General features: G+C 45.6%; 1 protein-coding gene, 1 long non-coding RNA gene and 1 other non-coding gene across 3 annotated transcripts; 1 reads left to right on the forward strand and 2 right to left on the reverse strand.

Annotated features, from left to right (window-relative positions):
* The first annotated feature begins 44,294 nt into the window (after window positions 1-44,294).
* On the forward strand, window positions 44,295-61,928 carry LOC116659276. The gene is made up of 3 exons (XR_004314545.1): window positions 44,295-44,425; window positions 46,058-46,209; window positions 61,683-61,928. It is a non-coding gene; the product is annotated as an uncharacterized LOC116659276 (long non-coding RNA).
* Window positions 61,929-85,996: 24,068 nt separating this feature from the next.
* Window positions 85,997-86,068, reverse strand: TRNAA-AGC. Its single transcript has one exon. It is a non-coding gene; the product is annotated as a tRNA-Ala (tRNA).
* A 14,515-nt stretch (window positions 86,069-100,583) lies between these two features.
* Window positions 100,584-102,671, reverse strand: CCDC185 (coiled-coil domain containing 185). Its single transcript, XM_032466628.1, has one exon. It carries the CDS (start codon window positions 102,492-102,494, stop codon window positions 100,584-100,586), a length of 1,911 nt encoding a protein of 636 aa, XP_032322519.1. The 5' UTR covers window positions 102,495-102,671.
* Window positions 102,672-121,896: the final 19,225 nt, after the last annotated feature.

Genomic DNA, 121,896 nt, shown 5'->3' on the forward strand with positions numbered 1-121,896 from the left:
TCCCCCCAACAGTGTAGGGTGGTTCCCTTTTCTTCACACCCTCTTCAGCATTTATTGTTTGTAGACTTTTTGATGATGGCCATGCTGACTCAACACCAATCAGCTTTAATGCTGCCTTCAATTCTCCCACGACCCAGCAGGGAAGAAGGGTAGGCCCTTAACTGAAGGGGGGAGGAGGGCGCTCTGGGCTCTCACCCCTCAGGGAGAGGCTGTAGGAGGGCACCCCTGCAGGGAGAGTCCAGTTCATGGAGGGTGGGGAAGGAGCTGTACTTGTTCTGGCAGCCTGTGGGTCCCAGAAGAAAAGAGGCCCTTCCTTGTCTAGTCAGAGCTGTGAGGGAACTTCCCTCACCAGAGCTTCCGTCAGCAGGACTCAGCAGTGTGTGTCCAGCCATGCTCAGCTGCCTGGAGACACCGCCCAGTCTGCCCCTCTCGGCCCTGCTGGGGTTGGCCTGATCAATTAGCTCACTGACTGGGTACAAGTCCCCGCCCCACCCCATTCTTTAAAAATAAACTGCTACGAAGCAGTTCTCTCTTACATTTCGAATGTAGCATGGCTGCCTAAATTGAAAATGCTGTGTTATAATCAACTTGCAACAGGTAGTTTTATTTTAAAGGCCAACAGGCTACTTTAGAGGCTAGCCTGGTAACCAAAAAAAAAAAAAGTTTCATTACAAAATGGGTTTGCTTTGGGGTCCCTGGTCCCAGGTAAGGGTTGTCCTGGGGACTTCTTACCAGTGCAGTCCGTGAGGCCCGTTAAAGGTTTTAACAGTGCATAGATTTCCTCTTTTTGTTTTTTTAATTGAAGTATAGTTGATTTACAATGTTGTGTTAATTTCTGGTGTACAGCATAGTGATTCAGTTATGCATACATATTTTCTTTTTCATATTCTTCATTGTTATAGGTTATTATAAGATATTTTTACAGATATTAAAATTATTTTCTTGAGTTATTTTTATTTTATTTTTATTTTTCTCATTATACCTTTTTTTATTGAAGATACTGAATGTAGTTCCCTGTGCTAAACAGTAGGACCTTTTCGTTTATCTGTTTTATTTGTAGTAGTTAGTATCTTCAGAGCCCAAACTCCTAATTTATCCCTCCTCCCCGTAGTTTTCCTTGTAAACACTTGAGAGTTTGCTTTATGCTCCTTTCTTCCCCCGTATCACGGCAGTGGAGGTGCTGCTTTTCGGTGTGGCCTCTTCATTGCCTCTAGATGTGGCTGCATCTCAGGAAAGACTAGCTCAGCCTGGAATCGTGGCTTCTCAGCGTGGACTCCCCAGGAAGGCTTCCATGTCATCCTGCACTTCCCCTGTCAGAACCGTCTTCACCTGTTATTGCATTAATATGTTTAATGTCTCCCCTGTTTCCTCTGGACAGTCTGTGAATGCACAGTGTTCCTAGTTCCCCCAGCACCTAGAACAGTGCCGGGCAGAAAGTAGATGCTCAATGAATGACACCATGTCCTTTCCTTTGCAAACAAGGAGGCTCTGTAGAACGTGAGCCTCCCTTTATTTTCCCGGTAGAGAGAATGGGTTTCTACCAGTCCCTCACAGCAGCCTGAGGCAGCAGAAGCCCTGGGGGACAGTTAGGTATGTAGATGTATGAAAGCCAGCTTGTGTGGGGGTGTGAAGGGCTGGGGGGTTGGGGAGAAGAAGTGGCACCGGCAGGGCCCCCTGCTGAGCTGCTCCCTCCCCAGGCTCCTCCCCTACCCCTCAATGCCTGGAGCAGAGGGAGCTGGTGCGTCTGATGGGCCGACTCTCAAGTCAGCGGGTATCTGATTTGTGCAGAGAATCTGTGGGAGCCCTCAGTTCCCCACCTTCTGGGAGGAAAATGAAGCAGCTCAGGGGCCCGGGGTCACCCTTCCTCTGTTGCTCACCCTCCCTCACCTGCAGAGCCTGCAGGGCCCGGCCACTTCTCTTGAAGTTAGAATGTGTTTCCTCCTGAGTAAACTTGAGGACACACATGCCACCACGCAGTCCCTAGACTCAGCTGAGACCTCCAGGAACACTGGGGTGGGAGGTGGTCATTTAGCGGATGTTCTGGGAAATCCCACGCCAGCAAGGCCATCTCTAGCAAATCCCCTTTCACGCGAGAGCTGAGTCACGCGTTAGCTTGCTCCTCACATCACCTGCCCGGGCGCGGCTTCTGGTAATTATGCACGATCCCAGGAGCAGCGTTGAGCAGCGCTGGGAGAATCAGGCAGGCGCCCGTCCACAGGGTCCTGACGGCATCGGGTCTCACAGCAGGGCTCTGCATCATTGTGCATCCTGCCCAAACCACCTATTGGTGCTCCCCCTCACTCCTCACCGTCTCTCACCTCTCTAACACCAGCTGCTCCTCTGGGCTTGGGCAGTGGAGCCACAGAACAAAGTCCTCCCTCCCTCCCTTGGTAGCCATGCTCTCTCTGCTGATGAGGCTGAATTCTTCCCTCTCGCTCCAAGCTGCCTAGCCTCTCAGATGTCCAGCAGATTTTCAGCTTTAGATGTCCGGTTCCCACAAGCCCCAATCCTGTAATTGCTTCTGCCCTGGCTCCAGGACACGGCCATCCCACCATCCCCCAGCCCAGGCTTCTCTGCTCCTTCCCCGTGGGGGACCCCAGGCCCCATCAGCATCTTCCTTCATACATGAACCCTTCCCTTTGATGGGCTGGGTTGACCTCGAGAGTTCACATAATCGACAGTGGGCAGCCAAAACGCCCACCAGCCTCTGCACTTCAGAAAAGGCAGTGTCAGGAAGACCTAGTGAGGGCACATATGCCTGCCACCTTGGCTATACTCCTCAGTCCCATGTCATAGTTGGGGTGACTGTGGAGTCCATCTGTGAGGTACAGACAAGGATGGAAAGAAATGTCCCGGATCCCACCTGCCTTCAATCCGGTCTGATGTGCACCTGTCTCGTCTGAGCTGCATGCAGTCTTTGGAAAGGATAGCAGTAGTCACTTACTAATGGCAGCGGCGTGGAGAAGGAGGGTCCACCACTGGGAAAGGGTGACGATTTGGAATTTGCAAATTGTAAAGACAGACCCTGGCTCCTTACAGTTTTGGGAGACCTGTGCTTGCTTCACCAGTTGATTAAGCATAGGGCTTCATGGGGGCGGGGTGGAAACTAGGCAGGGGACATTGCCCCAGCCTCTGAGTTATGAAGGTCTCATGAAGGCTGATGATGCTTCTTGCAGCTTCCTGTTGTGCTCTGGAGCAGAACAGGGGTGCAGGCACGTGGGAAGACCCAGCAATTTACTGCCATCTGCTGAAACTTGCTACTGCTTTTTGAAAAAATTTGTATTAGTTATATTTACATTTTGTATTTATATTTTATACATTTATTTCTCATAAAATTATTTTATTAATTATCATTTATTTATTATGTATTTATATACTGATGTCCACATGTATATATTTATACACTTGATATATAAATATCAACGTATCAATAATATCTATATATCAATAAATGTCAACAGCATATAAATGAAAGGAATGTATACTGAAGTCTCATGTATTATCCATTAGAACGAGTGATTTAAAAATTTTTCCATGTATTTTATCATCTTTTTTGCTGAAGAATTTTGCACTGAAGTAAATTGCAGGTATCATGATATGTTACTGTGTACTGTGCATCTCTAAGAAAGGGCATTTTATTCCACAGCCACAGTACTTCTATCCAACCTAACAAAGCTGGCAACAATTCTTTTTTTTTTTTAATAGCGAGTTTCCTCTTTTTTTGATGGAGGTGCTGGGGATTGAACCCAGGACCTCATGCTTATTAGGCATGTGCTCTACCACTGACCTGTGCCCTCCCCCAGCAGCAATTCTTTTATCACCTCTAATAACCAACCTGCATTCAAATCTCCTTGATTGACTTAAAATGTACTTTTACAGCTGGATTCTTTGAGGGGGGATTCAACCAAGGTCCTCATCTTGCCCGTTTAAATTTACAGCAATCTTCCATTTTTTTCGAGGTATTGAATGACGCATAATTGCAGTTTTAAAAAAGAACATTGGCAACATGAATCTGCTGTAGCTGCTGCTCAGTCTAATTAAATCTCACGCGAGGTGCCCTCCCCTCTGGCTTCCTCCCTCTCCCGGGACCACACAGGATGGTTTGTAGGGACTGAAATATGGGGAAAGGGCTTCTAGCTTTCCCTCCATCGTGGTTGCCGTCTAGGCATACCCGTCCTTGCAGGTGGCATCTCCTGCTCTTGGCCCATTGGCTCTAGGACCAGCTGTGCTGGAGCCTCCCTTTTCAGGTCACACCTGGCCTTTATTCAGGTGGGCTTGTTCTCTGACCCTGAGGTTCAGCAATGTTCCCAGAGTCTATGTACCACCAAGTGCTCCTTTTGGCTAGTGGGGCGGGGCAGTACCTGTCCTGGCCCTGATGACACCAGGCCCTGGGAGGGCACTGCAGATCAGTGAGTATTCACAGAGGGGAATGGCTCTGTTAGTAAAAACTCAGGAAAGCAGAGAGACATTCTCTGGTATTTAGAAGGTACTGTGGTTCTGTGCATAGCTTAAGCCTTCAATTTCAGCTTGTTGAATTGAATTCAATAGAGAAGAGAAGATTAGGAGATGAGAGACATTATTTGATGATGAAATTCAAGCCAAAATGTTCCTGTAGTCAAAGCTATTCTTTATGCTCTGGAAGGGGTTGGCAGGGAGCCTGTTCTAGAACTCACAGACTCTCATGCGTGGATCTGCACAGTGGGCTTACCCAGTGGGCACAGGGGGCTCCTGTTTGGCCCCTAGGCTCCTCCTGGAGACCTGGAGTGGAACCACCTCGGTGTCCCCAGGGCAGTGGGGTGGACTCTTAGTGGGTGGAGCCACACTCTTCAATTCTACTCAGTAATTCAATCAAAACATGTCTTAAACACCAACTCAAAGCCAGCATCAGTGCTTGCCCTGGGAGTTGCAGGGAGGGGCTGCAAAGGGGAAGGACATAGGTTTCTGCCTCTTGGAAGCTTACAGTCTAATGGGGGAGACAGACTTATACACGAGTAACCACAATTTGAAACAGTGTAACATCAGTGCTGGAAGAGAGGTACAGGAAAGTCAGGAGAAAGAGCTTAATGCTGTCTCAGGAAATGAGCAGGCTTAATGCAGGATGGGTAGAAATTGGACAGCTGGGACTTCATTCATTCATTTGGTAAATATTAAGCATTAATTATATTGTAGGTATTGTGCGGGCACCAATAAGTGAGAAGGAAAGATGTTCTAAATGGAGAGAACAGCATGAGAGACAGTAAGAGCCCAGGAAAAGACAGAACCTGTTTGGAGAAGCCTGGTCTCTTCCGGAGGATTCCAACTTGCGCTGTGACTTTGAGGCTTCCTGGCCCCGCAGGACCTCCTGGGCCAGGAAGCAGCCACCTTCCTTGCTTTTTCTTGTCACTTGTGCCACGGTCCTGCCTGGGGGTACTTTTCTTTTCTGTATCAGAGGGAAATAATTTCAGGCTATTCCCCAGGCAGGGCAAGATCCTTGGCCTCCTGAGGTTCAGGTTGCTGGATAACGTCTCCTTCCTCCACTCCCTGGGTGGAAGCACCCCCCAGAGCTCTTGGGGCAGCTAAGAGCCACCTTGTGTGGTGGCTGCCCAGCACGGGGCCAAAGCTCCTTGATCAGCAGCCAGCTGTGGCCTCTGCAGCAATGTCCTCACTGCCCAGGGTGAAGAAGAGAGGGCTCACCCCTGGAATGTCTCTAGGGGAGGCCAGAAACGTCCTGCAGGAGCTGAAAACTATCCAGATGCATGGCCAAGAAAGCCCAGCAGGGCTCCACTTCCACCTGCATTCTGGAAACGTTTACTACTAATTAATTTCTGAATTACTCAACAATGCACTTCCTAATTACACAGGGGAAGCAGTCGCAGCTATAAAGGGTTGTTATCTATTGCACAAGTGATTCTAATAGATGCTCTCCCAGAAATGAGAGGGAGGGAGGGGATGGGGGAAGTGGAGGGAGAGGGAGGGATGGAGGGAGAGAGAAAGAGAGAAAGAGAGAGATACATCTCTTGAGGCAAGAAGGAAAGCTAGGCTGCAGGGCCCTTCTCATCTTGGAGGCTGGCTGTCTTCTAGAGATGCTCAGCTGTCTGGGGACTCAGCAACCTTACCAGGAGACATGCAGCCATCTCTGGGCTCAGAAAGAAAGCTTCCTTGGGAATCCTGCCAACTGTGCAAACACCAACACAGAAAAGTAAATAATAACACACAGACACGATGCAAGCATAATGACAGCCGAACATTATGAGGAGACTCACTGGGGACTGGCTACGGCTTCACGTCTGAAAGTCTCATTTTGCATTGCGATGATTAAAGCAGACCCTAGTTTCTCGCCCCCTCTTTTTCTCTTCTGTCTGTGCTGCCACATGGATTTTTTGTTTTTTTGTACTGACTATGTTGGATAGAACATTCACACAAGTGTCTTTCATATCCTGTTGGAATATAGGGATTATGAAATGTTTATTATGCTCATCAAGCATTATTGAGCTCCTACTGTGTGCAGGGCGGCGTGCTGGCCAGTGGGCTGCATGAATGGGATATGATCCCTGCCTGCGGGTATGTCTCTGTAGTGTGAGGAGGGAAATAGGTATAAAACCAAGTGGTTTCAACGTGAGGCAGTAGGGGCAGGGGTGGAGACGGGCACAGGGGGCCATGAGGGCACTGGCTGCATCCTGCGGTTCACGCACGGCTATGTGTGGAGCGGGGGAGTGTGAACTAGGAGCTCCCGCGGTCTTACCTGGATCATGAGGGCTGGAGCCCTCCCTACCTCCCAGCAGGTAGGAGGCCAGGTGGGAGGGCTGTAGGCTGTGGGTGGTTATTATCAGTGGTGGGTTGTATCTGTTACCCAACGCAAGTTTGTGTGCCTGCCTGATGCATAGTGAGTCCAAAAAATACTGAAACTTTGGGGTTTGGAGCAGAGAAAGGTTTATTGCAGGCCAAGCAAAGAGAACGGGTGCTCTTTCCTTCCCGCTGCTCAACTTCAGGCTATTTCCCTGTCTCTCCGGGCCTCCTGATTAATTCTTATCCTTTTAAGCTCTTGTCTCTTTGTCCCCTGCATCAGAAATTGCTTCCTAAAGCAATTCCTCATTCCCTCTCCTTCTTAAAACTTTCCGTGATGCCCTGTTGCCAGCAGCATGACTGTCAAACTCCTTCACATGTGTCCAAGAGCCTCCTTGGATGGATCCTAAGCCATCTTTCCAGACTCCCCCACCCTGCCGCCTGCTGTTTCATCACTGTGTTTTCGTCATGCAGGTTGAAATCACTGAGCATGCTACCTTTACGGGGGCTGTTCTTTCCACCCGTGCTTTCCTTTTGTCCCTCCTCCCCCTCTTTTACAAATGCACCACCCACACCACCCCACTTCCTTCCACCACTCACAAAGGTGGAAAAGAGGACAGTTTCTTTACTTTTTCCCCAACATGCCCAAACTCAAATTATATCCCATTCAGTCCAAGCCTCCCAGCCTGTCAGAGAGAGAAGGCCAGGGCCCTGGACCAGAGAGGAAGGGTCTGCAGGGCCCTGAGTTTGAGCCCGGAAGGCCCGTCTGCCCACCCCAGGCACAATTTCAGTCCAGCCTGGAAGATGGATTTCCACCCTGTCTCTCACGCTGTCTGGAGAAGGAAGTACTTCCCTGCAGTCTGCGATGGGCAGGCCTTTACATGAATTAACCGGCAAGTTCCTTGTTTTTGGCCGTGTCTGCAAGGAAAACCACGGCAGACTGAGCGCGTGCCTTCCAGGCTGTCTCTGACCTCCCTCTTGCTCTCCCCGAGTTCCTGGCGCCCCACAGTCCCCAGTCCAGTCTCTCTTTAACTGTAGCTCTCAGGACCCCTGCCCGGGTCTCTTTCATCTGCCCTCGCCCAGCCTCTTGTAACCTGCCACCTCTGGGCCCTCGAGGAGAGAGCTGGACATTCCTGGGTCGGGCCTGCTGGTTCTTCCCTGGCAGGGTGGCGACCTCTCTCTTGTCTTCTCTTTTTTTCATGCTTGGGCTGTGATGGATGTTTTCCCTCTGCCTTCCTCGGCTCCACTTCTCGACCCCGCCGCCAGGGCCAGCAGACCAGGCTTTGGGCCTGCCCACCCCAGAATACGCACCCCCGGGACCACCCAGGGTGTGTCCATACCGCCGCAGCACTTACCAGTCCTTGGGCTCATCAGCTCTTAGCCTCTGGATTTTCCAAGGGGGCCAGTTCTGAGCTGACAGTGGGGCGGTGGCAATCCCGAGGCTCCACCTCCCCAGCCAGAAAAGGAAGAGATGGCACATTAACAGAGGCCTCCTGGCAGCTTTGCCCTGAAGGTGGCCCTAATTGTGGGGCTGGGAGCCAGGAGCCGTGAGTCCTGGTCTTGGATCTGTTGGGAACTGTCCAGTGATCTTAGGGAACATCTGAGACACTTCTTGGGGTCTTGGGAAGGCTGTACTGGGACAGCTTGTGTCCTGGATCTGTGACCTGGTTCTGGTGGGCTGTTATGGAGGTGGCCCCTTGTAGCAGCTCCTGGGTCGTCCCAGGCATGGGGTGATGCTCAAAGAGAGCTGCGTCCTGCACGCCTGTCCTCCCTCCCCGGGCCCTCAGCCCTTTCCTTGCAGCCTGGGGCTCTGTTCTGCCTCTCAAGTATGTCAAGTTGATTATTACATTTGAATTCAGTATCCACAAATTCTTTTATTTTACTTCATATGCTGAGTCTCTGGAGCCCAATATGTAAATTTGTGGAAAGAAATATGCAAATCAGAGTGTAGGACATCAAGTCTGCTGTAGAGGAGCTGTCGGGGGGGCCCGTGCTCCCTGCTGGCTCCACTTGGTGACTTTTCCAGGCCTCAATTTCCTCATCTATAATGTGAGGGAGCTGGGCTGGAGGGTCTCTCAGTTCCTTCCCAGCTCTCCGAACCCCATATTCTGTGTTTGGGAAAATCACTAAAGTGTCTATGGAGGGAGCAGCTTCTGAAACGGACTCCTGTGTGCAGGAAGGTGGGCTCCAGTGGGAAGCTAGGAACCTGGGGTCATAGCGTCCCTTTCAGTGGCATTTCCATGTCCTTCCTGTCTGGCCTTTCCTCTCCGTCCCACTCATGTGCCAAATGAACAGCAATAACAGCTAACAGCAGTTGAGTTGTTCCATATGTCAGAATTTCTATGAAAGGTCTTGTGCTTTATCTCATTTAATTGACAGGGCAGAGCAGGGGGTGTGGAGGTGACCACCTAACTCCGGAGCCCAGCTGTGCCACTCGCTGGCTGTGTGGCCTTGGACCTCCTGGTTATTGTTTACCTTTCTGTCCCTAAATTTTCTCATCAGAAAGTGGGGATAACTATTGTACCTACCTCATAAGGTTGTAATCACGGTTAAATGAATTGGTCCATGGGTTCAGAACGTTGTCCAGCACGTGGTCAATACTCCATTGAACTCTAGCAATTAACACTGCAGGTGACAGCCCTCCCAACACCCCTGCCAGATGGTGATGGTATTCCCACTGGCTGCTGAGGAAACCGAGGCTTAGAGAGGTTACATTGGCTGGCAGTCTTAGTTCATTCGAGCTGCTGTAACAAGGTACCATAGACGGGGTGGCTTAGAAAGAACAGACATTTGTGTCTCACTGTTTTGGAGGCTGGGAATCGGAGACCAGGGTGTCAGCACGGTCAGATCTAGGGAGGGCCCTCTTCCGGGCTGCAGACTGCCATCTTCTCGTGTCCTCATGTAAGAGGAAGAGGCTGAGGGAGCTCCCTGGAGTCCCTTTTATAAGGGCACTAATCTCGTTTATGAGGGCTTCATCCTCATGATCTGATTACCTCTAGAGGCCCCACCTCCAAACACTACCATGCTGGGGGTTAGGTTTCACGTGAATGTTGGGGGACAGGAACATTCAGTCCATTGCAGTGGCCAAGGAGGAACTCCAGCCTGGGACTGTCCACACGCATCCGTGCACACCATCTAGTGCTCCCGGAGTGGTCCTCCCCAGCTTGTTCCTCAGCGCAGGGTCCAGGCTCAAAAAGTACTCCTTTCTCTCCCCTTCCTGCGGGGCACCATCCCCAGCTGTTCTTTGAAACTCTCAAATTGAGAGGAAAGCGGTGAACACATCAATTCCCAGATTCTCTCCTGGAACCAAAGGGAGAGGCAAAGGGCAGAGCAGCCAGTGAGGAGGCCTTTCACAGCCTGGTGCAGCTCTCAGGGCTGACGACTGGAGTGTAGGGGCTGCGGCCCTGGAGGGGTCCCTGGTAGATCCAAGGGCACACTGCCCGGCCACGAGCTCAGGCTTTGCAGATGGACTCAGGCTCCTGGCTGTGGCCCATGTCAGGGACGGTGAGCTTGTCTATACCCAGTGCACCCACAAACACTCTGGTTTATCTACAGGACTAATGAATTCTGCCAACGTGATAATCAGCAGGAATGGAAAAGTCAACCAGAGCTAATTCTTTCCAGGGCGCAATGTAATTAATTTAAAATGACTTATTTAGTAAAATGGTAATGCTGAGGCTAATGTTATCTCCCCAGATGACGAGCCTATTAACTGTCTGCTGCCTTCTGGGTGGAGCAGGGAAGCAGGGCTGTCACGCAGAAGCGTGGGCCCTCCTGCAGGGCCACCCGCTGCCTCCGACCTCCAGCTCCCTGGCCTCTGCCCGGTGCTGCGGCTTGATGGCTTCTGCTTCCCGCCAGGACAGAGCAGAGGTAGGAGGCCACTTCCCACAGCACCGTGGGCCCTGGGGACAAGCCACTGCAGCCAGGTGGCCTCTTCTCTAATCATCCAGATGACACCACTGTGGCTGGAGGAAGGCGATGGACACTTCTTGTTCAGGAGGGAGCCCGGGGGTCTTAACAGATTTAGGAAGCATCTTCTGTTCGGCAGACCTAGATTTAAATCCCATCGCTACCACTGGGCCCTGTGACCTTGGACGAGTCACTCAACCTCCTGGTCAGTTTCCTCACCCGTCAACTGGAAGTGGTAGTAGCTGCCTCGGTTATCCTCAGGTTCCCCTTCTTTCATCGGCTGCAGGGGCTAGTGGAGGCGAAGCTGCGGCCCATGCAGAGCAGACTTTAAGGACACACTTGGCACTTGAATCTTGGTTTATGTGCCTTGTTACTTCTCTTTCTTCTTTTGCTTCTGCTTTTAATTCATGCTCATTGGCCTTTTATGTAGTCTCAGAAGGCTTCTTCACCCATTTGTGGAGTAAAGTGGGGGATAAATGAATTACAAGTAGTTGTGAGGATTAAGTGACAATTGCCAAGAGTCTAAGACTTTCCGTCTTTCCCTTCCTCTCCCACTAATGGGATTCCGTTGTCTGCTTCCCACTGTGGGTGGGGGAGGGCTGCACAGCTCCGGGGGGGTGGGGGGGTGAGGTGGGGGGGTGGGCTCTGGGGGAAGGAGGTAGGGGGAGCCAAGGAAGCTGAGGCTGAGTGGGGCCAGTAGATGGTCCAAGAGCTAGGTCACCACCGAGTCGGACGAAAAAGGCAGAGCCAAGGAATGAAGTGAGAAGCGGCTGAGTTTAGGGGTTGCTGAGGAGGAGGAGGGGCCAAGTGGGTGGTGCAGGTTCTTGAGCTGAGGTGGTGATGGCGGCTGCAGGTTTTTATGGGGGTGGGGAGGGCACTTTAAAGGAGTCAGAACTGAGGAACCAGTTCGGACCCCATTTGGTGACTATGGTGCACAGATCATCTGTGAAGGCTTGTTGTAAGGCTGTAAGGATTGTTGCTACCAGGCCTTCAGTCCTCAGACTGTCCACAGCCTCAGCACATGGGGCTCTGACTCACTTTGGCAGGGTAACTATCTTCTGGAAATTTGCACTCTGGCCCAAGGAATAAATGAGCATCTGAATGGATAGAACATTCTTTCTCTGGGCAGAAGTTTAGTTTTCTCAAACCTGACAAAAATTAAGTATTAACTGCAGGAGAAATAGAGAAAGACTAGACAAACTTCCAGAAAAAAGTCAGGATATATGTTGATAAAAAACTCAGGCTCTGAGTCCAACAAACTAGGAATCCCCATTTCCTAGCTGTGTGACCCTAGAAGAGTTACTTAACCACGTCAAGCCTCAGTTTCTTCATCGGTGAAATGGGCCCACAGTGGCTCCAACTGGCCTGGGTTAGATGAGTTATTGCACGTTCAGCTTTAGGTTCAAGGATGGGCTTAGAGCAGACATTCCATCAATGTTAGCTCTTATTATTAAAAGCAAAAATCCCATTCAGAAAGTTTGGAAATATTTTTATTCTTTAAAAATACATTTTCTCCCTCTACCTTGACAGTGGAAGGCATTTAGTGTAGAAAATAAAATCCTTTCCTTTGTTATGGTTATGTGCACGGCTTCCGCTCTCTGACTTTTGCTCATTTCTCATAACTTGATAAAAGCTAAGAGATGCCAGATTGCTGAAGAATTCAGTTTCTGAGAGCTCCATTTGACATGAAAATTTAAAACATTTTGAAGTAATTCTATTACATTAAAAAATATTGTGTGAGGAGGGACTCATTTGCATCTGATTCGCCAAATATTTTAAATGTGAACAAGTTAGACACAATCTATTTTCTGTTTCCTAACACCTATAGGAGATTTAAAAAAATACAACCTGCCTGAGTAGCAGGGGCTCCGGTCTGGGCGGTGGGATTGAGTGGGTCTGCGCATGCGCTGTGGGTTGGTGGCGGGGTTGGGGGGTGGCGGGAAGGATGATTCACAACAGCTTTGGCACAAGTTATTTCACCTGCAGGAATGACACACGGGGAGGAGAAGGAAGTCGGGGGTGCTGGGCTGGACATTGGGGTTGGGAAGCTGCAGTCCCCTCCCTGCCCTGGGGTGGGAGCAGGAGCTGCCTTTTCCTGGACAGGGAGGCAAGGGCCAGGGAGTGGGATGCCAAGACATGGGGGGCCTTCCCCTACGAGGGGTCAGCTCAGAGAATGGAGAAAACGTGGTGTTACTTCTGCCCCAGAGTGTTCCCGGCTTTGGGTGCACCTGGAGAGAGCACGGGTTGTCACCCCAGCTCTCTGACCAGGGACACCAGACACAGTGGAGCCATGCCCCACGGAGAAGCTGCCTTCAAGTGTCTTTTGGGCAGTGATCATGGAAAAGGAGGATGCCTGGGCCAGTGGTGCTGGGAGACACACTGCTGTCTCCAGACTTTGGAGTTACCTTACATTTGTCCCTCTGATTTCCAGCTCTAGATTTTAAGTTTTTTGCCTGAAAAACAAACAACCCCCCCCAAACCCAAAAAACAACTTTGGGGAAAGGGGGTTTATAGAAAATCTTTGTACCTTTCCCTCAATTCTACTGTGAGCCTAAAACTGCTCTAAAAAATTGTCTTAATAACCACAACAAAAAAGAGCTAAATGGAAATGAATGGCAGGCCATACAATGGGGCAGAAAAGGGACTAAACTTTAAAAGCGGCAAATTAAAAAGAATCCTTTCCTGTAGTTTTAGTGGAGTTTAAGGGAGGGAAGACTATTAGAGGCATGTGTTCAATCCACTATCTTTACCCAGAAGTCTGCCTTCTATTTCTTAAGTCAGTAATTTAAGTCAGTGAATTAAGTTGTTTAGGAAATTGTTCATTTCATCCAAGTTTTTAACTTTATTGGCACAAAACCATCCGTGCATTTTCTTATGGTGATGTTTAGGGTATTTGTAGTTATATCCTGTTTCATTCCTGTTGTATTTTATTTGTATTCTCTCTCTCTCTCTCTTTGATGACATCTTGTTCGAGTCTGGTCTATTTCCTTAGTGTTTCAAAGGATTGCCTGTTCATGTTCTCTGTTCGTTCCGTATTAGGTCAGGCTTGGCTTGCCACCAAGATGGGACTCTTTTTGTTTGTTTTAAGCTCACAGCTAGGTCACCTAACCTGTCCCACTAAAGGACTGTGTGCTAACTTTTACACAGTCATGTTCTATTTCTGAGAATTTTTTTTTTTCACACTAAGAATGAAGCCAACTCAACACTGTCCAATTAAACATGGAGGGGAACATGTGTGTGTGTGGGGTAGGCGGGCCTTGAGCTGTCTTTGTAAATGACATCTAACTAGTGCTAAATGCTGCCACATTCTTGTGGGAAAGAAAACTCCCCTTTAAATGCTCCATGGTGCTCAGAGAATAAAGAATTCGCAACCGCAGATAAGACAGCAAAATATTGGTTATATCTGATCATCTCACCTTTTTTAGAGGATTAAAGGCAGTCACAGGTAAAATCAGTGTCGCTGTAAGTACCCCACATCAGGGCTGTTTTTATATTTTAAGTGGATTTTACTGCTGGTGATTTTTAAAACACATACGCACATCTCTTGCTGCCTGCGTGTGGTGACGGGGAGTGAAGAACCGGGACAGGGTTCCTGCTGACATTCAATTCTCAGGACACTCAGGGGAGGGCAGAGACTCGTTTTCTTGACATGAATTTGTATGCCTCTGCCTCTGGCGATAATTCTTCCCCCCCGCCATCTATAGCATTTTCTATATATGACAATCACTTACATGAAGAGTTATTTATGTGACACTTTGCAAAGTGCTTTAAAAATACAATTGCTATTCAGTTATTCCCTCCAACTAACTCCCTTGTGACGGAGATCAGGTCTACACAGCAAGTTCTGGAGGATCCGGAGGCATAATGCTTCTTGTTAAGGTCCCAGAAGAAGTCACAAGCAGGCATTGCGGCTGCCACCCCAGGGCTGCCCACAGGCTCTGGAGATCTCTATTTGTGCTAGAAGCATCCTTTGCATGAGATATTTCCCATTCCAGTGGGAGATTCGTGGGGATCAGAAGGACTGTGAAAGCGGGGTAGCTGGTATTTGTCTGGGGCACGGAACTCAGGACAGCCAGGGACACCCCTGGGCCAGGAGCCCAGGAGCTTTGGAGCAGAAGAGCTCATCTCTGTGAACAGTGACTTCCCTGAGGACACTGTTCCAGAATGGTCCACGTGGGATGCTGTTCTTATTGAGATAATCGAGCAGCATGACTGGGACTGGGTGGGTCCTGTCCAGGTACTCCCGGGGCAGGTGTAGGGGAGGTGGGTCCATGTCCTTTGTCTCTGAAGATCAAAACTGCTCCTGCCAGGGGGTTGAGGCTGGGGGCAGTGGCAGGACAGCAGCCCCCATGAGGGCTGGCTTGGGGAGGGGATAGTTTGGAAGGAAGAGGAAGGACCTGGACCTCGCAGCAGCAGATGTGCCTCTTTGTGAAGGTAAAGGACGGTTGGCCCTGGGCAAGTGGGGAGGGCAGGGGTACATCTGTGGTTCCTCCGAGGAACCATCCAGACCTTGGCTGATGCTCCAAGTGTGGGGACTCCCGGGTGGGATCCCCCACCTACCTCATCCCCCTGGCAACTGGCAGGCTCAGAGTTGTGTTGAGAGAGAGAATGCCTTTGCTTCGGTGACATCCAGGCTCCTGCTGCCCCCAGGAGCCCGGAGGGGGAGGGGGAGAGGGGCAGGAAGCGAGATGGTCATGGAGACTTCCTGGTCCAGGAAGAGCTGCCCCCACATGGCTCATCTCATTTGATGCTCCCAGCAGCTCTGTGCAGTCCACATAATTAACTCCATTTTACAGACGAAGAAACCAATATTCAAAGTGGTTATGCGACTCGTCCAAGATTATACAACTAATTAGGAGTGGAGAGTGGGCTATTAGGCTCTCCAATGAGCCAAAGTACCTGTGTGACTCCCTCCGGGCTTCTGTTTCCTTGGGTATAAAGTGACTACTTTGCCTTCCCTCTGCCTCAGATGGTCAGTCTGTGGCCCCCTGGGCGGCTCCGGCACCGGCCAGAGTCAGTCCGTGTCCGATCTCTTCACGTGCCACGATCTTTGGTGAAGTCTCACTTTCCTCTGGTTTCATGGCTGGGTGCACACAGAGAGCGCTGGTAAGAGGCCTTGGGGCTACTGAGATCAATGAGATTTCATCACCGTGGCAAGTTGGAGAGACTGACATTTTAGTGAGTCCGCATCTGCATCTTGAGGAAAGAGAGAGCGTTCTACCCGCAGGTCCCCGCTGGGGCTGGGGGTCTCTGGCAGTCCGACACCGGTCACCTCTCAACCACTGTTCTCTTCTCTTAAGCCATTTGGCTTTAGCCCAGCTGTAGCGTGTCTCCAGATGTGCCCCCATAAATGCACATGAGACAAAAATCCTCCTTCACTTAAGAGGGAGTCGGTGCCAGATCAGCCAGCAGTGCCAGTCAAGGGAGAACTCTCTGCTCCCCACTCCGTTTCTCCTTCCCCCACCTCAGTCCTGTTCCAGTGGGTCAGACTCTGGACGGGAGGAGCAGAAGCCCACGGCTGGGGGGCCAGAGAAGAAGGTGACGGCATCCACCTGGCCAGCCTCGCTGCCTCCACGACTTGGGCCCCGGGAGTGGAGGGAGGGGTCTCCAGCTTGGATCAAGAGTGGAGTCTTGACTTTTCACTGGGGCTGGTCAACTTTATATTAAACCAGGACTTGTGACTGTGAGTACTGGAGAGCTGTTGTGTTACTCAGGAGTGACCAGAAGAGCCCGGGACCTGCCGCATTTTCACCCAGTGGCAGGGAAAACGGGCTTCTGGGAAAACGTTTAAAGAAAATGGGGAAATAAAAATAAAGTTGCTGACTCAGTTTATTGGTTACACAGATCTGCTCTCTCTCCTCTAGATGGTGAGTTCGCTGTGGGTGGGGATGTGTGTGTGTGTTTCATTTTCAAGCTTCTAGCAGTTATGCCTGGTACATTAGAGCCACTCATTAAGTGTCTGGGGGGTGAGTGACAGTGTCTTTGGGCTGCAAGGTGCTGTATCAATCAGCTAGTGCCGCAGTAACTCTGCTGAACAAACTACCCCATGCTTAGTGCCCCAAACAAGGAGTGTTTGTTTCTCACTCACGCATCTACAAGTTGGGTGGGGTCAGCTGATCTCGGCTGAGTTTAGCTGGGCTTGACTGCAGACTGCGAGCTGAGTCCAGGTCTGCTCCGTGTGTCTTTCCTCCTCCTCGGGGCAGGGGCCACCCAGAGTATGTTCTTCCCATGGTGAGAGGCAGGTAGGCAGGAGGCCAGGCCCAGCTGCTCCCACGGGCCAAAGCAAGTAATGTGGTTGTGTCGAAAGTCAGGAGGCAGTGGGGGACACTCAGCTCACTGTGGAAGTCAATACGTTGAGAGGGAGTAAGAGACTAGGGCCAGTAATTTAATTGGCCACTGGTGCCATACACAGTTTTAAAAATATTTATTTTTGGTCCACATAATCCAAGATTAGGATGGCCTTGAGTCATTCACTTTTTGTGATCTGAGGTCTCAGCTGCAGGCGGGAGAGCTGGGGCTGCTGCTGGGAACAGACTGTCACCGGGGACACTTGGCCTGGTCCTGGGAGCTCTGAGCTCCTGGCCTCACTCAGCTGCGTGATCCAAACGAGAAGTGACACGAGGCACCGGAACTGTCTGGGCAGAGACTTGACTGCAGGACAAGAGGGCCTTGTCCCCTTCAGCTGAAACTAGTGCTGCTCAGGTCCCAGGGGTGGGGATGACTTCTGTGCACTGAGATGGTTCGTGCTTGGTTTAATGCCCTGCTCTTGATGTCTTGAGATACTGAATAATTTTTGGATGAGGGGCTCTGTGTTTTCATTTTGCACTGGGCCCCACAATTGATGGAGCTGGACCTGCCCAGGCAGCTGCAGGTTTCCTGAAGATTTACTGCTGTAATTCCAGCTTTGGAGGGGCTGCTGCTCACTCTCCCCTCATTCATTCGGCAATAATAACGAAGATTACAGCCACCATTTATCTGGTGTCCTGCAGCGCCAGACACTATGCTAATAAGGGCTTCACAAATATCATTCCAAGCCTCACATCAGACTTGCAAGCTTTTCATGAGACTGAACATCATGTTAACATATAACTCATCCAAGATCACACAGCGAGGACTTGGATCCAGTTTCATATCACTCCCATGCCTTCCCACTAGATGATTTTGCTGTCATGTTCCATGAACTGTGTGGACATCTGGGGATGCAGAGTATGGTCCCTGCCCTCTGAGGGTTAAGCGTCTTACTAACAATATTGCAGAAACCTACATAGCACATGCTGTGTACTAGACAATGTTCTAAGCAATCTATAGACATTAATTCATTTAATCTGCACAGAAGTAATCCATTGTCATAGGTACTGTTATTAGCCCCATTTTATAGAGGGGAACACTGAGGCACAGAGAGGGTAAGTACCTTGTCCACGTGGCTGGAAAGTGGTAGGACCAGGCTTCAGGCTTAACTGCTTGCTATACCCGCTCTCACCTAGGTGCAGCCAGGCCTCTCTCTGCTTTGGTGACGAGGGGAGGAACATCAATGAACTCTTCGTATGCTGTGTCAGATTCTGTGGATACAACTGAGAACAGGACACAGCCCTTGCCTTTGGGGAGATTACTGTCTAGAGAGGCAAGCAGATGAGGAGGTTTAAAGGCCGTCAAGTGGTTTTTAAGACGTCCTGAGAGGTGGAGGCAAACTTAGATTGGGGAGAGGATAGGCGGAGAATCTGGAAGGATAAGCAGGACTTTCCCAGGGAGGGAAGGGGCTGCGTGGATGCGGGAGAGACCGTGGAGTGCTTAGGTCTCACACTAGTTTAGAGCGGCTGGAGGGCAGCGCTGGGGGGCCTGTGGCAAGAGCTGGCTGGAGTGGGGAGCGGGCAGACCACACAGGCCTGTGTGCCAGGCTAGGGGGTTTACATCTCCTCTGGGAGAAACTGGAGCCCTCGAAAGGTCACAAGGCTAAGTCTGCCTTTTAAAATGCTCGTTGTGGGCATGGAAGTGAGACTGGCTGGGACCTGAGACCGGGGACCCTTTACTGCAGTGCTTGCACCTGGGCAAACATCTCCTGGAGCAGCAGAATACAAAGTGTACAGAAACTGCATGCATGCTCAGTTGCAGTAGGGGCAATGATAAACAATAGGACACAGAAAGACCACAAACCAGCTGCCACTTCTGAGGTGTGGGGAGCAAAAGCAGGGCACTGGGCATGATCCCTGCCCACAGCACCACCAGCGGAGAGGGAAGACCACCTAAGCAATGCCTCCTGCCCAAACCATGGACCCACCCCGTTGCTGCCCCATTTAAAGAAACAGCCGGTCCCTCACATCAGAGACCAAGTGGGGCAACTGTCGCTTGTTTTCCCTCCCCAGTGCTGCAGCACGAGCCCTGGTGAAGCCTTGCCTGCATTTCTCATCTGGCCTCTTACTGATTTCCGTTGATTAGAGAGTCCAAGACCCCTGATCGGTAACAGAAGGGAGACGGGAGGCAGGTGACACAGAGGCTGGGGCCCCGATGTGGCATGATGTGAGCTGAGGTAAGGGGGTGGCCGTGGGACACAGGTGTTACCAGTTCACCCAGACCTGAGGAAGCAGGTCTGCCCATGTAACTAGAGGGACGCTCCCCCGTGACTGAGCTTCAGAGCTGTTTGTTCCAAACACACTGACTGCTTGTTCTGTGTTTGGATCCAGGGGGATTTATTTTCTCACCTCTCTTCTCAGCATATGGTCTGATTAGGCTGCTCCCTTTGGAAGGAAAATCTTTCCATCTACCCACCCTGGGTCCGTTGGTGCTGTTTGTGCCTCCCCATTGAGACTAGACCTGAAGGAAAGCTTAGCCAGGCGGACCTGCCTCCACTTACAGGGGGGACCTTATAGGCGGACCTGGTGTGTGTCACTCCGGCTCTATGCATCCCCACACACCCTACCTCACGCCAGAGACCACGCTCGCAGGATGAGGTTCATTTGAACAGTAACCCACCGGAGGCATCACTGGGAGTTGTAGCTTATGTGGCCTATCCCACCCACATCGCAGAGAGCAGCGTTTGTGGTTTTGGGGTGGTTCGGCTGCCTCTGATTGCAACGCAGGTAACTGAGGACTGATGGGTGCATCTTTACTGCTGTTTGGGTGATTACTGTCTACTGGGAATGCAAAACAAAACTTTGACCGAGGAGAGCTTACAGATGAGTGAGAGCAGGTGAGGGAGGAGAGGGAAGTGGAGGCCAACTGACAGAAAGGAGGAGGAGGAGGGCTGAGAAGAGGGGAGGGTGGGAGCCACGGGGAGTGCAAAGACCAGGCTATGGCTCCCTGCAGAGTGCCGGGGTTGGACTGTGACTGGAGGATGGGTGGGGTGCTCTTCAAGGGGGCCTGGAGACCCAGAGAGACCTGGAGTTGAACTTTTTGAGAAAGATCACACTCCGTGGTAAATGCCTAGTGCAGTTCATTGTTGCTGTGTGGCCCCAAGACCCAGAGAGGTTGCTGGCTGGAGTTTCCAGTGGGGCTAGGAGCCGACCCTCCTGGATGGGTAGAAGTCCTTTCCCCTCCACCAAATCTCTGAATGTCCCTTGCTCCAGGGGGGCCATCTCCAGGCATCTTTATCATGAGAAAGTGTGCCCCATGTCACAGAGGAGTGAGACGTGGCTCTTCCCCACCTCTGGTGCAGGTCCCTACGTCCCCTGATGGCTGGGGGATGTGTCTCTTCTTCCAGACAGGCTGCCTCTCAGCCTGGGGCGTGGGGTGGGGCAGTGTCAGAGGGGGAGGGCAGTGGGACACAATTGAAGCCATTTTCCCTCTGCTTCTGTATCTTTTTTCCCTTTGGGTAAAGATCGAGGCAAAGTCAATTAAATGAAAACTCAGTATGGTTAGGTGGTGAAATTAAACAGAAAATCAGACTGTGCAAGCATACAGTTCTTATAGGAATATTAATTCAACTTAATGGCGGAGTTCGGGCTGGGCTGTGGGTCTGGTAAATCGCAGGCCTGCAAGGGGACTGTATTCATGATGCAGTTTTCATCGTTTTGTGTTGAAGGCATTCCTGATACAGTTTATGAGCCTTCTTGCCCAGGTCACTATGGTAAATGAGAAGTTATTCCCAAAGGATCTTATCTGGGACAATAAATGGATAAAATTATTGAATTTATTAACATCTAAATTAAAAAGTCTGAAAAATGGAGTTCTTATTAATCAGCTTGCAAACAGCTACCCTCAAGGATAAGATAACAGACCCTTTAGCCACAGCTAGTGATTGGAGACATATTATTTTTTGAAACAATAATAGTGTTTTCATGGCAGCTCCTATCTGTGGAGTTCAAAGCCATCCCATAAATGTTAATTATTTAAACACTTTCTGAAATGGAAGCAGATAATTACTGTTTTCTTGGGCTTTCTAGTATGGAAATGGTGCTGAGAGGGAAGGGTGAGTGACTTTGCCCAAGGCTGCGGTGCTAGGCTGTCAGAAGCCGAATTAACCTGTTTGTGGGAATGTAATTTGGTGCAGCCACTATGGAAAACAGTATGGAGATTCCTTAAAAAACTGAAAATAGAGTTGCCATGTGATCCAGCAATCCCACTTCTGGGCATATATCCAGAAGAAACTCTAATTCAAAAAGATACATGCACCCCAATGTTCACAGCAGCACTATTTACAATAGCTAAGACATGGAAGCAATTTAGATGTCTATCAACAGATGATTGGATAAAGATGTGGTATATTTATACAATGGAATACTACTCAGCCATGAAAAAATGAAATAATGCTGTTTGCAGCAACATGGATGGATCCAGAGATGATCATACTAAGTGAAGTAAGCCAGAAAGAGAAAGACACGTATCATATGATATCACTTAATGTAGAATCTAAAAAATAATACAAATGAATCTATATACAAAAGAGAAAGAGACTCACAGACATAGAAAACAAACTAATGGTTACCAAAGGGGAAAATGGGAAGGAAGGATAAATTAGGAGTTTAGGATCAGCATATACAAACTACTTTATACAAAATAGATAAACAATAAGGTCCTACTGTATAGCACAGGAAACTATATTCAGTATCTTGTAGTAATCTATAAGGAAAAAGAATATATATGTATAACTAAATGAGTATGCTGTACACCAGAAAGTAACACACTGTTGAAAATCAACCATACTTCAATTTAAAACAAGGAGAAAGAGGATTAGGAAGATCAGGAAATGGATGCGGGTCTCTGAATTTGCTCCTCCTCTGGCCTCACGCCCTCTGACCTTCTGGTTTCTGCTCTGTGCTTTGTGCCCAGTCTCTTTCTCACCCACCCACCCCATCCGCCATCCTGTTCAGCAGCCCCCAGCACAGCCCTGTCTTCGCACCTGGGCCTTCTTAGGTGTTCACCAGCCTCCCACGACCTGTCCCTGGGCCCCAGCTTCCCCAGGGGCTGCAGTAACAGGAGCTCCCTGACGCACAGTTGAGCCTCCACGCTCTGCCAAGAGCCTCCCCGGAGCCCTCTGGCTGGCCTTATATCCTCCCACGACAGGCTGGTGGGAAGCTCAGCCCTCCACTGAGGGGCGTTGGTAAGAGCACTGGTCTTTAGAGAGGCTTTCCCCTCCACTCCTGTCTGGTTTATTGACTGTGCACTCTGACATCTGGTCTTCTGGGCTACCTTCCTGGGGCCTCGTCCTTCCCTCGTCCTGGGGGTGGTCCTTCCCCTCTCCTGAGCTTTGCCAGGAGCTAGAGGTGGCTCACTTACCATCAGGCAGCCTGGAGGATAAGATGTCAGGGGCCTCACTGTCCTGTCTGCTTTGGAGCTGACTGGCAAAACCCTCATGCCAGGCCCTAAATCACTGACACACACCAGGAGGCTGGCCAGTGCTGGGAAATTAATGTCGCACTTTCCCTGGGAGAATGATGGGGGGAGATTGTGCTCCATAAGGAGACAGGTCACAGAACATCTTCATATTTGATACCTGACCTCCCTGTAAGGTAGGAAGAGGCAGGCAAGACTAGTTCTGTTTTATAGATTGGGAAGGAAACTAGTATTTTTTTGAGTGATATTGTGTTGGGCAATTGGGCAATTTACATTGCTATCCTGCTACGTTAGGTTAAGTTTTTTTTTCTTTTTCTCTCTCTTTTTTTTTAAGTAAACTGATGCTCAGAGAGGTTAAGACATTCAGCCAATGTCACACAGCTAGTAAATGAAAAAGCCAAGATTTGAACCTAGACTGTTTTCCTTCACACATGAGCCCTTCCTGATGCCTTCTATACATGGCAGGTCCTGTGACCTTAGAAAGGCCAAATTAGTCTCTCAAAGTATCCAGCAATGGAACAGGGACAAGAGGCTGGTACCTCAACTGATGTCCCAGCCTCTGTACTCTACACTCACTGGGGGTTGAGGTCAGGCCCCACAAGATCATCGATGGTCACTTTGTAATCCTGCCAAGGCAGGGTAGGGTGGGGTGGGCCAGGAGCAACTTGGAGGGAGGCTCCTTTAAGCCCTCTTTGTTCTGGGTGGCGACTGTAGGCCCCAGGTCCTTCCACCTGGGCAGGTGAGGAAGGACAGAACTTCCTGGGGGCTGACTTAGCCTTTATCACAAGCCATCAACTCCCTGCAGTGGGAGTAATTGGGCTCCTGCTCTGTTTGCTGTGAACTAATTAACTCTCCTCCCCCAAGCCATTCCCAGAGCCCTTTATCATCTAAAGAGCTACAGCTCCATGCTGGCTGTCATGCCTGTGCTGGGAGGAGGTGACACAGGGAACAATCTCAGTGAAGCTGCGTCCAGCGGGGCTGGGGCCCAAACACGCCCATGGCCATTGGCCTCCGCTTGCGGGACGGAACCCGTGCAAGAAGGGGATTGGAGTGACTTCCTGTTTTTGTTGATTGCACCTGCTTTCTTAGCGCCCATCTGTCTCCTCCTTCATTCAGTCACTTGCCGTGAGATCTTGCTGCATCACTCTTCCCTGGTTTCCTTATCTTCAAAATGGCTTCCTCATAGGGTCGTTGTGGATTAGACAGGATAATCCCATTTTAGACCGTAAATCCCAGTGTTTTGACCATTTAGAAAATTACTGACCACACAGTCAGCGCTCGGTGAGAGTTAGCCATCATCACTGACATTGTTACAATCAACAGTGTTGTTCACAGCCTCCCTGAACCTCCGTGTCCTCAGCTGTCAGATGTGCGTGAACATACTCAGGGGTGTCGAGGGAGTGAGAGAGAATATGAATAAGGTTCTTAGGACCGGTTTGGCCAAAGTTGGGTCCAGTTGGCCCTCTGTCCATCTGCAGATTCAACCAATGGCAGATGGAAAATATTTGGAAAGAAAAAAAATTCCAGAAATTTCCAGAAAAGCAAAACTTGAATTTGCTGCTTGGAACATCTAATAGGCAGTATTTACATGGTATTAGGTATTATCAGTGATCTACAGATGATTTAGAGTATGTGGGAGGGTGTGTGTAGGCTGTATGCAGATACTATGCCATTTTGCATAAGGGATTTGAACATCTATGGGTTTTGGTATCTGTGGGGTCCTGGCACCAGTCCCCCGTGGATACGGAGGGACGACAAATATCAGACATAGGACTATGATGAGTGGCCTGTGATGGGTGGGGGAGGGGAAAGGAAAGGGAGTTCAGGCGCTCATTCATTCACTCACTCATTTAAAAACTAATAGTTGAGGACCAATATGTTTCAAGCTGTCTAGAGTCCCCTGGACCAGCCAGTGTCTCTCAAGAGGTTCTAGGCAGGAGAAATAAAGCTGGAGCCTGAATGTGCCAACAGAAATGACAAGGCAGGCAGGAATTTGAATTCAGGGGCTTACATTTCCATCCTCCTTCTCAGGGATATGGGATACCCTCACACCCACTTAATTTACATACTTTTCACCAAAAAAGGAGCCATGGTGGAATTTCATGTAAGAGAGAGAGTGATATAATGACCCATTCATTATATTCTGCCCCAAGTATTAACCTGTGGGCTGAGACAAGGTCATGGGGGGCAGGGCGATGGGAAAGGGGGCTGTTTGGGGACAAAGGTGATGCTGAGAGGAAGGGGTCTAACAGGCTCCCACCCTCGGCCTTCCCTCCTGCCTCGCCAAGTGCCCTTTCCCTCTTTACCTACTTAAAGGCTTTCCTTTCCCCTCTGTGTACCTCCTCCCTCTCTCGTGATGATTTCTTGTCCATCTTTGGTCTTTCCTTTCTTTGGAATTTTATTTCAGTTGGACTTGGGGCTATATCCTTGAAGGCAATTGCCTTCCAATGTTTCAGTGTCTACTGATCTAATTTCCCCAATTAGTTTATAAGCTCTACGTGGGCAGAGCCATGCCTTAACCCCCTTGGTATACTCACAGCATCGAGCACAAACCTCGACCCCTTTCTAGTTGGAGAAGTCACCAAGGGCTCTGGAATTCCATCTTTATTCCACTGTCTGCAGCAGGCACCTGGTTATCCAGCCTCACAAGCCCAGATGAACCAGGACCCTGACACCTCTCTGTCCCAGATCATTCCTGTTCTTCCTGCAGTCGGCCTAGAAAAATCCAACCCATCCTTTGAGACTGAGCACAAATGTCACATGGTCGTTTCAGAGAGTATGCTCCAGACAGAATTAATCCATCTTTCACAATGATTCCACAGCACATCTTCTGTTCTTAAAATGATCCACTTGTAGGCTTGTTGGAAGAGTTAGATGCAGGCTGCTAAAAAGCCTCATATGCCCAGCTCAGTGGGTCTTCTGGAAGCATCTGTCTCATGGACCCCCCAGCACCTCCTTGCTTTGGCACACAACCTCATGTAAGTTCTTTTATGGCTCTCACCTCTTGTTTTACTATTTCTATCAAGCCTTCACCTTATGGAGATGCTGCAAAGACAAATGAGACAATATGTAAAAGTGCCTTAAGCTCCAGAAGATGGACTATATTATTATGGCTGTAAAGTTCTCTATGGGGGAAATAAAACTTGATGAAGGTGAAGAGGGAAGGGAGGGAGGGATGGAGGGAGAGATAGACTGAGACAGAGGGACACAGAGAGGAGACAGAAACAGAGGCAGCGAGACACAGAGAGAAGGAGACAGAGAGACAGAGACAGACAGACAAGGAGACAGAGAGACAGAGACAAGGAGACACAGAGAGAGAGGACACACAGACTAGTATGTCCACCGAGACTGGGAGAGATAGCTGCCTGGAATCCACAAGATGGGAAAGTGTTATGTTTAATGCAAAACAAAACAAACACCCACAAAACTATTTGCATTTGGTTTCTGCTACCTGCTCACAGAAGATTCATCTCCATCTCAGGGGACAGTATATGTTAGTGAGTTAAGAGCTTTGAATGCAGCCAAGACCTGAGCAAGGCCCAGCTCCCCACTTCATGGCTGTCACGATGTGGTCAGGGGTCTCCCTGAGTGTCAGTTTCCTCGTGGGGACCGTGGGTGCACGTGCCCAGCCTCCGTGGTGTGTGGATGATGGGAAGGGGCAGCACTCACAGGGAGGCAGGAAATGCATGACAAACTCCACGCCCCTCGTTCCCGCCCCCACTGTCTCCAAGGTTGGACTCGCAGCCAGAGGAGTCAGCTAAAGTCAGCATTTCAGGAGGAGAAACCACATCCTTCTCCCTGAGTCCCAAAAGTCACACACCAGGAACCCCGCAAATGTGGATACACAACAGAAGCTGCGAGGAAGTTTCCAGGGGTTGGGGTGGAACCCTTCTCTCTTCCTGGCCCAAGTTCAGAGCCACCTGAGAGATAGTCATGGGAGAGACAGACAGTGTGGGCAGGGTTCAGGATGTGACTTGGGGCAGAAGGCTTTTGTCTCCAGTAGGGTCCATGGCTATCCTTCGGATGTTTTCGCCAGAGCATCACTTGAAATCCCCCTTGGGACATAGTAAATTATGGATAGAAGTAGTCGAGGCCTCGTCTGTAGGATGGCTTGGAGGGTACATCTTGTTCTTGAGCTGTGTGGGTGGTGTTTACCTGAAGGCAGCAGCCCTGGTCTCTCTGGAAACCACATGCCACAGAAATAAAGACACATTGTCTGGCATCGTTCATGGCCACCCTCTGTCCCTCTCTGCCCCTCAGCTGCAGCGCTCAGCTCATGGCGGGGGGCGGGGGGTGGGGGGTGTGCATGCTCCAAGGACACGCTCTTCACTGTATAAGGAACTTAGTTTCTCCTAGGATCTTTCATTTTCTCACCGAGTCAGTCTTAGTAATTACTTAATTGGCTAATTCTTTTTTTTTCTTTTTTCAGTTTTATTAGGTAGAATTGTTATAATTTGACTGCACATATACAATATATGGCATGTAAATACATATACACAATATACTGTACATATTTAAAAAATTTACATATATGTACTGTTCATTGTTTCTGAGAATGTTTAGAGCTTTAGCTTTTTAAACTTACATAGTTATCAAAGGAATAAATTGGCGAATTCTTAACGGGGCAACCAAGTGACCAAGTGGATCATCACAGCCTTGGGGGAGGAGGGTCTGTCTTCCTTGTAGTTTGTAATCAGTCAGCAGGACCCCCCAAATGGGGGGGAGGTGGAAAGAATGTGAGAGGCCTTCGCGAATTTTCCCCCTGACCTGGGAGCCTACTTCCCGCCCCCAAGTCCTTTCTAATACTCTCCCCAACTCCTTCAACACTCAGGGAAGGCACTGCCTCCTCTGGGAAGCTCTCAGATCGTCCTTCAACCATCCCCCTGCCCATGGGACCCGCCCCTGAGTCCCCAGCACACAGGGCTGAAACTGTCCATGCACCTGTCAGCCTTCCCGCCTGGATTGAGGGGAGGACAGAGCTCTCACTCATCTTCGCATCCCCAGTGCCTGGGTGCAGACCTGGAGATGCCTCTTTGTTGACTGGCTGTCAGAGCCCATCCAGCATAGACCCACCCTTGGGCACTGCACTCGGTGGTCCTGGCAGAGAATCGGGAAGCCCTGCCCCAGGTCCTTTCCTTCTCATCCCCTAGCACATCTGCCTGGTTTCATCTGAACCGCAGGAGGTGTGGAAGGCTTTCCCCACACTCTCCAGACACACAGGGCTGCTGCTCCCCTCCCTGCTTGTTCCTCTTTCCCCTCCCACCATTCCTGCACCGCTGACCCCGCCCCTCACCTCCCCACCCCTGCACTGCATGCGCCCTGGGGAGGGGCCTGGCCCAGTGCTGGTTCAGGTACCGCCTCTCCAGGGCTTTGGGAGCTTGGGGCCAGGCCAGCTCTTCAGCATGGTGAGCATCAGAGCCAACCTTGTCTTTCATTGATTGTGGTGTTTTTTTTTAATTATGGTAAAATATGTATAACCTAAAGTTTACAATCTTAACCATTTTTAAGGGCACAATTCAGTGGCATTAAGTATATTCGCATTGTTATACAACCATCACCACCATCCATCTCCAGAACTCTTTTCATTTTCCCGAACTGAGACCCTGTACCCATTAAACAATAAACTCACTCCCCCTCCCCCAGCCCCTGCAACCACCATTCTACTTCCTATCTCTGTGAACTTAGCAGTTGATTGTTTTAACAGCACAAAACCACGTAAGGGCAGTATGTACCTGGATCAGGTGAAGACCACCTGGCGCCATCTGGAGACTTCTGGTACCCAGTTATACTCTGCTCAAGACATGAGCTTGAAACTGACACATTTCCTCTTGTGGGTGACGGAGCCCAAAGCTGAACCCAAGTCCATTTGACTCTAAACCTGTGCTCAAAACTCCAAGGAATGCATCTTGAACGGGGGCATTTAAGAAACCTCGGTTGGGGAGGGTAGGGGGGTTGGGGCAAGCTGGGAGTCTAGAAAGTTCTGATTTTTAGCATCTCTCAAATCACACTTGTTTGCTTATTCACGAGATCAGCTTTGTCCTTAAACACCGGGGTTTCCAGCTTTCCAGTTCCTTCTTGTTGAGGGCTTATTTATTACAAGTGAATGTTCTTGGTGACTTAGAACAATCAGAGCTCCATATTCACAAGAGAACTGCCATACATAGGTGGAACTGGGCACATGCTCAGCTTCCCTACTCGAATGGCCTCCTCCTGGGCCTGGTGGGGTGAGCTCAGCGAGGCACAGTGCCTTTCAGTGCAGTCAGAGCCCAAGGCCGCGGGCTGGCCCTCCCACGCACTGGCTCTAGCAGGCATAATCCCACCAGCTCCCTTTTACACTGTCTGATGGGGCGAATCTCTCTAATCCTCACCAGGACTGTTTTAGAGTGGGTTTGCTAGAGGCAGCTTGGAGATGAGGATTCTCATACAGGTGATTTAATGAGCAGGGACCATCCTAGGCATGAGGGAAGCAGGACAGGGCGGGGAAGGGGCGAAGGGTGGGTATTGCTTCCTGCAGAAGCTTTGATACCAAGGGCTTTGTTCTCCTCAATCTGTCCCTACAGTTGACTTCCCCGGGCTGGGGGTGGGGGTGTCACCTCGCAGGAATCTCTGGGTGAGGTCACTTAAGGGGGACAAGGCAATTCTCCAGAGAAGGGTACAGCTGGGAGTTGTTAGCAGCCCAGCTTGGGAAAGGGGAACCAGGCATCTTCTAGAACCTTCTGCGGTATGTACTAATACTACTCCCATGTTACAGAGGAAAACTGAGGCCCAAAGAGGGTCAGCGACTGGCCCAAGCCCATCCTTTCAGTAAGTGGTAGAGGCAGGACTCAGACCAGGAAGTCACCCACGGCTTTTACCCAGACTCCGCTTTGGCGGCCGCTATGAGCACGTCCACCTGCCTGACTCTGGCTTGCTCATTGCATGAAAAGCGGCTGAGCCCCAGATCTCACGGGCTTAACACAAGAGGAGCTTCTGATTCGCTTGCAGGAAGTTCAGCTGGCAGTGGGGGAAGGAGGAGTGGTGTCCCATTTAAGGCCTATTCTGTCAGTCAGGCCCAGCCACAGGCCCCTCCAAGATGCACGGGAGGCTGGGAAAGGTAGATCCTGCCTGATCAGCTGCCTCTCATCCTCAATTCCACCCTCATGACCTCATCTAAACTTAGTATCTCCCAAAGGCCCATGTCCAAATACCTAACACAGGAGGATAGGGCCTCATCATATGAATCTGGGGGGTGACACAAACATTCAGGCTGTCACGTGTTCTGCAGTGACCTTAGGCAGGCCATTAAGCTTCCAATGCCTCTGTTTACTCACCTGCTCAATGGCTCAAATACCTGCTCCGCCTTCCTCCAGAGAAATGTGAGGACCAAATACAAAATGTGTGTGAAAGTGTTTTGAAAACCACAAGAAGTTTTGCAAATATAAGGAGTTAATTCAGGAAGAAGAGGGCATAGGAGGGACCGTGGAGCTGACTGACCTGCAAAGAAGTTGCTCGAGAGACCTGGCTGGGGCTGCTGTGCGGCTATTTGGGAGCCAGTCCTGCTCTCAGGGCTCCTCAAAGCATCTTCTGCCCTGGTGGGGCCTGAGTGTGGGGGCCCCACTGGGGTGTGCATCACGTGGACTGTCCCACGGCTGCAGGCACTTCCGCCGAATGCTTCTGGGTGGGAGTGAGATGACCTCTTTTCTAACAGCCTCCACGGCCTTGTGGGCCCCAGAGACCTGTCAGCGAGGGGCTCTGAAGGCAGCCATGTGATGGCCTTGCAACGGGCCCCAGCGCTCGGACGCCCGGAGGACCTCCCAGGGCTCAGCCAGGGGCCCTGGGACCACGGACCCTCTCACTTTAGCATTTCTTTGGGCATTTTCCTCCCTTGCCTTTGGGAAGTGGCTGTTTGTAGAGGCCTGTAGAGCTTTCTCCTTTGCTCTGCAAAAAATGTTAAGCAAACATTTAAGGAACAAGGGCTTTATAATGATGAGAGTAAACACTGAGGAATACCAGCTATTATGAAACGTAAGTGTTTAAGAAAAAAGAGGAAAGGAAAAATAAATGGCAAACTGCTGCTTGTCCCAAGCAGGCCCGCTTCTGACTTGCAGGTGTGTGAAGGAAGGGCAGAGGGTCACGTTTCTAATTTTGGGCTGCGGCTCCCAGGCCGGCAGGCAACTCCAAAGAGTCTCGATGCCCAGGTGTTGTCAGATACAACGAGGACTTCCTCCACCTGGGTCCTTATAAAAGCAGAACAGATGGGGTGTGGAGGCTGGAGAGGATCCCCTGGGCTGTGCTCTGAACTGCACAGGAGGTCTGGCTGCCCCCCCTGAGAAAAAGACTGGGGGAGAGGCCAAGGAGAAGGAGGCTGGGCCGCCCCGGGGATGGCCGCAGAGGCTTTACCACAAATGGGAAGCCCAGGCAGATGCCGTGGGCCGCCCCAGGTAGAGATGCTCTCATTCCTCCGCACATCCCTGACCCACATGCACGCTGCCCACCCCATGCCTGCTAAGCATAGAAAAAGGCCTTTTTCTGAGTTCTTCTTCTAAGGGAGCATTTGGTTTTTCTCTGAGAATTGATGCCTCAGCCTCTTTCTGGGGGCATAACATAGTGGTTGGACAGCGATGGTCAGATCCTAGTCCTAACACTAGTTCTGTTGGCCTCAGTTACCTTCCCTGAGCCTTGGCTCCCTAATCTATAAAATGGGCTAATAAAGAACCTACATCTTTGGGTTGTTGTGAGGACCAGATGGGGTGGAGCTTGGACAGGGCTGAGCCTGGAGTGCAGGATATCCTAAGTGCCCTCTCTCTCCCTTCCCCTCCCAGGCGGGGGGCCAGTGGTGGCGTCGGTGTTGAGGTACACACTCTTGGAGGGTCAGGGTCGGCTTGCTGGGATCACCCCAAAGTGACCCTCCCTGGGCTATCCGTTGGGTTTGGCCTCCTTCCAAACTGCTTGCCTAGCACCCGCTAAGATGCAGGAAGATTAATAGCTTCCGGGGTGCAGTCTCCTTACCTCCCAGTGGAAGCCATTATCACTTTGTAGAAAGCATTTCGTTAAATTCAGACCTTTGGAAATCATTTGCTGCACCATAGGACTCTCCAGATGCACCAGTCAGCCTCAAAACAGGAAGGCGCCGGCGAGCTGGGGATGCAGGGGTGACGTGAGGAAGAGGCAGGGGTGACGCGAGGAAGATACAGGGGAGGAGGCTGTGCCCCACAATGTGTGCTGATTTATTTTGTACATGGTAGATCGTATCTCTTAACCCCTTCCCCCTCTCTTGCCCCTCCCTCCTTCCTTCTCCCCACTGGTAACCATGCTTGTTCTCTATACCTGTGAATCTGTTTCTTTTTTGTTATATTCACTGGTTTGTTGTATTTGTGTCATTTATTTATTCCACTTTACATTTTTACTGGGGGCCATGGGGTAGGGGGCCTCTCTCTGTCCACAGAAGTGCTCACACTTTCCCCATCCACTCCAAGCCTGGGCCCTGGGGTACTGGGGGTGCCTGGGCATGGTCCCATCATCGTGGAGGGGTACTGGGTGATGCAGGGCCTGGTTGATGAGGACATGGCACTTGGTGTAGGGACTGAGTGTGGGCAGAATTCTAGCCAGGCCCTGATGGTGAAGGATGTGACCAGCTCTGGCTCCTTGGCCAGGGCATTCTGGAGCAGGGCCGCGAGTCTCCTGCCATCTTAGTCTCACTGCACATTTGTGTAATTTATAGCTCACAAACTCTCCTCACAGACATCACCTCATTTACTGTCCAAGGTTACACTCTGATAGTCAAGGTGGGCGTATCTCCGTTTTACAAATGAGAAAGGTGAGGGTGCTTGTAGGTGGTTACAGCTGAAAAAGGAAAAGCCGGAGCAGGAATCCAGCTCTTCTGAGCCACATGGCCATGGTCTCAGTCCAGGCGAGGCTGAGGGTGTGACCAGTGGCCGTCATCCAAGCGTAGGTGGGACACTTTTAAACATGCATCTCAAAAGCATATCTTTTTTTCCTTTGTCAAACAGACCTTGAGAAGGTACCAGTTTCTCTGTGTGACGTCTTTTTCGGCTAGGTGGTCATGATTGTCTTTGGATGGTTCTGGAATGAGACAGCCAAGTGTCCCAGAGTTCCCCTGCCACCATGAGTGGGCAATTTTCAACTGTCATGGAATAAGAGGGAGCTTCTTAACTCTCTTAGAAAGTTCTGGACAGAAAAACAGATGTCCAGACACATCCCAGGAGGCCAGTGGGGGACACTTTTAAAGCCAGCTTGTAATTGAGGTTCAGGCCTGGAGAATGATCTGATGGACTGGGTTTCCCAAAGTTGGGTGACTTGGAAGATGTGAGACTTCTGGGAGGAGGTCACAGTGGGTGCAGAGCCGCCTTGGCAGCAGGGACTGTAGGACACAGCTGTGCATACACCTTCCAGATATGGCATGGTGCTGGCCTGACCCTCCCCAAAGAGCCTGTGACCCTGGAAGGTGAAGGGCTGGGGCATCAGTGAGACAGCTGTTGATTGAAACCCAGCATCCCTTTTGCAGGAGCTGGTCAGGAGAAGGGCTGGATGGACATTTCCTGCTGGCCAGCAGTGGGGTGGAGGTGGTCAGGGATGGCCCAGGCACTGGCATGAGTAGACCTGGCTGGAAGCCCACGGGCAGCTGAGTAAGAGGCTATGCAGGACAGGACGAGTGTTGGGACAGGAGACAGAGGCGGGGGCTCCATCATGTGTGGGACTTCCTCCCTCCCTGCCCTGCCAGGGGCTTCTAGAGGGAGTGAGTACAGGGTTCATCCCCCCCCCCCCCACTGGAATCTCTGCTGGTCATACGAATGGTGAGTTTGGTCAGTGCTACAGACATGACGTTGACAGACACCAGTGGGTGAGAGCTGAGTCGTGTTCATTTGAGGGAATTGTTGCAAATTCAGGCCATTTCAATTGCTAGGATCTCATTTGTCTGCATAGAGAAAGCAGAGCTGCAGATGAGGAAGGTGCACTCCTTTTGGGAAGGGATTTGCTGAGCTCTCTGGAGTGAATGATGGCTGCACACTTGAGACAACCCTCCAGGAGAGAGTCTCCCATTCTCCCAGCCCCCACTGGCTCACAGCTCAGTCCTCTCTGAGAACTGCCCTCAGACAAGACCACGTCCTCTTCCTGGGCAGCCTCTCTGGAAAGAGATGACTCATCATGGGGGTAGGAAGGCCTGACCACCTCGCTCTAACTGGGGACAACTCTGAAGGGCTTCCCAGCAGCAGAGCATCGTAGGATGGCCAGATGCCTCTCCTGGGGCTGCATCAATGCTCAACTGCTCCCTCTGCCCAGTCCCGCTTCCCTCACTCACCTAGCAAAGGTGTCGGCCCTAAGAGCACTGCCCAGTAAATCTCCTGTCTGCTAAACTCTGCCTCTGGGAGCCTGACTGGGATGGCCTAGCCTTGCTGTCTCTGCATCACCTCCTAAGTGGGAGGAAAGTCGGGGATCAGAGCCGGAGGGCTGCCACCAACCTTGGGGCCCTCATATACGAGCCCTGCTCTGCATACTCTCTCCAAGCCTTAGAGGCAGGTGCAGAGACTGGGGGGAGCCCTGGAGACAGAGTGATGCCATCACCAGGAGCCTGACTTCTGTGTGTCTTCAGCTCCATGCGGAATCTTGGGAAAAACAGAAAAGGCAGAGTCTAGGCTGACTTGCAGACATTTGGGGCTCTTTATTGACCTCGATGACCACTGGCACCATGGGAGCAAGCCACAGGAGGCCTCACTTCTAGCCAGAGAGCAAGTTTTACCAAGATTTGTACATAGTCCAGTCTCTTTGTAGTAGTCAGTGTTCTCCAGAGAAACAACACACGCATGAGAGTGTGTGTGTGTGTGTGTGTTAGAGAGACAGACAGACAGACAGACAGACAGAAGAAGAGTTATTTATTTTAAGGAATTGATTCATGTGATGACAGAGGCTGGCATGCCTAAAATCAGCAGGGTGGGCCAGCGGGCTGGAGGCACTGGGGAGAGTAGATTTTGGCCATCCAAAGGCCATTGGCTGCAGAATTTCCTCTTCCTCTGGGGGTGGAGTGGGGTGGTCTGTTTTTTTTTTTTCTGAAGGCCTTTAGCTAATTGGATGAGACGCACCCAGATAATGGAGGGCAATCTGCCTTTCTCAAAGCGTCTGTCCTCAAGCCCACTCTGCTGGACCCACCTGGAGCACCAGGAGGTACAAGCCGGCCCTTCCCTTCACGGGCCTGGGCAGAGCTAATCAGACACTGTGGGCTCAACAGTCTGAGTTGTCAGCCCAAGGCTGAAGACCGTGCCCATGTGGCCAACTCCACCCCTGAAGGGACCCACCAGAACAGAGGGCCAGAAACAGACACAGAGAGTGCCAAATATGAGTGTCATAGTCTGAGAGGTTAGTGCAGGAATTTTCCTTCAAGATCTTTGGCTACAAGCGTGACTCAATAACGAAGCCCTGCAGAATCCCATTTATTTTATCATCTTGGGCTAATTTCCAGAATATATAATACTATACTACTGTATATACCATATTCAGGAAAATGCATTGTGTTTATTTGAATAGCATTTATTTCTTCATAAGACTGCCTTTAGATTTGATTAAAAAATGTATTGTTATAGATGCTGCTGCTGTTGGAATCATTGGAACCAAGCCTGTGAACAACATTCTCCACAGAGACTATTTCCAGTCTATTTCCAGGGGTTCCAGTACGGTCCACCGAGGCACCCCCTGTGGTGTGTGTGTGAGGCCCTCCCATTCCTAAATGTGGGTATTACACCGATCACCTTAGAGTTTGTACTTCAGTCCTACTTAATATCAAAAGAAGCTTTTCAGAACCATCCCATTTTATTGCTTTTTCTTTGTGAAGTAGAACTTTTAAACTGGATTCTCTTATGCTAAACCATTCAGATCCAACTAAAGTTTAGGGGAATATTAACAGGCGCTTGGAAAATCACAGAGCGTGTCTTCAGAATTTGCTACACATGGGGTTATTATTTTAATTTCTGAGTTAATGCAGGTTCTAACTCATGATAACAATGGCTTTACGAAGACAGGCACTGGATAACAGAGCTATTTTCATCCTTTACTGAATGGTTCAGAAATCATCCTGCTTTCATCTCTTTTTAATATTATTTTTTTTGTTCTCTGACTTTTTGAAAAATGTTTTATAATTCAGAAACGGAAGCCGTGTTTGCATGATGGAAAGGGAGAGAAAAATGGCCTTGTCATTCATGCATTTATTCATCTGACTTATTTCTTCGTTTTTTTAAATCAGTAAAATCAGAATAATAATAATACCTTCCTTATAAGGCTGTGGGGAGGCATAATGAAATAACGTAGTGCCCAGCGGAGAGCCTGCCATGCAGATGGTGCTGGGCGAATCTCAGTTGCATTTTCCAACTTCCCTGTTCACTCTCTTCCCTCCTCCATACGTATCTAATAAGCAAATGCTGCATGCTCGGATTGGAACAGATACAGAATATACAGTGTTAAGGAAAATCCCAAGTGAAACATCAACAACAACAACAATAATAATGTGCTGTGAAAAATGCTACAATATAAATGCAGTGGGAGAGCTCACACACTCTCTCTCTGTTTCTCTTTCTCTTTTTCTTTCTCTGATCCTGGAGTTACCTGGTGTTTCTTAGTTGGGTAAGTCAGCTTTGAGGCACTAATGTTGCTTCCCCACCTCTGAAAGTGGGGGCCTGTGGGGTCCCTGGGACGAGGTCCAGGCACCTGTTCTGAAGAGGCTGAGCGACTTTGTCTTTGGAGAAGATGTTTTAGACCTATTGTGTTTGAAGGCTGCGGGGCTCCTGGTAATATTTGGGGAGACCACATTAGGAGAAAAGGACATGTCCTCTGTGTCCCAAGGTCTGGAAGCAGGAGAGTTGCCCAACCTCCTGGGGGTGGTCTCAGGGAGGGCAGAGAGTGGAGCCACAGCAGGGGGGAGGCCTGAGCCAGCTGAGCTGGGCTCCCGGGAGAGCTGGCCACGGACAGGCTGGTGTGAGCCTGGAGGAGCTGATACCAGGGCCCGGGCACCGTGAGAGCCCGGGAGGCACCAGGCAGGGAAAAGTCCTCCCTCGGAGACAAAGGAAGCCTGTGCCTGCGGCAGTTGAGAGCAAAACCAAAGAAGGGGCACCGGGGAGCACCAGGAGGGAGACTCTGGCCTTGCTGTTCATCTCCACGTGCATTTGAGCTGCTTGTGTTTATCTGTGAAAACAGTGACTGAGTCTGCAGAGCAGTGACCCTAGTCACCAAGTCGACAAAAGGCCGTGGGGACACGTTATCACAGATCTCTCCTGCCAGTCTCTGTCACACATGGCATCTTGCCGACAACTAGCGTGTCTTCCTCAGACATTCATTCATTTGCTCCACAAACTACAAATAAGTCCCAGAGGTCTCACCTCGCTCCTCATTCTTCCATGGCTCCCCATGTGATGGCAAAGCCTCCACAGTCTGGCTCAGACCTACCCTTATCTTTCTAGTTTTCAATCTCAACCTTGCCTTCATGGGCTGCACTTCTGGTCAGAACTGACAGACTATTCTCGAATTTCCAAGCATGCCCTGGGATGTCTTTGCTCAGCCTCTGTGGGTGAAGTTTCTTTGGCTTGAAACGCCCTCGGCCCTGTTCCACCACTCACTGCCTGTGCACCCTCATCCAAACTCTCTCATAGTCCAGTTGGTCAACAGAAACCTAAGTGACATCAAAGCTGCAGGGTCTGCGGAAAGAGGAGGTCCCCATCCCCCAGGCTCTACTGACCGAATCTCCCCCTAACGATAGGGACGGTGTCTCCATCAGGAAAGCCTTGTGCTGGGAGAGCAAAGGGCCAAGGAAGACCATGAAAGGACACCAACCACCCACCTCCCTCCACCCAGAGTGTTACCCAGCACAGCCACCCCCAGTTCTGTTTGATGCTGAAGGTCCCCAAGAAGGAGCACTCCCCCAGGTGGCCTGGAGGCTCCTCGCACCTGGGCAGGGAGGAGGGCAGCCTCGGGGGCTTTGACGGCTGCCTTGGCTGGAGCTCCTGGACCCCATATGCAGCCTGGAGCCTGCCCTGGGATGAAGCCACATGCAGGTGGTGAGACCTGTGTGTTGGCCTCCTGGGGGCTTTTCAGTGATCAGGGGCATGGGGTTAGGAAACCTGGCTTTTGGGTGGGGTGTGTGTGTGGGAGGGGTGGGGATTGGGGCTTTTATGAACCACCCTGACCCTTGGGTGGGTCTCTAATCCCGCTAAGCCTTGGATATCTCATCGGAAAAGAAGGATGTTGCCAGACAAAGTGGCAGTGAGGTCGGCTTTACGCTTTGCGTCCCGCCAGGGCCAGCTCAGACATCATTTACCCCAGGCTTTCCTACTCCCCAGCCCAGCCGTCATCCCACCTGTCTTTGTACTCCCACACCCTCATGGCACACAGAGTTGTAAAGTCACATAGCTGTAAACTCCTGGAGGCAGGAACCGGCCTGACACATCCTTGTATTCCCCGTCATAGCCGACAGGACAGAGTGGGAATTACTCACTCTTGGTTGATCTGAAAGCTTCAACCCACACTTCTTGAGGCTCTTTCTCCATGGCAAGCACTTCCGCGGGCTCGCTCATGTCTCCTCGCAACGCAGCCTCGTGGGCAGGCACTCTGGTCAGTCCTGCTGATGTCCCGGAGGAGTGAAGTCGCTGCCTACAGTCATCTGGGTGAGGGACACCCAGGACTCCACCTGGGCCATTCGGCCTGTGGGTCAGCTGGTCACACCTGTCAGGTCCTCCTGGGACCCATGGATGGTGGGCTGCATCTTCTGTAGCTTTAGAACAGAGCTCTCCCCAGACAAGGGATGGGGATAATTACCCCAGAGACCAGTGCTTCCAGCCTTGGCTGCACATGGGAATCACCTGGAGAACTGGGTTTTTGATGACACCTGCTGAGGCCTGTGGAGAAAAGCCTGCATGTGGATGTGAATCCCCCTTCGTTCATTTATTAATCACGATAAAATAAACATAACATAATGTCTACCATCTCAACCATTGTTAAGTGCACAGTTCAGTGGCATTAAGTACATTCACACTGTTGTGCAACCGTCACCACCATCCATCTCCGGAACTTTCTCATCTTCCCAAAGAGAAACTCTGACCTAATAAACAGTAACTGCCTGTCTCTCTCTCCTCCAGCCCCCGGCAATCACCATTCTCCTTTCTGTCTCTATGAATTTGACAACTCTACGTACCTCATCTGAGTGGAATCATGCAGGCTTTGTATTTTTTTAATATATGTATATTTATTGAAGTATAGTCAGTTTACAATGTGTCAATTTCTGGTGTACAGCACAATGCTTCAGTCATACATGAACATACATATATTCGTTTTCATATTCTTTTTCATCATACGTTACTATAAGGTATTGAATATAGTTCCTTGTGCTATACAATATGAAATTGTTTATCTATTTTACATATATTGGTTAGTATCTGCCAATCTCAAACTTCCAATTTATCCCTTCCCACACCCCTTCTCCCGGTAACCATAAGTTTGTTTTCTATGTCTGTGAGTCTGTTTCTGTTTTGTAAACGTTTGTCTTTTTTTCAAAGATTCCACATATAATAGTGATATCATATGGTATTTTTCTGGTTTGATAATTTTCTTTTGTATTAGCTTGGTTTCTTTTTGGTTTTTGTGGCTCTATTGTATACTTTTGATTTGTGGTTACCCTGTATTTCAAGCATGTTAACCCCTTACTATATCTGTTTGCTTTAGACTGGTGGTTATGTTCAAACATCCTAAAAAGAATGAAGAAAAAAAAAAAGGAAAAAAATCTATATTTTATTACTCCCCTCTCCTCCCACCTTTTATGATTTTGATGTCTTTTTTTTTTTTTTAACATCTTCATGTTTATTCTCTTGCAACTCATTGTAGTTATCACATTTCCAATTATGGTTTTCTCATTTCTTTATATTCCTGCTTCATTTCTATTTAGAGTAGGCCTTTCAATGTTTCTTTTAGCATAGGTTTAGTATTGCTGAATTCTTTTAGTTTCTGATTGTCTGTGAAATTCTTTACATCTCCTTCTACTCTAAAGGATAGTCTTGCCAGATAGAGTATCCTAGGTTGCAGGTTTTTCTCATTCAGGACTTCGAATATATCTTGCCACCCCCTTCTGGCCAGCAGAACTGTGTAGGGAAATCAGCTGAGAGCCTTATGAGGGTTCCCTTGTAATTAACTCTTTGTTTTTCTCTTGCTGCCTTTGAATCATTTGTTTATCTTTAACTTTGGTCATCTTAATTATAATATGTCTTGATGTAGATCTGTTTGGGTTCTTCTTGTTGGGGACCCTCTGTGCTTCCTGTACTTGGATATCTGTTTCCTTCTGTAGGTTTGGGAAGTTTTCATTCATGATTTCTTCAAATACCTTTTCAATCCCCTTTTCTCTTTCTTCTCCTTCTGGGACCCCTATTATGTGTAGGTTGACATGCTTTATATTATCCCATAGGTCCCTTATATTGCTTTCATTGGTTTTTACTTGCTTTTCTGTCTGTTGTTCTGATTGGGTGACTGCTGTTATCCAGTCTTCTAAGTCACTTATTCATTCCTCTGCATTATCAGGTCTGCTTTTGACTGCCTTTAGATTGGCTCTTATCTCAGCCATTGAGTTGTCTGTTTTAATTGGCTCCTCTTACAGTTTTTATTTCCTTTTTATAGTATTCTCTGTCTCTATTCATGGTTGCTCTTATTTCCTTCAGGGCTGTTATCACCTCTTTTTTGAAGTCATGATCTAGTAGATTGTCGAGGTCTATCTCATAGTTCGTTCTTTTAGGGGACTTCTCATTCTGTCTACTGGGAGTTGTTCCTCTGCTTCTGCATTTTACTCATATCTCTCTGGCTCCGTGAATTTAGGAGTATCAGTTAACTACTGTGGTCTTGAAGGGCTGTTTCATTTGTTTGTTTATATTTAAAGTGGGAGCATTCCTGTGTAGACTGTGTGCATCTAACAGTTTTCTTGCGAGGGCTGTTCTTAGTATGGATGCTTGCCATGTATTTTTTCCCTGAGTGTTGGCTGTTATCCCTTTGACTGGGGATGTGGATTGTGTTGTGGTGTTCAGAGCCTGTCCTGATTGTTGTTGTTGAGCGAGGCCTCCTTCCTTTTTTGTTCTGTGGTCAGCACAGCCTTGACAGGCTGTGAGTCTGCTCCCCTGCTGCTGGAATAGAGGCTTCTAGACCCATTTCTGAGCTGTGGTGTGTGGTAGGCAGGGTTGGAGTGCTTCAGCTGGGAAGAAGAGTCACTGAGTACACCTCTGCAGGAGAGGTCCACTGGGAAGTGCCCTCTGTGGTGTTGTCTGTCACTTGTTATGTGGGCTTAGAAACTGCTCTCTATTGATGCTGCCTTTGTCCCTGCCTTAGCTGAGGGAATGTCAGACACCTGCTCTGGTGTCCCCCAGGTTCTGGGTTCCAGGAACCACCAGCACAGATCTGCCAATATCAGGTGCTAGGACCCGCCATAGCGAGCGTGCAGTCACACAGCTGAATCTGTGGTGGCCACAGGGTCCTCATAGACCCCAGCCCATAGGCCCCAGCCCTGCCTCCGCGTACAGGAGGGTATGTTTACCTGTTGTAAATAACTGTACACACCCGACTCTAACCAGAACTCTGCTCACTGCCTGTTCACCCCAGAGGCGCGGGTCCACAAAGGGTCCAGAGAGAGCAAATCCGCCCTCTCTGGGGCTGTAAACAAATCTCAGTCCTGCCTGTGAAGTTGCAGGGCCGCTGGGTAAGGATTCAGCTTCCAGCCCCGCCTCCGCGCAGCAGCGCTGCGCATGGCGGAGCCCCACGTCTCTTCTCGCGAGAACTCGCCAACAATGGAGCCCGGCGAGAAAGTCCCTGTGGCGCCGCTATGTTGCGCCTCTCTCCTCCAGGCACACCAGAGGTGGCGCTTTTTTTATGGGTGTCCCAGGCAGTTCTGTTCTGCATACACCCCAGCCAGAGCTCACATCGCCCTCCAGCCCCCTGAGGCTGCCTCTGTGCACTGGGCCCCAGCCCTCTGCCTGGGCTCCTCACCGACCTCCAGCAGCCAGTCTGGCTGGTCCCTGCCGGCTTGTGTCTAGGGCCGGGGATCTCAGGGACCCTCTGTTCCCTCGGTGCCAGTTCGTCTGCCAAGCGGCTGCCACTTTCTCCTCCGAGCCTCGGAAGCTCTGCTTCTGTCCCTGCTGACCTCCCGGCTGGAGAGGGGGGTGTCCCAGCTTGAAGGTGCCTTCCTTCCTTCGCCACTCCCTCCCTGCAGGACCGGTCCTGCACCGATTTTTTCTTTTTCCTTTTTTTTCTTACTGGATTTTGTGAGAATCCTCCTGTATTTTGAAGCAAGAGACACTCTGCCAGAGTTCAGTAGGTGTTCTGTGTGATTCAGTGTGTTTGTGGATGTAATTCTTGGTGTATTTGTGGGAGAGGGCGAGCTGTAAGTCTCCCTACTTTGCCTTCTTGGCACTTCCCAGGCTTTGTATTTTTGTGACTGGCTTGTATCACTGAGCAAAATGTCTTCAATGTTCATCCATGTTGTAGCAGGCATCAGAATTTCATTTCCTTTGAAGACTAAATAATATTCCACTGAATATTGTTAGAAGAAAAAATTATTCTAACAGGCTTGTTAAAGACGGTAAGACAGCATTTATTCAAGAGAGGGCTACTCCAGTGGGGTTTTGTAGTCGGAGAGAGGGCAGACTTAACTCCAACAAGGATAAGTGGAGATTTCTAACCAAAGAGCAAGGGGCAGCTCCTGTTTCCTTCACCTTAAATGGGGCTCTTGTGTACAGGGTCCCAGCTTCTAGACATCTCAAAGTCAGCCTGGTTTTGCTCCCTTATTACCTTCCAAAGCATCTCGGTTGTCTATCAAAGAGAGTCCTGGGCTGGGAGCCAGGAGACCCCAATTCTAGGTCTGCCTGTGTCTTGATTTCCCTGCAGCCTGGAGAAGAAACTGTCATGTTCTTGGCTATCACTTTGATAGTCTGTAAAAATAAAAAGGATCATTTCAGTGGTTCTAAAACTTCTCTTTTGCAAAGAGAAGTTTCATATAAGGTTTCCAATAAAATCTATGAAATTCAGTATAGAAAAGATATAGCAGCAGAGTTGTTCTGATTGGCATGGGGTGGGGCTGGAGCTCTGTCTGCTTGGCCTCTGCCCACCCAGAGTGGCCACAGAGGACCCCCTACAGGACTCCAGGGCTCCTGGAGGCGCAGCCTGAAAACCTCCTGGCTCTCCTGGGTGTCTGGCAGCACTGCGTTGTTACTGTGCTGTCATTTCATACTGATTAAGGTTCCTACCCTGGGGAAAGCCCAGTGCTGCTCCTGGAGGGGTTTGTAATAGGCTCGGGGCCTCCCTCCCCTGCAGAGGCATTAATCCAGAACGCCCCTCCTGGAAGGCAGCTCTAATACGCCAGTGGCACAGCCCTGTGACAAAGGGTCCCTTCTGGTACCCCCAGCCCCTTAGGTGCCCACTGGTTCTTGCCCTGCAGTGGTGTCCTCAGCTCTGCTAGCTGCCTGGGGCTCCTCTTGCGGGTCTGCCTCCTCAGGGCATCCAATTCAGAGTCTCTTTCCCTGTTCTTCCAACAAAACATCCCTTTCCCGTGGGGAATCACTACCAAACATCCCCAACACCTGTCTGCTCGTCCTTCCTGCTCACTCCAGTCCTCTGCTCCCTGTGTGTCTCCAAGCCTCCTCCTTCCCGCCTTGAGTCTTCTCGAAGTCGTCTTTCTCCCCTGCAGAGCTGTGGGAGCATAGGCTCTGGAAGCCCACAGTGCTGGGTGTGGTTTTGGTGTCCCTCTTACCATGAATGTGATCATGAACAAGTTACTTTACCTTCAGAGCCTCAGTTTCCTTATCTGTAAAATGGGTGTCTCACCGATGTCTGTCTCACACGGTTGTAATGAGGATGATAGGAGATGATGTGGGGAAAACCCCTGCCATTAGGAGTGGCATTTAGAAAACTTTCAGTAAATGTTCTTCTTCTTCTTTCTCTCTTTAGTCTCCCAACCCCCATCTTCCTATGAAAGACTGCCACATATATGCATGTACGGAAGAAGTAGGGAAGAAACTATTGGAAACATGGGTCTGGACCAGATTTGAGAAGGCCTTGAATGCCACATGAGGAATTTGGACTTTATTCTGTAAACAGCTGGTTAGGGGTTGAATTGTGTCCAGCGCCCCCCCCCCCCAATTCATATGTTGAAGTTCTTACTCTCAGTACCTCATATGTGACCTTATATGGAAACAAGGTTTTTGCAGATGGAATCAGTTAAGTTAGAGGGAGGTCGTACGAGAGTAGGGTGGGCCCTAAACCAAAATGACCAGTGTCCTTAGAAAAGGGAAATTTGGAGATAGATACATATGTAGAGGGGACACCATGTAAGGATGACAGCAGAGCTCAGGGCAATGCTTCTGCGAGCTAAGAAAGGCCCCAAATTGCCAGCAAACCACCAGAAGCTGGGGAGAGTCCTGAAACATTCCATCTCACAGCCCTGAGAGGAAACCAACCCTGCAGACACTTTTTTTTTTTTATCATAAGGGATTTAATAGTGTATGAGGAAAATTTCACCTATCTACTTTTTTTTATTTAAAGTATAGTCAGTTTACAATGTTGTGTCAGTTTCTGGTGTACAGCATAATGTTTCAGTCATACATGGACATATATATGTTCATTTTTATATTCTTTTTCCTTATAGGTTACTACAAGATTCCACATATAGTTCCTTGTGCTACACAGCAGAAGCTTGTTGTTTATCTATTTTATATATAGTAATTAGTATCTGTAAATCTCGAACTCCCAATTTATCCCTTCCCACCCCCTTCCCCCCTGGTAACCTCAAGTTTGATTTCCATGTCTGTGAGTTTGTCTCTGTTCCATAAATAAGTTTATCTGTGTCTTTTTCTCCCTGCAGACACTTTAATCTGGGACTTCCAGCCTCCAGAACTGGGAGACAATAGACCTCTGTCATTCAAGCCACCCCATTTGTGGTACTTTGTCACAGCAGCCCTGGAAAACTGATACAGCTGGGACCCTCTGCAAGGTGGGAGCCAAGGTCCAGATGTGCACTGTGCAGTGTGAGTGCACTGGGGAGTGAGAGATGCAGCCTCCAGGGCAGGTGGTGATGGAAGGGAGGTGAGGGAGGCCAGTAGCACCACGGAACTGGGGCTGGCAAGTGTGGAGATGGGTTGGAATAAGAGGGAAGGGCTGAGGGACAAACCTGGAGGCTCTATCTGTGGGTGTTGCTATCTCATGCGGTGGCTTGTGGGAGAATCTCAACATGGCCCAGGCAGCCGTGGGTTCAGCCTTCTCCTGTTGGGGCTCCTCTGAGGCTTCCTGTGGACTCTGCCCTTGATTTGTCCATGCCGAGTCCCTGGGCCCAAGTGGGATTGAGAGCTGCTTCTGCGCTGTTCCCTGCCAGAGAAGACCAAAGGCTAATCTGTATGGGAGAGGGGCCTGGGAGGCAGTGATTGTGGAGACCTCCACATTCCTCGAGCTTCTAGAATCTTGGGGGCTGGAAAGGCAGGGAAGGAGAACAACATTGGTGTAATGAATCATCCTCCTCATCTTTGAAATGCAAACGAAGGGCCCCAGCCCTCCCAGCACGAGTGTGTCAGGCTGGTGTGTCAGGAGGAGGGGCTCACATTCCAAGGCCTCCTTAGGTCTAATTTCTTCCTTTCAGGACAGAAGAATCCAGCCCTTAGAATAGGCACTTCCTGTGCCTATTCTTTTATGGCTCTCATTTGTTCATTTATTCATAGCACATATGTTTTGAGCCTTTAAGGTGTGTCAGGCATAAAGGTTTAAAGATAAAAAGGAGGGAGCACCTGTCCTCATGGAGCTTACCTGACAGAGACAGGTAAACAGCTAAATATGCCCTGAGATTTTCAGGGGTAGCTGGTGGCAAGAAGGTTTACAAGCTGGATAAGGGGGAGCAATCACAAGTTGATGGGGAGAGGCCTGTTGTAGATACAGTAGTCAGGGAAGGACCCCAAAGAAAGGTGGGGCAACGTGAGAGAGTGAGCCCCATGGAGGCCTGGGGGAAAGCTTTGGGGCGTTAGGTGGTGACTCACAGGCCAGCTGGGAATCTGCGTATTGTTCTGGGTGTTAAGCCGAGCAGGGGAGCTCGGGCTCCAGTACATATTTTGCAAGAGCAAGTGCACAGAGGGATGCTCTGCTGAAGGGAGTTTTAAATGTCAGACTCTGGGCAGAGCCTGCAGGCGCTGAGATCCCCCAAGGAGACGGCAGTGCTCCGGGGGCTGATTGAACGCCTCTTCCTGCTTCCTGGAGTAGATCCCCACCTGTTCAAATCAAAGGCTGACCGTTCAGTGAGCACCTGCTCTGAGCTGCCACCTGCGCAGCTGGACTGTGGGACCTCCGAGCTTGTTCACAAGCGAGCCTGTTACAAAGAGAGTTGTAAGTATGAAGAGCCAAGGGTGCTCTGAGCAGGGGAAATGGAAGGAAGCTGTCTCAGTATCATCACTGCCATTCGTCATCGTCGAAAGTGTTTATTAAGCACCTAATTGAGCCTGATTCCGTGCTGGGGTTTTATTTTACTTTTCAGAGCTCTTAAGGACTAAACAGTGTGCAAACAAGCCAAACAAATATCCATATAAGGCGAATAATTTGTATCTAATTTTTCTGTTCCTTCTCCTCTTCTTTCTCTTGTGAGTAGTTTCTGACTCACAAACCTGCTTGTTCTTCTTGCACAACTCACTTCATCTGGCCTGGCCTCAGTTTCCCCATCTGTGAAATGGAAGTAATTAAATGTTACAGAGTTGTCTGGGAGCCCTTTGGAAGCAGTAAGGCACACATCTGTATGTACAGGTATGTCTGTATCTCTGTAAGCACATCTGTATCTGTGTGAATTCACGTATAGTTCAACTTGGAGAGATGGTCTCCACTTCAAACATTCTGCCCCATTTATCATACACAAATATCCCAGAGCACGCTCTGGCTCCTGGCTAACTTTCTCCTATTTTTCTGCCCATCAATTCTCCTTAAAAACTCTCCTTAAAAACTCGGCTCCAGGGAGTGCCACCCCCTCACTTTAGAGGGTCTGCCAGCCTCACGTCCACCAAATGACCTCTGACTCAGCCTTTAAGACCCCCGCCCCTCAAATGCCACTTCCTCTGGGGAGTTTCCCTGGTGCCCCTTGTGTGATCCTTCCTTGCGTCCTCTGAACTTGCAGGGCTCTGGTGCTTTCCTGTGGGACTGTCACGTTCACTTTTGGGTTAGAGATATTTTGTCTGTGGCTTCAGGCTGTATTGATTGAATGAAACATGAATTACTCATTTATTTAACAAACACTGATGGAGCACAGATTGTGTCCCATTAAGGTAGCTACGTGTTGGGGATACAAAGTTGAGAAGAAATGGCCTTGGCCCCTGAGGGGTTTACAGTCTGTGGAAGAGTCCAGACAGTCAGTATCATGGCCTTCGGGAGCCACAGCTGTAAGGCTCTGGGCTGAGTCAGACCCTGCACTTAGCTACCCCTAGGCTGCTACTGTGGGGCAGAGGTTGTTTAGAATCCAGGTCCAAACCCAAAGATGCCAGGCAGGTGTGGATCTGCTTAAATCAACAAAAGCCCTATGCCTGGTGCCCTTGGGTGCAGGGTCTGTCCCGAGAGGCAGTCCTCCCTTCCCAGTCTCTCGCTCTCGCAGATTGATTTTCCCCACTTTCCTTATATATTCACAATTTTATCTCCATAAATTCTCTAAGTTGGAACATCACACTGCATTAGGGCTTTGCCTTCAATGCATTACTACCCTAATTCATCACGCTGCTTTAAATGATGGCAGTTCGGAGCCCAATAAATCACCCTGCTCTTCCTAGCTCTTGGCCTAATGAATGTGGAGCTTGGGAAGAGACGGAGCTGATTTTCAGCCTCTCCTTTTCTTGGCATTATCTTCATTAGGAAAACTCACTTTAACCAAACCTGGGGCAAGGTTAGGGCCAGGGTGGGGTGAAGTATGGGGCCACAGACTAGGGAGAGGCAGGATTAAACTCCATATTCCCGTCCTTCCTTTCTTTTTATCTTAACAGTTATTTATTGAGTACATACTCCACAGCACTATAAGTGTACCTTAAATTCTAGATATCAAATACCTGGGTTTGCTTATTCTATCCTTGTATATATACAGGCACTATCCCAAAGTCATTAGTCAAAGCCATCTCTGCTGGAGAGTTAGTTAGTCCCTATTATCTGTGAATACCTCAACACAGCACAGATCAGTAGATCTGGTAAACCCTAGCACACTTGGAGTTCCTAAGGGACTGAGGCACTCAGTGGAGACTGGTGACTGGGAGGATTGTGGGTGATTCCAGAGAGGGTGGGCTCAGGAGGGTCAGCACAGTGGGGGTCTCTGATGGGTAAGAAATGAAGGGTTTTGGCTTCTGGCAGAACAAAAAGGAGCTCTGAAAACACACGTTGCACCTTTTCCCAGTACCACTAAGAATGACCAAATTATGCCTGCAGAAGTTTAGGCTAGCACTCTACTTCTTTGGGCTGCAGTTTTCATAGTTATAAAGTGAGGATGTTTTCAATTATTCTGCCTGAGGACTTTACCCTGAGAGAATAACTAAAGACAATGCTCAAAGACTCAGCCACAGGACACATCACACTATTTCTTCTAATAGCAGAATATTGAAAATAATCTAAGTGTCCAACAACCTTGGGAAATGGGCAGATTACATGATGGTATTTCACATAGTGGTACATCCATAGAATAGTTTACAATGGAGTCTCTAGAATCAGGTAGCAGTATCTATATCTATGTCTGTCCGTCACCTGCCCATCTATCAGTTATCTATCCATCTATCAGTTATCTGTCCATCTATCATCTCTCCAGAGAGGCAGAAGGAGGCATGAAGGTATTGCACATGATAAAATAAGCTTAAAAAGCTTGTAAACAAATGTGTGTAGTATGTTTCCATCTTGTTTACAAATATATTTATGTGGAAAACTAGAAGGAGAAGGAAATTGAAAGGGAGAGAGAGTATGTTTGGAGGGATAAACAGTGAGTGTTCATGGGGTTAGTTCTCAGTGTGGAGGTTAAGGATTATTTTGTCACTTCTTTTCCAAAATTTAAAAAATTTTAAATTTGGAGGGGGGGATTGAACCCAGGACCTCACACATGCTAAGCATGCAATCTACCACTGAGCTATACTCCCCCACTGAGGATTATTTTGATCTTTTTTGTTTTTCTGCATTTTCGAGTTTTTCTACAATGAGCATGGTTACTCTGCAATAAGGTATTAGAATTAAAAATTAATTTGTAAACCAACGTTAATAGCAGCACCATTCACAACAGCAAAAGGTGGAAACAACCCAAATGTCTACCCACAGAGGAATAGAGAACAAAATATGTTATGTCCATACAATGGAATATTATTCAGCCAAAAAAGGAGTGAAATTCTGACACATGCTGCAAAATGGATGATCCTTGAAGACACTGTGTTAAATGAAATAAGCCAGACACCAAAGGACAAATATTGTATGATTCCACTCAGATGAGGTACCTACAGTCGTCAAAAACATAGAGACCAAAAGTAGAATGGTGGTTGCCAGAGTCTGGGGGAGAGGGGAGCAGGGAGTTATTGTTTAATGGGCACGGAGTTTCTACTTGGGATGATGAAAATGTTTTGGAGATGGATGGAGGTGATAGTTGCATAAAAATGTGAATGTACTTAATTGCCACTAAGTTGTATTCTTGAAAACACATTGGTTAAAATGGTAGATTTCATGTTTCTGTATATTTCACCAACAAATAAATAGATAATAAAATGATAAAAATGAGGGGGCTCTACCAGATGCTTCCCAATGGCCCTTCCAGGTCTAACTCCACAATTTGCTCCACCTCTGACAGTGTCAGCCCAGGTGACTTTGGAGAGGACAAAAGGAACAGCCAGCTCACATCCTCTGGCACCTGGAGGGCAGGTGGCAGGCAGGATTCCCCGGTGCCCACCCTTGTTGCCACAGAGACAAGGCCTTGGCTCTCTCCAGGAAGCCGTGGCTCTGGCTGCTTCGTGAAGAGACCTGGAAGCTGGCGTGGATGTGAGGAACACTGTTTTCACAAGGCTAATTAACCAAATGTGTTTTCCTCGCATGTGTCTGTGTTTTCACATTAGGTTTGGCGGCAAAGAGGATATTAAAGCTAATTAGACTCACAGCTTTGGACAGAGCTCCGAATAACCGATAAGTTATTTGTTAGGGAAGCAGACTAGTTAGCACGGCTCTCCTTTACCTGAAATCCCACACCCCTGCAGCCCACCAGACGCCAAGGATCCAAGGCTAGAAGATTTGCAGAGCTGACTGGAGATGCAATTCTAGAAATGTTTCTTCCTGCCTCAGAAAGACTTTATAAAGCTGAGTCAAGCTGAACACCCACTGCCGTCTATCACAAGCCCTTTGCCTCCGTGAGACCCTCGTTAACGCCGGGCTCCCCCTCCCCTGCCTGATCTCATTGCAGGAGACCCTTCATGGGAGCCTTCCCAGCCCTCCTGCAAAGGTGTCTTCAGCACTGACTGCCCCCAATACATCCAAGAGTTGGCTACTATAGCCGCATTTCTAAGGGGCCTTGCCCACACTGGCCACAGCTGGTTGACCTTGGAGGGTGGACGCTGACCCAGAAAAAGCTATTCCAGAGGTGAGATTGAGTCAGAGTCTCTCTCCAGGGAATCTAGAATACAAACATGGGAAAAATGGATCCGCGAGCTGCAGAGTACTTTTGGTACAAGCCCACAGAACCTGGGCCTGGCTCACGTGAGAGAGATTGAGCAATCATAGTAATTCCAGTTGACACAGTAATGAGAAGACCCAGGACCAGCTCAGACACAGAGCAGCAGGTTCTCCTGGAGTGGCCACCAACCTGATTCTGCTTCAACAACTCCAGTCATTGTGTCTCTCTTTTCTTAAGTTCAAATTTGCAGGAGAAACTGACCAGCTCAGCTGAGGTCAGAGGTCCACTATGGGGGCTGGGGGCAAGATCACAGGGGCAGAAATAGGTATGGGGGGCTCACCTCTGAGTACTAGAGGTCTTCCTAGAGAAGGGGGACCTTGTGGGCCAGATGATCCCTTGAGAGGTGTGTGCGGAGGCAGCCGTGGTGGAGACAGAGCTCAGGAAAGCTGTCTGCAGTGAAAGGGAGGAGTGACTCCAATGCCTGGGGAGAAGCAAATGCAGGAGATGAGGCGGGGGATGGGGAGGATGAGGAAGAAGGTCTCCCTCACATAGAAGGTTCAAGGGTGTTGCTCCAACCCATGTGTTTGAGTCCCACTCTGCGGCCACCATCTTAGTGACTCAACTCCTGATAAAATCATTCCACATTGCTATTTTGTCACTCTCCTCCTGAGAAGACTCCGCTGCCTGAGAGCCTGAAGGCATTTGTGATGCCCGCGTGGAAGGAAGGATTAGCTCTTCTCTCACCACAGCCCTTTCCTGGCTGTGCAGGCAAGGCTGCTATGCTGAAACTTAATTCTAAAGACGACTGTAGCCATGCCTGCCTCCCGCCTCCCCTCGGCTTCATCGGTCTCCTGGAAACTGGACAAAAAGAACTCTCTGTGCCGCTGTGAAACGAGGGAGGCTTGGCACTTCTGTTGGGAGCCGCTGACTCTTTCTGTTCCAAGTCTTACGGGCCAGACCAGTGTTCCTCTGGGATGCAAGGTCCTGAGAGCTCAAGATGCTAAGAGCACAGCTGCTGCCTCTGGGATGAAAGAACGAAGCTGTCCCACTTCTACTTCTCAGCGTTTCTTACCATCTTGCCAGTTTCTGGCTTACAGGGCATGTCACTCAAATTCTCTGCAAACCGCATGCCACTGTAACCCTTTGAAAGAATGGTGCTGGGGAAGAATCCGAACTAATGGAGAGCACCACTGGGCAGTGGACCCCCCGTGTGTGGGGCACAGAATGAAGGTCGGGTGTGGACCGCACTTTGGGAGGGACAGTCACACAGAGGAGAGGAGAGGATGTGATGAATGACAGATACACATCACGGAAGGTGTTACTTGATTGGAGGGTGGATAAGTGAGTCGGGGGAAGCTCCTAGGTGTGAGTGTTTAAAAGCCTAAGGTTGTGTCTTTTTTTTTTTTTTAACTTTTTTTTACAGAGGTATTGGGGGATTCAACTCAAGACCTTGGGCATACTAAGCACACACTCTACCACTGAGTTATACCCCCACACCCTAAGGTTGTGTCTTGAAGGCAGGGAGAGCTACTGCTTGGGTGGGATGAAGGCAGCATGCAGGTAGTAGACACGGAGAATATCCAGGCATGGACGATGGTGGGCCCTAGGAGTCCTGTGCAGAGTGCATTGGGAGAGGTGAGCGCTGGTCTCTGGAAGCTGCTGAAAGGTCATTTTGAGGAAACACAGCTTAGAGCAAGGATTCAGAGATGGGGATGGAGAGACAGGGTGAAATTCACACAATGCAACTGACCATTAGCGGAAAGAAAGATAGGTAGCTGGCCAGGGCCCTTGCTGTGTCAGGGCCAGTGGGCTCTCCAGGCCCCTTGTTGGGTGTGAATTCGTTTCAGGACATCAGTGAGAGGCCCAGGCCTGTGTGGAGGGAGGAAATGAAGCCAGGGGCTGGGTGAGATTTGGGAATAACCTACAGAAGACGCAGGTCAGGGGTGGGCAGGTGCAGCAGAGAGGAAGGAGTGGGAGAACTGGGTTCTGAGACCGTGTCAGGGTGCTGATGCTCAGGCACCCCCCACTGGGAATTGTTCTTCCCTGACCACTTGGTAACAGTGATAAACCCCTAGCAGCCATTTTTGTAGCGAATGACCCTGCCACTGACCCCATTGACTGTCGGGAGTGGACACCTCCGACGTGGGCTGGAAGAAGTCTTTCCCTGAGCATTTGAGATAGAGACTAAGGGATTCCAAACTTCTCCTGGGTTGGCTCCTTGAACAGTTCATGTCAACACTGGGGAGTATGAGCCATGTTTCCTACAGGTGACTGCACAGTAAAGAAAGTTACTTTGCAGGGAAAGAGAGAGAGGCAAATACACCGATAAGGACAGATGCGTTGAGAAGCAGAGGTACTTTGTTATGGATTATTTCTGGGTCCTATGTAATCCCTCTAGAATATCCTGCATTCTTAACAGGGGTGATATTGCCCCAAAGGAGGCAGAATTAGTTTTCAGGGTAACCATAAGTTTGTTTTCTATGTCTGTGAGTCTGTTTCTGCTTTGTAAATAAGTTCATCTGTATCATACTTCGATTAAAAAAATAAATAGATTAGCTCTTGGGGGGCAAAAAAGCTTATGATGTTACAATGGTTTGTGGCCCTCCAAAGGGCCATAGTACATAAACAGACACACAGTACAACTGAAGCATTAAAATTTTATGGGGTTTGGGACCTTGATTATCACACAAAAAATATCTAAAATGGTTTGAGGCAGGGGTGATTTAAAAAAAAGGTTGAGCACCAGAGCTCCAGATCTTTGGAATGAATTCCCCTCCCCGCCTCTTTTTCACTTTAGCCAGCACAAGCTGGCTGCTGGGACTTTCAGTCACAGTGGCCTTAACTGAAACAGACTTGCTGAAGGGTGCGAGGGAAGGGGAAGAGGAGCTCTGGGGAACAGGCTGACTAAGGGATCCTGAGAGCGTGGAGACCCCTCAGCGTAACCAGTATCAGGCAAGGGTGGGGGCCAGGGTAGGGGACGCTTATGAGACAGCTTGGGGAGTAAAGTCATGGGCTTTGGCCAAGTCATTCATCGGCAGCAGGTGTCAGAGCAGTTCCAGCAGAAGAGGGATGTGGCCTCAGATACCCTCCTGTTCTCACGGTCATGCCTGTCTTAGCTTTGCCTGCCTGTGTCATGTGACCACCGTGCACGGTCACTCTGAGAGCTGGCTGGAGCCAGGCAGTGCTGGCTCCAAAGCCCCCAGGCACAAAATGGAGATGCAGCCCACCCAAGCCTAGCCCAGAAATTGACTCAGTCATGGAGGTCCAGGGTGCCCCAGGCCTCCTCCCCATAAGGGCAGGGTTGGTGCCAGTACAGGTGAGTAGCCCGGCTCCCAAGAGGAAAAAGGAAGGGGCTGAGTCAAGGCCAGTATGCCCAGTTTATTCTTTTCAAAACCTGTGATCAGATAAAATCACATCTCCTGCCTAGGGTGAAGCAAGTTGGGGAGAGGGGATAATGACAGTTCACACCTCCACATGGGAGAAACCTTCAGGAATAGGTAAAAATTGTTTCCCCCTAGGCATTCAAGGGGATGGAAAATAACATTAAAAATGGTTAGCACTACTTTTCATAATAGCCAAGACATGGAAACAACCTAATTGTCCATCAGCAGATGACTGGACTTAAAGAAGATGTGGTATATATATATATATATATACATACATACATACACACACACAATGGAATATTACTCAGCCATAAAAAGAAATAAATAATGCCATTTGTAGCCACATGGATGGACCTAGAGATTATCATATTAAGTGAAGTAAGTCAGACAAAGACAAATATCATATGACATTATTTATATGTGGAATCTAAACAAAAGATATAAATTTTATTTACAAATCAGAAATAGACTCACAGACAGAGAAAACAAACTATAGCTACCAAAGGGAAAAGGGCTTGGGGGAGGAATAAATTAGGAGTTTGGGATTAACAGATACACACTAATATATATAAAATAGACAAACAACCAAGACCTACTGTATAGTACAGGGAACTATATTCAATTGTTTGTAATGAGAAAATTCACTGAGCTGTACATGTTAGATTTATGCAAAAAAAAAAAAGTGGATCAGTAAAAAAAAAAGGACTTTCAACAACTGTAAAAAAACAAACAAACAAACCCAATACGGTTGGCACTGAGTGAATAATTGACATATGCTAGGCATTATTCCAAGCTCTTTTATGTCTATTACATAATTTAGTCTTTAAAACAACCTCATTGTTTTAAAGGATACACACTTTCATTGTCCTCATTTTACAAATGAGGAACTGAGGTGCAGGAAGGGTAAGGAACCCATCCAAGTTCACACAACTTGAAGGAGCTGAAACTGAGATTTCATTGCAGGCAGCCTGACTACAAAGGCTGCTCTTAGCCTTCAATGTGCAAGTCTCAGGTCTTGCCTCAAGATGGTGGGGAGATGATACTGGTTCTTAAATAGCTGTAACATCAGCTGGAGGGTGAGAAGTGCCGGGTAAAGGGCTATGTGTATTCAGAGAGGGAAGAGATGTCATTATAGTGGTCCAGGAGGTCCTTGTTATGTAAGGGTAACTGGTTCTCAGCAAAGCCTGTTGAAATGAGGCATTAACTAGTAACTAGTCTGAAAAGTTTGAGACTTTGTCTTGAGAAAAATCAGATAAAAAATTATGGATCAAAGAATTTTATCTTTGATGTAACACAATTCAAGTTATAATTACAACTTCTCACTAATTTTTAGGATGTATGAAAACTGAATCCAGGGTTGAGTAGAGAATGTTTTGCATAATTGTCATACAAAACCATATGACAGCATAAGACAACCTTCCTCACTTTGCTTTCCACTTTCCTGGACTAATCAAAAAGGCAATCCTTTCCCCCCAAATATTTAAGGGCTTTAGTAATTTTTCCAAAGGTCTCTCCAAATTATTATTTTCTAAAGCCCTGTCAGTTATCACCCTCTTTTATATTCTCTTCTTCAATTGTTATGTGTCAGTGACTTAGCATAAGATCAGACACTTCAACATCACTTTCATTGACTTCATGAAATTTGCGTCTTTCCCGAGAGTTCTCGTTTAACTGATCAGTTTGCATTGTGTGCTTTATAGTGTGGGTGTTTACACCAGCTCCATCAGGGAATGACCAAGGGATAAAGCCTGGACAAAGCAAGTGCTGGTTGTTAATCAGTGTCCAACAGGACTACTTGTACTAGGGGTCAGTTCCTTAGTCATTATTTGGAGGAGAAGACAATTTTTATTTTCCCCAAGCAACAAGTACCTGTGGGACACAGAAATGAACACACGGATAATGTGGCTTCCCTGTATAGGGGAAGGGCTTACCGAGGAGGTGGCATTCGTGATGCACTTTAGGGAGCAAAGGATTTGGGCATACAGAGGCCAGGCGACAGGGCTTTCCAACTGGCATCTGCAGAGACAGAGGTTGTTAAAACAGCATGTATATCAGGAGCGGCAAGTGGGGAAACGATGTTGGGAAAGCTAGTTTGGAGCCAGATGATGGCGGACTTAGAATAATGCACTTTATTTTATAAACAATGGTGAGCCACTGATGGCTTTAGATCCTGAGCTCAGGTTGGAGTTTGGCACATACTAGAAGTTCAAAAAAATTGTTGAAAAAAGCTGATATTAGGGGTGATGGTTGTTAAATCACAGCATATGCCAGTAAAACAAAACCTGATGTCAAAATTACCTACGTGCAAACTCTTGCTAATTACTTGCTTACTTAAATGTTTGATAGAAACAAAAGATGATCCGCTTTGGGGTTTCTTGTGATGAGATTTTAATTTCATATTGGAAATTGTTCTTTGTAGAAGGGACACTGGTACTTGAATTGCAGACAGAGGAGCTATTTTTTAAACTAAGATTTCCATTAAATTCAGCCACTGTGGATCCCAGGGTGCTTTTTGGAGCTGGTACTATAAAGCGTGAACATCTGACCTCTCTGGTTAAATGGAAGATGAACGCGGTGTAGGAGACACGCTTCCAGATCTAACTGAAACCATCTGTATTCCAAATTTTTGTTCCCACTGATCTTTTGGGAACAGCCCCTAAGTAGAAGCTCCGTGTTTGGTTGTGCCCACGTAAGCCTGCGTGTGCCCGCAGAGATGCCCGTGGTCTTGTGCCCACGGGCACGCTAAAGCATCGAGCACAAGCAGCATTCCTCAGGAGACAGCAAGGTCTTGCCTGGGGAAAACAAGGGCTCTGAGAGCTCAGACAGACAGACAGACACGGCTGCTGACTGCACTGGGGGACTTAGCAAGGGAGTCACAGATGCTGTTTAGATTTCTCACTCTCTAATTGTGATGATTAAAGAGCTGCAGGCTCTCTCTTTTGGTGACAAACCCAAAGGTGTGCCAGGAACAAGATAGGATTTGAAATATGCAATAGGCCATGCTAATACCCTCCATGGTGACTTTTCAGTGGGGGAAGAGGGAATAAAACACAATGAATGCTAATTAGTTTACATTAGTCAAAATTGTATCCGGCTTTTTTTTTCCTTTTCTTTTCAGAGCTCTTAAGTGTGCAGAAGCAGGTTATTCAAATTTCACCCCTGTTTTTCAAAAATTAATAAGGGCCATACATTACTGTAACATTCTGCCTGCTTCACAGAATATATTAGTAAAGGTTTTAATTACTGAAATTATACAGTCATAAAAAGACGATTTAATGAAAGCAATCATATCATTTGCATTCTGGGCCTGCCTGTGTGCAAGACCCTGCGAGAAGCAGTAAATTAGACTGAAGTGCAGCGGAATAATTCCCACCATTGTAATTCTGCCTGAGGACCCGGGGCTCCCAGGACTTCAAGCTCCAAGTCAATACCTGTTTGAGGGACCAGAAAACCAGCTTCGTCTGAGAAGGAGGATTAAAGATGACAATGGAGTCTTAAAATCTCTTTTCTTTCCCAACACCCAGAGCCTGTCTTTCTAGGAGGATCCATTATGACGTCACCTCAGATAAGGGAAATTAATTGGTATGCTCTCCTGTTGAAGAGGGTTTTGCAGCGGTTAAGATAATTAGAGCCAAGCCTGGAAGTGATGGCCTAGGTATAAAAACGGACAGATTATTTTATCACTCTCATTTTTTCTCCTACATATGACAGGGTGACAGGTGGGCTCGTGAAATTGTATGCAGAGCAGAGCTGCGCCCATTGGGCTTGAAAGCCAAACTCTAAGTCTGGGCCTTGCCCCTCCCCCGCCCCTCCTGGGTTCTCCCCACAAAAGGGGGCGACCAAGGTGCCACATAACACTGGAATTCTTTAAAGTTCAGTGGTGGTGGCCAGTGGGAAGGGTCAGGGGTCTGAACTGGTTGATTTTCCTTAGATTTACACCAACCCTCAAGTGGAAATTCTGGTTTCCCAAGTTAAGTTCTGCAAAGTCTCCTACCAGACCCCCCATGCTGTGTACCCCAGGACCCCTCCTTTGATGTGTCATTGATGCCAGGACTTCAGAGATGAGGGGTACACTCAAGCCACTTAAGCCTTTGTTTCTTTTCCATGATCAGGTCAATGGAGGTTCTTTACGGACCTACAGTGTGTAAGACCCTGTGTTGGGCCAGCATTGGGTACAGGGGTGACATTGCCCCCACCCCATAAATAATGCTTTGAATGCAAGGCGCGCAGCATTTGTACATTCTGAAAGATAGAAATTCCATGTTACAGGGACTTACTTATGGAGGGAAAACCATATTTAGATGAGCTGAGTAAAGGATTTGTGGAAAAGGCTGCTTTGAAGGACAGGGAAGAGATGGGTTCAGGGCATTATTATTATCATTATTATTACACTGCAACCATCACTGTTCTTTGAAGACCGGAGAGTTGAGGCTTAGAGAGGTTGCTAAGGACCACGGCGTGGGAGAGTGCGAAGCCAGGACTGTCACGCACATACGAGTCTGACGCCTGAGCCCCTGCACGATGTTCTCCCCAACGATGGACTGTTAGAGCTGGAGGGAGCGGACGACTCATCCTCCTTAGCTCTGAGGTTTCAAGGATAAGTAAGCTGCTGGGTCCAGAGAAGGGAAGTGACAGGACCACAGTCAGTCGGGGACAGGATCAGGCTGAACGTTGGCTTGGACGTGCAGTTGAGAACAGTCACAGGGGTCTGACTGTGTGTGGGAGGGGACTGCAGGGCCCCACGGGTTCTTGCTCATGTCAATCACAGGCTCCAGCGGGAGGAGGCGCGTGAGCTGTGAGAGGCCCTGGGGATGCGAACACTGCGCAGGGAATGATTAGAAAATGAGGAAGGAGGATTGAGAAGAGAGATGTGCTGTAGCCTTGGGAGACATACACAGATCCCTCAGCAGGGGCTTGGGTGGCCTCCACATCTGTCTGGGAAGTCTGCTGGCCGGGGGGTGCGGCTCCCTCGGCACTAGGTGGGAGATGCCAAGGGTGGCTATAGACCCAGCTGCCTGCAGTTGGAGCCTGCTCTGTGTCCATCACTGTGTGAAGAGGCAGGACAACCAGAAATCTGCTTAAGGAACTGCGGAGTTCCTGGGGAGGGAAATTCTGAAAAGAAGCAATATTACTGAGAGTTTCTGTGCCACACACTGTTCTAAGCACGTTATATATATTAATTTTTAAGCTTCTCCCACCCCTGGCATAGGAAGTATCAAATCTCCATTTATTAGATGAGAAAACTGAGACCCAGAGTGTTTTGGTAATTTGAATAAGGACATACAGTGAGTTGCAGAGCCAGGCTTCAAACCCAGGACCTGTGCTGTTAACAGCTAGACTGCACTGTACCGCATTCAGATGTGTCTCCCGGCCCAGTCCCCAGGGACTTAAATCTGAGTCCAAGGGTGGAACCAGAAGAGCAGGGAGCTGCAGATAAAGACTGACAGTTGTTTCTTTAGACATTTCATAGAGTCTGGGGCAGAGGTCAGTGCTGCTCTGGTACCTACACGATAAACCCAAAAGGAAGAGAGAGAGTACAGCACAGCTTTGTGGGGGGGGGGGGGGGCTCCCGGGGCACCTGCCTTGAGGGCACCACTCTGCAGCTGACCACGGCTGTGCCTGGTGAGTACATAAGTGACAGCGGTTCCCAGAGGAAAGGGTCGGAGCTGATTCCAGTCACAAGTGGGACAACTCTGGCTCTCCTGGAAGTATCTGGGGCGCACTGCAATGGACAGGGACTGACTCAGTGAGTGGCACCAGCCAACTAAACAGGAGTGATGCTATGCACCGCATCCGTTTCTTCTAGGTCTCTTGAACTTTGCCTGCACTGAGCGTTATAAGCTAGTCCCACATGGTGGACTTACCTTCACTTGGTGGTGGTGGAGGGGAATGGCAGCAGGTCTTAAGAATGTTTCTGGGGCTATAGCATGGGGCCCACACATTTGCTGGTGAGTACTTACTTGACCAGGAGGTGGGTTGTTGGCCTCAGGTCCAGAGGGACTCCATGGCGGTAGATGCTGCACTCTTCTTCCCAATGCCTCCTCCAGATGCAGGATTTCTTCCCTCAGCTGCTGCCAGTGCAGAGTCAAGGGCTGGGAATTGCCCTCAGCAGAAGATAGCTGCTGGGCCCAAGTTCATCCCCCATCCTGGGGCTCACTGGCATCCAATGACTGGATGATGTAGGGGTTCAAAAGCCTGGGACACTCGCCCAGCTGGGGACAATTCTGAAGGGCTGTCCCAGCTACAGAGCTCCCTGTGGGCATGGCTGAGGCTTGCATGGAGCCTTTGTCACGGTCCCACTCCTCCCTCAGCTCAGTCCTGTTTCCTTTGTTCCCCATGGAGGGCAGGCCCCCCCAAAGGTCCTGTTGCCACCCCAGCTCTAAGTCAGCTTCACCACCCAACATGTGACAAGGGCCAAGGGATGGACCCCATGGCTCTCTTTTAAATCTTATGGGAAGTCCAAGAAAAAGAGTTAAAGATGAGGGTTGGAGATTTGAAGCTGGAAGGTTCTGGCCCCCATTCCTCACCCCACACATCTGGTTTATGGAATCTCAGGGCCAAGAACTCTGTCATTGGCTGTCCATGTTTCCAACTGTTGGATGATTAAAAGAGTGAAGTCTTTGAAACATGTACTCTCTGGTGAGCCACATGATTGAAAAAACAAGTACGTAAACAATAGAAGTCAGTCCAGGGAATTACATGATGATAAAAAATGAGGATAGGAATTCTAGAACAAACGACTGGAGACCACAGGATAAATGCAATTCTAGTTCCTAGGGAGCTGAAGTTAAAATGATGACAGGTCATCACTGAGGGAAAAACAATAAAGACTTGTTTATGGGTTTATCCCAATCCTGCTTTGATTGCCTCTTTGGGGGAGCCATATAAAAGAGGCAATGATTTGAAAGCAGAGATACGTCAAAAAGGAGAAGAAGGAGGGGGAGGAGGAGAAGAAGAAGAAGAGAAAATATCCTCTACAAAGCAACTTCCACTTGACTGAACCCTGAGAGATTCTTTCAGGAAAAAACTCCAAATTCTTTTGCATGCCCTGCTTTCAATATAATATCAGCAAATTCTGGAATATCCAAGAATGTGTTCAACTCTGAACCCATGAGGTGGTTCATAGATACGAAATCATTGAAATGACTTCATATCACTCACTTCATTTCCCCTTTCTGGACACCCATTCCTTCATCTGTGTGATGAGAAGTTTACATCACCTCGGTTTCTCCAAGCAGTGTTCCAGAGAACACTAGTGATTTACAAGACATTAACCAGTTACATGCAAGACAAGTTCTAGGATTGAGTCAGTTTGGGGAGCGCTGCAGACTGTAGTACCTTCCTGAGTTTACACCGTGCATATGATATATTAAAGCCCTGCTTCCCAGCGGTTTTTACATCATTGCTTACATAGGAAATGATGATATTCTATTTCTATGGCTCACTGGAGTAAACAGGAGGGGGTTTATATTTACATATATTACATTTTTCTTTATATTATATGCTTGTGATTAGAAAATAAAATACGAAGTCTTCCTTTTCGAAAATAATCTTTATTGAGAAACTTGAGCTTGCTTTCATGAACTTACTTTGTAATATTGGGTTTTATATTGAAAATGGCTACACATAAATCCTAATCAGGATTTTAATGGCTAGCATTGGAACACATATGTTGTAGCAAATGGCAGAATAATGCCTTTTATTCCTCAGCTGACAGAAACTTCTCCCTCACCACTAGCCAGAATTTATATACTTTGATCTCTTTAAGTTATACTTCAAGGGCAAGATCATTCTTTAAATCTGTCAGCTTTTTTTTTTTTCTTCATTGACAAATGTAATATTTTATGATAATGTGAATGGATTTAGAATGCAATCAAATTTGATCAGTTTAGTATTTCTAAATAATAATGAAGCTTTTCCTTAAGCCTACACAGATGTTCTGCTGTTGGTCCTTAATCACTTTCAAGACTCACAGATTAGTCTTCATTAATATCACTGGTAAATCATATTAACCCCACTTATCCAAAGTTAAATTTTTGCTTTGAACTCATAAACTTCGTCCATATACATTTATATGTTTTCATGCAGTTCTTGTAATTTTTAATTAATCTCTATCAGATGCTCACTCAAAAATGCTTAAGTAAACCATTTAAAAAGTCATTAACTATTTTTAGTAGATCTGTATAGTGTGAATGATTCATAGATTAATTTTTCCTTCTTCCTTTTGTCTGTAGATTTCTGACACAGTTCTTTGCCTGGCCAGCCAACGCACTTCGGCATGAAACATCAGAAATGTGTTATGATACCATTTATGTAGAAAAAGTGGAAAACAGATGGGACTGAATAGCTTTAATTTTATTAGATTCACCATTTTTAGAGTATCATTTGATATAAAATTCAGATCTATAGGTAAACTTGCTCCTACAAGGGCTTTTCTGTGAATAAAATAAGGGTCTCCCTTGTGTCTCCTGATTTTCAGAATAAACACTCCATGTACAGCCCTGTCTCTTTCCTGTCACTGCAGCTCCACCATCAGTGACCACATTTACGCAGGTTTTGATAATATTTGTTCCAATGCTTCCATTCATCACTTTGAGTATTTCATCACCTGTGATTTGTTTTGGCACTTCTTTACAACACAGATAATTTCTTCTAAACCTTTTTCTTCAGAGATGCCTACCACTGCAATTACTGAACCCCATCACTAATATCTGTAGATTCATCCACCTGTAGTGGCGACATTCTGATGCCAAAATTTGCCTGTGTGCTGTCCGAAATGCCGCGGTGCACCTACTAATAACATTATTCAGAAGTGCTTCCTTTCCTATTCCCTTTGCTTCATTGGTTCCAAACACAGGGCTGACAATTTCTAGGCAGCAGGAAAAATGAGCCATTATGCAATAGTCAGAGGCATTTTGGCTTTTAGTTATTAATTGCCTGAGTTTTAATCTAGCTTCTTCAGTTTGATCTGATATGGTTGTAACTGATCTTTTGAAGTTACTTGTTTCTAGCACTTGGAGATACTTAATTTTTTTTTTTCCTGGTTAAGGTGATTGTTTTCCTATTTTTAAATTTTAATTTTTTTAATTGAAGCATAGTTACTTTACAATGTTGTATTAGTTTCTGGTGGACAGCATAGTGATTCAGTTATACATATTTATATATTCTTTTTCATTATAGGGTATTAGTACAGGGAACTATATTCAATATCTTACAATAACCTGTAAGGTGGGTGTTTTGAGATAACATGTTGACATAGTTGGCTTGGCATCATTTCTACATCTTCTTTCCTTTCTAATTTTTAATTGTGACAAAAATACACATAACAAAATTTACCATCTTAACCATTTTTAAGCGTACAGTTCAGTAGCGTTAAGTATGTTCGTATTGTTGTGCAACCAAAGTCCAGAACTTTTTCATCTTGCAAAACTGAAATTCCACACCCATGAAACAACTCTCCATTTCCTCTTCCCCTCAGCTCCTAGTTACCACCATTCTACCTTCTGTCCCTATGGTTTTGACCACTCTAGGTACCTCATATAAGTGGAATTATACAATAATATTTGTCTTTAAGGTTCATCCGTGTTGTAGCAAGTGTCCAAATTTTCTTCCTTTTTAAGGCTGAATGACACTCTACTTGATGTATATACCACACTTTGTTATCTGTTCATCTATCAGGACACTTGAGTTGCTTTTTGGCTATTGTGAATAATGCTGTTATGAACATGGGTGTACAGTTATCTCTTTTAGACTCTGCTTTCAATTTTCTGGAATTGCTAAATCATATAGTAATTCTATTTTTAAATGTTTTCAGGAAACTCCATTTTGTTTTCCACAGCAGCTGCACCATTTTATACTCCCATCAGTAATGCACGAGTGTTCCAATTTCTCCACATCCTCGTCAACACTTATTTTCCTTTTTTTTTGTTGTTGTTTGTTATTGTTTCTTTTCAGTACTAGCATCCTAGTGGGTTTGAGGTGGTATCTCATTGTGGGTTTTGATTTGCGTTTCCCTTATGATTAATAATGTAGAGGGTTGTTTCATGTATTTGTTGGCTATTTGCATATCTTCTTTGAAGAAATAGCTATTCAAGTCCTTTGTCCATTAAAAAAAAACTGTTGAAAAATATTTATTGGTAAGATTTAGGTGTGTAGTATATATCTAACAATAATTAATCACCAACTTTTAAATTTATTTTTTACTGAGGTATAATTGACAAATAAAATTGTATGTATTTAAAGTATACAATGTGATGATTTGATATAAGTATACACTGTGAAGTGATTACCAGAATCAAGTGAATTAGCATCCGTCACCTCACATAGTTCCTTTTTAATTAGTTAATTTTTTGATGAGGATGCTTAAGATCTACCCTCTTATCAAATTTCAAGTACACAGTACAGTATTATTCACTGTACTCAGTCTGCCATACATTAGATCCTCAGAACTTACTCATCTTAGAACTAAAAATTTGTATACTTTAACCAATATCTCCCCACATCTCCCACTTCTCAGCCCCTGGCAACCATTACTCTATTTTCTGCTTCTATGAGTTTGCCTCTTTTTTTTTTTTTTTTTTTTTAAGATTCCAATGTCCTGGAGAATGCTCTGTGTGCACTTGAGAGGAATGTATATTCTGCTACAGATGGATGGGATGTTCTATATATGTCTGTTTGGTCCATTTGGTCTAAAGTATAGTTCAAGTCCAACATTTCCTTTTTGATTTTCTGTTTGATGATCTATCCATGGTTGAAAATGGGATATTGAAATCTCCTTATATAACTGCATTGCTGTCTATTTCTGCCTTCAGCTCCATCAATATTTGTTTAATATATGTAGGTGTTCCACTTTTGGGCGTGTGTGTATTTACAGTTGTTACGTCTTCTTGATGAATTAATTTCTTTGTCATTATGTAATGACTTTCTTTCTTTCTTGTTTCAGTTTTTGACTTTTGATATAGGTTTAGCTACTTATGCTCTTTTTTGGTTTCCATTTGCATTGGTTTCCATTTTCAGCTCTTCACTTTCAGCCTAGGTGTGTTCCTAAAGCTGAAGTGAGTCTCTTGTAGGCAGCAAATAGTCAGGTTTTGTTTTTTAACCATTCAGCCACTATATGTCTTTTGATTGGAAAATTTAATCTGCTTACATTTAAAGTAATTATTGATTGGTTTATTATTATTGCCATCTTATTCATTTTTTTTTTAAAGCTGTTTTGTATTTCCTTTGTTGCTCTCTTTCTGTCTTCCTTTGTGGTTTGATAATTTTCCATAGTGATGTGCTTTGATTTTTTTTCTCTTCTGTTTATCTACTATAGGCTTTTGCTTTGTGGTTACCATGAGGTTTACATAAAACATCTTATAGATAACAATCTATTTTTAGCTCATAACAATTTTACTTCAATTGAATACAGAAACTGTACACATTTTTCCCCTTCCATTTTATTTTTTGATGTCATAAATTCTTTTTATTTTGTGTATTCATTATTGTGTTCATACAGCAAATTATTGTAGCTAGTTATTTTAATACTTTTGTGTTTTTACCTTTATATTAGAGTACACACCACCATTACAGAATGAGAATATTCTGAATTTTAATATACACTTACCTTTATCAGTGAGTTTTATACTCTCATGTTTTAATGTTACTAATTAGCATTCTTTCACTTCAGTGTCAAGAACTCCTTTAGCATTTCTTGTAAACCAGGTCTAAAGGTGATGAACTCCCTTAATTTTGTTTGTCTGGGGAAGTCTTTATGTCTCCTTCATTTCTAAAAGGCAGCTTTCTGGGTAAAAGTACTCTTGGTTGGCAGTTTTTTTTCTTTCAACACTTTGAATATATCATCACACTCTCTCCTCGCCTGCAAGGTTTCTTCTGAGAAATCTGCTGACAGCCTTATGGGGATTCCTTTGTATGAGATGAGGATTTTTTTCTCTTGCTGCTTTCAAAATTCTCTTTGTCTTTGATTTTTGAGTTTTATTATAATAGGTCTCAGTGAAGTCTTCCTCGGGTTGAATCTGTATGGGGACCTATGAATTTCATGTACTTGGAAGTCTCTATCTCTCCTCAGATTTGGGAGTTTTCAACCATTATTTCAACCAATAAGCTTATTTCAACCAATAAGCTTTCTGCCCCTTTCTCTTTCTCTTCTCCTTCTGGGACTCTTGTAATGGGAATATTATTTTGCTTCATGATGCCTCATAATTCACATAGGCTTTCTTCGCTCTTTTTTATTCTTTTTTTCTCCTCTCACTGGATAATTTCAAAAGACTTGTATTTGAATTCACAGGTTCTTTCTTTTGCTTGATCAAATCTGCTATTGGTGCTTTCTATTGTTTTTTAAAAACTTTTTATTCATTTTATCCTTCAGCTTCAGAATTTCTGTTTGGTTCTTTTTAAAATAATTTCTACCTGTTTTTGGAACTTCTTATGTTCCTGCATTGCCTTCCTGATGTATGAAGTTGTCTGTCCATGTTCTTTTTAACTCACTGGGCTTCCTTAAAATAATTATTTTGAATTCTTTGTCTGGCAATTTGTGGATCTCAATTTCTTTAGGGTTAATTACTGGAAAATTATTGTGTTCTTCAGCACTATCCATTTTTCTTGATTTTTTTTTTTTTGTGTGTGTATTTCTTGTAGCCTTGTGTTGATGCTTGTGCATTTGATGGAGCAATCACCTCTTCCAGACTTTCCAGACTGGATTTGGTGGGGAAAGTCCGTCACCTGCAGGTGTGGGGGCACCAGCTGGATGGGTTATGTGGTTGTAGCTCTGGAGAAGACCCAGCAGTAAGGTCTCCATGCAGCTCTGTTAGCTGAGGTCAGTGTGGGCAAAGACTGCAGGGGTCCTTAATGGCCAAGACTGTGGGTGTCTGCAGTGGCAGCGAGGGCTGTTAGGGTCTTCAGTGGCAAAGGCTGCTGATCTCTTTTACTCCTGGGGGCTGTCATGGCTGAGGGGGTGCCTCTTGGTGCCGAGCCCCACTTTCAGATGCCCTTGCGGGGGGGAGGTGACAATAATGTCTAATGTGTGGGTGCTCCTAGAGCAGCCACAGAGCTGGGGACTGGAGCATGGATGCTTGCAGAGCAACCCCAGCCCCCAGGTTCAAGGCACTGGCCAGTCCACAGTGGTGATAATGTGTGAGGCACAGGCTCACACCAAGTGGCCGTGAAGCTGGGGTCTGGAGTGCAGGCATATGGGGAGTTACACTGGCTCTGGTGCCTGAGACGCAGGCGCACACAGAGAAGCGCTGGGGCCGAGGTCTGCAGCACGGACACGCGTGGAGCAGTCTCAGCGCCAGAAGCTGCCTTGTAGTTGCACCAGAGCAGCCACAGATCTGGGGTCCGGGGTGCGCACAGGGCTGTGGACAGGAGTCGGAGCTGGTCGTCCTGGCTCTTGCCAGTGCAGCAGTAGCTCTTTCTGGAGGGCAGGTGCACAGCAGCATCTCCCTCGGGGTGGTAGTGGCTGTTGGTCCCCTCAGTGGTGTGGGCTCAGCGGTGTCCTCTGTGGAGCAGGCTCCTGAATTCTGCATCAATGAGTGCCACAGGGTCCTTCACTGTGAGAGCTGTGGGGAATCTGTGGCTGCCGTGGGGCCGTTGAGGTCCTCAGTGACAAAGGCCGTTGGGGCCATGGTGGCACCTGCCATACAGCTGATAGTTACAGTGCCCCCGTCTTCTTTGTCCCTAGCTCTCTCCAGATGTCTCCACTGAGGCCAGCTCCCTAGAGGTCCTTTCTGTGTGGTTATTTCCCATTTTTCACTCTATTGTGTTATTGTAGGTTCTTTTTTTTTTTCAATTTTTTACTGAAGTGTAGTTGATTTACAATGTTAGTAGTTTCAGGTGTACAGCAAAGTGATTTAAGAAATTGAATATGGTTCCTTGTACTATAAAGTAAGTACTGTAGATTCTTCAGTGGACTCTTGAGACCTCCCAGAGCTATTTTCATTTGTGTATAGCTGTCCAATTGGTTTTTGTTGGGGAATAAAGTCTAGCCACTCCAGCGTCTTAATGACATCATCCCCTCATTTTCCCATCTCTTAACTGGGTTATTTTGTTGTTGTGTTGTAGGAGTTCTTTATATATTCTGGATATTAACTTCGTATCAGATATATATTTCATAAATATATCCTCCCGTTTTGCAGGTTGCCTTTTCACTCTGTTGATTGTACCCTTTGATGCACAGAAGTTTTTAATTTTAGTGTAGGTCAATTTATCTATTTTCACTTTTATTGCCTATGCTTTTGGCATCATTGCTTCATTTTGAAAACTTGCCCATGCCAATGGGACAAGGTTGAGGAAGAAAAGAATTATCCTGTACTTTGATCCACATTTGCAGTAATTCACATTTCATGCCAAATTGATGACTTAAACATTTTTTCTTTAGCTACAATTTTGCTTATAGAGCTGACGGTCTTTGTTGTGCCTGCATTGCATAGGCATACTGATGAGATAGCTCTGAGGAATCCTGAAGGAAAGAAACAGATTTATCTTTGTTTAACCAGGTTAAACCCAGAATTTTCCAAACCTACTCATTATTTTACAGGATATTTATCATTTTACAGATCATTGTACAAGTTACTATAATAACTTGAAAGGTAGTTTGATAAAATCTGGATCAGTTGATTTTTCAACATTCCTGAGTATAGGAATAGCCCTTTGCTCCACAACATTAAGATAAAATTCTGATTTCCACCTAGGCCCTGCCTCTAGATCAGACTCAAGTGCAGTGTGTTGGGCCACATGCACCAGCAGTGACCATCAGTGTTTGTATCAGTCAAGTATTGTCACAATTAAAGCTACATGACAAACAAAATATTTACCTTTATTAGTTTTGCCCTGAGTACATACATGAAGTTTTTGGATTAGAGACAAATTTCTTATTCTGCTCACAGCAAGATGGTCACCAGCTAGAGTAAAATTGCAGAAAATCTCTATGTGAGTGGTAATCTTGAGACAGGAGGGAAAGGGGCAGGGCACAGCCATTAAAAGAATTGCACAGCAATTGAGGATAGGACATAAACTGGTTAGGACCAACCAGGTCCAAGGTGGCGGAAGATTTGACTTCAGTAGACCTTGAGCTTCATTATATGCTCATTGTAATGTATTAGCATGCTAAATGGCACACTCACAGGTACTATGACAGTTTCGAGGTTGATCATAAAATGTCAAAAAGTGGGTAGTGGCCCATTTCCAGGATATTCCCCCCCAATTCCCCAAAATAGTTGGAATAGTCCTTCTACTTGTTGGCATATGAAATTAGCCAGCCCATAAAAACTAACTACCCCCACACCTCAGGGACCCTCACCACCCTCTCCCTCTTGCCTTCTGAGATGTCCTGCACTCTGTCTGTGGAGTGTGTATCTTCCTGAATAAATCTACTTTCACTCTACTTCAGCTCACTCTAATCTTCTCCTGCTTGAAGCCAAGGACCCTCACATGGCGAGGCATGTCCCAGGGACTCACGAGACCTGGGACATGACCATCCTCTCATGCCCTGTTTTCCTACAATAATCTCAGTCTGGAGGCTAGGACGTGAGAAACGAATTTTCAGTGCTATTTGCAGAAAGAAGAGGCAGCTTTTCCTCTCCCCCTTCTGAGACAGTCTCTTTGGAGTCTTAAGGGAAGCATCCTTACCCTAATCCTTTGGCATGTAAATAAATCTCTCCAGGGAGAGATAAGCCCAGTGTCTCCAGTTTTATATCTCAGAGGTCTCTCCAAAGTCCCAGCCTCCCTTGAAATGTGCATATACCTCCAGAATTAGGTAAATCTTTCTGGAGTTCTCGCTCACATTCTAATCTGTTGTAAATTGCCTTTCAGGGCTTGCTTTTAGCCCAGGAAGCAAACCTCAGTGAAATTTGTTTAGAAAGCACTAACTGTGCAGAAACATAAAAATAGTTTCTCCACAATCCCATACCACCCCAAAACTCAGTGGCTAAAAAAAAACCCCAAAACACGATTTATTGTTTTTTACAAAACGAAATGTCAGATGAGGGGTTCTACTGCTCTGGGTCATGCTTAACACATCTCATTGGAGCTCATTCATGCATCTGTGTTCGGACAGCAGGTAGGCAGCGGTGGTCCCCGCTGAGGTGGTCTGGGCACTGCTCTAGGCGACTTGCATACTCCGCAGTGTGGTCCAGACGTATCTTCAGAGCAGAAGCAGGGGTCTGAGAGAGAGTGAAAATACACAAAGCCTCTTTAGGCCTGGGCTTGGACCTGGCACACTGTCACTTGTGCCACATTCCGTTAGTCGCAGTAAGTCACAAGACCAGCCCAGACCAAAGAGGTGGAGAAACAGACTTCATCCCTTGATGGGTGGGGCCGCAAGGGGGTGGATGCAGGGAGGAGTGGAGAACAGGATGGGTGCATTTTGGAAACCCATCTTCTACAGTGGTGCTCAGGACGGCCTTCTTTTGAGAAATCGAGCTGCCCGACTTCAAAGCAGTGAGTCTACCCCAATTTCCATAATCTAGACAAGAAACATCAACTCATTGCTCTAGAGCGTCAGCAAAGCCTGGTCTACAGGCCTGTGGGCTTGGAGCAGATTACACCGTGTGCGAGCCCCCCTCTTCCCCGACCCTAATCACACTTTTTCTCTCAATATTTTTGCTGTTGACAAAAGATTAAAATGAACATCAAGGATAACCCCTAAAGGCAAAAGAAAGGCTCAAAAGCTGGCAAGTAATATGAGAGACACGTGATGCAGGAGGAGGGAGGGATGGTCCCAGGCCCATCCCTCATATTTTCAGGGCTCAAGGCAAAAGTACCATTGGAGGTTCATGCACTGAATGTCTAAATATGTTAAGGTTCTGAATCCAGCCAAAACATTAAGTGAAATATATTCTAACCTCCTATGCTGGCAAATATTCCTTTATAATAGCCTGGAGGCAAGACTTGGATTTGAAACTCTTGAACTCTCAGAGGTCTGTGCTGGGAGCATGGGAAGAGCTGGTCTCTGGCTCCCAGACCCGGGCCCTTTGTCTGCCCTCTCTTTTTTTTGCTTCTAACTGACCCATACTGCAAGGGGCCTTGAGAGCTAGTGCATTCACACAGGTGTGCACACACATGAGGGTACGGTTGTGAACACATGCAAGCTCCGTCCACACCCTTTGCACAGAGCTGTCTACCTTTCAGCAGCTCATGTCTGGGAAACAGCCCATAGATGTCCTGCAAGTGGGCTGAGGTCATCTGGACAAGCGATTCTGGGGTCCCAGGCACTGAGCACGTGGTCAGCGTGGGGGCAATGGTAGCACAGGGTTTGGGTGGGATCCCTGTCTGTGAAGTAGTGCGTGGCTGCAGGAGAGCCAGAGGGGGAGCCTCTGATCACAGGGTGCAGGGCAAGGACCCCTCCTGCCTGGATCTTAGGGTGATCCTTTGTGGACCGGCTGGTTTGCTTGATGATAGTGGAGGATTTAGAGTTGATTAAAAAAAAAAAACAAAAAACTCTGCTCCTTGTAAAGTCACTTTGTCTTCCCCTGATGACTATTCTTCCTAAGTTCCAATCTAGTCACTAATTATGGCAGCAGTGTGGGGTTGGGGAAGGAAGGAGAGCAAAGCAGAAGCCAGGAAGGGCCCCCTGAGTCAGAGGACCCCAGAGACGGCCTGAGACGGCAGCAGCAGCAGGCAAGCCAGCCTCTGCCAAGCCTCTGGGATCTCAGAAGAACCACTCATCCCCTAAAACATCCCTGTGTGGCCCACATTCCCACACACGGAAAATAAAGCCATCCCCACCAACCCAATACACCACGACCAAACCATGGACCTCACATCCAAACGAGGATCTTCATGTGATTGTTCCTAGCAGCTCTGTTTACAACAGCCAGAAACTGAAAACAACCCAGATGTCCCTCAGCAGGTGAATGGATAAAGAAACCATTGGGCATGGTCAGTGGGCATGCAGACAATGGACGACTACTCAAAAATAAAAATGAAGAAACTACTGAGACACCCATCAGAGATACATCTTAATTATGCTGAGTGAAAAGAATCCAGACAAAAAATGAGTGCATGCTGTAAAACTCCATTTCTATAAAAGTGTAGAAAAAGCAAACTAATCTATAGTGACAGAAAGCAGATTAGTGTTTGCCTGAGGGTGGAGGTGGGAGTGGTGGGAGGGAAAGAGGTGGAGGAAACTTTCTGGGGTGATGGATACATTCATTATCTTGATTATAGTGATGGTTTCACCGTTGTATATGTTAAGTCAAAGATTATCAAATTGTGAACTTTAAATAAGTTCAATTTATTGTATGTCAATCATACCTCAGTGAAGTTTTTAGAAAACAGGATGAAATAAAACAACCCATGTACCCCACACAATTTTTCCTTAGGGTTGATTGTGACCTCTTTCACAGGGAGAAGTAAGACAGTGTCATTCCTGGTCTCAATTGTGTTCTTCTGATTGAGATGTTCTAGATAGCTTGGACCCCAAACAGTACCATTTTCTTTTCCCTGGGTTGGAGGAGCCACCCTCAGTGTTTAGGATGACTCTAAATAGCCCAGGTCCTCCTATGACCTTCACTCTCCCCCAGCTCGTTCCTTCATCAGAGCCCTTATCTGAGATGAGACAGTCTCTGCCTTTCTCACTTCCACATTCTGTGGACACTGCACAGTGAGATCATCTCTCCCCACTAGAGTGTCTAGACACCACCAAGGCTGAAAACGTGGGTTTTAATCCCTCATGCTGAGTGTTATGCCTGGGGTGGCAGGGCAGCCTGGCAGCCTTGGGATTCTTATTTCCGAGCATTTCTATCATACATCTCCCGGAGACTTTCTTCTCTAAGTGGAGTCCTGTCTCCTAGCAGGCACCGCAAGAATGAGCTAGATAATGTTCAAAAGTATCTCAGAGGCCCTAGAAGGCTAAATATCACAGTTGCCAGAGAGAGACTATACGGTGAAACCAGAGAGACAGAAGACAGTGCAGTGGGAGAGATCTGTGTCTTAGAATTTATTGTCATGCTGTCTGTCATCTACCATTGCCTAGAGGGAAGAAAAAAGATTTTCCCCAACAGCTGCACTTAAAAGAGAAAATACACTCTTTCTTTGTAGAAAAAAGGTCATTACAGAGGCTTCTAGGTTTGCTGGCCCAGCATTTATTTTCTTGTTATTTTTCCCTAATAGAATCCTGATTTTTATTTAGTTATCACTCCTCCATCACATGTGTTATGGGTTGAAGGTGTCCCTCCAAAATTCATGTCAAAGTTTTAACCCTCAGTATCTCAGAATGTGACCTACTTTGGAGATAGGGTCATTGCATATAGAATTAGTTAAGATGAGGTCATATGAGAGAAGGGGTGGCCCAAACCCAACATGATTGGTGTCCTTATTAAAAGGGGAAATTTGAACACTGAGACAGACATGCATACAGGAAAGACAAGGTGAAGAGAGACAGGGAGAAGATGGCCATCTCTAAGCCAAGGAGAGAGGCATGAACAGACTCTCCCTCCCAGCCCTCGGAAGGAACAAACCCTGCCCACATCTTGATTTCAGACTTCCAGGTTCCAGAACTGTGAGATGATACATTTCTGTTGTTTAAGCCACCAGTTTGGATACTTTGTTATGACAGCCCTAGGAAACTAGTATACTATGAAATTCTCGGGGAAAATGTGACCTACCCCTGTACCCAAGGATGGGCCATGCTGGCTTCCATCCAGCAGCACCCTCCGTCTCCCTGGCTACCTTTCAGTTCAAGCAGTGCAAGCATTCCAGGCAGCGTGCTGTGTAGATGAGATGCTTGTGTAGCAAGAGAAGGGGAAAGCAAGAGAATGGTCATGTCCTGGGTCTTGAGTGAGTTCCAGGGATGGGCTGCCAAGTGAGGGTCCTTGGCCTCATGCAGTAAAGAATTTATGAGCAAACCACACTAAAGTGAAAGAGAGTTTATTTAGAGAGATACACATTCCATAGGCAGAATGTGGACCTTCTCAGAAGGTGTATGGGGTTGTAAGTTTTTATGGACTGGGTAATTTCATAGGCTGACAAGTGGGAGGATTATTGCAGATATTTGGGGGAGTGGGCAGGGATTTACAGGAATTATGACACCACCCACTTTCTGACCTTTATGGTCAGCCTAGGAACTGTCATGGTACCTGTGGGTGTGTCTTTTAGCAGCTAACGTATTACAGTGAACATATAATGGGGCTCAAGGTCTACCGGAAGTCAAATCCTCCACCATCTTGAGCCTAGTGGTTTTAACCAGTTTTTGTTGTGTCCTGTTTTTCTCAATGACTGTGTCATTCTTTAATGTTTGTGCCCTTCCCCTCCATGAGGAAGCCAATCTTGGGAAGAGAAAGCTGAGCAATGAAAGAAACTGGGTTCATTTCGACAACCTAAAGCTTCAAGCAATTCTAAAACCTATCCTGGATTAAGAATTTAACTTATGAGCAAATAGATCACCTTTATTGTTCAAGGCAGTTCCATTTGGGCTTTCTGATTCTTGCTGCCTGTACCACCTTACTACAGGGTGGCAAGTGTGGTGCTATTAGGCAGAGTTTCCCCAGTGAAAAGCATGTGAAGAGAACATCAACTCTCTCCATCCATCTCTACCCCATCCTTCCTGCCTTGCTGCCACCTTCTCTCTGCTGCCACCACTTTGGCCCGAGATGGGGGGTAGACTTGGTTCAACCGGCACAGGTTGTTTGCTGTTGCAAGACACATACTCAGTATTGAGGGGGACACAGAGCCAAACAAGAACCCACCTAAAGGAGCTTAGAGTTTGTTAAGGTGGATGACACTTACACAAATGACTGATATGGGGTATAATATGATAAAGTAAATAAATGCTGTAAGATAAGTATATGGAAAAACTGCATGAGATCACTAGGCAGGGTTGACAACTAAGCGTATAAAGAAAGCAGAATCCTTATTTACTGTTGGGGATAAGATTTCAACTGAGTAAAGACTAGTGTATTAGGGTTCTCCAGAGAAACAGAACCAATAGGATAGATGGATGGATAGATAGACAGATATAAAAAATGTATTATAGGAATTGGCTTACATGATTACGGAGGCTGAGAAGCCCCCTGATCTGCCATCTATAAGCTGAAGAGCCAGGAATATAGTGGTGTGATTCAATGCGAGTTCAAAGACCTGAGGGTGGAGGGGCTGATGGCATGAAGACTGGTGTGAATCTGAAAGCCAGGAGCACGATGGGCTGGGGAAGGTGCATGTCTCAGCTCAGGCAGAGAGAGCAAATTTGCCCTTCTTCTGCCTTTTTTGTTCTATTCAGATTTTCAAGGGATTGGATAAGCCCACCCACACTGGTGAGAGTGATTTTTACTTAGTCTAATGATTCAAATGCTAATCTCTTCTTCTCCTCTCTGACACACCGAGAAATAACGTTTACCAGCTCTCTAGGCATCCTTTAGCCCAGCCATAAACTTGACCCATAAACTTAACCACTACAACTAGTGTATGTTGTGTGTCCTTAATGTGCTTGATAGCGTGTCAGATATTCAATAAGATGAGATGAGGTGGTCATTACCTCCACGACATCCATTTCCCCTTTTCCCTTTCTCTTTCTCTTGGTTTTAGTTTGGGGGTCAAGGTCAACCAACTTGATCCTACCCCTGGAGGGAGTACACTTGCCCCAGGCAAAGCTAATTGGCACAATTGACACTCCCCCACTCCATACCTGGTGACCATCAGGTGTGGCCATAGGACCTTTCTCTTGGAATCCAGGACAAAGTTGCTCTCTCTTCCTCTGAGCCACGTGAGCTGTCCCTGTGAGGCTTGGAAAGACTGCAACTATTTTTGCTGCAATGAGTAAATATAACTAGGGATAAAGCCAACAGACAGAGGAGGGCAGAGGCAAGAAAAATGGAGAGAGAGAACGTAGGCCTTTAGAACTGTGGCCATCTGGATTAACCCATGTCTGAAAGCCACAAAATTTCTGGACTATTTAGTGACGAGCCAATACACTCTTTTTATTACTTAAGCCAGTTTGAGTTGGATTGTCTGTTACTTGCAACTGAAAATACTCTGATTGATGCAGAATTCAGGGTTATAATCCTTTATGCCAAACCCCTGGAGCCAGACATGTTTCTAATTCAGAGTTTTTCAGATTTAGAAAAGTAATCCAGTTCCTAAACTATGCATTACATAATACCCCAAGTGGGGTCTGGGGCAGCACTCTGCAGGCAACACATCAGAATTTTTGCAATGAAACCTATGGATATTCACAGTAGGAGGATAAATTAAGACTATAAATAGTCATATATCGGTTCAGGTCAAGTTTTGCCACCTTGGGAGTTTGCCTCAAACTTTGAGGGAAAAAACGCTATGGCTGTCAGAGCTTTTTGGATTTCAGAGTTGCAGATAAAGGATTGTGGCTCATTCAACATTTCTTCCTCCCCTGAAGGTCCTTTTGTGCAGTTGGAAGACAATATTTTAATAATCAAATCATCCTAGATTAAGGTCATCTGTGACCAGTGCTAGATTTTTGTGGTGTAATCAGTGTGTTGCAAATGCACTTAACGCCCTTGTGGTAGGTGTTAATTAACAGAATTAACGAACTGGCCAATAAATATGTACTGAGAATCTATTCTGTTGAGAGCACAGAGCTGGCCCCAGAGAAAGAATAAAGGGAAGGGAAGGATTAACCAGTTGTGTTTAAAAGGATCTCGGCAGATATAAAAGGCTAACTAGCAATTAATTGGTTGAATGAGTATACCGTGAACTTATCCTTAAATTGTCCTCTTCCTACAAGTGGCTTCTTCAGAAAGAAAGTCAGGCAGTGAGGAGGGGCACGGAGAGAGTGAAGGCAGGGGGCCTGGCTGGAGTCCTGGAGAAAGGAGCCCGCAGAGTGTGGGGGAGTGCAGATGGGGTGGGTCATGGAGGCCCTCAAAGCCCAGGTTTGAGAATTTGGTCCTAATGCCACAGGAAATGCTGTGTGAGTCACTCAAAAGCTGCTTCCAATCTTCTCAGAAGATGAGGGGGAGAAAGTACGGAGCTTGGAGTTAGGCAGACCTGGGACCAGATTTTGGCTCTGCCACTTATAGTGACCTCGGGTGAGTCTGATAAATAAATAAAAATTATTTATCTTGTGAGCCTGTGGTGAGGAATCCAGATAATGAATATATGTAAAAAGTCCAGTTAAGAGGCTGCCAGGTAGTAGGTGCTAAATCAGCAGCGCTCACGATGGTTACCTACTGTTCAGTATACACCGTGTCAGTGGTCTCCCACGTCCTGCCAGCCTCTCTTTTCTTCCATGAGCCGCCCTGTCCTCTAACTGAAGAGAGCCTGAGTGCAGCAGCCGTCGTAATTTGGAAGTTATAGATGAGAGGGAAAAAAAACACTTCTGCTATGATCTCAGTCCTGGCTTTTTATGGAAAGCATCACACTCAGCACATGTAAGAATGTTGCTGAAAAGGCTGGCCTCTGTACCCCAATAGCCACACTGAGACTCGGAGACAGATTTGGGAGGATAGAAAAGAACTGCTTTACTGCTTTGCTAGGCAAAGGGGAGTCGCAGCGGGCTCATGCCTTAGAGACTTTGAATCCATCTTGGGGTTAGGGTTATGAGGTTTTACAGAAAAACTGGATGGAGCAGAAAGGTGATAACAATCAGGGTGTTTTGCAGGGGGCTGTACTCTTCCATCTTGACAAGACCCAGTTGGCATCATGGAGAAAACCCCAGAGAGTCTGTCCATATGTTCAAGGTTATCAGTCTGTGACCTCCTTCCTGGAACACAGCTTCTGGGTTATAATGTGCAGGGAGTGAAGAGTGTCAGGGGCTGTTTAGCATAAAAGCAGGTGGGCAGATTAAACAGAAATGGGGATTTGCCAAGTCAGAGTGAATCAGCAAATAGTTTTAGCATCAGGGAAGCCATTTTGTTAGTTAGTTTCTTACTCTTTCGAGAACCCAATTCTGTTCTTTTCAGAGGTTGCAGCAGTTATTATTATTGTTGTTGTTGTTGTTATCACTGTTTTTACCGTAATAAACTCTATGGAACATTTGTAGTATATGGGACACAGCTCAAGGCCTAGAACAGATCCAGTCCCTACTCAGTCCCTACAAATAGAATCCACATTTGTCCCCTGACTTTCATCCAAACAAGCACTGGTCTGTGGGAGGAGAATTCATTGCTATCAGTATCTGAGCCACAAACATTTTCACAAGGATCATTATCAGGCTTTTGAGACACGGCTTTTGTCAAATTGTCTGTCTGGCAGCCATAAACCTGTGCCGCTCTGATCTTCCACTGGCGGGAGCAAGGTTGACTGATGGCGCCAGCAGGATCCAACATGGCTCTGGCGTGGTGACTGTGCTTCCCCAGGGCTGGTCCCGGTCACGACTGAGAAAGGTGGGGGTACTGTGGTGGACCCATTCCTGCAGGGTGGGGCTCCTTACATGAGCCATTTTGCTTTGGAGACTTCCCATCAGCTTGGCAGAAGCTTTCTTAGAATAAAAGTCTGAGACTTTCCAACCTTATCCTTCCTTGGCATCCAGCATCCGGTGTCAGACCTGCACCATCATCTATAATCTCTCCTCCCTTCTCCTGCTCCCTCTCCTTTGTTCTTTAGATATTTTGCCCAGTGAAAATCTCTTGCCATCTTGGTATTGGTTTCCCAGAAGATCTGAACTAACACGATTGTTTACAACTTTCTGACTGCTGCAGCTGGTTGTCTGGTCAGAGGCAAAGCCGTGAAACCTCTGGGCCATTTCAGCCTTCCCTTTGGACCTCAAACCTCCTCTCAGACTTGGGCTGGTCCACCAGCACATCTTTGTCCTGCATGGATTAGGTAAGAATTTCCCTCTTGGCAAAAGTTCCCACTTGCCGTGTGTTTATCTTGCTGACTGCTCCTGGCTGTTTTTGCTCAGAAACAGACACCAGCCTAGATCAAAGATGAAAACATCTAGAGTTGGCAGCCTAAAGCAGCTCCCGAATAAATCGGCATCTCATCCCCATTCATTGTTTTCAATGGGAAAATGAATCTTCTGGTCCCGCAAATTATACCTGGTCATGGAGAGATATTGGTGAATTAAATGTTTTCAGAGAAGCCATCCTTAAAAGAGGGCATGCATGTTTCATGGTATTTATGTTGAGATTTGAATGTCAAAGAGAGTGTATGTGTGGCACTTTATTGTGACAGAGTCTTAGTCACCACCCTTAGCCTTTGAGGTCATGGAAACATCAGGAAGGGCACAGAACGTAAAGGTGGGAGGTGACGGGTTGAGTCTGCTTTTAGAGGGTCTCAAACACGACCCTGTTGCCCATTTGCATGATACTTAGATTTTCTCATTTCTTTTGAGTCCCATGACTGCCACTTCCTGTCTAGATTAAGGCAGAGTCTCTAAGCTTGTCTTTCTCTGCCCTAGCCCCTCTTTCATTTACTGCCAGGTTTGCCTTTCTAGAACATTGATTTCATCATGAACACTAAAATCCTTCTTGCTGCCTGCAGGGCAGAGTTAAGAGTATTTGAGACCCCACCCCTCTCCCCAGATCTTCTCCTCCCCACCCATGTCAGTATGACCATTAATTGAATGTCCTTCTTTCCAGTTACTCAGGTTGAAAACCTTAAATTCTTCCTTGAGTCCTTTCTTTCTCTTGTACCCCAGGCTGTATAGTTGGCTACAGCCAACCTGTTCAGACCTTAAAAACACTCAGCCTCTGCTGTGTCTCCCCTCCACAGCTCCACGCTGATCCCTGCCCATCATCGCGACCCCTAGCCTTGGCTGTTGCAGTCTTTCCTAACCGGCTTCCCTGCTTCCTCCCTCATGCCCAGCCAGTGGTCAGAGAGAGCTGCTAAATCGCTCCTCATGTCACTCAGAGGACAATAAAAAGGCAAAGGAAGTCCTTTCAAAGGTCTATAAGGTCCTATACAACCCATCTCCCCATGGCTTCTTTAACTTGATCTCCTATTATTCTCTCTTTGCTCATTGCACCCTGGCCGTTTTGGCCTCTTTGCTGTTCTGCAGTTCTATAGACTTAGCTCCACAATCTGGGCCTTTGCACTTACTAGTTGGTCTGCCTGGATTACTCTTCCTTTGGTCTTCACATGGCTCACCCCACCAACAACTTTATAGTTTGCTCAAATGTCACCTGTCTCCATGTGGCCTTCCCTAACCATCACACTTACATTTTGATACATCTCAGCCTCTCCAGCCCACCCTTTCACTCTCCCTGCTTGATTCTCGTCCATAGCACTTGTCAGGTTCTAAACACTGTATAGTTTACTTACTGTTTTACTTGTAGTCTGCTTCAGCCCACTCGGATACAAGCACCATCACATTCCAAGGTAGTGGGCAGAGCTTTGTCTGCTGGTCCCCCGCTCTGCCCCCAGGCCCTGGCACAGTGCATGCACATAGTGGGTGCTCACTCTTGGCTGCTGAGTGGACCTTATTTACCTCCTCCCCTTGCCCTCTGCCCTAGACTCTACTAGGCTCCTCCATGCCCTTCTGCTCCCTGGTGTCATTCTCCACTGGCCTCACCCAGCCTGCTCAGATCTGCCCCAGTTCTTCTCCCTGCTGGATCTCCCTTTCCTCTCTCTTTCTAGTCACGCCAGTATGTCAAGGACATGGTCAGATGTATCCTCCTCCAGGCAGCCTTCCCGGCCCATTTCATCCCACACTGACTTCCCCTTTCTCTGGGTTCCTTTGCACTTGTAACTCTGGACAGATGTGGTCATGCTGATTGACCCCCCCTAACATGGGGAACAGCTAGCCAAATGTGGATTTTTGAAAGAGGAACTGCTTCTATTTTTTCCCCCTAAACCTTGTGATTGCCACAAGAAGAGAGGAAGAGGGGAAGGACAGGGACCACTGAAGAGAGATGGCAACTCAGATGGACAAACCTGAAAAGACATTCCCAGCAGCCCAGAGGACAGGTGTGAGGTGTGCAGGGTCAGCCCCAGGGAAACAGGTGACAATCATACCTGGTGAAGCCACAGCCAAGTCTGGGGGAGACACAGCACCATCACATTGGGAGGTCCTGCAGGAAGGAAGGGACGTGATCCAGACTAGCGAGGGGCGGGGATACGGACAACCTTGGCTTTCCAGGTCCATGTGATGATGAGCTGTCACTGAGATGACCCCCTGGTCCTCAGGGTCCACATGCAGCATCCAAACTTGGTGTTTGTTCCTAGGCGTATAGAGTATCATTTGTTGATCAAATTCATTCATATGAAGACTATGCTAAAGTATTTGGCAGGAATGCCACATTTGGAAGAACAGTGCTTCGTTAACCTTCAAAAATATTCTGAGGGAGACCCATCCCACAGAAAGGGAGTCTTTCCTAAGGATGGATGGTGGCTTGTAAATTATGCACAGAGAGTCAGGGTCACACACAATAGCATTCAATTTTTCTCTCATTGTTTTACATGCACTAGTCATTCTAAGCAGGTTGATAATTCTGTGAATGCCCGAGACCATGTCATGCTGTCCTGTCTCCTCTAAAATGCCTAGTTCTGAGCACACAGTAGATTCTGGGGAATTTTTTGATTGACTAGTCAATAAATAAAAGACAAACATCTTCCTGTTTCTATGTGAGGGGTGTATAAGTACAGATCTAGTGCCTGGCCATTTGCTGAAAATTCAGCATTGGCATTATTTTATGTACTCTGTCCCCACAAAATTGTGCTCCATGGAAAGGGAGAAAATAGCTTTTGAAGGGGATTGAGGGGCCTGGGAATTATTCCAAGAGAGAATGTTAATCAGTTTGTGACAGAGAGAGAAGATGGCTGGGCTGTAGGGGGCAAGCTCGTGCAAAGCACAGTGGCAGCTCTGACAAGTTCAGGCCCATGTGGATGAGCAAAGCACAGGGGCTGCCTCTGAACGGCCAGTTTCAGGATGGTCTGCCCACCCTACACCCCCGAGAATGCACCTGAGACCTCTGCACCACCAGCGACCCTCTCCCAGCCCACTTCTGCTCATGGGATGGCATCCTCTGCAGAAAGACTGAGTCTCTTTCTCTCTCTCAAGGGTCTAGGGTCTTTTGGGCAGGGGGACAAGCACCATTCTCCTCCCTCCCAGCAAAGACCCAGAGCAAGTCACCCAGGGCGGTAGGGGTAGAGACAGGTAGGAGGAGCAGGGACTCGTCTTTCTTGGAAACCAGCCTTAAGCAACCCAGAATCCCATGGTCTTCCCACCTTCCTTGCTTTTTTGCTGGGATCTGAGACCATCCCCACCCCTCAGGAGACACCCAGGTTGACCTAACCATTGTTGCTTGTTCTCCACTAGTCTGTGCTCCCAGAGAGGGAAGGGGAAGAAGGGTTTAATTAGGTCCCTGAGTTTTCTGATGCCAGTAAGTGTGCCCTCAGGGTGTCTGATGTGTGAGCAGCTTTGGGCTAGTTTTGAATTATTTTTAGGACTATAAGTAGTCAGCTCTGAGACCTGAGTCATTGAGTAAATTACAGGCATCCATGGACAGGGAGCTCTTGGTCCCTGGCTTGGAGGGGAAGGAGGGTCTTCCCTTGATCTTGCAGCTCTTCCCTGTCAGAAGCCAAGTAGGTGACCCTATTGGGGGCAGGCCACAGGCAAGGGGGTACAGGGTACAGGTCCTTTTAGAGATGCTGCTTGCTCTATGCCCATGTCCATCCCATCTCCCCTCCAGTTTTTCCTAAGCTATTTTGAAACAGCCATGAAAAGGTTTAGAACTGGTTTAAATTCAGGTAACAGGGATGATTCATTCTCTGCTTACAAAGATCTGGGAAGTGAGCTGTACTCTTATAGCCAAAGAGAAGATTGGACTGGGCCATGGCTTGAAAAATAGCAACCCTTTCCCCCATGACTCTGGTTTGGCAACAAGTAAACATGCCTTCAGATATTTCAAAGGATAACTCAGATTTAAAAAAAATAAATTTTGACTTAATTTCCAACTCACAGCAAAGTTACAAGACTGGTGCAAAGAATTTCACTCAAATACAAGCATACCTTGTAGACACTGGCAGGTTCCATTTCAGACCACTGGCAATGAATTTTTCAGAAAAAAAGAATATTGTGAGAAAGTGAGTCACTTTAATTTTTGTTTCCTAGTGCACATAAAAGTTATGTTTACACTATACCCTAGTCTATTAAGTGTGCAATAGCATGTCTAAAAAAGTGTACATAACTTAATTTAAAAATACTTTATTATCACAAAATGCTAATCATCATCTAAACCTTCATAATCTTTTTGCAACAGTAACATTACAGATCACTGATCACAATCACCGTAACAAATAGAATAATAATAAAAAAAGACTTTGAAATATCGCAAGAATTACCAAAATGTGACACAGAGACACGAAGTGAGCAAATGCCGTTGGAAAAATGGTGCCGGTAGACTTGCTTGACGCCAGGTTGCCACAAACCTTCAATCTGTAAAAAACACAGTATCTGTGAAGTGCGGTACAGCCAATCTATGAGGCATGACTGTACCCCAGATGTGAAGATTTACCACATTTGCTTTATCATTTTCTCTCTCACCACATACGTTGATACATGGTAAGATTGATACAATACTTCTCCCTAATCTGCAGGATTTGTTCAGCTGTCACCAATTTTCCTATAAAGTCCTTTATAAAGCAAAACTGCATTTTCAGTGGTTGTGTCACTTTGGTCTGCTTTAATTTTGAACAGTTATTATCCCTTTGCATTTGTGATGCTGACATTTTCTGCACAGGCCACTTACTTTGTAGAAGGGCCTTTCCTTTGGTTTTGTCTGTGTTTCCTTGTGATCACATTTGAGCTGTGTGCGCCGGGCAGTAACACCACCGCAGTGGTGCCGTGTTCTCAGTGCACCGTATCAGGAGGCATTGCTGTCTCTTGGTCTCCTTACCAGTAATGTTAGTTTTGATCATTTGATTAAGGTGATATGGGCCAGATTGCTCTACTATAAACTGACTTTTCCCCCTTTGTAAAGATACTTTGTAATTAATGAGAATCTTACAGGGAAATACTTGGAGATAGAATAAATACTCCTCCCACTAGTTTTAACATCCACTGATGATTCTGGCTTGAATCTATCATTAAGGTGATGGTTGCCAGATGCTGGTTTTCTAAATCCATTGTTCTTTTACATTATTTGTTGGCTTTCTAGTGTAAGAAAGATCTTCCTCATCTATCTATCTATCTATCTATCTATCTATCTATCTATCTATCTATCTATCTACTTATTTATCTCGGTTTTTAAAAACAAAACAGCATAAAATCAATCATATTAACGGAAAAACCTGATGTATCTTCCCAGCGAGTATCCTTCCCTGAGCTGAGAGTGAACATGTCCAGACAGGTCTGGTGAGCTGGGGGCCAGCAGGAGGCGTCAGTTTGTAAGAACTGAATTGCACAGGGGCTCTGAGTGTGGTGGGGGGTTTGCGCTGGCTTCTGATAAGGGGCATGGTATGGAGGGCAGCAGGCAGGGGCTGAAGGGACTGCCTTGCATGAGAGACTCTGAGTCTAAGAATGTGCATGGCAGGCGTGTGTGTCCCTATGACAAAGTAAGGCTCACGGTGGGGGACAGGGGCATTTGCTCTAATACTCTGGGTACCTGACACCCTGTGCTGTAGAACCTTACAGCAGTGACAGTATAGGGAGAGAGGGACACTGGGGTCTCATATGAGCAGTGCCAGTGATTCTCATGTGGCCTTTCAGGAGGATAGGAGCAGGACAGAGACAGAACACGGTCTACCAGCATGGTGGTCAGGGAGGGGGACCTATTCTGGGTACTTCCAAGGTCACCTTTGTGTATGTGAGCAGGTCGAGATAAAAGCCAATTAAAATTGAGGGGTACCTCATGTTAGAGGCCATTGGACACTTGAATTCCAACCCATACAGCACTTCCAGCTTGGCAAACAGTCCCTGGAAAATTCTATTAATTGCAGTAGAGGTGGGGCTTGCTTAGATTGGGAGCATGGTGCCAAACTGAAGAGCTGTTCCATCTGCCAGCCTCCTGTGCTTGTCAGCACAGTTTGGTTGCCTCCTGCTCATTCATCGGTGCTTCCTTGGGTTTTGAATGGCTGAGTAGCAGTCCTCCTCCTGCAGCATCACGTATACCACGATGGAACTCACGCTGAACTAGGCACTTGCAAAGAGTGACGAATGTATGAGAAGGCTTGCATCAAGGAGAATACCCAAGGAAGCTGGAAAATGCAGAGATGTGGTTGTGCAAGGGAAGCAGCTTCACCAAATCTACCAGTTAGCTCCCCAAGAAACAGCCAATGCCAGCTTTCATTTAATTAAAGACCATAACATTATTGTTTCTGGCACAAGAAGAAGTTATCCTAAAGAACATTTACAATGGTATTAAATCATCATTAACTCAGAAATAACTTGTTTCCTAAATTACATTTCAATTGTATTTGGGTATCACAGCAAATCAAACCATGTGCATCTGTCTGTGAGAAGGAAGAAATGCTGTGTTAGAAAGCCTTCATTTGAAATGCTGGGTGCATTTTCCGCTGTGTATGCTTTAGTAGTTTTCATTTGGAAGTTGCTGGTGGTGTGGTGTTTTCTACCAAACAGCTTTCGAGAACATGCCAGGATTTACAATGCAGGACAACCAGTTTCTCCCAAATGTTACTTCTTAAGTGATTTGGGGGGAAGCTTTGAGACAAGCCAAACTTCACTCCCGCAGCAGGGCTAGATGATGCCCCCAAGGCCTCAGACACCTGCCTGACCACCAGAGGGTACCTGATCTGGGTCCTTCTTTGCAGGATGGAGACGGGCACAGTGGCTGATCTGCTGCCCCGGGAAGCTGCGTGTGTGATGGCCTCCGAGCCCCACTGTGCAGAGGTCGTCCCTGGACCAGAGAGTCACGTGTTGCTCACAGAACAGCTGTCAGAGCCTGACCCGGTCAGCAGGGACCTTCCTGCAGAGCTGTTACAATTCAATTTCAGTAAATATTTATTGGCCGTCAACACGAGAACAGATGCTCTGGGACAAGAGTTCTGGAAGTACAAACAGTACCTGCCTTCAAAAGATGGACAACCTGGTTGGGATTCAACATTTATTGACGAAAAATTGTAAAGTGTGAACAGAGCCTGAGGCTGGAGTCATCAGGTGTGCGTTTGGACCTCGATCTTGTCACTTATGGGTTTCAGGGCCTCTGGCTTGTGGCAGGACCTTTCAGAGCTTCCTGGAGCTTCCGTGTTTCCATTGTAAATGGAGAAAAGCAATTCTCACCACATAGGTTTTGGTGAAGATTAATAGGAGACTGAACACAAAGCACTCAGCGTGGTATCTGGTCCCAGAATAAACAGTCAGTGAACAGTAAGTAATTGCATGCTGGGCACATTTACCCACGTGGCTTCCCACAGTCCGACAAGCAGGGTGTTACTATGCCCTGTTTACAGATGTAGAAACTCAAGGCCAGAGAGATGAGGGCCTTGCTGTAGATAGCAGTTAATCAGCAGTAGGGCTGCACTTGACCGCCCGCCTTCTGGCAGCAGACCTGATGCTATCCGCACCCAGACACCACTGGCCCTTATGGTGTCATGATCATCAATGGAGAAGTATTCTGGCAACTTCTTAGCAAACACACCACTAATAACAATGATCTCTTACCTTTATGTAATCCCTTTAACTTTGCAAAGTGCTTTCACGTCTATCACCATTTGTTTTTTTAAAGAATCTTTTTTTTTTTTTTGATGGAGGTACTGGGAATTGAACCCAGGACCTTGTGCATGCTAAGCACACGCTCTACCACTGAGCTATACCCACCCCCCACATCTATCATCATTGATCCCCTCTGCTCTAAAGAGGATTCTTCTCTGTTCAACCTGTAAAAATCAACTTCAGCCACGACTATTTTTGCCTAAAAGACTAAAGCATGGCAGAATTAACGTTCTGGACAGTATTTTTTCCAGCCTGAATGGGAAGGAGGCTGGCTTTCAGTCTGGGCTGAAAAGGTACTGTTTTTATTTTTATTTTTTTAATATAAAATTTTTTAAAAAAATTTTATTTATTTAAAATTAAGTTACAGTCAGTTACAACGTGTCAGTCTCTGGTGTACAGCACAATATCCCAGTCATGCATAGACATGCCTATATTAGTTTACATTTTTTCCATTAGAGGTTATTATAAGATATTAAACATAGTTCCCTATACTATACAGAAGAAACTTCTTAAAAAATCTATTATTATATATAGTGGCTAACATTTGTAAATCTCAAACCCCCAAATTTATCCCTTCCCACCCACTTTCCCTAGTAACCATAAGATTGTTAACTAAGTCTACAGATCAGTTTCTGTTTTGTAGGTGAGTTCATAGTGTCCTTTTTTTTTTTCTTCTCAAGATTCTACATATGAGTGATATCATGTGGCATTTTTCTTTCTCTTTCTGGCTTACTTCACTCAGAATGGTGTTCTCCAGGTCCATCCATGTTGCTGTGAGTGGCATTATTTTATTATTTTTTATGGTAGAGTAGTATTCCATTGTGTAAATATACCACAACTTCTTTATCCAGTCATCTGTCAATGGATATTTAGGTTGCTCCCATGTCTTGGCTAATGTATATAGTGCTGCTGTGAACATTGGGGTGTATGTACCTTTTTGCAGTAGAGTTCATTCCGGATATATACCCAGAAGTGGGATGTTGGGAAATTAAGCCTTTGTCAGTTGCATCATTTGCAAATATTTTCTCCCATTTTGTAGGTTGTCATTTTGTTTTGCTTATGGTTTCCTTTGCTGTGAAAAGGCACTGTTTTTATATATTTTGGGCTTTTGCGCAGCACTTTTAGACCAGCCCACCCCACTTCAAGCTACTTCCTGCTTTATGTCATAAACTAGGGGAACATTTCCTATTTTCTCCAATAGTTTGAAAGCCCCAGACTCATCTTGGGGTGAAGCAGAAGTCACATAGGTAGGATGCTGAGACCAATTGCTCATCGTTACATTCTTTGGAATATACACCCATGTGCGCATGTACACTTGCTGCTTCCCAACTGCCCTAATGAATGAAGTTCAGTGAACACTAATTGGTAGCTCTACAGAAGTCCGTGGTTCAGGTTTATGGCTTCCTTCCAGAAGCCCAAATATCGATCAGCCACGTGTCCCATCTCCACTGCCTTCAATTTGGCTCAGGGGGTGCTCCCATAATGTAGGTTATATTTAATAGACACATTATATTCCTTCTCTTCAAGCAAGGTTATTTTTCAAACACTGAGCACAAATAATCATTCAGGAAACGCTTTGCAAAAACAGCGTTGTATGAAAACCATACAATTCAAAGTCTGTTTTAGAAGTTTTTACAAAGAGCAGGAAATTTGGGGCAGGGTAGGGAGAAGCAGGTGCTGCATTCTTTTTGTGAATAAATGCCTGTGTATCTATGAGGCACGGGTAGGGTTGGAGGCTGCCTGACTGGTCCCTAGTAGAGTGTGGTATGAGAAGGCTTTCCAAACACAGCCACTTTTAGCTCCAAACCAAGATACCCTTACACTCCCGCAGCTCTGGCCATAAAGGTAAGAATGAAAGTTCTGTTTCGCTGGCTCTGAGGTTTGTAGGAAGTGTAGTAAAGTAAGTAGTTGATTTAGTACCTCACCCCCTTCTATTTTACCATTTGACATTCGGTGCATGTGACCTTGGCAGGAGTTCCAATGAGAAAACACCACCAGTGTAGACTGAACAGGCCATATTTGAGATCTGGAGGGTCCCCAGAGGGGCTTCAAAGGAAACATCTTGAAATCTAAAACCATCTGCTGAGTGAAAACTCTGTTTGTTTCTTGTGTGTTATCCCCACCAATCACTAGGTTCCCAGTGGAAGAGGCCAGAAAGAGGAGTAAGACTGATCACAACTCTAGCTACCATTTTCCAGAACTTCCCGAGCCTGACTTCACGTGTATTTTCTTGTTCATCTCACAGCAATCCAGTGAGGTGAGGACCATTCTTATGCCTATCTTCCAGTGGAGGAAACTGAGTCTCGCAGGGGTTATGTCCCGCGTGGACAGCCGGTCAGCTGGTGGGTGGCAGAGCCTGCATTTAAACCCAACACTGACTCGACATCCCAGGCTTTACCTGGTTACTGCACAATGCACTCCTGCACCCCTTCCAGCCAGTAGCCCCCCACCCAGGGGAAACCAGTCTCCTGATGTCCACAGCAGAGGCTAATCCTTCTGTATCTGTACTTCATATAAATGGAATCATGCAGTGGGTGTTCTCTGGTGTCTGGCTTCTTTCACTCAGCATTGTGTGAGATTCACCGTGTTGTTGAGTGTGGCTGTTGGTCAATCGTGAACAGAAATCTGTTGCATGACTGTGCCTCAATTGATGTGTCCAGTCTGTCACTGATGGACGCTGAACTGTTTCCTGTTCTTGGCTATTACACAAAGCACTGCTATGCATAAATAAACTCTTAAGGTTGAGATAAAAAAATCTACATGGACAATCATATCATCTGTGAATAATGAGAATTTATAGTTTTTTTCCCCTTTCCAAACTGTATCTTTTCTTTCTTTTCTTTTTTCTTCCTGATTTTAAAAGCCTTCACTGTTTCACCATTAAAAATAATGTTGGTGTAGATTTGGGGTAGACTCCCTTTATCAGATTAAGGAAATCCCTTTCTATTCTGAACTAGTTAATTTTTTAAATCATAAATAGGTATTTTGAATTTCATCAAATGTGTTTTATCCGTCTATTGAAATAACCATATATTTTGTTCTTTTAATGATAATGTGGTAAATGATAATTACAAATTTTCTGAAGCTAAGCCCTATATTCCTGGAATAAATCCAGCTTAGTCATTATGTGTTATTTTTTTTTCATAAAGTGCAAAATTTATTTTGCTAATATTTGTGTAGGATTATTGCCTTTATGTTCACAAATGAGGTTTTCCTGTGATTTTTCTGTATTATTTTTTTCCAGTTTTAGCATCTTAGGTAATAGTGAACTCAAACTAAATTGGGGAATATTCTTTTTTTCTCAAAGAATTTGCATAGTATTAGAATGACATGTTCCATGAACACTTGGTAGAATTTACCTGTAAAGTCATCTGTGCCTGGTGATTCTCTGTAAGAAAATTAAACAATTGATTCCTTTGTTTTGATGGTTATGAGCTATCTGGACTTTCTTTTTGAGTTTGTCATTTTTATTTATTTATTTTAACATTTTTTATTGATTTATAATCATTTTACAATGTTGTGTCAAATTCCAGTATAGAGCACAATTTTTCAGTTATACATGAACATATATATATTCATTGCCACATTTTTTTCTCTGTGAGCTACCATAAGATCTTGTATATATGTCCTTGTGCTATACAGTATAATCTTGTTTATCTGTTCTACAATTTTGAAATCCCAGTCTATCCCTTCTCACCCCCCGCCCCCTTGGCAAACACAAGTTTGTATTCTATGTCTATGAGTCTATTTCTGTTTTGTATTTATGCTTTGTTTGTTTTGTTTTGTTTTGTTTTTTAGGTTCCACATATGAGCGATCTCATATGGTATTTTTCTTTCTCTTTCTGGCTTACTTCACTTAGAATGACATTCTCCAGGAGCATCCACGTTGCTGCAAATGGCGTTATGTTGTCGGTTTTTATGGCTGAATAGAGTTGGTCATTTTTAGAAGAATGTGTTCATTTCCTCTAAGTTAATGCATCTTTATGCATCCTTTGTCATGTAGTTTTTTATGGTACACTCTTATCTTTCTAGTCTCTGCTGGGTCTCTCATCATATCTCTTTTTATTTTTAATATTATTTGCGCATCTCTCTTTCTTGAACAATTCTGCTAGAAATTTGCCTATTTTCTTCGTGTTTTCAAAGAATCAACCAACTTTTAGTTTTTGTAAATCATGTCCATTATGTCTTTGCTTTCTATTTCATTAATTTCTACACCTATAGTTTTCTTTCTTTAAATTTATTCTGTTGTTCTTTTTCTAATTTCTTAAGTTAGATGCTTAGCTCATTAGTTTTCAGCTTTTCTTCTCTTATATTAATAAGCATGTATGTCTCTATATTTCTCACATTATCTTTGTTCACCACATGCCATAAGCATCAGTATATTGTATTTTCATTTTTGTCTAGTTCTAAATATATTTAAATTTCTCTTATTTTTTATCCATGAGGTATTTAAAAGTGAGATTTTCAAGTTCTAAGCATATATTTTTGAATTCTAATTTAATTCCATTGTGGTTAGGAAACTCAGTCCATATGATAATGGATATTTGAAAAATTTAACCCTTCTTTTGTGGCCTATTCCATAGTTAGTCTTTGTAAATATCCTATTGTCATATGGAATGTCATATGTCCAATAAACCAAACTTGATAACTGCATTTTTATATCTTTACTAGTTTTTTGTCCTATCAGTAAGAGAGGTACCTTGAACTTCACCCACTGTGATGATGAATTTAATTTCTCTATGTGTTCTATCAATTTTGCTTTACATATAAGACTTCTTAGAATTGTTTTATCTTCTAGATGCAGAAAACATCTTGTTATTATATAGAGACCCTATCTACATAATACTTTTCTGTGTTAAAGTCTACTTTTTTTGATAGTAGAAATCTTTCTTTTGGTAACTATTGCTTCATAAATCATTTACTTCCAACACTTCCCTGTCCTTACGTTTGAATGTGTTCCCTGTGAATAGTACAGAGCTGAATCTTTAAAAACATCTAGTGTGACAATTTCAGTCTATTGTGTGGTGCCTTTAGTCCTTTTACATTCACTGTGACACCTGGTATGTCTGTCTGTCTTTCCGCTGCTGCTACTTCCTGCTTCCTATTTATCCTGTTTTTGCCTTGACCCATTTTTCTCTTGTTGGCCATTAAAACTTTCCATTTTTATTTGCTTTCTGATTCCATTTTTCCCTTTTACTTGTTTGGAAGTTATCCTGTACTTGATTCCTATTCTTTTACGGTTACCCTTGAAATTTCACATGCAAACTTGCTAAAACACTAACATCAGTTTCTCAGCCCTCTAGCAAGTCACACAACCACTTCCTCTCTCCACTTTCATACTATTATCCTGAGTATTTTCATTTTTGTCCTTTGAAACATTTTTATTTCCATAAGTTAGGCATGGAAGTTAGATGTTCATATTATTTTTATGGGCAATATTAATATTTGCCTGCTTCTTTACTGTTCTGCATCTCAGACCTTTCTTCTGGGATTATTTCCCTTCCTCCTGAAGTGCATCTTTTTAAGTTCCTTTAAAATTTTTTTTTTAAATTGAAGTATAGTCGGTTTACAATATTGTGTCAAATTCTGGCATAATGTTTCAGTCATGCATATACACACATATATTCATTTTCATATTCTTCTTCATTATAGGATACTATAAGAAACTGAATATAGTTCCTTGGGCTATACAGTAGAAACTTGCTGTTTATCTATTTTATATATAGTAAAGTTCTTTTGGTTTCTGTTTCTCTGAAAATGTTTTCATTTCGTTCTCATAAGTGGAGATATTTTTGCTGGGTGGACAGTTGTAGGATGACTGTGGTTTTCCTTCAGCATTTAGAAGATATTATTCCACTGTTTCTCGGCTTTGGTTTTTGCTGTTGGGAAAACTCCTGTCAGTCTAACTGTCATTCCTTTGAAGGTGGCGCTTTTCCTTTTTTAATGCTTTTAAAATCTTTGATTTGTTTTGGTACTTGGCACATTCTTTTCAATGTGTCTGGGTTTTGGATTTGCTTTTTCTTTGTCTTGTTGGGTAACTAATGAGCTTACTGTGTCCTTGTGCTCATGTCTTTCATCAGTTCTAGCAAATTACCTTTAAACTTGCCCTCTCCCCTCTCTTTTCTGCTCCTTCCTCCTGGACTCTGATTTGATTTTGGAACTTCTCACTCTGTCTTCCTTGTCTCTTAATCTCTTTTTTGCCTTTTACATCCTGTTTCTTGGTACTACTTTCTAGAAAATTTCTACAGCTCTGTCTTTAAGTTCACCAACTCTCTCCTCAATTGTGTTTAATGTGTTATTTTTACCCCACCTTCTGAGTTTTTTTTTAATAGCAAAAACTAGATGTTTTCATTTCTAAAAGTTCTATGTCTTTTTCAGATCTACCTAGTCACATTTGCTTTCCCTTCTCCTTGCTCTTCTTTATGATCCTTTTTATTTGAACATTTAATATATGGTTAGTCTCTATTCTGATTCTGAGAATTCAAGTATTTTAAATCTGGATAAGTCTGAATCTGTTTTCTTTCTACTGATATTACTCATGATGATTGATGTCCTTGCACAATGATCTCTGTGAGCTCACCTTGATCCGTGATCTGCTTTTGATCTGTGCAAAACCTGAGAGCTTGAAATGAGGATGCTTGTCTCCAGAGTGGCTTTGTCTTTTCTTCTACCAGGACCTGGAGTACTGCTTACCTAGACCAATGCCATCCTCTTCCATAGTCCCTGGTCTAATGTGGGAATCTCAGCATCAGCTTCTCCCTCTTAATATACTGTTATTTGGAATTGTCCTCAGGGCAACTCTGCCTCTATGTGTAGTAACTGCTCAATTCTCTGACTTGTGTGTGTGTGTGTGTGTGTGTGTGTGTGTTTGTGTGTGTGTGTGTGTATGTGGTGTGTCCCCACGGAGATTTCCATTATTTCCATAATCCCGCCAATACAAAGAAATTGTATTTTATGAAAAAAATATAGCTGTTCTTACATACAAGGACCCTCAAGATTGCTAGTCTCCCACACTATGGGAAACAGAAATTTGGACCTGTTTTTGCATTAATAAAAGGGAGAGGGAGTATGAGAATTCAGGGCAAGATGGAAACATTTCGTTGCCATTAAAACAATGCTATATAAATGCTAGCTATTGTTTGTGGCATATACTTTTCTAAATCTCATCATTTTGTCCTTGTTTTCTGGCTATCTCATGTGTATGAAGCTTGCTTCCTGGGTTCTAAGGGCTACCCCAGTATCCTGTCTTCTGTTTAGCATCTCAAGAACATCCTTGCCCACTTCACCTCATTTTGTAACATCCACAAGAAGCCTGACTTGCAGACTGGACCGAGTATGATGCTGTGTGCTACAATGCTATAATGGACACAGAGACAGGTCCAAGGGAAGGGCTTGGATCCAGGCCTGGTCCAAATTGGTCCAATCCAAGTCTTTTCTGGAATTTTCCATGTTAGAGGCAGAGAAGTCTCTCTTCCTGAATTGCAAAAAGGAAACACATAAGCCCGGGGCTTTTGGTGGCCAACTTCCATGCCACATAGGGAAGGTCAATCTGTAGCCTTGATTAACACGTGGGTTTGTTTCTGAGCTGAGCCTAAGGAGATATTTACAAAATGATTATAAAGAAGGTTGGGGTGGGGTAGTCACTGGCAGCTCATGCATTCAGACAGTTGCAGGAGGACTCCCTCACTGAGCCGTGACTGGGACCTAAGCCTTCTGTCCCTTTGCCACCCTCAAGGCAGTGAAAGGGGCATGGCTTTGAGTAATTACCATCATCCAGCCAGTACAAGTGACAGTTAGGTCAAAGGAGTAAATAAGAGTCAGAACCTTTTGAAGTGGTCCCTCCTCCCCTTTTGAGAATTAGCTCACCTCTACTTAACCTCAAAAATGTAAGCTTGCCAGTAAATCTGACCCTCTAGTTCCTGTGAGTTAGGATATCTGCAACATCAAAGTGAGACAATGATTCCTTTAGAAGTACAGAAAAATTAACTGGAAAAAGAACAATTCTGGTTTCAAGGGCTGTGAGACAGGGCGATGGGTCTGGTTGTAACTAGACATAGTTGGATTGAAAAATGCCCAGAGCTTTCTGATTTTTAAAAAGGCAAGATCAAATGGCAAGTGTTTGGTGTCTCAAAAAATAATTTTTAAAACATTCATTATTTTCTCCTCATTATACAGGATACACAAAAAGGAGAATACAGCTCCAGATCATTTCGATGACATCCCAAGCCCAGGAAGGATTAATGCCTGAGAATACTCAATTGAATCAGCATTTTTTCCCCTCAATGCACAATCACTACAGGTTCAGAAGGGAGAGGGAACATTAATAAAAGCTGGCCCAATATGGAATTAATTCGATTACACAGCCAGTGGAGAAACACTTCAGTCCCCTAGAGCCAAAGGTAACTTCTTTAAAACTCCTGATATATGTCAGTTCAAATGCTACTAATATCACTGTCTTTAAAATGTTATAATAAAAGACACATATATGTTAATGTTTGACAAACGTTAGGTTATTTCGCCATTCATTCCTCTCAAATTCTGAGTGTCCTTGCAAATCAGATTTTGTCCAGCATTAGAGTCAAGAAAATATTATATAACAAAAGCTAACAGGGAGGTCTTGTTGTGTGTTTAGCACTGTTCTAAATACCTCACATGTATTGGTCCATTTAATCCTCACAACCCTAAGAGTTATATACTCTGTTTCCTTTGTATGGACAAGGAAAATGATGCATGGATGGGTTAACTACCTTGCCCAAGGCCACTCTTAGTTAAATGATGGAGATTGGATTTGAACATGGGTAGTCTGGTTTCAGAGCCTGCATCTTAATCTCTGTGGTATATTTCTTCTTCATCACTGAAAGGCAGGTAATATGTGGAAACAGTCTAGACAGTCAGAAAGAATTGGGTTCAAATTCTAGCTCTACCACTTATAAGCAGCAGCATCTCAGAAATCTTGCTCAACCTCTCCAAACCTCAGGTTTGCGTCTATGAAATATGATATTAATTTATAAAGTTTATAAAATAAAAGAATATAAATAAATGTAAAAGAGTCTAGTGTGTGTCTAACTGCATGGCACATAGTAAGCATTTGATAAGGTCTGGCTAGAGGACGGGATTTTTTGATCCCATAGTTTTGATCTCATAAGTAACCAAATACAAATATTTAAGAAACCAAGGCTATTACATTTTCAATGAGAGAGTATTTTCTAACACAAACTCTTTTAAGCCAATTCAATTCTATGATCAGTTTTCTAAATGGTACAGTCATTGCTTCTAAAGTTTTCTATTTTTGTTTTCAATTTACAAAACTTCTTTGCATTGAGAGCAATTGCATTTATCAGTATTCTTGACAACATCAAATGTGACCAATTACAGCTTCTGCTGTTCTGGGCTTTTCTTTATGGGAATTATTTCTGCCAAGTTCAATTTTTCTAGGCCAAATTATACAGATATACATGTTATAAAGAAAATTTGGTTCTATCATTCAATTTTTAGTCAATAACAACTGTTACTATTTTCAGTCTTAGCCTTTGTTGAATTTACTTTGTGTTAATACATTTCTACTAAATTTAGTTTTCTTGGGTTCAGGTTTTGAAATTCTCACTGTTGCCAAAAAAAATGCTGTTTTTTTCCAGCAATAAATCATGTCAGTTTTATTTTGTTTTTAGAAATCTTTTGACATCTTTGTAGATTTACATGCAGTTTTAAGAAATAAGACAGAGAAATCCTATGTGTCCCTTACTCCATTTTTCCTGATGATAACATCTTGGAAACTATAGTACAGTATCACACCTAGGAGACTGACATTAATACAGCCAAGATGCAGAACGCTTCCTTCACCAAAAAGATCCCTCATGCTGCCCTTTTACTGCCACACGCACTTTCCTTTACCTCCATTCCATCTATAATCCCTGACAGCTACTAATCTGTTCTCCATTTCTGCAATCCTATCATTTCAATATAAGTGGAATGACACACTATGTAACCTTTTGGGATTGGCTTTCGTCACTCAGCATACTTCTCTGGAGATTCATCCCAGTTGTATGTATGAATAGTTGGTTCCTTTTCATTGCTGAGTAGTATTTCACAGTACGGATGTAGCACTATTTGTTTAACCTTTCAACCATTGAAGGACATCTGGGTTACCCCAGTTTGGGGTCATTATGAACAGAGCTGTGATAAATATCCATGTATAGGTTTTTGTATGAACAGAAGTCTTCATTTCTCTGGGATAAATGCCCAGGAGTGCAATTGCTGTGTCATATGGTAGTTACATCTTTAGTTTTTGAATAAACTGCCAAACTGTTTTCCAGAATGGCTGTACAGTTTTACATTTCCACCAGCAATGTCTGGATGATCCAGTTTCTCTGCATCCTTGCCAGCATCCCATGTTGTCACTATTTCTTATTTCAGCCATTCTGATGGGTGAATAGTGATACCTCGTTGTAGTTTTAACTTGCATTTTCTCATTCCATAACTTGTCATTCATCCTCTTAACAGATTCTTTCACACAGCAAAAGTTTTTAACTTTGATAAAGTGCAACTTATCAATTTTTTTCTTTTATAGATTGTGCTTTTGATGTCAAGTTTAAGAACTCTTTGCCTAACTTTAGACCCTAAAGATTTTCTCCTATGTTTTTTTCCTGAAAATTTTATTGTACTACAATTTACATTTAAGTCCATGATCCATTTTGAGTTAAGTTTTGTATAAGATGTGACTTGGGTTGAAGTTCTTTCCTCCTTCCTTCCCTTCCTTCTTCCTTCCTCCCTCTCTCTCTCTCTGTTACTTTCTTACTTTTTGCCTGTAGATATGCACTTGTTTCCACATCATTATATTGAACTCTCTGCCTTTCTCCTTCAAATTGCTTTTGCATCTTTGTCAAAAATCGTAATTGGACATATTTATATGGATCTATTTCTGGTTTCTTTATTTTGTTCCATTGATGTATGTGTCTGTCCTTTCATCAATATTACATAGTCGAATTACTGCAGCTATGTAATGAGTAATGAAATTGGGCAGACTGAGTCCTCCTACTTTCTCTTTTTGGAAATTGTTTTAGCTACTCTTTTGCAAATATTTCTTCCCAGTCTGTGGCTTATTTTCTCATTCTCTTAATCAAGAATTTTTCTTTTCTTTTCTTCAGTTTTAGAAGTTTGACTAAGATATGTCATGGATCTCTATGGGTTTACTCTTTTGGGAGGTTCACTCAACTTCTTGAATATGTAGGGTTAGCTCTTCTACCAAATTTGGAGAAGTTCTCAGCCATTATTACCTTGAATATTTTTTCAGCCCTACCTTCTTTCTCTCCTTCTGGGGACATACCATGAATGTTAGATCTTTTATTATAGTCTCACAGGCCCATGAGGCTCTGCTAATTTAAAAAAAATTTATATTTCTCAGATTTGGTAATTTTTAGTGTTTTGTCTTACAATTCACCAATTCTTTCTTCTGTTCTCTCCATTCTGCTGTTTAACCCATCCACTGAGCTTTTTATTATATTTTCCAGTTTTAAAATTTACACTTGGTTTTCCTTTACACCTTGTTTTCTTTGTTAAGACTTTTTATTTGCCAAGACAGTTCTAGTTTTCATTTGTTTCAAGTGTGTTCATAATTGCTTGTTGAAGCATTTTTGTCATGTCTGCATTAAGATCTTTTTTCAGGTATTTCTATCATTTGTCATCCTCACGTTGGCATCCATTGTCTTTTCTAGTCAGTTTGACATATTATTTTCTTGGTGTGAAGTGTGATTTTGAATAGAAGCCAGGACATTTTGAGTATTACAAGACTGGATCTTCTATTCCATCTGGCCTCCTCTCACACTGTTCTAGAATGGGAAGGAGGTTGAATGAGGCCTTACTATTGACAGGTAGAGATAGATGTCCAGTTCCCCACTCCACCTCCCTTGCCACCTGAGGGGGAGGGGCACTCTTCATCACTGCTGGGTGGAGACGGGGGTATTGGCTCCCCTCTAGGCCTGCAGTGATACCTCCCTGCCTGGGCAGAGGTAGTAAGAGAGCCTCATTACTGCTCTCAACACAACATCTACCAACACCAAAGGGGTGTTACTGCTGGAGGCTGATAAAACTCCTCTCCACTAGGTTTCATCTGACACCACCCAGTAGGGAAACAGCAGGGCATACTGTTAGTGTGTGGTGGTGGTGGTGGTGGTGATGGTGGTGGTTGAGAGTCTAGGCTTCCAAAGTGTTCTCAGCTGACACTGCCATGGTGGGGAGCTCCTCATTACAGCCTGGTGAGCGTAAAAGTCTAGGCTCACCACTGGGTCTTTGTTGGCATGGCTAAGGGTAGTGGTTGAAAACTATATTTGTACTGGGAGTACATATATATGTATTTTTTTTTAAAAGGAAGAATAGAGGGAAGTAAGTGTACTCCATCTTCTGTCAGTTTTATTCTGTATTATTTCTATCAGTACCATTCATAAAGAATTGTATTAAAGACTGAAAGTCTGTATTTATTTCTTGGAGCAAAGAGCAAAGAACATTAGTAGGGTAAAGGCTTGGGATGTGGATGTGGATGTGGGGTAAAAATATCCTCCTTAACGGCTTTTATTTTGACTGTATATTGACCACCATGTTAACTTAAGCATGGGTGTAAAGAACTCTAAGACAACGACCCTGGCCTTACATAGTGTACAGCCCAGCTTGGAAGCCAAGATGTGGATTGCAAGATGGATATGCCAACACGGCAACAACTGCTAAGCACTCAACAAGCTGAGCAGTTAGTCAGAGAAGGTGGTGTTGAGATGGGGCAACCATGGAGTTCCCACACTTCACAGTAGAGGCAGAATGTGAGCTTAGCTCAGAAAAACCAGTCTTAGATATGATGGGAGGAGGCAGCTGTTGAGAAAGGATCGAATAGAGAGGATGGAATTGACAAAAATGGAGGGTCAGCAGTATAATAAAAATGGCTATATTTAATTACAGTGTATTACGTTCTAGACACTATACCAAACACCTTACATTAATTATTTTGTTTAATCATCCCTCACAACATCCCTTCGAAGTATCAATTATAATTCTACTTTACAGATGAGGAAACTGAGGCCCAGGAAAGTAACTTCCCCAAAGTCACATAACATGTCAAGAGGAAGAGTTAGATTCAAGGGTTGTCTGCCTCTCTGAGACATTTTAAATGTTATCCTAGAATGCCAGGAATGTACATAGCATTTGGCTGGAATGGCATTAACTTGGTTGAAGAGAAGAGAATAATAAGATTGGAAATTGAGACAAGAAGTATAAGCCTTTCTATTTTTGAGCAAAGGTGTGAGGGCCCAAGTAGGCCTCTTTGGGGACAGCAGATAGAGGGGACCAAAGGCAGAGAAGGGGGCCCAGTTTGCATCACATAAGATGAAACTATGGCTTTCACACTGACCTCTGAACGAAAGCACTTGCCAGGCCACCTTTCACGTCATTTCAAAAACACTAATAAGACAAAAATCTTCCAGTGGGGCGTATTCTTTCTATTTCTCTCTCTTTCTTTTTTTCCTCAAAAGACAAATGTTATATGAGGGGCATTTTTTAAAACTTTAAGAATTTTTTGATAGAGACTTTGAGAAGTGATGGGTTAAGTTCTGCTTAGCTTCTGGCTCCTTATTTTTAAAATGTCAGGTTCCTGAATCAAGCTTAGTCATCCCTTCAGACCCTGGTTAGGTTCATTAGACACAATGTGGGTAGACAGAATGACATCACACACCTCCTTCAGAAAAGACAAAGGGGAAATAGAGGGAAAGAGAAGGATTCTAATAGAACTTTGTTCCAAAAGACTGGATGAGATGGACCAAAAGGAAAAAAAAAAAAAAAAAAGAATCTGACCAAAAGGTTCCAGGGAGCTCTTGGCTCATGGCTGTGATGGTGCAGTCAAGCAGTAGTGCTAAAGGAGTTATAAACACTTCCTATTAACATGGGGACGAAAGGCCAAAGAAGCACATTCTGGGAAGAAATACAGAGAGCTCTTTCCAAAAATACTTCACAGAACATCAATTCCATGGAATGATCCAAGAGAAAAATGAGTTCCGTGGTTTGTGAAAAACACTAGGTTGATCAAATGTTTCTTTACTGCAGGCCTTTTCAGAACCTTTAAAATTTTCATCTGTGTTATGAACTCCCGAGATGGGATGTAGTACGCTGGGTTCCCAAATCTATTTGTTTGCAGAAATTCCTCCCGCCCCTCTGCCCATACTTTTTTTTTTTCTTTTCTTGGCGATTTCTTATGACAGGCACTTCACACTTCACCTTTCCATAAGTTCTGGAACAGGAAAAGACTTAAGTCATGACACTGAACTGTAAACCCAACTGTAGATTTTTTCTTTGGTTCTTCAAATGTGTGTCTGACATGTGTTTCTAAGATTGCTTGAGAGCTAAATGAATATTCTATTTAAATCAAAATGTACAAAGGCAAGTGATTTCCTTAAAATCCCCAAATTCTTATCCCAACCCTCTCCACTATCCAGATGAATGAATAAACTGGTTCATGAGAGGAAACTGCAGCTATTTTATATACTTTTTAACAATCAATGCTTAATTTTAATCAGCTTATAAAATGAATCACATTGCCACATCGCTTTCTAGCCGCCTGGACTGTAAGCTATTTGTCGTCAGGTTCTCAGTAGCCCTCTCTCTGCTGCCCAGCTTGGACCTGGGTCTCCCGGGCCAATCGATCAAAGAAGCTGTTGGCAAGTGCTCTCACGTTGTCTGTCCTGGAGGCCCTGGAGATCTTCTGGAATCCCTCTAAGGTTGCATCTTTCTCTTGCGCGATCTGCTGCATCCTCTGTTCCTTTTTCTTAAGGGCTTCCTTGATGCCCTCGATGTGGCACTTTCCCTCCTTCTCAGCTTTCAGCTTCAGGATGTGATGATTCTTCTCACGCAGGATGCTGAGCTCCCGAATGTGCTGCGCCTTGTCCCTGGTGTTCTTGTGAACGTCACTCCTGGTCTGCAGGACCTTCTGGTCCGCCAGCTCCGTCAGCAGCGGCTTGTGCTCCTTCCTCTGCTCCTTGGACTCTTCCGCGCGCCACTTGACCTGCTGGAACTGATCCTTCCGCGCCTGGACCTTCTTCAGCTCTCGGTGATGCTCCTTAATCAGGCCTTGGTGGATCTCTTGGTACTGCTGGGAACTCTGTTCCAGGGACAACTTCCTCAGGAGCTCCTCAGCCTTGGTCTGGCAGTCCATGAGGACCTTCCGGGCCTGGTAATTGACTAGGGAGCTAAGATTGCTCTCCTGGATCTTGTTCTGGCCCTCGGTGGTGTGCGCGTTCTTCTTCTGACAGGCCTGCTCCAGCCTCTTCTGCAGCTGCAGGCTGTTCTGCTCCCTCAGGTCCTGCAGCATCCTCTCCTGCTCCTGTAGGAGCTGCAGCTGCTTCCTGTGCTCTGTCTCAGTCTCACTCTCGGTCTCAGAGGGGGCCCTCTCCAGCTTCTCCTGGCACTGGTTCTCCTGCTCCTCCAGCTGTGCCTTCCACCCGCTCTCCTGCTGGATGGCGTTCATCGCTTGTCTGTCCCGCCGCCGAACGCGCTGCTCCCGGCTCAGGTGAGCCTTGCGCTGCTCCTTCTCCTGCTGCCATTGCTCCTGGCTCTGCTGCAGCAGCAGCTTGCGCTCCCTCTCCAGGGTCAACTGGACCTTCTGGTCCGAGCGCTTCAGCTCCTCCCAGGCTACAGCCGCCTGCTGCTGCAGCTCCCGCATCCTCTGGGCCTTCTTGAGCCGGGTCAGCACCAGGGCCACAATCTTCTGGTCTCTGGAGGACATTACTGCCTCTTCTAGCTTGTTCTTGAGTGTCTGGGTGTGCTGGCTCTGTAACCCCTTGCTGGAGACTGAGGGCTGGGAGTACTGGCTGACTAACGACTCCACCGGATCATTGCTGTCTCTTTTCTGGATGTACATGCTAGCCAACTGCGTCCCAAAATCTCGGGAGGGCACAGAAGACTTCTCCGTGTGAACTGAGGAATGGGACCAACGACCTAGACCTCTGCAGACCGGCACTGCCCAATGGTCTCCGCTCTGCACCTTTTCTACCCGGAAAGTTCCACTCTGGGGAGTGTAAGCTCCCTCAGGGTAAGGTGGGGGCGAATCTCCCTGGTCCGGAGGGTAGTGCTGGCCGGGCTGAGGCTGTTGGGGTTGCAGCTGGGGCTGCTGCCGCCAGGCCAGGCTGTGCGGGCTGCCTCCCTGAGTCTGGGGCTTGGTCCTTGCTTCCCGCCAGGCATCTTCCAGGCGCCGGCTGCGGGGCTGGTTCTTCCTGGCGCGCTCCGGGGGCCTCCGGGCCACGTCGGTCAGGCTGCGGCTTTCCTGCGGCGAGTCGGAGTACCGGTGCTGGCGGCGTCGCGGGGTGGGCGAGCAGCGCTGGTGCACCCAGGGCGCCGCGGCCTCGCTCTCCTCGCCGGGAGTCCCGGCCCAGAAGCACAAGCTCGGCTCGGTCTGCGGTCCGGGCCCGCCCAGCCGCGCAGAGGATGCGCGCTCCTCGCGGGGAGGCGGGGGCTCCCAGAGGTCCCCGTGGGGCCGCGAGGAGAAGCGGCGGAAGCCCTCCATCTCCTTCCCCGCGCACCCAGGGTCTGAGAGAGGATCTCTGGGCCTCGCGGGGGCGCTGCGGAGACCCTCCCCCTCAGATCCCGGGGGTCCAGGTCGCCTGTGACGCTCTGGCCACTTCACAATGCGCCTGGATCCTCCTGCTCCTCGCAGCCCTCGGGTCTCGCCCACCCCGGCCTTCCTAGCACCCTGCGCGGCAAGAAGGGGGAGAGTTGAGGGGCAGGCGGCTGGGGGAGGGCCCAGGGCGGTGGAGGGGGCTGCAGGAAGTCAGGGGTTAGCCTTAAATCCGAGGTGCGTAGTGAACCCCCATCGGTGTTTCAGGTAGGAATTTGAACTCGCATGTGTACACCCTAAAGTAGAAGAATTTTTAAAAGAACCCGGGTGAAGGCATTACCCCCAGGATGGAATGTAGGTGGGGAGGAGTAGGGCAGGGAGTCCTGAGTCACCCTTAGCCTTGGGTCCTTGCATCTGAGACCCGCTCTAGCATATGCAAGTGAACCCTCCGTGGAAGCGCATTAATAAGCAGCATTACCCTTTTGCCCTTTTAAGTTAGCAAGCCCAAAGTACGTTTAATGTTTACTTTTTTAAACTTTAAGGAGAGAAAAAAAACGAATCTATTTCCCTCTAATATGGCAATTACTGCCTTTGTTAAAATATGAATGTTCTGAGCACATTTCTGAAATAGTATCAGTGGACACCATGCCGAATCATTGCAGGTTTTTTTTTTTTTTTTTCATTTTTCTCCAGTTTTATGATGAAATTATTTTTTCTTGTTGAGTCACGCTGGACTAATGGAAAAAGCATTGTATTTGGTCATGCAAACTTGAGTCTGACTCTCCTTTGCTACTTTGTACCTGTGTGGTCTTGGGCAAGTTACCTTCCTGACCCTCAAGTTCTAGAAAAGTGGACTGAAAAAGGGGCCGTGACAAGACTAGCACTGAAGGGCTGTCTTTGAGGGTGGGACAAAATTCTGTATCAAGAGTTAGCACCTTAATGGCTTCAATAAATATTACTTTGATGTCCTTGTAGCCTTCAGTTAGAAATTGTAAGATTTAATATATGGGTTTACAAGAGTTTCTACAGATTCCCAGCTTAAGAAAAGAAGAATGGAATCAATGTCATCCTAAAACAGTTGATGTAAAGGGTAGCATGCTAGGGAGGGACCATACCCAGGCTCTGTTGTGTTCATCCTGTACTGTGGATCTTGGCTAAGTCTACTTCCCTTCTCCAGGATGCAATGTGGAAACAGTTCTGGATAACATTCTCCAAATATGAATGCTCCTTACAGAAGAAAAATAAGTATTTCATTCGTCCCAGTCCTCTTCATGCACATCTCCTTGGAGTTTCACAGTGACCCCAGCTAGGCAGGGCCAGTACAATTGATAACACTCCCCTAAGATAAATCTGAGACTTGGCCACATTAACTGATCCCTCAAAGGTCAGTGGGTCAGTGATGGGAGTTTTGACTTAAGATTCACTTCTCTTTCCGTGATATCATGCCACCTCTCAGGAATGTCTGCGTTCTCCCCAGATTCATATATTGAAACCCCAAATCCAAATGTGATGGTATTTGGAGGTGGGGCCTTTGGGAGGTGATGAGGTTCAGGTGAGGTCATGAAGGTGGGGCCCCGGTGATGGGATCAGAGGAAGGCACCAGAACTCCCACTCTGCCATGTGAAAACACAGACAGAAGGTGGCCATCTGTAAGCCAGGAAGCGGGCCCTCACTGAGAACTGAGTGTGCAGGCACCTTGACCTTGCACTTCCCGGCCTCCAGAACAGTGAGAAATAAATGTCTGTTTTTAAGCCACCCAGTCAATGGTGCTTTGTTAGAGCAGCCTGAGCTGACAAAGTTGACATGCTTTAAAAAAAATTATGATCAGTTGTACATCCGAGGTTCATGACAGCCATGTCCTTGAAGCCATGTGGTAGCAGCCTTGACCAGAGTGAAGTCTCCCCAGGAGCCCACTCTGCCTGAATAGGATCTCACGCGCAGTCATTAGCTCATCTATAGCTGAGGACAGGAGGTTGTTCCTACCCTAAATTTCTATTGGCACCTTTCATACTATTGTTAGAGAAATTATTTTGGTGATTATGATTTTTACTAGGAGGCAACTTTTAAAAAAATTAAATCAAATTTGAAATGAAATCATTTAATTTTAAGTAATGAAATATTTGGGCATGAACTGAGTCGTACTGATACCTGAGTGTCAGATCTCTCTGCTGAAGCTTTGCAAAACATTTTGTACATCTAAATGAGGTTCTGGCCAGTACCAGGCCACTTTCTGTCACAGAGAAACAGTGCAGTGTGAGTGGAAAAACAGCCACCCAAGAGCCAGGAGACCTGGCACCAGCCAGCTTTTCCACTTGTTGAGTCATGTTGAGTGGTGAGTCTGGTGGTTTTCCTCATTGTGGTAGGAGATGGTCTATAAGATCTCTTTGAGCCCCAAATGCAACTGGAAAAAGGAGTTCAATCTAATAAACTCTGCAGCCTTCCATCTGTAAAACAAAAATGAGTTAATCCACAAAAAAGGCTTACAGCAGTGCTTGGCATGTGGTTGCTGCCTTGTAAAAATTAACTACTAGAATGATCATTATCATTATTGCAAGCACACTTAAACCATTGCAGAGTGGGACTGAATTTAAAGACATAGTTTGGGGCGGAGCCAGAAGTAGAACCCAAGGGCTCAGATTCCCAATTCAGGGCTCTTTGTCCTCTTTCTAGCCCTGAAGGTTCTCAGAATTCCTCATGGAATTGAGGACAACTCACTCACCTCTGTGGGTGACGGAATAAACGATTTAGTTGGATATAGTCTTAACTTCATGATGCCACAAATATTTATTGTAATCTGGGCCAGGATTAGAAAGCTAATTCAGGGCTCTTGCCCACAACATTGCTGGGAGAAAGACATCCAGGTAACAGATGTGGTAAGGGCTTAAACAGTAATCTCAACAAGATTCCTAGAAGAGGGAGGGGCTGATTCATAAGGGAAGTTCATCTGGGTTGTTCACAGGGAAGGGTTCGTATAGAATGATGGAGCTACACCTGGGAGGGCAACTAGGCTCTCACCAGACAGGGATGAACAGGAGGACATACCAGGCAGAGGATGCTGCGTGGCCACAGTGCGGAGCTTTGGAAATGCCTGGCACTTTGGGGTCATGTGTGGTTTGTGTTGCAGGGACTTGGGATGTGTGTGCAGTGCAGTGATTGGTGATGACACCAGAAAAGTGGGCGGGGCCCAGTTTCCACAGGGCCCTGATGCCAGGCCAAGGGACATAGGCTTCCCACTGGGCAGTAGGGGTCCCTCTGTGTCCAGGAGAGCTTCAGGATTCCTTGGAGCTGCCATGGGCACAGAGGAGGTGGGGCTAGAGGACTTTAGACAGGCTCTGAGGACTCTGTCCCTACTTCACCCAGAGCAGCTCAGATTTTACTGCTTTTCTATCCTGGGGCTCTTGGTAACACCCCATTGAAAAAAACTGGGACTTCTGCTTATAAAAAAGAGTGGAAATCCAATGTGTAGGCAACAGTGAAGAGTCAATGAAAGTCTTGACCTGATTTGGTCTCTATTTTAGCAAGCTCACCCTAGCAGCAGGGTGCAAGATAAATTGAAGTAAGGAGTACGGGGAGGGAAATCGGGAAAAGGGGGCCAGTTAGGAGGTGGGTTTAGTAATCAGGAAAGCAGGAAGGAAGTGAAAATCCAGACAATGGCAAGGGGACAGGAAGGGACGGATTCAAGGTATGATTCAGAAGTCAAGGGACCATGACCTAAAGGTGTATTTGATTTGGAGAATCAACCTGAATGCCTGGACAGATATCTGGTGAGTGGCAGTGACAAGAGTTTTCAGTCTAGGTGACCTTGAAAACAGTGATCTTGGATATCAGGTGAAAGAAGCTGTAATAACAGGTGAATACCACACAGAATAGCAAACAGAATGTCTGGAAGAGGCTGACGAAACGGGGAAGAGAAACCTTTTCCTCTGAGGGGCCCAGTGAGGAGGCTCCTGCTTGGAGCACAGCTGTCCCAGCCAGACAGATGCTCCTCACTTACCTCTGAAGCATCTGATTAAGGCCCCTGGGAGGATGACAAGCTGGGAAGCCTCGGTTTTCACCGGGCAGATGAAAGAGATGTTTTGCAAATGTTAAGCTGCCAAGCATTCCCTTGGTACTAAGAACAATTCAGCCTCCTTTTTATTTGGCAGAAAAATCCTCAATGTATTTCACTGGAGGCCTCAGAATTTAGACCTTCTGCCAAATGAAGACCTGGGTCTCTTTTTCTCATTTGTTGGAAACTTGGAAAATACGACAAAATGGGCTCTGACCCCACAATTTGAATTGATCTATGGAACAGAAATGTGTTCTGGGCCCTTCCTCAGAATGATTGTTAGTTGTAGTGACTTCAAATTTGATCTCTAGGCGCAAAGCACCTAGTTATGGATGGGCCAAAGGAGAGAAACAAGCTAGAGCTTCTCTGTCCACTATAGCAGCTGGCAGCCACACATGGATATGGGCATTCGAATGTGGGTAGTTCCAATTGACATGTACTGTAAGTGTAAAATACACACTGGATTTCAAAAACTTATCATGAAAAGAAAGTAAAATATCTCAACACTTTTTTAATAGTAGTTACTTGTTGAGACAGTATTTTTGAACACAATGGACTAAATAAAATATATTATCAAAGTTAATTTCACGTGTTTCTTGTTTTAATGTGGCTACTAGTAAATTTAGAATTATATATATGTAAATATAAATATAAGTCAAGGTGTATTTCTATTGGACAACACTGCTCTCGATAATTGAGGTTCCTCTATATTCATGTTGTAAGTGAAAGCCTTGTCTAGGTAATTTTCATTTTATGTAAATGTATTGCTTTGAGAAGGATTCAAGATGGTGGCATAGGAAGACACTGAACTCACCTCCTCCCATGGACACCACAGATTTACAGCCACATATGGATAATTTTCCTCTGAAAAGGACCCGAAAACTAGATGAGCAATGTCTTTACAACAAAAGATAAAAGATTTGCATTGAGACGGAGAAGCAGAGACATGGCTCAACAGGTGAATGCACCATTTTTGGTGCCCTCCCTCTAGCCTGTTAGGACCAAAGAGAATGCTCCACTCACCCCGCATGCAACCCAGATGGGCGAGGACTTTGAGCCTTGTCCACCCTGTGCAGCAGCTACACCACAAGTGGGCAGGATGAATGCACTGTGCTCTGCCCTCCACACTCAGCAGCCATGACCCAGCCAGGCCATGCCAGCCCCACAAGCCCCTACCTTTTCCACACAGTAGCTGAGACCCCACTATAGCTGGTGGGTGCAAGCAGCCCACATGAGGGCCACCCTATGAGCTTCCTGGCTCTGGTTTCTGGGCAAGACTGTGCTTCTAGGCCCCAAGGACCATCTCCTACACAAAAACACTCCTTCAATACTAGGAGAGGTAGGTGTTTTGCCTAACACATATAGACAACCACAGATAATCAGGCAAAATGAGGAGACAGAGGAATATGTTCCAGACCAAAGAACAAGACAAATCCCCAGAAAAAGACATTCATGGAATGAAGATAAGCAACCTATCTGATAAATAGTTCAAAGTAATGATCATAAAAATGCTCACCAAACTTGGGAGAAGAATGGATGAACACAGGGAGAACTTCAACAAAGAGATAGAAAAATATAAGAAAGTACCAAACAGAAATTATAACTGAACTGAAAAATATACTTGAGAGGTTCAACAGCAGACCATATGAAGTAGAAGAACAAATCAGCTAGCTGGAAGACAAAGCAATGGAACTCACCCAGACAGAGCAGCAAAATAAAAAAAAAGAATTCTGAAAAGTGAAGATGTCTTGAGGAACCTCTGGGAAAACATTAAGTAAAATAACATTTGCATTATAGGGATCCCAGAAATAGAAGAGAACAATAAAGGGCCAGAAAAATTATCTGAAGAAATAATGGCTGAAAACTTTCCTAATCTGGGGAAGGAAACAGATATCCAGGTCCAGGAATCCTAGAGAGTTACAAGTAAGATGAACCCAAAGAGAAGAGGAGAGGATTCAAGATGGTGGCATAGGAAGGCCCTGAACTACCTCCCACGGACACCACAAATTCACACTAAGACACATTATACTTAAAATGGTAAAAGTTAAAGATAAAGAGAGAATCTAAAAGGCAGTAGGGAGGGAAAAAGAAAAAAAAAAAAGAAAAGAAAACACCTTATTGTGTATAAGGGAAATCCCAGAGAGGTATCAGCAGGTTTTTCAGTAGAAACTTTATGGGCCAGTAGAGGCTGATGTTTCCTTAATGACTTTCTGTTCCTTATCTTAGAGGAAAAGCCATTTATGCCCACTGTACCAGTTTTATTCAACATAATGTTGGAAGTCCTAGCCACAGTAATTAGGTAAGAAAAAGAAATAAAAGACATCCAAATCAGAAAGGAAGAAATAAAACTGTCATTGTTTGCAGATAACATGATGCTATACATAGAAAACCCTAAAGACTGTACCAAAAAACTCAGAACCAATAGATGAATTCAGCTCAGGATACAATATACAGAAATCTGTGGCATTTCTATCAGAAAGATAAATTAAGAAAACAACCCAATTTACAATTGTATCAATAAGAATAAAATATCTAAGAAGAAATTTAATCAAGGAGGTGAAATACTTGTACATTGAAAACTATAAGATATTGATGAAAGAAATTTAAGAAAACACAAATAAATGGAAAGATATACCATGCTCATGGATTGGAAGAATTAATATTGTTAAAATGTTCATGCTACCCAAAGCAATCTACAGATTCAATGCAATTCTTATCAAAATTCCAATGGCATGTTTTACAGAACTAGAACAAATAATTCTAAAATTTGTACAGGACCACAAAAGATCCTGAATAGCCAAACCAATCTTGAGAAAGAAGAATAAAGCTGGAGGTATCAGGTTCCCTGATTTCAAACTATACTACAAACCTATAATACTCAAAACAGTATGGTACTGGCACAAAACCAGGCATATTGATCAGTGGAACAGAATTGATTGCCCAGAAATAACCCTACACACATAAGGATAATTAATTTATGACAAAGGAGCAAAGAACATACAATGGAGAAAGGATAGTCTCTTTGATAAATGGTATTGAGAAAACCAGATAGCCACATGCAAAAGAATGAAACTAGACCACTGTCTTACTACCTACACAAAAATCAACTCAAAATGGATTAAAGACTTGAATGAAGGCCTGAAACCATAACATTCCTAGAAGAAAACATAGAGAATAACCTCACTGGAGTCAGTCTTAGCATGTTTTTGTGGATCTGACTCCAAAAGAGAAACAAAATTAAAAATAAACAAATAGGACTACATCAAACTAAAAAGCTTCTGTAAAGTGAGGGAAACCATCATTAAAACAAAAAGACAACCTACAGAATGGGAGAAAATGTTTGTGTTATCATGTATCTGATAAGGGGTTAATATCAAACTACATAAAAAACTCATAAAATTCAACAACAACAAAACAATCCAATTTAAAATGGGCAAAGGACCTGAATAGATATATTTCCAAAGAAGACATACAGGTGGGCAATAGGCACATGAAAAGATGTTAAGATGTTTAGCAGCACTAATTATTCTGGAGATGCAAATCAAAACCACAGTGAGTTACCACCTCACACGTGTTGGAATGGTTAGTATTTAAAAGACAAGAAATAACAAGTGTTGCAGAGGATGTGTTGCTGGGAATGTAAATTTGTGCAGCCACTTAGGATGGACCTTGAGAGTATTATGCTAAATGAAATAAGTCAGAAGGGAAAAGACAAATACCATATATTTTCACTCATATGTGGACTCTAAAACAAATCAAAACAAAACAAATGAACAAACTCATAGATATAGAGAACAGATCAGTGGTTACCAGAGGGGAAGGGGATTAGGGGATGGCCAAAAGGGGTGAAGGGGGTCAGATTTATGGTGACAGATGTGATCACTCTGTAGTGTATACAGATGTTGAATTATAATGTTGTACACCTGAAACTAAGAAGATACTATCTGAGTCAAAATGTATTTTTTTTCTCAAGGCTGGATGTTAAGGTAAATTATTAAGTTTCACAATTTAGCTTTGCACTGCAATTTCACAGGAATTCCGTTCTTTCACGCCCCACCCCCAGTTGTTTTTTTTCTTTTTTACTACTCAGGAAAATAGATGCCCCAAAGCCACAGTATCGGAGAATACAGAATGGGCCACTCTTTACATGTGCCTGTGAGATATGGACTCATTAAAAATACCAGACCCACAAAACAGTGGGGGAAAGAAAACTCGTGTGAACACCCAGGGCAGTGAATGAATAACTTATGTTAATACAGTTCTTAGACTGAAAATTGTAGCTTATAAACTTCCTTTAAAAAAAAAAAAGAAAATAGTAGGATAAGAGCCTGGAAATATGAAAGTTAAGTTCCCATGGAAACAATCATTTTCCCACAATGCAAATATTCCATGTGCGTGAGAGTAGATATGTGTAGAAATCGTGGCTGACCCATATTAAGCAAGTGTGGGAGGGTTGCTCTAAGTGCTTTATGTGGAAACCCTGCCACAACAACCTGAAGTAGTGACTGTTCTTTCCAGGGGCACAGAGAAAGAATCACCAGATCAGGAAGCTGGCTGGCAGTGGAGCCAGGATCAGAACCCTGGCCCTCACCCCAGCCTCTATGTGGTATGACCTTCTGAGCTGGCGCTACATAGTTATAACTGAAGAGAATCATGTGTGGGTAGGGGAGCAGAAGAGGATTTTAAACATTTCTAGTTTTGCTTCATCTTAGGATTTTGGTGTTTTTCATTTGTGTAACTTTAATGCAATTAAAAGCAGGAGATGGCAATTAACCAGTTCTTATGAAAAAAAGATGGACTCAAAATCGGTACTTTGAGAGCTGTAAAGGGAGTTCACGTCGACTGTGTGATAACAGGATGCAGTTCCTGGGTCACTCAGCAGTGACACAGGGACAAGAAACTGCACAACAAAGTTACTGCTTTTTGAAATTTGATCACAAATCATTCGTATAGTCACACACAGGAAGAGGCTTTCCCAATGGAAATTTGGAAAAAAAAGTCACACTTAATAACCTACCCAGATTAGCAGATACACATTACTATATATAAAATAGATAAACAACAAGGACCTACTGTATAGCACAGGGAACTATATTTAATTTCTTATAATGAGCCGTAATGAAAAAGAATCTGAAAAATATACATGTATGTATATGTATAACTGAATCGCTTTGCCGTACACCTGAAACTAATATAGTAGATCAACTACACTTCAATAAAGAATAAGAATTTTAAAAAAATAGCCTACCCAATTTGGAGTTACTTTTTCATCCTCAGCATAACATAGATACTACACTAAATTTTTTTTAAAAAAGGTGCTTTGTTGAAACTTTAAAAAAAGTGTGGGTTTTTTAAAAGTTCTGTTTTATCTTTTTTGTTTTGCCAAAACTGAGCCTGGCGTTTTTAACTTCAAAGGAAATTTGTTTTTCTGAAAGGTCTAAGTGAGGGGAGATAGCTCTGCATCCAAGTCTGGTGATGGATGGTTTGCTGTGGCTGCTGACTCTGCATGTAATGTAGTATGTTGTGTCTTGTGGCTTCCTTGCTGATGTTATCAGCAGGGTAGGCACCCTCAGCCCACTAAAATTCTAGTCACCACATTCAGTGGGCTTATCATACTATGGATATCATACAGTGTTCTTTTCACTCAAAGCCACCCACACACAGGGCTGGAGAAGGATCTCAGCCATCATGGGTGATTTTGTCTATGTGCTCAGCCACCACTCCTGTCCGCAGGAAACTTTCAAAGATGCCGTTGTCTATATGCCTGGATCCTACATTGCCCCAGTTCAAGGCAAAGTCGTGAACCATTCTCCTTTCTGAATGGCATGGTGCTCCTTCTTCTAGCTTTGGTTCAAGGGAAGCCTTCCCTGACCTCCCTGACCAGCTGAAATCCCCTCCTCACCCTCTCATAGCCCCGTTAGAGCACGAGCCCCTCTCCTTGGTGTTATGTGTCCATTGTAATGGGCTTGGTGATTAATGAAGACCTCCACCAGTAAGTTCCATGAGAGAATGGACTTGCCTGCTTTTGTCACTGTCATTCAGTAATGTTTCTCCAGTGCCTGGCAGGGTGCCTGATACACCATTCTTCTTTCTGAATGGCATGGTGCTCCTTAGCAAATACTTGATGAATCAATGAAATAAATGATTGGCTGGACCAAAAATTCAGTATCTACCCACAGCTGAGCCCCCATAGATGGGCAGCAATCTTTCTATTTGAGTGTAGGCACCTCCTGCAGCCATGATTTCCAATCTTTGTTACTTGACTCAATGCCCAAACTTGGCCTGCTCACTCTTTGTCCCTGTCCCCAGCCCCCACATTTTAGACAAAATCAAGGTTATCAGATTGAACTTCCTCAACTTCCCCTTCCTCTGGCCCTTCACCCATTTTCTTCTTCCCTTCTGACTCAGAGCAGAAATTGTCCCCATCCCTTGCCAAAGCCAACTCCCTGGGCTCTGATCCCACCCCTCCATCCTCCTGCAGGCCACTGCTCCATTCTGCATCCCCTGTCTCGACTCCCTTTCTCTCTCTAGCTCCTTCCTCTCACCTTACAGCCATACTCAGGTAACTCCCATCTTCCAAACATGTTGACCCTTGGTGGTTTAGCCCTAGAGTGTCACTGTCCAACAGAACTTTCTGCAGTGAGGGAGATGCTTTATATCTCTGCTGTCCCATATGGGGACCACTACCCCATGTGGCTATCAAGCACTTGAAATATGGCTAATGTGACTGAGAAATGGAACTTTATTTAGTTTTAATTAAATTTAAGATTAAAATAGGCACATGTGGCTGGCAGCCTCCATTTTGGACCCCACAGCTCTAAAAGTGTGAGTTCCAAACTATGTTGTTTAGGTTAAAGTAAATTGTAATTGTACTACCTTCTAACCAAATGGCCTTGGGAAACCTACTTTAGTTCTTTAAGTACTAAACTTTTTCATCTAAAATTGTGATAATGGTACCAGAGTATAGAGTTGTTATGAATGAGATAATTCATGGTATTATATTTAGCACAAAGTGTACATCCTCAAAATGTATCTGTCGCCATCATCATCATCATCCTCTTCATTGTTACCCAGTCCTATTCAGATTGCTTTTTCAAGCTTCGGGTCAGATTCTTTAATGACCAACAAAGTCAGTTTAGTGGATCTTGATTAGCTTTTTTTTTTTTTTAGGGAAATAGACTAGACTATTCTAATAAAAAAATATGTATACCTCTCATGCAGTAGAGCTAAATATCAATTCATGAAACATTTATTCCTATATACAAGTGCATTGTGCACCAGGCAGTGAAGTAAAATATATTTCTTACCATGAGTTGCATAAAAAGAGCCGTGTTTCTCTAGAAGTGTTGCTTTAGAGTTGAGTAGATCAAGGTTGAGTTCCCAGATCAATTGGCCTCTTTTCAGCCTCGTCTTGATCTTTTGGTCCTGTTTGACACTGAGGTCCACTTTCTGTTTGACTATCTTTCCTCTGTTGACCTTTCCCCTTTCCCATTCTGTGTTTCTTTGAGGGCTACTTGCATCAAAATAACTCTAGGAGGGTAGGGACATGCGGTAGTCAGCCTCCAGGTTGCCCTCCCCTGCCATGATTTTGTCTTCTGTCCCTCTGTGAACTGTCCTCTTAAAATAAGTAGGATTCACCTATGTAACTGATAGGATTTTGTAGAAATGACAAATGTGACTTCTGAGGCTGAGTCATAAAAGATAACTGTGGTCTCCACCTTGGCCTCTTGGATCTCCTGCTCGAGGGGAAGCTGGCTTCCATGTGTTGAGGACACTTAGGTCCTCCAGCCCCAGATAAGTCTTCAAATGTTTGAAGTCTGGTTTACAACTTGACTGCAACCTTGTGAGAGGCTTTGAGCCAGAGCCACTCAGCTAAGCTCCTCACAGATTCTTGATTCACAGAAACCATGAGATCAAAAATGTTGCTGTGAAATGTGAAATTTTGGAGTAATCTGTTATGCATCAACAGATAATGAGGGGGTAGGCTCTTTAGATTGTCTTTTCTTAGACCCTACCCCAGGCCTACTGAATCTGGTTTTCTGGGGAGTTTGAGAACCACTGCTCTTTTTTTTCACTGACTGCCCTCCCTCTCCCTTCTCTCTCTCTAGTCCTTATTTCCCCCCAGGACAGTTCCCAAAAACTCTGTCCAGGGCCTCTTCTCTTTTTATTGCACACTCCCTAGGGCAAGTACATCTATTCCGTGGCCCTAACAGACAGCCTTGAGCAACCCATGGGCCCACTTCTTCCCCTCTGAGCCCTCTTCAGAGCTCCTAAGCCTATTTCCCAACTGCCTGCCTGATCTCTCCGTATGTATTTCCCTCCAGCAACTCAAGCTCAATATGTCCAACGCTGAATTCATAACCATCCTCATGAAACCTCCTTTTCATTTGTGTTTCCTATTTTTGATAGCAATTTATAGTTTAGCCTCCTAGACTTTAAATCTTGATATCATTTTGCACCCTCTTTTTCCTTACCCTCAACACATTCTGAGATCTGACAGTCCCCCTCTTCAGAGTCTCCCATGGCCACTGCCACCACTCTGGTTCACATCTTATAACCCCGTACCTGGCTTGTTGGCATAGCTGCCCCATTATCTGCTCCCTCTACTTTTTCCCTACAACCTCTTCCATTCCAATCTTCAATCCTTTGATGACTACCCATTGTCTTTTGAACAGTTTAAACTCCCTGGTGCAGCATGTAAGGTCCCTAACGGTGTGGTCCTAATGGGATGCTCTATCTTTATTACTAATAACCATCCCCTAACTCACCCCTAAACACACATACTCTCTAGGCACAAGGGGTTATCCATAATTTCCCAAACATGCCTTGAAGCGGTCTGTATCTTTTCTCATACTATTATGACCCCCTATATTAAAATTCTCCCTTGAGAATAAAAAACCATAATACAAAGCCCATTGCAAAACATACTTGTGATGCAATCTGCAATGGTAGATGTAGTCCACGTCTGCACCCTCATCCCAATCCCCAAACCGGGTCAGAGATAGCAGGTGACAGTGTGGGTGCAAACCCCATTTAGTTGTGGCTACTTTGTTGCCTTTGGATAATGGACACGAAAAAGGCATTTTCAGCCTCCTGTGGGTCTTCACCTGCTTTAAATTACACTTCCTGTACTGCTGTGAAAAGATGCACTCATTATTCATTTATTGAGCCAATAAGCATTTAGTAACACTGTCCAAGGCATCATGGTGGATATAAAGATTAAGAACTAGTTCCTAGTCTTTGTCAACTTAGATATACCTGGTAGAGAGTAGCAATTGTCAGAAGAAAGATACTAAAATATCAGGCGGCTTCACAGGTAAAGGAAACCACTTATAGTTTGAAAGGGTGGGGAGTGGGGATCAGTTAGTGTTTGTCTCCCGCCACTTGAATGTAAGCTCCAGGAGAACAGGCCTGTTTGTCTTGTTCAATTCTGTATTTCCAGTAGCTAGAGTAGCAACGTACACAGAGCAGGACTTATGATATATTTGTTGAATGAATGGGTGATGGAAAAAAATTTATGTAGAAAAAGTGTAGGTTCATAACCAAGCTTCTTGAAGGTTGAGATGCTATCTATTTGCATCTTTATGGATTTGCACTGTGTTCGGCATATCTTAGGCACTCGATAAGTGCCGGATGAATGTTGAATCAGTGATTCTGTCCATGGTGCAGTTTGTTTCTTCCATTCTTTCCCCTAGTGTCATTAAGTGTTAGCCTTCTTGAAGAAATATTCATGCTAAGTTGACAGTAGTTTAAGGCTAAGAGTCTTAAGAAACCAAGAACAAAAGGCAAGGTGACAGGAGATGAGACAAGATAAAAAGGTCAGGAAAATAACGTTTTCAATGTAATTAACTACTGGAAGTGTTCCTGAAAGCACCGGTTTACCTTTACCTAATAGTTAACTGAAATGGAAAATTTGATTAGAGGTGGTGACAATGTTAAACTATCTCATTAGCAACACTTGTTCGATTTAATCCAGGAACCAAATATTGCTATATAGAGGTCAAAGCTTAAAGTCACTGAAAATTTATCCAACTCAGAATTAAATAAAAAGGCTAAAAGGCCCAGAGGATATGTCTGCTGCTGCTCTTTTTTTCCCTCCCAGTGATCTAAATTTAACTAAAATTATATTCTAAGTATCAGATATTTAAGCCAGGCCCTAAAGTGGCTAGCTATCTCTGCATATGGAAATTATTTGAGGCTTGTTTTAGTGAGAAGCCCGCTGGGTGCAGAATTAATTGCTGGGGAAGAATCAAAAGCAAGAGAACATGCTGGTCTTTGCCCTGAAGCAGGTGAAACAGATATTAAGAAATCAAGGGAGGGGGAAAAGCAAAGAAATATGTGAGTTCAGATTAATTTACAGCCTTTTGGCAGAGCCTGCTAGTTGGCCGTTGAAATCTGAGCTTTTCTTCCCCTCCAGAAACAGTTGTCCCTGGGACTACATTTCCCGGCTCCCTTTGCATCTGTGTGAGACCATGTGACTAGTTGGCATTGTGACCTTATTTTGGTCAATGGAATGTGGGCAGAAAAGATGTGGGTCACTTTTAGCCCTGGCCCATATGCCTTCCCCTCCTTCCCCGATGGCCTGAAATAAAATAATTTTTCTTTCTTTTTTGTACTGTCTTGACCCACTTTCAAAGCCCTAGATAGAGGCTGGTCAGTTAGTTTCCCTTCTTAAGCAGCCGATTAAGTCCACATCCTAAACCACCTCACTTGTTGGGCCCTGACACCCTGGGGCCACTATACAAATACCCTAATTGCCCCAGGGTCAGGTACTAGACAACCAGGGATAATCCCTATGCCCAGAGCTCTGCCCACTCCAGTTATTTAAATTAGCCAACCCACAGGGAGCTCATGGAACCTAGCTAGCCCCCGCCGGCTTGCCACACATCAGCTGCCCACTAGAGTCCCAGCTTACTGCTACTCTGTCCCTGGGTACAATCCCCTGTGTGGCCCTGCCTAGCAACTTTCTCCTGTTAGGAGCTCTAAGAAACAGAGCATTCTGCCTTTCATCTGTGGTTGTCATTGTGTTGGGTCCCTCTATCTTTACATCTTATAAAACAGCTGAAATAGCAGAGATCATATGTTGAAGTCGACAGGGTTGCCTTCTGCCTGGTCCTGAATGACTTCCTCTCACTCTCCCGTCCCTGCCGCACCGTCAGTCCCCTGTACTGTCCTATGAATAGAAACGAACTTGTATTATGTTGGAGCCATTTTGCCTTAACTGTTGGTGCAGTCTATCCTACTCTAACTATGACAGGAAGACAACCACTCATTGCTAGGGATGTAGTGCAGGATGAGGAAATTTCCAGAGAGAGACGGGGGAAGCCACTATCTCAACAACCCCTGTGAGGAAGGGAGCTCAGGGGTCGTCTTTTATAAAATGGCAAACTGGTTTAGCAGTTAACCTTTGCTGAGAATCCCCCCGTCCCCTTCCTAGGAAAGCTTCAGTCAAAGGACACCTTCTGTAGATAAATCTCCATTATCTCAAAAATATACCATCAATACACAGTGTTTTCAAAGTTAACTTCATGTCCTGAAGCCTCAGGTTCATTTCTATACCTCTTCCCCTTGTATGTTTATCTTTTCCTCTCCTCTCTTTTGCATTTCAAATCAATGTTTAATTACCTAAGCATTGCATGATAGTCTTTTCACCAAAAATATATACAAATAAATAAATTAAATAATGAAAATAAAATTAAAAATTATAGAAATCAAACTATTTCTTGACCACCCATCCCCAACAAATCCATCTGGCTCTCACTGACCCGAATGTAAACCCATTGTCTTCTGTGTATCATTTCCGAATTTTTTTCCTTTCCTTTCACATCAATTGATAGCCAATCTGGTATTGTTTTTCCATAAATCATACCTTACTGTCCATTGTATTCCACAATATCCTTCTTTCACCCAAAAATGTTTTATAGGGCTCTCCATGGTCTACATGGAGATCCATATTTATACCTAATAGCTACATAGTGTTCCTCAGTGTGGCTGTACCACAGTTTGTTCAGTCATTCCATGATTCAGGTTGTTTCCAATTTTCTACCATTACATAAATATCTGCAATGAACATCCTTGGATATGCTTGCCTGAGCACTTACTAGGTCCTGGGCACTCTGTAGGTGCTTTCTAGGTGTGATCCCATTTAATCTTCTCAGCATTTTTTGCTTAGCAGGTGAAGTGTTTCAGGTGAACTTGCCAGGGCGCTTCCAGGGTCACTTCTCCTCTCAGTGTAGCATGTTTGAATTTGAAGGGCACCCAGGCTTTGCTTTAATCAGGTACAGTAAGACATGCAGACATGGAAATGACTGTCAGGAAGGAAGAGGTTTTTCATGCTCACAATTCCCAAGAAACAAAGGGCGTGGCAAGTTGGGCAGGGCCACACGGGGGGAAGCACCGGGGCCAGTCAGGAGGCAGAGGGGGTAGGGTGTGGTGGGGAGGTAAGCAAGTGCTCACATTGTGGTTTTCACTGGAAGGAATGGATGAGGTGGGTAAACAAGTTTATAATAGGCAATTTGAATAATTTCATTGGGCTCTGGGGCATAGGGGTTGTCCCCAGTTGTCTGGCACCTGGCCCTGGGGTGACTATGGCAGGGGGATAGTGACCCTAAGTGTGAGTACCCATAGAGGAGGTAGTGGGTTGTGTGGGCACTAGTTGACTATCTCTAGGAATTGGTTAGCCCTGGGAAGGGCAGTCTCTCCAGGGTCAGCAAGTCCCCAGGTATCAAAGCATCAGAATACAGAAAATAAAAGACATGATTAATACTTAGCAACTTACATTCCTACCAGCAGAATATGGGAATTCCCTTTTCCCTGCATCATCACCAAACACTTGATATTATCAGACATATATTTGTAGTCCATGTGATGGGTGAAAATGGTGTCTGTTGTTTTAATTGTCACGTTCTCCTTAATGAATGATGCTGAGAATCTTTCATGTATATCTGTGGGCTAATGGTGAAGTCCCTTCCTGGCTCCTCTCTCCAATTTATTCCCACTCCTCTGCAGTCTTCTCTGTCTTCAGACACAAGCCAGACTTCCCCACGTGACTTTCCAAGCCCTTCTCAGTACAGCACAGGTGCTTTTCAGAAGGTGTGCCTCTTGGCATTTCCCAATCTGTTTTCTAAATTCTACCCCGGATCTCTGTCCCCACCCTCTCCCTCCTGGTCTTTGCACAGCTGTTCTCTCTTCCTGGGAAACTCACTACATCTTCTCTTCCCTTTCTTCCCTTTACACACACACACATACACACACACACTTCTACTCATACAACATATGCGTTCACCCCCAGAATCCTCTTCCAGCACATCAATCTTAGCACTTAGCCCATGACCCTGTAATTGCAGATTTATTTCTCAACTCTCTCCATATTATAAACTCATTGAAGAGAAAGGTTACGCCTTCTTTATTTTTGTATCCTCCCTACATAGCACAATGACTGATACATGCCAAGTACCTGAGAATATACCTTGAGTGGATGGAGGAATGGGTGAGAGGTAACCAAATGAGCATTTTATCCTGTTCCACATCCCAGGCCCAGAAGCGTGTCTCCTAACTGAGTGTGTAATCTGTCCAGGGCAGAGGTGATGAATGGATCAGATGCCTTAACAATTCTGGATCTGCACTCAAACCCAGCATCTAGTGCAATGCCAAGCTCACGTTCTAGCGTGTTCCAAGCTCATTAAATGGGTTGTGGTTATTCATATGTTTTCCTGGATGAGCAGGATTGAGGAAACCCAGAAAGAAGAGAGAAGAAGATCAACTGGGTTCAGTCTAGTTTTCAATGTCAGGGAGAGATTGGTGGGATGGTCTCCTTTCCTTCTCCTGTTAATCAATTAATTCAGAAAATAATTCTTGATTCCTCTCCTATGTTTGAGGCTCTGTGCCCAGACAAGGGTGGACCAAGTAGAGAAACACTGTTCTTGCCCCCAGAGAATTCACAATCTACTCAGAGGCACGGGCAGCCAAGCAGCTCACAGTGATAGAGTGTGTGCTCTATGCAAGCACGTTGGGATGAATGAAAAGGTGTGGGGTGTGAGAGGTGCTTCATGGAGGTGATATGTGGACACTGAGGGTTGAGTAGGCTCGAAGCTGGCACTCTCGGGCTTAGGAGCATAGGAGCTGAGTGAGAGGTGCTCTGGAGGGAGGAAGGAAGGGCTATAGAGCTCAGAGTGGTGGAGTGTGGTTGATTCAATGCTGGACGTCAATCCTTTTCATCACTTTCTGTTCAAGCCCCATCATGTCCCTTCTCTGCTCGCAAACCTCCAATGGCTCCTCTTCTTACTGTGAGTGAAAAAAACAGATCACTGCCAAGGCCTCTAAGGTCCACCTCAGTAGGAGGCCTCTCCTACCTCAGCTCCATCACTCACTCACTCCAGGCTCACAGATGTCCTTCCTGTTTCCTGTGTATGACAGGCATGCTCCTGCCTCAGGGACTTTGCAGCTGTTCCCTTCTCTGCCTGGAAATGGTTTCTTAGAAAACTGCATGGCTCAGTTCTTCACCTTCTTCAGGTTTTTACTTAAATATCACCTTCCTGATGAGGGCTTCCCTGTCTATTTTATCAAAAAATTACAACCTCTATCTTTGCCCAGTATGTGTGATAGACTGCCAGGTTCCTCTGCCCCCTTTTAATCCACTGTCTTCTTCCTTCTGGTCACCTGGTGGCCCAATAAAGACTAAATTTCCCAGCTTCCCTTGCAGCTAGGTATGGTCATGTGACTAGGTTCTCACTAATGGTAGATGAGAAAGCTTATTTTTGTGTAACTCCTGTCTCATTTGCCTGAAAGGAAATTGCTTGGCTTAGACTCACTTTCTTTAACCCTTTCCCTCAGGCTGGACCCCAGACACATCAGTCACCCAGCTACAACCACACACATGAAGACAGTATCTTAGAAGATGGTGAAATAATGAGATAGAAGGAACCTGGGTCCCTGAATGACTTTGTAGAGCAGAGATGCCCCACTCACCTAGAATAGTAAGACCTTGGCATGCAAGAGAAATAAACTTCTATTTAAGTTACTGACTATTTGGGTCACTTTGTTATAATGACTCCACCTAGTCTCTAACCTACACATCTCTGCTACCCACCCCCTGATTTATTATTCTGCCTAGCGCTTAACACCATCTGACACACTCAATATTTCTTCTTTTGTTTATCATCTGGTTTCCTTAACTAGAATGTGAATTCTTGCAGGGCAGGGATTTTTTTGTGTGTCTTTGTTCACTATTGCATCCCCAGCACCTAGTACAGTGCCCAGTTCATAGTAGGTGCTCAATTAATGTTTGTGGAATGAAATATTATT

Source organism: Camelus ferus, chromosome 23 (genome assembly GCF_009834535.1).
Source record: "Camelus ferus isolate YT-003-E chromosome 23, BCGSAC_Cfer_1.0, whole genome shotgun sequence".
Taxonomy (NCBI): domain Eukaryota; kingdom Metazoa; phylum Chordata; class Mammalia; order Artiodactyla; family Camelidae; genus Camelus; species Camelus ferus.

Coding starts and splice junctions, on each gene's coding strand:
- CCDC185 (XM_032466628.1), bottom strand. CDS start 102,494: ATGGAGGGCTTCCGCCGCTTCTCCTCGCGGCCCCACGGGGACCTCTGG.